Source organism: Gorilla gorilla, chromosome 1, assembly GCF_029281585.2.
Source record: "Gorilla gorilla gorilla isolate KB3781 chromosome 1, NHGRI_mGorGor1-v2.1_pri, whole genome shotgun sequence".
Taxonomy (NCBI): domain Eukaryota; kingdom Metazoa; phylum Chordata; class Mammalia; order Primates; family Hominidae; genus Gorilla; species Gorilla gorilla.
This window is the reverse complement of record NC_073224.2, coordinates 120,972,776-121,115,975: the sequence shown is the minus strand read 5'-3', so window position 1 is coordinate 121,115,975 and position 143,200 is coordinate 120,972,776. Positions and strand designations below refer to the sequence as shown.

The following is a 143,200-nucleotide window of genomic DNA, read 5'->3' as shown; positions in this document are numbered from 1 at the left end:
TCAACTACATGGTCTACATGTTCCAGTGTGATTTCACCCATGGCGAATTCCATGACATCATCAAAGCTGAGAACAGGAAGCTTGTCATCAATAGAAATCCCATCACCATCTTCCAGGAGCTAGATTCCACCAGAATCAAATGGGGTGATGCTGGCGCTGAGTATGTTGTGAAGTCCACTGACATCTTCACCATGGAGAAGGCTGGGGCTCATTTGCAGGGGGGAGCCAAAGGGGTCATCATCTCTGCCCCCTCTGCTGATGCCCCTATGTTCGTGATGGGCTTGAACCATGAGAAGTAGGACAACAGCCCCAAGATAGTCAGCAATGCTTCCTGTGCCATCAACTGCTTAGCACCCCAGGCCAAGATCATCCATGACAACTTTGGTACCGTGGAGGGACTCGTGACCACAGTCCACACCATCACTGCCACCCAGAAAACTGTGGATGGCCCCTCCAGGAAACTGTGTCGTAACAGCCGCAGGGCTCTCCAGAACATCATCCTTGCCTCTACTGGCACTGCCAAGCCTGTGGGCAAGGTCATCCCTGAGCTGAATGGGAAGCTCACTGGCATGACCTTCTGAGTCCCCACTGACAATGTGTTGGCCATGAACCTGACCTGCTGTCTGGAAAAACCTGCCACATATGATGACATCAAGAAGGCAGTGAAGCAGCATCAGAGGGCCCCCTCAAGGGCATCCTGGGCTATACTGAGCACCAGGCTCTCTCCTCCAACTTCAACAGTGACACCCACTCCTCCACCTTTGATACTGGGGCTGGCATTGCCCTCAATGACCACTTTGTCAAGCTTATTTCCTGTTATGACAATGAATTTGGCTCCAGCAACAGGGTGGTGGACCTCATGGCCCACATGGCCTCCAAGGAGCAAGACCCCCAGACCACCAGCCCCAGTGACAGCATAAGAGGAAGAGAGAGGCCCTCTGCTGGGGAGTTTCTGCCGTACTCAGTCCCCCATTGCACTGAGAATCTCCCCTCTTCACAATTTCCATGCAGATCCCCTGAAGAGGGAGGGGCCTAGGGAGCCCCATCTTGTCACGTACTATCAATAAAGTCCCCTGTGCTCAGGAAAAAAAAAAAAAATCCCATTTACAATAGCATTGAAAAAAAAAGTTCATTTCTGCTCATGTTGTCAGCAGCTGTGGCTCTGCTCTGCATGTCTTCTTGTTCCAGGATCCAGCTGTAAAGCAGACCCATCCTGGACACACTGTTTTGTGGCCGAGGGAGAAGACGGTCCGCAGACCCACGTGGTGCTTCTTCAAGCCACTGCTCACCAGGTGGCACAGATCACTTCTGCTTACACCCTATTAGCCAAAGCAAGCCCCCTGTCCAGGCCTGAGGGAGTGGGGAGAGGACCTACGCCTCTCCCATAGGCCACAAAGGGAGGGTAAGGGATAACTGGGGACAAGAATAGGATTTGCCACACTCCCTGTTTTTAAATGTTAGCAACTGAATTGAAAGTATCATAAATGCTGGGCAGAGCCAACTAAAACACAAGAAACCATGAGCCATGGATGTACAAGCTCTAATTTAAAAAGTCAGAAATGGAGTGAAAGCCTTGTTCTCTTCCTTGAAACACACACACTACCTCAGCCTCCTGAGTTTAACAGTCCTCTCAAAAAGGAAAAGTGGTTACTTTGCCTTTAACATTATGGGTGAATCTATACTAGTTCCTAGTGTAACCCAGCACCCCTGTTTTTCTAGAGGTGATTTAATTGTTTTTTTCCTTCTCTCTCTTCTTTTCTCATCTCCCTGGCCCCCTTAGCCCTTCAGAAATGCAAATATAACCATTCTCCTCCCCATCACCTGGCTTTCCCTACAGGGCAAGTTTTCCTAACTGTGTGCTCCAAGACAGATCTCTCCTTGAGAGCTGGCAGTCGATTTGCAGACCAAAGCACACCCACCAAGGAATTTTCACATCCAGAGGTTGCCTCGGAACTTCCATCTTCCCAGGGTTGCCTCAGGACTTTCATCCACCAGGAGGGGAAATCGAAAGCACACCCGCTTGGCCACTTTTTCAACTTACTTCTGCCCAGGAAGCGCCAACTCATCACCAAGCTAGGAGGGAGACCCCCTGCCCTTGCTCATTTCCTCCCTTACCTTATAAAAATCCCTGCTTTCTGCTCCCAAAGTGAAGCAGCACATTTTAAGGCAGGACCCTTTGTGCCCCTTCCCCAAGCTAACTTTGGAATCAATTTGCTTTTTTTTGTATCAGACCTTGCTCTTGTTAACTGGACTCCACATGCAGCGAGCAACTAACCTGCATTTTAGTTACACTGGTAATCACCACTTCCTTTTGTAGGTGCTCATAAATTCTCTTTAAACAATTTATTCATAAATATGACCAGAATCTAGGTCACTTGCCATTCTGTAATCTCCAGAACTCAACTTCTATTTCTTGCACTTAGGACATTTGCCTGGGTTCAGTGCTATGGCACCAGTTTTGCTCACTACAGTCCCACAAAGATTACTGATAGAACTGAGCAATGCATTTGCAAGATCTCTTAGCACCCAAGGGTAAAATGTTTTTGGGCCAAGAAACTTGACACCACTTCCAATTGCATGAAGCTCTTTTACACTCCCTTAACTACTTTTTTATCCTGGACCCTATCATTGTCTTTAAGAATCATATGGGTAGAATCTGGAAGAAACTGCCATTCAAACCAGCATTACTTTTTGTTCAGAAAGAAGATGGTGAATTACTCAGGTTGTCCAGAGGGACAGAACAAATAGGATACATATATATAAGATACATATACATATGTGTGTGTGTATATATATATATATACACATACATATACATGCATCGTATACATATATATAGGATACATATACATTTGTATATATACACATATATATACATGTATCCTATTTGTTCTGTCCCTCCGGAGAACCCTGAGTAATTTTATATGTGTGTGTATATATGTATGTGAGTTTATTAGGGAGAATTGGCTCACACAATTACAAAGGCAAAGTCCCACAATAGGGCTTGCAAGCTGGAGAATCAGAAAAACCAGTAGCTTGTCTCAGTCCAAGCCCTAAGCCTCAAAACCAGGAAAGCTGACAGTGCAGCTCCCAGTCTGAGACTGAAGGGCTGAGAGCACCCCAGAGGTCACTGGTACAAGTTCCAGAGTCCAAAAGCCGAAGAACCTGGAGTCAGATGCCCAAAGGCAGAAGGAGAAAAGGAGTCCTGCTCTAGAAGGCAGAGAGAAAGAGAAAGCCCCAGCAAGCTGCATATGCCCCTTCTGCCTGCTTTCTTCTGCCTGCTTTCTTCTGCCTGCTTTTTTCTGCCTGCTTTGTTCTGCCGTGTTGGCAGCCAACCATACAGTGCCCATCCACAGTGAGGGCGGGTCTTCCTCTCCCACTCCACTTACTCATATGTCAGTCTTCTCTAGAAACACCCTCACAGACACACCCAGAAAAAGTGCTTCACCAACTATCTAGGCATCCCTCAATCCCATCAAGTTGACACCTAATATTAACCATCACAGAATTCATCTGAACAGTCAGCCCTTGGGTCACACTTCATGGGTATTTTTGTTACACACACATGCCTGGAACAAGTGCCCAGTGTGCTCTTTGGAACAATTATAAAGTCATCATTATTCTGGATGATGATTTTAGGTTTGGATGATAAATGTTTTGTTTTGGTCGTGTATGTTTTTGGATATGGTCAAGCCTGAGCTAAGTCTCTATAATTTTCTTGCTTTCCAGGAAGGAGTGAAATATTTCTTAACTCAGTAGGAATGTAGTGAATTACAGTGTTTGCTTATCCTTGCAGAGTGGAGAGTGTTTTTTGCCAGAGCAATTGTTTGCAAGACCAGCCAGCCCAGAGGACTACAGAAGGACATTCAGGCAGAATATTCACCTCTCCCTAGAAGACAGCCTATAAAAGAGAACTAAGTGTGTTCAGTGGACAGTTTCTGCCCTTCAAGTGGCATTATTGAAGTATAATGACCCCAAAGCCCTTGAGACTATTGTGTTCTGATGGGGCTGTTGTACTGGGTGCCACAGGATGAGATCAGAGGCCTGGAGTGAGGGCTGGGTTTCCTGGGGGAATAGATGTCCCATCATTGGTCACCAGGGAGGAGTAGGTGTTGGGCAGAAATAAGTGCAGGGAGGCAGCTTGAGAATCCCTTCCCCTTTCTGGGTCTTGGGTGGGGTGGGGCTGGGATTCTAGGCAGAGCAGACCTGAATTGAGGGCACTTGCACTGTGTGCAGTTGTGCTGGCTCATGCCACATGACAGGATAGGAGCCCTGTAGGAAGACAGTGCAGCTTTGTCCAACAGAGTGCGGCCAAGCTGTGCACCCAAGGGCTGCCCTTGCTGGGAGAAAGGCATGCCTTTTTCTTGACACAAAGGTACCACCTACTAACCAAACCCTTACCTGACAAGGACCTGCCCACCAAGTGGGATCTCTGTCTTCTAATGTATCTGCCTGCCTTGCAGGTGGGGAGAGGCGCCACATTTTTCTATTTTTTTCAGCCTGGTGAAGCTTTTTCTGCCCACAAAGACATCTTCTGCATGACAAGCCATCAGCCTGCTTAAGGTGGGTACATTTTCATCACTGGGCATTTCTAAATCTGAGTCTGAGGATCCTGAAATTCACAACATCCTTTAATTGTTGTTAGTTATTATCTGCCTTGTTCTTTCTTTCTTTAGCTTTTTAAAAATTGAAATAGAGACAGCATCTCGCTATGTTGCCCAGGCTGGTCTCGAACTCCCAGGCTCGAGCAGTCCAGTCACCCTGGTCTCCCAAGTGTTGGGATTACAGGCATGAGCCACCTTGCCCAGCCCTTTCTTTCACTTTTGAATGTTTATTATACACTTGTTAAAGAGTCAGAGATTTACTGAGCTCCTACTGCCTACCAAAAACTGTTTTAGACCTTGGGGTTACATAAGTGGGGGTGTGGGTGGGGTGCAAAAATTCCTGCGCTTGTGCAGCTTGTGTATTAGAGAGAGGATTGTGCTCTGGGGACTCAGGGAATGCTGTGTCCTGTGCTTAGGATGGAAAGCAAAGGGAAGCCCGGCATCCCTCATCCCAGGTGCTGGCAGCAGCAGAGCTGGCTAGCTATGCCCTGCAAAGGGTCCGTATCCTGAGTGTCATTATCATCAGGGGATGATTTGGGGTAGTGAACAAGCATTTGCAGCTCCGCACCCAGAGAGAATCTCAGAAATATCTGAGGAACCCTTTGCGAGGGCTAAATTCTGGTGGGGTATTTAATGGGTGTGTGAAGTCTGCTCAGAGCAATTTTATGTGGCTTTGTTTCCCTCTAATCAGCACTAATTCTGCCCTTTCCAGTCTGAAGATGGGTCTTCTTGACTGAGAACCGGGATGTAAAGTACAATTTGAGGAGTTCTGCCTGTGTTGTTTTGGTTTGTTTTGAGACAGAGTCTCGCTCTGTTGCCCAGGCTGGAGTGCAGTGGTGCAATCTCGGCTCACTGCAACCTCCTCCTCCTGAGTTTAAGCGATTCTCCCGCCTCAGCCTCCTGAGTAGCTGGGACTACAGGCATGCATCAGCACGCCTGGCTAATTTTTTTTTATTTTTAGTAGAGACAGGATTTCTCTGTGTTGGCCAGGCTGGTCTCCAACTCCTGACCTCAGGTGATCCATCTGCCTCAGCCTCCCAACATTCTGGGATTACAGGTATGAGCCACCGCACACAGCCTGAATTCTGCCTTCTTGCTATCATCTGTTAACAAAATACAGTTAGCCCCAATTAGCCTCCCTTTTCTCTTGAGCTGTCTTCTCATTGAGAGTCTCTTTTCTGAACACTTCTGAACTCTGCTTTCCGAATGGGTTCTGCCTGAGCCTCGGATACCACCAACTTGGCAAAAGCTGGCTCCTCTTAGGGTCCCTATCACTTCCACTTCTGCAGAGCACTTAGGTACAGGGTAGCAGTCCCTCTCATTTCTTTCTTTAAACTATGAAAGATGAAATTGTCAGCATGAGGAGAATTTATCAGACACCCAGGGTCTAGAAGAAGGAGATTCCCAGCTATCCCCACTCGATCTTGCCTCCGTGCCAGCGTTGTCAAATGTGTTGTCAGAAGGCCTGCTCATGCCTTTGAGCCCCGAGGGCAGAGCCACCTGCTTGTGGACAAGCAGGAAGAAAAGCCACAGCTCAGCAGCAGACAGCCATCTGGTGAAATTCCATGCGCAACTTTGTGTCTGCTGGCTCCTGCCCCTCCGTCCATCCACCCCAGCAGACCCCTTCTGGTTTCTAGCCTCTGTTCCTAGGTCCTCCTCTACCTGTGTCTGCCCACTTTTACAACTCTCTTTCTAGATTTGACTCACCTGTGTCACCTGGTTTCTGCTCTTTGATTGACCTTGAACCCATATTTGTCTACTCTTGAGTCAATCCATTTTGCTTCCAGTCCCTGAGCCCAGACGTGCCCACTCCTGGAACTGCCTACCAGGGTCAGCCAGTTGCTGCTGCCTGGCTCTTGGCTTTCTATGCCTCCAGGCCCTGATTCTCCCTGCCAGTGAGCTGCATGTGGCTCTCTGCCCCAACCCAGCATGTGGACTGTGATTCTCAGGAGCGTGGCTTCCAGGCCTTAAATCTGGCTGCACAACCTCTTGTGCAGACCACAGTCCCCCTTCCCTCTCTCTCCTTACCTTCTCCATTACTCTCTCTACTAATGGTTTGTGGGTTTTCATGCAGGAGCTCTCATCATGGTCTCCTCCACTCCATTCCCTCCTAGCTCTGTCTTTTGAGAAAGGAATGCTGTTCCATTGCTGCCATCCCAGCTGCCTGGGCTCAGAGAACCAGCACAGGCACAAGGGCTTTCCTGAGCTATGATCTCAAGGTCACTTGTATCAGTACCTATACTCTGTTGCCTGTGGTGCAGACATCCAAGACTGTAAAGTTTTATTCTCCCTGGTTATTTTATTTCCTGTGAATTACTGGAGATTTCCTCCATTCTTCTTGTGGTTTCTATTTCTTTTCTTTTATCAGGCTCTATAATTTTGCTGCTGTAGCCAGTGCGTTGTTTTGTACATTCTTGGTTTTGAAAAAATGACGGAAATTCAATTCCAATAAGCGCCAATGGTAGAGAGGATTTGTGGGCTCCTGTAACCAAAACAAGAAGGGCAGAAACAGGGTTGGACATCACTGGCCACTAGAACCAGAAGCTGGAGGCTCTCGGGACACACTCTCCTCACCCTTTTTTCCTGCTTGCTGCAGGCAGCTCTATGCTCTCTGGCTGGCTTTCCTCTCAGGCTGGAGGCATGGATGCCAGCAGTTCCCATCTCACATGTTCCCAGTTTTGCATCCAACAGGGCAGGACTTGCTTCTTGGTTCAAAACACCTTTGAAAGCACCTGGTTAGGCCAAGTACGGTGGCTCATGCCTGCAATCCCAGCACTTTGGGAGAGCAAGGCGGGTGGATCACCTGAGGTGGGGAGTTCGAGACCAGCCTGACCAACATGGAGAAACCCCGTCTCTACTAAAAAGACAAAATTAGCCAGGCGTGATGGCACATGCGTGTAATCCCAGCTACTTGGGAGGCTAAGGCAGGAGAATCGCTTGAACCTAGGAGGCAGAGGTTGCAGTGAGCTGAGATTGCACCATTGCACTCCAGCCTGGGCAACAAGAGCAAAACTCCATTTCAAAGAAAAAAAAAGCACTTGGTTAATATTTTGGAATATTAGGTCATCTTACAGTCCAAGGGAAAATGAGAGAAGCCCTTACAGAGCCTCATCACTGGGGGGTTGTTCCTAAGTGAAAGGATGTCAGTGCCAGAAAGAAGGAGTCTTGGCAGATGATAAATGTCCACTGCAGACCAAGATTAAATACATCCTGGCTCTGACCATCTCTCATCTCTTTCCCTCTAAGTGCTCTTCCCCAAGTTAGGAGAAATCTTCTTTTCCAGAAGTCTTTCTGTTTGACAACTTGGTTATGGAGAATGTGACCCCAGTACACAAAGTTTTCAGTGGGTAAAATGTGGAAGGAATATATATTGACAACAATGGTGGTGAAAAGAGGGAGGGAGAGGAGGATCAGAGTACACTGTAGTTTTCACATGCCGCTCAGCAAGTCTAGACCAAGTCTCTAGCAACATTTTCATTGACATAAGCTAACTCAAGCACATCTTTGGGCTTTCATTATAACTGTGAGTGGATACCTGTTATAGAGACAGGCGGTTAGCGCTAGAGCAATGGTTTTCAGAGTTTCAGATGCAGCAGAACACTCTTTATTTATCACAAAGAAAATAGCATGAACTTTAATATGTAGAACAGATCAGACCAGTTATACTGTAATTGAAGTTTCCCTTCTGCTACCCTCCACAGGAACCTGAGCTCCACAGGACTCAATGAAAAAGCAACTGTAACAGAAGAGATAGGTAAGTTATGTTCTCTGTTTACTTTGTTTATGTCTGAATTTACTTTGAAACGCTTCAGCACTGGCAGTGTGATTTGCTTGTATATGTTATTTAGATGTAATCTGCACCCAAGGGATGATAACTTACTGTAATTGGGAATGCATACTCCAGGGATGGTTAGCTAATATTTACCAAAGCAGCAGACAACAGAGAAAATGAGAGCCAAGTGAAAGGAGAAATCCCTTATAAAATCATCAGATCTTGTCAGACTTATTTACCACCATGAGAACAGTATGGGGGAAATCACCCCCATGATTCAATTATCTCCCCCCAGGTCCCTCCTACAACATGTGGGAATTATGGGAGCTGCAATTCAAGATGAGATTTGGGTGGGGACACAGCCAAGACGTATCACCCGATAACAAGGTTAAGAAGGGGAAGAGGCAACATCCTCACCTGCTCAAGGTTGGATCCAACTTTTGTGGGGCCTGAGGCTTACATACCTTCAGGGTCTTCTTTGAAAAAGAAATATTAAAAATTATAAATACAAAATTATCTATGAAAATGAATGTTTATACAGAATGAGAAAAAATGACTTCAAATTTTTTTTTTTTTTTTTTTTGAGATGGAGTCTCTGTTGCCCAGGCTGGAGTGCAACAGTGCGATCTCAGCTCACTGCAACCTCCACCTCCAGGGTTCAAGATATTCTCCTGCCTCAGCCTCCCTAGTAGCTGTGATTACAGGCATGCACCACCATGCCTGGGTAATTTTTGTATTTTTAGTAGAGACGCGGTTTCACCATGTTGGCAGCTGGTCTTGAACTCCTGACCTCAGGTGATCCACCCGCCTCGCCCTCCCAAAGTGCTGGGATTACAGGCGTGAGCCACTGTGCCTGGCCGATGACTTCAAATTTTAAAAAGTTTGCAAATACCACAAAAATCCCCCAAATAACACAGTATTTCTATTAATTAATGGTTGATATGGCTGTGTAATATATTTTCTTATGTTTTTTGCTGCTTCCTCTTTGATGGCCTCTTCCTGTCACCAGCATGTTGTAATACTTTCTATAGAGAGAATAAAATAATTTGGTGCTTCCTCTAACTTGGTTGATCAAAATTTTTCCCATGTTAATTTTTAAGATTCATAAAACATGCAACTTCAATAGACAAGTTCACTCTTTGTAGTTCTTCCACAAGGTTGTGCACTATAAACAGAAAAATTCTGATGAATTTAGTTTTGCATAATATCTTCACAAAAGAAAACATCATGGAGTGTTTATAATTGTATACACTGCATATAGAGCACACTCCTGACAGAATGTCCTTTACTAGAAATGGATGAGAACAGACATAAACAAAACTTAGAATTGTTTATGTCTTAATGGAAAGACACTTCCAGAGATTAGTTTCTGGCTTTGCACAATTAAAACCTTGTTTCTTCCCCACTCCCTGTAAGGATCCAGTGCTGGGTGCCATAGCATAGGTTCATGTTCATAGGTACTCTGGTTCTGTATCTTCCTGTTATATCACTTGGTAAGTTTGCCCCGTGGGTGGTAAGAATATTCCTGCACAGGACAGCTAGGAATAAGTTAACTATACATGGAAATGTCTGCAAACCACATAAATACCTCCCACTAAATCTCAGCTAAATGTATCACCAACTCAACTTTCCTTGACTAGATCCCCAAAATGCTTACAGTCACTCCCCACCACCTGAAAGGGGAGACTGGCTGAAAGAAATTCATAATGGAAAGAGAGAGTGCCTTATTCCATTGTGGTTCAAATCCGTCCCTTGCAAAATTTATAAAAACCATCTACCATATAAACAGATGGCTGGGGACTCTCCCAGGGCCTTGGAAGTGGTCCATCACATGAGAGCTCTGATATTTAGCTTCATTTGTTTCATAATACAATGCCTCTCCACCAAACTATAGAGGGTCACCAATATTTACCTTGGAAACAGCCAGTTGAATTAGGTGGGTTTGCAACAAAGGGAATAAACGGAAGACAGGCTTTTTCTATTTATAAGCTTCTGCTTATAATCATCAGCAAAACAGTCACACGTAAAATAACTGCCAAAAACTTAACAAAACTACATGGCCAAAAGTGCAATTTAATGTAGTAGAAATGAAATACAAATTACAACAAAGGGCGGGTGAATAAAGAGGGTGGATGGATTAATCATAGGAGGTTTTCTGGAAAAGGTGAGTTTGAAATAGGTTTTGTAAGGAGTGAGGCATAGAAAGAAAGGAGAAAATGCATTTGAGGAAGGCCTGAAAGGTCTAAATACACTGAAGAACATCAAATTGTATAAAGGGATCAGCTGAAAATTGACTGGAAAGGCGTGTTCATGAAAAACAGCATAAAATTAAATTTTAATAAGACTGTTTATGGTCAGAACAAAGTAACTAGTGCACATCTAGTCCACCAAGTGTCAGCAACTAGAAAACTACACAACAATATTAATATCTGAAATAGTTATTTTCAGTTATTGAACAATAGGCATTTCAGGTGTGAGATCTCAGAGAGATGAGAAACAAGTGAGGTGAGCCCTGCCATAGCCCTAGCCTTTTATTTCAATGCATTTTCTGGACCAGTTGCAGGAAAGGGGAATTCAATCAGAGTATGGCAGTCTCATTGACTCAAAAAGTCAGAGACTGGAGTTCAGGAAGGCTGAGGCAGCTGGATGGAACTTGTGAGACAGAGTAGCAGAGTGAAAGAGCAACACAGAATAAGTTCCAGAAATCTGCAGAGGATCCTCTTGAAACTTTGGCTAAATAATAAGATGTATATGTTTAAAGTGAAACTCCATAAACCCTGGGAAATAATAAATGATTAAGGAAAGATAAATTATGGGGAACTATAAACTGAGCAACTACCAGAGCTTGCACAGGATTGGGAGATACTTGAGTTCAGGCCAGCCAGAAGGGAAAGACCTCACTGGGTACTTGATGCATTCAGGTGAAATCCCAGAAACAGTATGTCTTACTAGTAGGGCTAAACTAGTCCTAGAGCAAAGGATACTCTAGACTCTTTCTAAAAAAGCCTCAAAGGGATAAAGCTGATCTGAAATTAATTTATTGCAAGAACAAAAATCAATAAGTTTTAAAGAAACACAAGAAAATTTAGGCTAACAATGGAATATTCACAATTGCCAGTATCCAGTCAAAATTATTAGACATGCCATAAACAAGAAGTGTAACCCATAATGAAAGGGAAAATCAGACAATAGAAGCAGATCTAGAAATGACAAAGATGGAATTAGCAAACAAGGGCTTTAAAACAACGATTATAAATTTGTTCAAGCAATTAAGGGAAAACAGGAACATAATAAATAAGTAAATGGAAATCATTAAAAGAAACAGGCCAGGCACGGTGACTCACGCCTGTAATCCCAGAACTTTGGAAGGCCGAGGCAGGTGGATCACCTAAGATCAGGTGTTCAAGGCCAGCCTGGCCAACATGGTAAAACCTGTCTCTACTAAAAACAGAAAAAATTAGCTGGGTATGGTGGCAGGCCCCTGTAATCCCAGCTACTTGGGAGGCTGAGGCAGGAGAATCGCTGGAACCTGGGAGGCAGAGGTTGCAGTGAGCTGAGATCACACCATTGCACTCCAACCTGGGCAATAACAGTGAAACTCCATCTCAAAAAAAAAAAAAAAAAAAAAGAAAAAGAAAAAGAAAAAGAAACAAATCAGCCATCTAAAGCTAAAAAATACCCCAATATCTAAAACAAAAAGCCCACTAGGCAGATTTAAAAGCAGATTCTACATTATAGAAGAAAAAAATTAATAAAAGACACATTATATAAACCCTAGAGCAAACTATTAAAAAAGTTATAGCTAATAAGACAAAAGTGAAAATAAAATGAAAAAATAAATTTTTTAACTCAAAAGAAGGGAGAGAGAAAGGAAAACAAAACAAAGAAAAAAATGAAACCAATAAGTCAATAGTTAACTGATTTAACACAGCCATATCAAGAATTGTATTAGGTAAAAATGGACCAAAATCGTCTATTAAGAGGTATTATTATACTTGGTAGAAAAGTATAGTAGGACCAAAATCATCTATTAAGAGATACTATTATACTTGGTAGAAAAGCAACATCCAACTATACGTTTTCTACAAGGCTTAGTTTTTTAATACAAAGATACATACAGGTAAAAGTTAAAGAATGAAGATATACCTGGCAAATATTAATTATAAAGCTAGAGTGGCCACTTTGAAATCTGACAAAGTAGACTTCATAAGAAATATTTCCAGGCTGGGCGCGGTGGCTCACGCCTGTAATCCCAGCACTTTGGGAGGCCGACGTGGGCAGATCAGGAGGTCAGGAGATTGAGACCATCCTGGCTAACACGGTGAAACCCCGTCTCTACTAAAAATACAAAAAATTAGCTGGGCATGGTGGTGGGTGCCTGTAGTCCCAGCTACTCGGGAGGCTGAGGCAGGAGAATGGCGTGAACCCGGGAGGCAGAGCTTGCAGTGAGCTGAGATCGCACCACTGCACTCCAGCCTGGGCGACAAAGCAAGACTCCATCTCAAAAAAAAAAAAAAAAAAAAGAAATACTTCCAGATTAAAGGGAAATATTTCATCATGAAAAAAGGGTCAACTGATCAAGAATACTTACAATATTCAATGTATGACCACCTAACAACAAAGTTTGAACATACACAAAGAAAAAACTGACAGAACTGAAAGAAAAAGCGCACAAATACAAAAGTATAGTTTGAGATTTTTAATAACCCCCTCTCAGTAGTTGATAGAACAAAATTTAAAACAAGAAAGTAAAAACTATCTTCTGCTTTTTGTAGTCCCTTCCCAACCAAACTCCCAATGCTATGCCAGTCATCAATTCCAAGCTAATGTTTGATGAATGAAAAAAATCTTCAAAATAAGCTTTGTTTTCCATTAAAGAGAAAACAACCCCTAAAAATAAAAAATAAACTTCTACTAGCAAGACAGATAAAGAAAGAAAAAGCAAAAACACAAAAATAAATATTAATAATAAAAGAAGGGACATCATTATAAGTCTTATAGACATTAAAAAATAAAAAGGGGATATTATGAACCACTTATGCCAACAAATTAAAAAGTTTAGTTGAAATGGATAATTCCTTTGAAAACATGAATAACTCAAATTGACACTAGAAGAAATAGAAAATTTCAACAATTCTATGTTAAGCCTAAATAAATTGGATTTATAACTTAAAATCTTCTGACAAAGTGGACTCTGGGCCTAGATAGATTAAATAATGAATTCTAGCAAACATTTAAAAAGGAAATAATACCAATCTTAAGCAAAATCTTTCAGAAAATAGAGGGGGAAGAAATACTTCCCAACTCATTTTATGAAGTCACCATTATTCTAATAACAAAACCAGACAAAGACATTAAAAGAAAATTATAGTCTAATTCCTTATGAACATAGCATAGATAAAAAATTCTTAACAAACTATTAGCAATTAGAATCCAGAAATACAATTAAAATGATAATACATCATGACTGAATGGAGTTTATTCCAGGCATGCAAGGTTATTTAACATTTGAAAATCAATCATTGTCATTCATCACATTAATAGAATAAAAAAGAAAAATCCTACGATCATTTACAACAATGCAGAAAAATCATCTGATGAAATTCAGTGCCTTGTTATGATTTTTAAAACTCAGTAAACTAGGAATAAAAGACAACCATCTTAACCTAATAAAGGAATCAATGAGAAACCTGAGCAAATACTGTAAATTAATATTGGAAGGCTCAACATTTTCCCATTGATATTGAGATCCAGGCAAGAATGTTTGTTTTTTCTCTTCTATTCAACATTAATATTGGTGTCCCACCAGTAAAATAAGACCCAAAAAAAAAAAAAATCTTACAGATTAGAAAAACAGAAGTTAAACCTTTTTTTATTCACATAGTACACAATTTTCTTTTCTTTTTTCTTTTCTTCTTTTAGTTAGTAGAGATGAGCTCTTGCTGTGTTGCCCAGGTTGGTCTCAAACTCATGGCCTCAAGCAGTCCTCCCACCTCAGCTTCCCAAAGTGCTAAGATTACAAGCATGAGCCACCATGCCCAGCCATGTACATAATTTTCTATCTAGAAAATACTAACAAGTCTACCCTGAATGGCTACTACATTAATAAGTGAATTTAGTAAGGTTGTAGAATACAAAGTCAACATAAAAAATCAATTGTATTTCTGTATACAAGCAACAAATAAGTGAGACATTAAAATGTAAAACATCATTTACAATAGCATTGGAAATAGATAATATTTTGGAATTAATTTAACTAAGCATGTATAGGACCTATGCTAAAAACTACAAAAAAACTACTGAAAGAAATTAAAGACATTTAAAAAATGTAGACACATACCTGTTTGTGAATTGGAAAACTCAATATTGTTATGCTGTCCATTCTCATCACATTGATATATAGATTATATGCAACCCCAATCAAAATCCCAGCAGGCATTTTTTCTTTAAGCAATTGTTACACTGAACCTAAAATTTGTAAGAAATTAAAATAGCCTATGTCAGCCAAAACAAGTTTGAAAAAGAAGTTCAAAACTGAAGGACTTAATTTGATTTCAAGACTTACTTTAAAGCTACAGTAATCAAGAAGTATTGCCTCTGGCTGCTTCCTCATTATGATGGTAGAGTTGAGTAGTTGTAACAGGAACCATATGGCCCAGAAGGCCTAAAATCCTATCTGGCCTTTCACAGAAAGAGTTTGCTGACCTCTGTGATACATGATGCTCATGTGTAAGACACTCCTATCTATAATTCCTGGCCTACCTTGTATTATTCCACCACTTTCTCTGTTACTCATTATAGCATATTAAAGTGCAGATGAGGGAAAATAATTTTAGAAATAATATTTAATCCCTTCTAATTTATTTAAAATCAAAATTGTTCATAGATTTTGGCACTTTATGGTTAATAATATGTTATTTGGAATATCCCTTACAACTGTGTACAAAGCCATAGTGGAAAACCAGTCCTACCAGGATGAAGATAATTACACATTAAATTTGTATTGTATGTAAATATGTATATGAGGCATTATAAGCATTATTTGACCCATTTTTTAAATGAGGAGGCTGACTGGCAAATGCATCTATTAGAGCCTGCAGAAAGTGAGGAAGGCGTGGTTAGGAGAAACAGACCAATTGGACAGTGGAATTAATAGGTTCAAATTGGTGATAGATTGGACATAGGTAATGAAGACAAGAAAGTATTGGAAAAGTAATTTTGAGAGTTGTTGTGAATCTGGGTTTTTAGACAAGGTTGCCATTGACCTGGTAGGAAAATTGTGAAAAAACATTTATTTCGCCACTGAGAGCAGATTGATTATGAGTTCCATTTCTAATTGCTTAAAGTGGTGCTTTCCAAATTAATGGATTTACAAAGTACCCGGTCATCTTGTTAGAATGCAGATTCTGATTCAGTAGTTTTGCGACAAGGCCCAAGATTCTGCATTTCCAATAAGCTTCCAGGTGATTCTGATGTGACTGGTTCAGGAACCACACTTTTTAAGAAAGGCATTAAATGTGACTAAAGGAAATCTAAGTGTAGACTTCTTCTGGAAGGTAAGAGGAGGGTCCTGACAGGGAATACTGTTTATGCAGTTGGAAAGAACCTATTTGTATTCTCTAGAGGCAAGATACATAACTAAGGGCCTGTAATCTTGAGATTCTCAGTGGAGAGAAGAGAAGGATCCAGAACAATCAAGGAGACAGAATAAGAGCTATCAGAAAACTAGAAGAACCAGGAGCATTTAGCATCATTAAGGAATCCTATGGAATATTGAATTTCAAGGAGTCAACCAATGAATTCCAACATGCAACTCATTCATCACACCATCTTTCCTGGCCCCCTTTCTTTGCCTCCTTTGGTCTTTTTTCCAGCGCTCTCTAGAATGTAGTAGATGCTTACTGGACTGTCTGTCCAAAGCTTCCCCACTCCTTTTTTTTTTTAGGAAAGCCTCCCATCGTCAATACGACTACCATAAGAGCTGCCATGTTTTTATGTGACTCTCTGTCCTCTTCCTACAGTTGATTGGTCCAGGCATGGACACCTGATCCCAGCTCAACCAATCATAAATTTCTTCTCTGGGATTATTCAAACTAGGATTCTACAGAGACAAAAGTTGTCAGGTGCAAAACAGTCTTTATAATACGAAAAGTCGTTAGGCACAAAATCTACTAGTCCTAATATGCAGCCATGTTAGGAGCCAGTAGAGAGAAAAAGTAAAGACAGGTGATGGAAGACAGTCCTAGAAGTGTTCCAGTTTTTGTTCCAACTGTTCCCAAGCCCAATTACTTTCGTTCCTTTCCCATGATTTGGTTATTCAATGTTCCCTTCAGTGACCCTAGAAAATTCCCCCTGTTGCCTAAGTGAGTTTGAGTCACTTGCAACAGAATCCTGACTAATACATGGCAAACTTTATCCCCACTCATTTTGTCTTATACACCATCTTCCTTTGGGCCCCTGCACCCTGTTGACTGCAGCTTTCCCAGGTTTTTCCTCAGAATGACACCAGGCCAAACCCAGCTGCTGGGCAAGGACCATAAACCCCACTGTTGGTCTTGGTGGATGTTAATGTGTCACTGAACACCAATGTACCAAATCGATGTATTCATGGCAACAGCTGAAAAGAGCCCACAAAAGTCTAATCTTTGGCACACTGGGGGCTTCACTGGCAGATTGTTAAGACCCTGGGGGCAAAACTTAATTTGCATAAGTATTTGCAATGCACAATTTCCTTTTTATTCATTTACACTAAATTAAATTCATTTTGGAATCCCCAAAGTTATTGCTGTTGACTTCTCTCCCCTTACTTTATGTTCTAGGTATATTTCCCCAAAACTGAAAGCCATTTTCATCTCTTGTTTTCTGGATGCCTCAGATCCCAGGTGAGGTTTTATCCCTCCACAGTTCTTTAAGATTAGCAAATTAAATTAACTCCTTAACTGCTGGGAAATTTAAAAAAACAAAAAAATTGCTGTTTTGCAAAAATGCAAATATTATTAGAATGCCCTACTCTCTTCCCTACCCCCAACACACACACACACACACACACACACACACTGGCACGCACACAGGCCTGGCTGCGCTCGAGAAGCCCACTCCTACCACCCCTTCTGCAGACAGAAATGCTGGCATTCGTAAGCTGTCACACTGAGGAAGACAGCAGCTGTGTTATTCCATGATTTATAGAACAGATTTGCATTTCCTTGCCTTTGAAGCTTGCCTATAATCTGCCACATAAATATTTGAAAGACAGGATGGTGGAAACAGACCTAAGCAGCTTAATCGAACACTTGGCAGGTAGAGGACTTGGGCTGGTGTTCATTTCAAACACCCCCTTGCCCTGAGGCCTCTTGGTGTGTGTGTACAAAATTGAAATTCGGTGTTCAAACCCAAACCTACAGTCACAATTCCACTTGAAGGAAAAGTCAGAAGAATGCCCCTCTGAAAGCAGGTTTTGTTTCGTCTGGTCTCCTGAGGCAAAAGCCCAGTAGTTTTCCTTAAATTCTGCTCCAGGAAGCAGGAAGCAGGGAGCATAAGTGTCTCAACCACTCCAGAAGCCCCAAGTGTGCTCATGCTGGGACAGGAGCTCTGCCCTGCCTCACAGAGGCCCTGAGGCCACAGAGAGGCACTTTCACCAGTGAGGAGGCACATTCCTGTCCTGGAGACCAGTCATAGCTCTGGCTGCCCCAGAGAACCAGGATTCCCTGGAAGGGGATCAGGCAAGCCTTCGATTTTCCATGCATCCACCTTCATATAGATTTTCCCAAAATATCGTATGGAGAACACTTTTTGAAGTTCATGTTAAATGGCCACAGTCGCAGTGCTTTTTTTTTTTTTTTTTTTTGAGACAGAGTCTCGCTCTGTCACCCAGGCTGGAGTGCAGTGGCGCGATCTCAGCTCACTGCAAGCTCCGCCTCCCGGGTTCATGCCATTCTCCTGCCTCAGCCTCCTGAGTAGCTGGGACTACAGGCACCTGCTACCACGCCCAGCTAATTTTTTGTATTTTTTTTTTTAGTAGAGACAGGGTTTCACCGTGTTAGCAAGGATGGTTTTGATCTCCTGACTTCGTGATCCGCCTGCCTCAGCCTCCCAAAATGCTGGGATTACAGGTGTGAGCCACCACACCCGGCCAACAGTCACAGTGCTTTTTTAGCCCATTATAAGCTGTAAGTCCTGCAGGAAAAATAACAGTCTAAGTTGATTTAATCTCATTATTTAAATGAAAAATACACACTTTTATTTTCACAGTAGTTCTATTAATATACTATTGGAGAATTAAAAAAAAGAAAATTGGCCAGGCACGGTGGCTCATGCCTGTAATCCCAGCACTTTGGGAGGCCGAGGTGGGCAGATCACCTGAGGTTGGAAGTTCGAGACCAGCCTGACCAACATGGAGAAACCCATCTCTACTAAGAATACAAAATTAGCTGGGCGTGGTGGCAGGCACCTGTAATCCCAGCTACTCGGGAGGCTGAGGCAGTAGAATTGCTTGAACCCGGGAGGCAGAGGTTGTGGTGAGCCGAGATTGCGCCATCGCCCTCCAGCCTGGGCAAAAGGAGCAAAAGTCCATCTCACAAAAAAAAAGGGAAATTATCTCCTAGTCTGATTCAATAAATATGTGTTGATCCCACATATGTGCTCAAGGAGGCTAGCCACAAAGGTGTCTTCACACTCAAGACAGCCCAAGAATGCCACTCATGGCCTAGGTGTCTTATCAGAAGTTCTACAAGGTAGAGGGTGGGCAGGGGAACAGAAAGAAGAGGCTCTTGAATGTAAAGGACCTTTTATAAAATTCAAAAGGGACAAGGGCAGAAGGCACATTGAATGGAGACCCAGACTGAAAGTCAGGAAACAGGGTCAGTCTAGCTCTGCCATGAGGTCCATGTTCTTGGTCCAACCACTTCACCTCTCTGGGCCTCTGTTTTCTCATCTGCAAAATGAAGCAGTTGACCTAATAGCCTCCAAAGTTTCCTTCATGCTGATATTCTATAGCAGGCTGGGGCTAAATTTAGATTTAGATTTGTCCAAACGATGGAATGACCTCTTTTCCCATCACTTCCCAGATGTGTACCTGGATTCTGGAGCTCCAGGAAAGAACCCCCCTGTGTTCACAATGGCGGTCCCTGGTGCCTGCAGAACTTAGGACAGGGAGTTGGGGAGGTGGGGTGGTTAGGGACAAAACCCAAATATGGACTCCTTAAGAGAAATTTCAACCTTAGGAAGAAAGGAATCTGTCCCAGGCAGCAGCACAGTTGCAATTCAGAGGAAGCTGCGGTTCCAAGTGTAGGGTGGTGGACTCTACTGTAATCAGCCACCCTGAAGTCAAGCAGACATCTGGGGTGTCTCACCAATCTCCCAGCCCCTAGAATGCCAAACAACCCTGCTCTGAGGCCCTGTAATATTATCACATGGGGGTCAGGGAGCTACTCTCCTTCAATACTTCCAAGCAAACTGCCTAGAGCCAAAAGTCCAGGAAAACTAAGCACTTTGCAGATTTGAGTGAGAAATCCCCAGGGACTTCCATAGAAACTGGGAGTCTCAGAAATACCTACCAGGTTGGTTTCCTGAGGCAGTGAGCCAGGGAAGGAGGACTGATGGTGATGTTGCCTCATTTGGATGCTCCATGAGCCTACGCAAGTTTCACAAAATCTTCAAAGGAAAACAAAATATCAAATGAATCCAGTAACAACATTCTGGGGAAAAGGCTACCTGGAAGAGGGACAAAAAGGGACGAGTTTCCAGAGGAAGCCTAGGGAGGATGCCTGATGTCACTGCTGACAGAGGAAGCAGGAGGACTCAGCGCTCTCTGGAATGACCAGGCTGTGATGGGTGTGGCAGGCCAGAACTGGACAGGATCATTAAAACCCTCGGAGAGGTTTTCACTGCGAGAAAGAAGAGCTACCAGGCCTGGAGGGGAATAAGATTGAGGACCCAGGCTGCCAGTGAACTTATGCCCACCCAGAAACTCAGCTGCAGAAAAGTGGTAGGGATTATTACACCAAACTGAGAATTACAGTCTCTGCCTCCTCAGCCCCTGGCAGAGCTGCCACACATGGCAGCAGCACTGTCCTGCCTCCAGGTGAAATAGGAGCCACTGGGATCACCCACCACGCTGCAGGAGCTATGAGGCATACAGGAGCATGGGGAAGGGATATCAACACACATAAACAAAGTAGTTCCATCCTTGCCTTATGTCTGTCTTTTTTATACCTCCGTAGATGTGGCCAACAAAATTGCTCCATAAATTGGACACTGCCCAAAGAAGTCTTTAACGCCATTCCTGGGTTCTTTGTCAAAACCATGGTGGCTTTTCCTGTCTTCACAGAGCTAAGCCCATTGTTTTGTGGTCCCTGCAGCTGTACCTCTGACCTGGGTGGAGCTGCATGTCTAGGCAGGAGAGGCTTGGGAAGCTAGAGTTGTTGCTGGTGATCTGTTTTCATCTTGGGGCAGGAGCCAGGCTGGGTGCCAGAAGCAACTTTTGATTAGTCATTAGGCACAGACTTTGCTTCAGCCACATAGCCACCTCATTCCTGCCTCAGGGCCTTTGCACTTGCTGTTGGCTCTGCTTGGAGTCCTCTCTCTTGATCTGCACTGGACTTGTTCCTCCCTACTTCATCAAACGTTACCTTCTCAGAAGGACCTTCCATGTCCACCTCCAGTGCAGGCCCTGTTCACACTCTGTCCACTGCTCTGCTGATTTCCTTATGATAGTTACGGCACTCTACAAGGATCTTGTTTATTTGTTTACATGGCCACCGTCTTTTTCCCTACGGGAACGTCTGGAACCTTAGCTCCACCAGGGTCATCTGAAGGCTCCCAGGGTGACCCACACAGACCAGACCCCAGCCTGCACCCCAGGAGGCTCCTGCTCCCCACATACACAGAGCTCACCTCAGCCTTACCTCGCAGATGAGGAAGACTTTGGCGCCCACACAAATGCCCATGTGTGTCACGGCCCAGACAGCAGTGTTCATGCCTGCGAGAGGTCAGGGCAAGCCTATCAGTCCCATGCTGAGATGCGAGGCCCTGGACTCCTCCCCACCTCAGAGGGTGAAGGGGGGAGGCCTGGACACCCTCTCCATCTCAAACGGCAGGGGGTGAGGGGAAGGTCTGGCAGGGGAGGGATCTTGTCTCTCTTGTTCACTACTGTCCACAACCTCCAGCACAATGCTGGGTATATGATCGGTAATATCTGTTGAATGAATAAATGAATAAATGCACACAGCAGCAAGCTGTATGGCTGCTTATCCAGCATAACTGTATCCCTGCGCTTCTCCCTTCCTAACATAACTTCAATCTGCTTGGCAACATGTCCTATTCATGACCACGTGTTTGCCCTAAGCTGTTCATAGTATTCCCTCTTTCTCTGTGCTAATAACTGGTTTTTCAAAAGGACCCATGACTTAGTTCTGACCGAAACCATGAGCAGAAGTCTACTAGGTAGGGCCAGGGGTTCTAAAAGAGGTTTTCCCCTTTATAAAAAGAGAAGCAGGCACTGTCATATTATCTGGATTAGATCTGCTTAGTACAGCTGTGCCTCACTTCTCACTCTGAGGAGAGTTACCGTGAAGAAAAGTGCAACCCGATGAAGATAGCTAGGGTGCGAGCTGGAAGAAACTGGGTCTTCTATGACATTACTGAAGAACTAAATTAACCATCTCTGGAGCTTGCATACCTCTGGATTTCTTGTTATGGAGTATAATAAATTTTCTTATTATTAAGCCATTGTGAGTTGCATCTTTTGTTACTTATAGCCAAAGGCATTTGAACGATAGAGACTATGGCATACACTGTCCCTTAGTCCTGGTGGCTGCCACTGGCCTGTAGAATAGAGCCATGGCTTTTATCCACCAGATATACTGTAGGTAAACATGAATTAATGAATTAGTTTTTCTTTACTTCATTCATACACCCAACAAACTTCATTGAAAACTTATGTGTGCGGGCACTGCACTAGGAAGAGAGATCAGAAAGGCAAGCTGCCAACCCCGAAGAAGCTCAGAGTCCAGTGGGAGGAAGACTTATCAACAGAGAATGACAATCTAGCATGGACACATTACAACAGAGGCATGCAGAGGTGCCACAGAAGCGGCAAAGAGCAGCAGGGACATGGCTTGAAAGAGGACAGGCAGGAGGGTAGCTAAGTTGGTTTCACAAGAGGTTGTGTCTGAGCTGAGTCTTGAATGAAAAGCAGGAGACGCCCAGGAGGACCAGCTGGCCAAGAGTCTCTCAGGCAGCAGGAACGACAATATCCCACATCGCAGAGTAGGCAAGACCACTTTTTACAATGGGCCAGGCACTGTGCTAAGTGATTACACAGACACTGCGCCCTCAGATCCTTAACAATATGCACACAAGGTAAATATGGTTATCCCATTTTATAATATGGAAACGGAGGCTTCAAAGGGTCAAGGAACTTGTCCAAGGTCACATAGCCAGAAAGTGGCAGAGCCAGGCTTTGAACCTAGATCATTCAGAGCCCACATTCTGTTTACCACCCTAGCACTCCTCCTACACTAGTGGACCCTGTTAGGGAGGTGCAGTCTGTAGAGCAACCCAGTGTCCTGCCCATAAAAGAAAGCACACCTCCGTGGGCAGGCGAGAGAAGAGACTGAGCACACGCGTAGGAAAAGGTGTACTCTGAGACGGCTAGTGTTTAGGTGGGTGGGCAATGGAGAGAGCAGGCAGAAAAGAGAGAATGTGGGTGGTCTGAAGACACCCGTTTCTCTTCTATTCTGTTTATTTTAACTTGAATGGCTTTACTCAGTGTCACCATCTTCTAACCTTTCTCCTTCAAATCACTCTTACAGTTAAATTAGCCTGAAAATTTACCAGCCCACAAATTTTTGTTAACCAGCCTGCCACAAATATTATACAGATAGCAGAATAAATAAAATTCATTGGTAGTTGCTACTAGCCTCCCTGAAATGGTAACTGGCCCCGGGCCCACGAGGGACTCAGCTTTGAGAAGACTGCCTTAAATAATGAACACGCAGATGAAACAGTCAGTCAGTCTCTGGGCACTGCATGGCACTGCAAGTTGGCACCCCAGGTCCTGCAGACACCCTCGGTTTGCAGGCTGTCTTTTTCATGAAACAAAGGGGATATCACAGATACCCATCATCACCATAAAATAATGGCACCAGCTAATTTCCTGAGGCTTCAAGCTCAGCAGGGAAGGATATAATATTGCAAGCCAGCAGAAGCCAAGCAAGTGGTGATACAGTAGTTCTGTTTTACATTACATTAAATGTTACTATTTCTGAAGGGAATATCTGCGGAGCACTGGTGTAACCCATAGCAACCAGCTAATAAATTGTAACTTACACTGGCTCAGCTTATTGTAGGGGTGGAGAACAGCAAGAAAAAAACGACTAAAAAAAAGGCAAATGCTGGCAAAAATGCCACATTTTTTTCCCTCTTACTACCTCCTCTACACACACACACAAACAAACATGCATACACACACACACACATACACACACACACACACACACACCACAAATACAGGCTGCATCACCATTCTCTAGCAAAATTACTTAAGGTGAAGTGGGACAATTAGCAGTCAGGATTTTAGAATTCTTGACCTTCTTGTTGATCTATACATACAATGTCACTTTTAAAGCTCAGAAGTTGTACTTTAAGTGTTGCCAGCGCTGGGCCCTGCCCTCTACCAGCGTGACCCTTGGCATCATTTTGCAGCCTGTATTGAGGATGACAGTCCTCTGCATCCAGCCTGCACATGGAACTAAGCCTAAGCCATTTAGTTCACTGTTTTTCCTTCTGTCTACAAATAGCTCATGCCTAATTGCCCCCCTACTTCAAATTCACAGCAGGGTGGTGAGCCTGGCTCTCTGCTACATTGAGCCTACTCTTTGACCTCAACCATGATAGATTCCTTCCATCCGTTAATTCTTGTTCCCTGAGCCATTCAGTCTTTTACACATTCAATCAGTCTCTCTGAAGTGTGGGCATTGGATGCGTATTTACAGGGAATTATTCATGGGGCATTTTGTGGCCTTCAGACAGTATGTTCATCTATTTGGGTTGATTGAACATGCACACCCACTATCTGTCCATGTGAATAGTGCTAAACTTAATGAAAGTGCTCTGTATCCTGAAATGCACACCACTTAGCCACCAAGGGGGAAGTGACCAGCACTCAGAGCACCTGAGTAAGCGTTACTGGGCATCTTCCTTCTGTCTAGCCATCTCTGAACTGTGTACAGAAGAGGAGAGCCAGGGAGTCCATCAAGACTCAGACAACAGGGGCTCTTCCTGTCTCTTCCCCTAGGACACAAGTGAGGGACTTAGAATCAAGCACCCATGATCAAGAACCATCTCGGGCATTTGCTAGCTGAGTGTCATTTGGCAAAATCATTTTACTTCTGGGGACTTTGTTTCCTCATCTGCAATGTGAGAACATTGAGAGTATCAGTTAGGATGCACTTGGCTGCAGGAAACAGAAAACCCAACTCACAGTGCTTTAAAAAGGAGAGAAATAGAGTTTCTCATGTGACAGTGGATAGGGCAGGCTGGAGCCTCAGTTTCTACTTCTCTATGCTTCTCTTTTCAGCTGGTTCCTTTCATCCCCATGTTCTCTACCCCAGAGCTTGTCTTACCACTGCAGTGACACTGTTTGAGAAGAGATTGCCTGTTGGTCTCTCCACCTAGATCTGATCCCTTCATTCATTTATGAAAGCCCTGGCTTCTGGACCAGTGGCTGGCATGTGGTCTGGATGAAAGGATGGGTGAATGAACGAGTGAATGATTCTAAGCAGTCTTACTTCTTGGACAATGAAAAGGAAATTTGGGGAAAATCAAAAGCTGCAACATGTGCAAAAATGCTCTATAAACTGTAAAATGCTACTAGACATTAGGAAATGTTATCATTATTAATGATTACAATCATGAATCTTCATGCTATAAGAGCAGCCTCTTGGATGCTCCTGTCAGCCATAAGCACACCATACTGGCAGTGGGGTTTTTGATGAGACAATGGAAGAAAGATGGTTTTTCCAGGAAAAATAGATGACTTTTGCCCCTAAAAACAGTTTTAACATCCACAGTGTGAGTATTAATTACAAAGGTCAAAAGGTGTCTTTACAATGGAGAGATCTGATGGATATCTCCTTAACCAAATAACGGAGCATCATAAACATGAAGGGCCTCCTGATATGTGCAGCAGGAAGCACACAGTAATGCCTGCAGAGTGTTTTTGCCTCAAGCATTTAGCCTAAATATCATCACGAGGAAACCATCAGCAAAATCTAGATTGTGTGATGTTCAACAAGACAACCAGTGAGCTCTAATAATGCCAGTGTTGGTTGGGCGTGGTGGCTCATGCCTGTAATCCTAGCACTTTGGGAGGCTGAGGCAGGAGGATTGCTTGAGCTCAGGAGTTCAAGACCAGCCTGGGCAACATAATGAGACCCTGTCTCTAGAGAAAACAAAGAAATTAGCTGGGCATGGTTGTGTGGGCCTGCGGTCCCAGCTATTCGGGAAGCTGAGGAGAGAACTATTCGGGAGAACTGCTTGAGTCCAGGAGGTCAAGGCTGCAGCGCACTCCAGCCTGAGCAACAGGGTCTCAAAATAAAAAAAAATTTAAACTAAAGTACATGCCAGTATCCTTAACACAAAATAAATAGTAAATAGAGGCAGGAAGATTCTTTTAGGTTGAGGGAAACTAAGAAGATATAACAATCAATTTTCAATGAGTAAAGTTGAGTGGATCCTGGATTATTAAAATGCTATAAAACAGATATTTTTAGATAGCTGGACTATATATCAAAGAATGCTATTGCATTAATGCTAAATTATTTTAGCGTGATAATATTTTAGAAGTGTGTTATTTTTATTTATTTATTTATTTTGAGACAGAGTCTCAATCTGTCGCCCAGGCTGGAGTGCAGTGGCATGACCTCAGCTCACTTCAACCTACGCCTCCCAGGCTCAAGCAATTCTCCTGCCTTAGCCTCCTGAGTAGCTGGGATTACAGGCACGCGCCACCACGCCAGGCTAATTTTTGTATTTTTAGTAGAGATGGGGTTTCACTGTGTTGCCCAGGCTGGTCTCGAACTCTTGACTTCAAATGATCCACCCGCCACAGCCTCCCAAAGTGCTGGGATTACAGGCGCGAGCCACCGAGCCTGGCCTTGTTTTGCTTTTTGAGACAGAGTCTTGCTCTGTCTCCCAAGCTGGAGTGCAGTGGCGTGATCTTGGCTCACTGCAACCTCCACCTCCTGGGTTCAAGCGATTCTCCTGCCTCAGCCTCCTGAGTAGCTGGGATTACAGGCACCCATTACAACGACCAGCTAGTAATTTTTGTATTTTTAGTAGAGACAGGGTTCTACCGTGTTGGCCAGGCTGGTCTTGAACTCCTGATCTCAAGTGATCCATCTGCCTCAGCCTCCCAAAGTCCTGGGATTACAGGTATGAGCCACCGTGCCCAGCCTGCATTTGTTTTTCGACTTCTACCTAGGCCAAACTGGGGAGCCTAGGATAACATATCAGAGTACACATATTTGTCAGGATTGCATCATTCTTTCAAAAACATTTACTGGTCCCCTGCTGTGTGTTCCTACTGTGTCTCCTCCCTCTCCCCCTTTCCTTCTCCCTCCCAGTCTTCTTTTCTCTCTTCACTGTCTTCCCACCAGTGATCTCAAAGGCCCCTGCATTTAAATGACCGTTGTCCCTGCCCTCCAGCCCTGCATATCCTGGATAAGACATCCTTTGAGCAGAAAGAAGGAGAAGAAATGCCGGTTATTTCTTCCCTATCATGTGAACATCACACACACACACACACACACACACACACACACACACACACCTGAGGCTTGGACAAAAAAGGACAGATTAAAGTTAAGCCTTAGTGAATCAAGTCCACATTAGAGGCAGTATTTGGGACAGGGTCCCAAGGGGCTCTGAATTATGAAAGGCTGGTTCTGGCCCTGGCTGATAAAATGCAGAGCAGAACAAGCCTGGGATGCTAGGCCATCTGGCAGAGTTTCCAGACAGGGCAGGTCCTTGCTGCTTCCTGTCCCTGGGGCTGGATGTGGCCAGCAGGACCTGCCAGCCATTGGCAAGTGGCCCTTCACCCCCTGGAGTGTCCAGTCCGGACTGTGCTCATCTCCAGATGTGCACACCTCTGTGGTATTTGGCCATCTTGGGAATTTATTCCTCAAGTATTTATTCCTCTAATATGATCCTTGTTCCCCAAGCAGGGCCAGACTTCTCCACAGGCAGAATGGGGAGGGGATTATGGTGATAAGGAAGACTTTTGGGACCCCGCCCTACTGCACGCCGCCCAAAGTTTAGAACGGGCATGTCTTAGGCACACAACACTTTTAGGGGTCCAGAAAAAGGTTTTATTTGTTTTAATGTCAGAAGAAAAATAATAAACTTTTGGAGGTCAAAGATTATAGTCTTCCTTATACCAATGTAGTCACAAACTAGAATCTTTAGTATTTTTTTATGGTGAAAGTCCTGCTCACTCCTGGTACTCCCCAGGACACAGTGCCTAGGGCCGAGGAAGATCATGTGACCCTGGGGACAGGTTGTTGGCTCTGCTTCCCCAAACCCAGAGTGGCTAGAACCTCAGCCCCAGGGAAAAAATGAAGACCAGATGCCTAAGGACCTCTGCCCATGTCCCTTTACTCTGCTCGTGGCAACTTCTCCAGCTTCTCTCCCTGAAACAAGACAAATAAAGACAATGTAATGAGTTCTTCACAAAACTAAATGCATACCAATCGAAGGACACTTCATTTTTGCCTGATATTATGTCCATTTTATTATTTTTTATTTTTTTCTTTTTGGTTTGAAAATGTCCTTTCTTCTATAAAATTATAATGATGGTGGATGATATTCTCAATAAACATTATTTCACAAATGTAAAAGTTGATAACCTTCTCTTAGTCCTGGCAACCCCGACCGCCAATTCCACAGACAATTTGCTGCTCTACGAAACCCCACACTCTGAGAAGCACTGGCTTAGATACTTTGAGTCTATCTTCCAGGCTTACCGCTAACAGATGTGGAAACCTAGCATGTTGGGAGGCCAACCCAGGAGGATTGCTTGAGCCCAGGAGTTTTGAGGCTACAGTGAGCTATGATCGCACTACTGCACTCTAGCCTGAGTAACAGAGTGAGACACTGCCTCTCAGAAAAAAAACTTACCTCTTATGACATCCTCTCTGAAGCCCTCTCTAACCCCAGAGCTCTGGAGGGCCCTGCATCACTTCCACCTTAATACTCACTTTCTGTTTGCTCGTTAGCATTTCTTGGCTGTCTCCCCTCCTAGACATCTCTGCAAGACAGGACTGTACCTTACTTCTTCGTGTCGCCTCTCCTTAGCATGGTGCCTGCCACACAGTAGCTGCTCAATCAATCTTTGTTGAATGAATAAATATACTAATTCCCAGAAAAATTAAGTTAATGGATAGAGTATCTTCAGCTTTTAGTTTTCTCTCTCTAAATTTTTATTAAATCTTTGGCACCTGTTATTCCTTGTCCACTGGCCAGTGCAGTGCTAGCAGATGACAGAATTAGCAAGTAACAAATGAATATTAATGGACCCAGACATAGCCAACAGTGCTTAGTTTGACAGCCTTTTTCTATGGACAGGTGTTTGGGCTTACGGTTGTGGTTTTATATTATGTGTTAGCGTCTGTAAGTTTAATTAAATTTAACTTTTCTTTCCCCCCGAGACCGAGTCTTGCTCTGTTGCCCAGGCTGGAGTGCAGTGGCGCAGTCTCGGCTCACTGCAACCTCTGCCTCCTGGGTTCAAGCAATTCTCCTGCCTCAGCCTCCCAACTGGCTGGGATTATAGGCACGTGCCACCACGCCTGGCTAATTTTTGTATTCTTAGTAGTGGCAGGGTTTCACCATGTTGGCCAGGCCGGTCTCAAACTCTTGACCTCATGATCTGCCAGCCTTGGCCTCCCAGAGTGCTGGGATTACAGGCGTGAGCCACCATGCCTGGCCCAAATTTAACATTTTTAAGCAACTTAAGCACAAAGTAGCTAAATATGTAATTTTGTGCTAATTCATAGGCAGTATTCTGGATTTAAATACATCAGTATTTCACGATGTTCTGCAAAGGGTACCATCACTGATTGGAGGAGTCCCACTGTATGAAAATGTTGAAGGTCTGAGTGTGGTGGTTCAGGCCTGTAATCTCAGCACTTAGGGAGGCCCAGGTGGGAGGATTGCTGGAGCACAGGAGTTCGAGACCAGCCTGGGCAATATAGCAAGACCTTGTCTCAACCAAAAAAATAAATTAAAAGAAAATTAGCCAAGTATGGTGGAATGCATCTGTAATCCCAGATACTCCTGAGGCTGAGGTGGGAGGATCGCCTGAGCTGAGATTGAGGCTGCAGTGAGCTATGATTTGCACCACTGCACTCCAGCATGGGCAGCAGAGCAAGACCATGTCTCCAAAAAAAGAAAAAAAAAAAGTGTTGGAGACCAGAGAAGTAGAACTACTGTCCTCGTGCAAATTTGGACTCTGGGGGAAGATTTAAATTGGAATGAGGGCTCTCTGAAGTTCCAGGGAGCCTAAATGAAGTGGGTGGGACACAGAGAAAAGGGCTGAAGAGGCTTGCCTGAGGCCAAGGCAGATTCTCTGTCTTGATGCTGCCTCCCATTCCTTGGGTCTAAGAATGTAATTCTCTCTTGTTTATTCTTGCTGAGGCTTCAGATGTGTTCATATTAAACATCTGCATATACTGAGGGTGTGGTAAATGACTAAAACGATTAGTTATTGTTGGATAAAAAAGAAATGCCTTCAGTCCCCCTGCTAAAGATGACTTTTCCCAGACTCAGCTCTGACCATGTTACTTTCCTATTAAAAAAAATAAATAAATAAATCTCTAGGGGCTGCCATTTCCAACCTAAGCAAACCTACATTTCTTGGCCTACCATTTAAGGCCTCTCAAATCCTGACCCAATGTAACTTTCCAACATTATTTTCATTACCCCCCTCCACACTCTGTAAGTCAGCCAAACCAATCTTACCACGAAGTTTTCCAGACCAGTCCACTTTCTTGCCTGTATGTTTATTATTATTGTTCCTTATTTATTTATTTTCTTTCTTTTTTTTTTTTTTTTTCTGGAGACAGAGTCTCACTTTGTCACCTAGGCTGGAGTGCAGTGGCATGATCTCAGCTCACTGCAACCTCCACCTCCCGGATTCAAGTGATTCTCGTGCCTCAGCCTCCTTAGTAGCTGAGATTACAGGCGTGCACCACCACATCTGGCTAATTTTTGTATTTTTAGTAGAGACGGGGTTTCACCATGTTGTCCAGGCTGGTCTCGAACTCCAGGCCTCAAGTGATTCACCTGTCTCAGCCTCCCAAAATGCTGGGATTATAGGCATGAGCCACCTTGCCAGGCCTACTGTTCCCTATTTTCTAGTCCTTACTTCCTTGATCGACACTACCCCAGTTTCTCCAAATGGATGTTATCACTATCTTCTTTGACTTCCTATGTCTCTTTCAAGGCACTAAACATATTCTGCTTTCTAAAATAGTAATTTTGATATTTTTATTATCCCCAGTTTACAATGCACACACATATATATTTGTCATAAGATATTCATGGTGAGGAAGTTTTATTCTTCTGTGTCTAATACTGTGCCTGGTACATTGTTCTCATTGTGTCTATATTGCACTGAATTGAATTTGTGTTCTCAATGGTCCCAAGCTGAATTCTGCATCCATTTTGCTGATGATCTATGCATCACATTTATTCCCACTGTAAATCACAGATGAACCAACAAAAAAAGGCATAGTCAATAAGGAAAATATATAACAATATTTCTTTTTTTTTTTTTTTTTTTGAGGCAGAGTCTTGCTCTGTCGCCCAGGCCGGAGTGCAGTGGCGCGATCTCGGCTCACTGCAAGCTCCGCCTCCAGGGTTCACGCCATTCTCCTGCCTCAGCCTCTCCGAGTAGCTGGGACTACAGGCGTCCGCCACAACCCCTGGCTAATTTTTTGTATTTTTAGTAGAGACGGGGTTTCACCATGGTCTGGATCTCCTGACCTCGTGATCCGCCTGCCTCGGCCTTCCAAAGTGCTGGGATTACAACCGTGAGCCACCGCGACCTGCCTGCAATATTTCACGTATTAAGAAGTCTGCAGGCAGGCAGGCTCCAGGATTGAATTCAGTGGTTCAGGGACTCATTACAGAACTGCCTTCTTCAGCCTGTGGGCCACGCTTAGTCCTGGTAAAACATGGCTGCTGCAGATCCAGTTTCAACACATAGAGCAAAGAAAAGAAACAGAAGAAACATTCCTTCCATGATTCTGTTGTTATCAGAAAGGAAAATCTTTTCTAAGAGACTACCGGCAGATGTCCTGTCACATATTATTGGTCAGAATTTAACACATGTTTGTACCTAAAAGAATTGCTGGCCAAGAAAATAAAACTATCTTGATTGGCTCACACTAACCAAGATTAACAGCCTTGGTCAGGGAAAAGACTCAGATTCCCCTAAGCACATGACCACCACATGAACAAAAGAGAAAGTAAGAAATGGCTTTGTTTAGGCATAATAGTGCCAGCCAAGATCTCATGACATTACAGGCTATATCAAGCCTGGGCCCATCAGAACAGGAGTCTTGAGCTCTTGGATGTAATGAGTAAGTTGGGAGCCCTTGCCTCCTACAGGAAGATAATAACAATGGATACTGTTCATTTCTAGACGAGAATTTCTTATCTTCTTTCTCCTCAACGTTCCAACAACCCTCCCCCATCCTCAAGCTCAGCCAATGACCTTGCTGAGAAAACATAAGCAAAAAAATTTTATATTCTTCTACCTACATGTGCCCACCAACTTATGTCAGTGCCCACATATTCTGCCTTTCCTCTCACATTATATAAGATTCATCCTTGCTCCCAGCTAAAGCCAATGCCTTCAACGGGTCCCATTCCCACTCATCTATTCAAGGATATCATCCAGCAAATCTTTGTTCTGTATTCTTCATCACTTGATTTTCCTCTCTCTGCTAGATCTTTCATATCTATAAATAATATGCTCTCAATCTTAAAATCTGTCTCTTAACCACAGATCCTTTTACCACTATGGACCCATTTTCCCATTTTTCTTCATATGAGAATTCCTTAAAAGGGTTATCTATAGCCCTGGCTTTAATTCTTCTCCTCTCATTCTTTAACTCCTCCTAAGCAGGCTTCCACACTTCGGACTCTAGTAAAATTGTTTCTTTCAATGTAACCAAAGACATGCCTCGACTAAATCCAATGATTAATTCTCACTCTTCATCTTAGTTGATTAGGTAGCAGTATCCAACACAATTGCTTACTCGTTCCTCCCAGAAACACATTCTGTACTTGGTTTCCAGGACACCAAACATGCCTGGTTTTCCTTCTGTTGCACTGGCTCGTCCTTTTTCACTTTTAGGGATTCCTCTTCCTTTCCAAATGTTATGCTTCCCCAGGGCTCAATCCTTAAACTTCTCTACCTTTACTCACTTCCTTGCTGTTTTTATCAGTCTCATGACTTTATCATCTATATGCTCATAATTCCTGAACTGTGTTTTCAGCCTGGACATCTTCCCTAGATTCTAGATTCAGGCATCCAACAGCCTACTTGACATCCTAATCTGAATGTGCACAAGGCATCTCAAATTTAACATGATTGTACCAGTTACATATTGCTACATAATTAAACTCTGAAGTTTAGTGGCAATTTAGTCTGAGCTCAGCTAGGTGGCTCTTCTGTTCTTGCCTTGGGTCATTCACGTCACTGAAGTCTTTTGGAGCTTTACTGGATGGTTTAAGATGTCGTTGCTTATGTGTCTAGATATTAGTTGAGGCTATTGACCGGGGCATTTTGGCTGTCCTCCATATGGTTCTTCAGTAGGATTCCTTTTAAGGCCAAGGCAGCATTCTAAGAGGGCAAGCCCCAGTATATAAGGCCCAGTACATGACTCACTGGGGGCTCTTAAGGTAATAATCTCTCACAATGTCCAAAACATAATTCATAACATCTACCACCCACTCCATCTCATCCCCACCCCCAAATTTGCTCCACTTACAGTTTTCCTCATCTTAGCAAATAGCCACTCCATCCTTTCCATTGCTCAGGCCAAAAACCTCAGAGACATTTTTGAACTCCTCTCTAATTTTCACACTTCCTGTTAAATCCATCACCAAACTCTGACAGCTCTTCCTTAAAAATTATATCCTGAATCCAACCCCTTATCACTACCTCCTTCTCCACTACCTAGTCCAAGCCACCACCATCTTTCACCTGGCTTATTGCACTGACCTTTAACTGGTTTCCCTACTGACACTCTTGATCCCCATAGCCTATTTGCAGCACAGCAGCCAGAGCAATCCTCTGAAAACATGAATCAGATTCTATCATTCCTCTCCTTAAAACTCCCCAGCGTTTTCAATGGCTAACAAGTTCCTACATGATTGCACTCCGTGCTGCACTTCCCCTCCTGTGCACACGCACCATTGCCTTTCCTGCCCCACTTCCTACTGCTCTCCCTCCCTCACTGAGCTCCAGCCCACCAACCTCCTAGATATTTCTCAATCTCGCTGGGTGTACTCCTGGCTCAGGGCCTTGCAACTTGCAGTTCCCTCTGCCCAGAATGCTCTTCCCTTCAACATTTGCGTGCTTGGCTCCTTCACCTCCTTTAGGTCTTTAATCAAAAAATCACATTTGCAGGGAGTCTGTGCTGCTCTGTTTAAAACTGCAACCCCTCTTCTCCTAGCATTCCTTTATCCCCTTTCTGGCTTTATTTTTCTCCTTTCACTTTTCATCATCTGATGTGCTATATATTTATTTACTTGTTTATTGTCTGTCTCCCCCTACTAGAATGTTAACTCTATGAGGGCAAGATTTTCTTCTTGTCTCTTTTGTTCACTCAGCACCTGGAATACAGCCTGGCATGTAGTAGGTGTATAATTCACTGAGCATTTACTATGTGCTATATATTTCACCTAGTGTATTATTCTTGTATTCCTCACACTAACCCCAATATCTACAATATGGGGAAAAAGCACTACAATATCTCCTTATATAAAGCAGGTGCTATTATCTTCATTTTGCCAATGAGGAAACCAAGGCTGGCTATGTCACCCAGGCTGGAGTGCAGTGGCATGATCATAGCTCACTGAAGCCTTGACTTCCTGGGCTCAAGCCATCCGACTAGCTAGGATGATAGGCACATGCCACTAACTTTAAATTTTTGGGAGGGATGAGTTCTCACTATGTTGCTGAGACTGGTCTTGAACTCTTGAGTTCAAGGGATTCTCCTGCCTCGGCCTCCCAAAGTGCTAGAATTACAGTCATGAGGCACCACGTCCTGCCTGAGCTCTAAACTAGTAAGCTGAACTATCATTTGTCTTTTTTACGTTATCTTTTGCCCCAGAGGAAGGGCTGGCAGCTCTGTGGCCTTCTGATCAGCATCTTTGTGTGGTGTGACTTCTGACCGCCTTTCTGTGGTTCCATTGCTGACTTGAGTCAACAGTTATGAAAGAAAAGGAGGAGAAGGAGGAGGAAAAAGAAGGGGAAGAGATAGAGAAGAAAAAACTGGAAGAGAAAGATGGAAGAGGTGGTGGGGTGATGGGGTCAGGAACCATCAGCTGCTTCTCGTTCTATGGTACAGTACTGGACTGCACGGCCAGTACCCAGGGAAGGGGGACTCTGTGTGCCCCCCTCCTTGTCCCCAGCTCACAGTGCTCCTTTCAAATCCCACTATTATGTCTGTCCTTTTATTCTCTCATGCTAAAGACTGGATTCCCAGGCGGAAAACAAGCTTTTTAATAAGCAGCAGTTGCTGAACTTTTGGAAGAAATATAACTCCATCCCAGCTCCACTCCTAGGTGGCTTTGTTCCTTCCCTTCCCCCACAGCTGTCCTCAGGCAAGATTAGGCCCCACTCAGATCTGGGGTGGGGCTCAGAAAGGGCTGCAAACCCCCATCCCTACACAGGCTGAAATGGCTCTGCGGTGGGTGAGGATGAAAGGGAACCACTGACTGTCTGACATCTGGTGGCCAGAAGCAGGCTGGGGGAACCACTGCTGAATCTCACAAGTCGGCCATTGTTGCAATGGAGGCTACTTTGGTTCTGTGGCTGAAGCATACGCACACACATGTTTAAAGAAAAAAAAATGTTTTTAAACAGTCTAGGACCAAGACAGATGGCTGTGGCTGATAGTTTCTGGAGAAAAATAGCAACTCCTGTGTTTGGGTTATCATATGATAGGTCACAAAGAAAAGGGGCTTTGTTCTATGATTGGTTTCTCTAGTCAATTAAATGTTTAATATCGGCCATGAGGTTCCTGCTGTTTAAGTAGAGATACTTCAGATAAATTTCACAGACGTGTGTGGATGCTTAAAGTTCTCTCTTTGTTCTTTCTTTCTCTCTTTACTTCTGTTCCTTCCTTCTTTCTACTCCCTTTATTTTCCTCTCTCTTCCCCTTATTCTCCTTTATTTTTTCTTTCTTTTTTCTCTCTCTCCTTTGTTCTCTCTTCTCTCCTTTCTCTCTTCCTTCTTTCTTTTTTCCTTTCTTTCCCTTCTGGTCCTCCCTTTATTCCTTTCTTTCCCCAATTTTTCTTCTCTGGTTCATCCTCTCTCTTCCTAGCTGTCTCATTTTTATGTTCCTCTGTATTCCTTCTTCTATAAATAGCATATTATAAGTGAGGGGAAAAGGGGGAAGATGAAGATGTGGGGGTCATGGACTATAGTAGAAATTACACATGACTATGAAAGATAAGTGTTAACATTCACGTGTGATAATTTGTGCTGTGAACTTAAGTTACATCTGTGGGACCCTAAATACTGTCAGCATCACCCAAGCTAGGAGGAAATGCTGCTTCAGCATAAGTCCTAAGGGCTGGGCATGGGATTTGTGCATGGCACAAAAGAGGGTAATCAGTAACTAAGGCTCTTGGGTACAAGTAGCTACAAAAATTTTGAACTCTTACTTTTTGTGTGAACCATCCATCTAAAGCAGCTAGAGAGCGAGGCAGATGCCATGGCTAGAGTCACCCAAATGAAAGCTCATGAAATGTCCCCAACGCTGCTTGCTATAGCTTTCCTCTAGGGGCTGGAGATCTGCTCTGTGAGATTGAGTGTATAGTCTGGTGTATTTGTTCATTTAACGACTCCTTCATCCATTCCATAAAGCTTTAGTTGAGGCTAGGTGCAATGGCTCATGCTTATAATCCCAACTCTTTGGGAGGCCAAGGTGAGAGGATTGCTTGAGCCCAGGAGTTCAAGACCAGCCCTAGCAACATAGTGAGACACTATCTCTACAAAAAAATTTAAAAATTAACTGGGTTTTGTGGTGCATGCCTGTAGTTGCAGCTTCTTGGGAGTCTGAGGTAGGAGGATCACTTGAGCCCAGGAGGTTGAGGCTGCAGTGAGATCACACCCCACGTCCAATCCAATCCACTGCACTCCACTCCTGGGTAACAGAGCAAGACCCTGTCTCCAAAAAAAAAAAAAAAAAAATGCTTTAGTTGAGTGCCTGCTATGTGCCAGGCATAGTGTAGGGAGCAGAAGACATAGTCATATCAGGCAGCCTCTGACCTCAAGAAACTCAGTAGGTAAAACATACATTAAAAAAAAACCTAAGTAAAAAATAACCTAAGTGGAAAAGTGCTACCCTGGAGGGAGGTCTGTACTAAACACAGAGCTTTCATAGATGATTAACTCAATTCTGGAAGGACAGGAGGAGGGATACTTCTTAGAGAAACTTATGCTTCAGTTGTTCCTACAAGAAGGGTGGGAGTTTGCCAAGTTGATGGGCAGCAGAAGGAGGAAGGGCATACTGGCAAACTACCTAGCACATGCAAAGGCACGTCCAGGAAGCCATAGATAACTGTAAGAGCAGGATATAGTAGGATCAAAAGCATAGAGAAAATGGAGAAAGATCAAGAGGGGTTGGAAGGCCCTTGTAACCCATTTTAAGGAGTTTGAACCTTCTTTAAGCAATTGGCAGCCCCAGAAGTGTCACCTCTACACTTTAGTAAGATGCATACTTTAGACTAACAGATGGGCAGGGACTGAGATCATCACCTGGGAGACAGGTGGGAGACTATGACAATAGTCTAGAGAGAGGTGATGAAGGTTTGATCTAGTGCAGAAGCCATGAAAATAGAAAGAAACTGACAGCTTCCAAAGAAGTTAGGGAGGTAGAATTGCCAGTCTCTAGTTACCAATTGAATGTGGAAGTGAGAAGTCTAAAATTGATCCAAAGGCTTTGGCTTATATGATTGAGTGGAAAGTGGTATCATCAACTAAGATAGGAAATTGAGGAGGAAAAAAATAGTTTAGAAGGGAAAATAATAAGCTGAGTTTGGGGCATGTTCAGTATAAGGTCTGGTGACATTGAGGTGGAACATTTCAGAAGGCAGTTGGCTCTATAGATGTAAAACACAGAAAAAAGGCTTGGGCTGAAAATGCCAACTAAAGAGCTGTCTACTGATAGAAGGAAAAACCATGTGGGTTGGGGGAGAATGGGGTCATACAGAAAGTACATGGAGGTGAAAAGCTATGCCAAGCTTTTTCTCACACCCCATGTCTAGTTCAATTCACTCTATATTCTGAATTCATTTCCCACCACCTCCATCATGACCACCTTACTCTAAGCTTCCATCATCTCTCACTTGGACCATTCAATAACCTATTAATTGGTTTCCTTGCTTCTATTTTTGCTTCCTTACAGCCTATTTTCTATACAAAAGCCAAACTGACTTTTATAAAATTAAGTAAATTAAGTCATACCACTTCACTGCTCCAAGGCATCAAATGGCTTCCCTTGACACACAGACTACAACCTAAAATCCCTTGAGACCCACATGATCTGACCTTCACCTTCACCTTCCTCTCGGAACTCACCTCCCACCTCTAACTCTTGCTCCCTCTGCTCCTGCCAGAGAGTTTCTATCTTTTTAGCATGCCAAGCTTATTCCTGCCCCAGGGCCTTTGTACTTGCTCTCTTCTTGGCCTGGAATGTTCTTGCCCCCGATCTTAATATGATTTTGAGTTTCTGCACAAATTTTCAAGTCTGAATTTTATTTCTTTGAAGAGGCAGCCTCTGACCTCAAGAAACAAGCAAGCCTAGTTGTTTTATTGGCTGCGCTGGATAATGTCAATATCTCAGGGTTTTGTGGGCCTTCCTGGTTATACCTGGCTACATGCTAGAAATTCCATTTAGAAATAATTTGCAGCTCAGAGTGATAGGGTTTTCCTCTTGATTCTGCCAGGTACCTGGCACTGCTTCTTGTCTAGAACCACTTTAACCCAAGTTCTAGGCTCAAGGTCTCTTGTACTATCCAGGTGACTTGAATCAAGTTGCAAGTCTGAGTAAGAACTGGTTTATTTCTGCTTCACATTTACCCAGAAGATGCAGCTCCTAAGGGGCCCCACTTCAAGTACAGAGTTCCCATCTTCTTCCTGGGCTTTGAGGTTTGTTCCCCTTGACTTATGACGTCAAAAGACAGCTTGGTTTTGCAGATATTTATTCCAATCCATGGACGTCTGCATGGCAATGGTGGCTTTAAGTGATGGTCCTCCCCTTCTCCTAGTTTTTGCCTGGCAATTCCTCCCCACTTTAATAACTATTTTTTCATATTATTTAAATTTTTTCTAGGTATTTTAGTTGATCTCAGAGGGAACATCGGTACAAATGTCCTGGTCTGATATTAAAAGCAGGAGTTGGCCGGGCGCAGTGGCTCACGCCTGTAATCCCAGCACTTTGGGAGGTCGAGGTGGGTGGATCACAAGGTCAGGCATTTGAGAACAGCCTGGCCAACATAGTGAAACCCTGTCTCTACTAAAAATACAAAAAAATTAGCTGGGCATGGTGGCGGGCACCTGTAATCCCAGCTACTGGGGAGGCTGAGGCAGGAGAATCACTTGAACCTGGGAGGCAGAGGTTGCAGTGAGCCGAGATCACACCACTACACTCCAGCCTGGGTGACAGTGCGAGACTCTGTCTCAAAAAACAAAAAAGCAAGACTCCTTCTTCCCTCTTCTCTCAGATCTTCCATGATTCTTTCTTTCATTCAGATCTCTGTGCAAGTAGTATTTCTTCAGAGATGCCATTCTGACCACCCCATCAAAAACAGCCACCTCCAAAATTAGCCAGGTGTGGTGGTGTGAGCATAGCACAGTTACTTGGGAAGCTAAGGCAGGAGGATCACTTGAGTCCAGGAGTTCTAGGCTGCAGTGAACTACGATTGTACCACTGCAATCGTACCAATGCAATTGTACGATTGCATTCCAGCCTGGGCGGCAAAGCAAGACCCTAGCTTTAAAAAAACAAAAACAAAAAAAACCCCAGCCACCTCCATTCCTATGATCTCTGCTTCATTTTTCTTCATAGCATTTATCACATCTGCAAACGATTGCATATTTGTCTGCTTACTTGTTTATTGTCTTTCCAACTAGAACTTATTCATTCAACAAATATTTGTTGATCACATCCTATGTGCTAGGCATTATTCTAGGCATTGGACCAACACCAGAGAACAAGACAGACCAGATTCCAGCCCACAGACAGCTTACATACCCAGGGGAAGATGACCATAAACAGAGAAACTAATAAAGAATGTAAACTCATGAGGATAGGAAACTCGCCTGCTTTCTTTACCACCCCAGGGCATAGAACAGTGTTATATGTTAACTGAATTTATTAAGCTTTTGTCCTGACGTTATTTTTCAGTATTATTGAATCCCTGGTATTTTGACTGTATTGTTGGTATACTGCTTTTTCCCTCTGAAATATGTAGCATTTCAAGCATGTTAAGGGTTAAACACACTTGCATGTCAGCCTGGAAATATAATCACCATTTATTATATTACTGTTATGGGAAAATATGTTCTGAGTTCCAAATAATTAACTTCCAAGTGAACTTTTGGAAACTGACAGCCAAATTCATATATATTTGGGTGAGATTTGCCAATGTCTTTGCACTCTTTTACAGGGAGAGGCAACATGCCAGCCAGATCAGGCCAGACAGCCCTGGCGACTAGTGGGGTAACAGATGTCTCAGAAAAAACACCCCATCTACAAGGCTCCATTCTGCTGTAATCTCATGGTTGTTTGGATTCTTAGAATCTCAGATATATGGTGACACACTTTTCCCTGTGCAAGGACAGACGCTCTGTGATCAAACTAACATCTTTTCATTGGAGAGGCCAAGCCAAATTCTTAGAGTCCTCCACCTGGACCACAGCATGGTTGAAAGTGGCAGCCAGCCCAGGCAGACAGCCCAGCTGCCCTGGGACGTTGAGAGAGAGAGATTGGGGGTCAGCCAATCTAATTCAGAAAAGCTACTCCAACGTGACAAGTGTCATGGCTTTCAGCCTACCCACAGGTTTGGGTTCTTTAAATTCTTTAGCAAAGGGAGGGAGGCCATACAGGGAAGAGCATGGGCCAAGAGCCAGAGCTGGATGTAAGGAGATGCAGATCCAAGGCTATTGAGTTAAGAAAAAAATCAGGATTTGCTGAGATTTTGGAAAAGACGAATGGAGAGTCATTAAATGCTCAAGGTTTGGGGCTGGGAAAGATCGGGAGCCTGTTGACCGTGGTGAGAACTAAGTTCAGAATGGAATACTGGTAGAAGAGATGAGCTCCTCTGACTCTTTTGATCTGGGGTCAAGCTATGTAGTTGAGGGAATTCTCAATCCCAATCGAAAATGGACTTGGACAGAGGGGATGGGATCATGAATCTGTGAAAATCCATCATAAAATTTTGACCTGAAAGATCCCTTTTAAAAGTCTTCTTAGACTAGTCTCAGACATATGTTCAGAAATAGGATCTTCTAAATGGGGCCTGGGAATCTGCACTTTAAATGCTTTGTGAGTAACTCATGCACAGCCAGTTTGGGACTTTCTCACTAGTCTAATCAACCTCTTTCTTTTTCTTTTTTTTCGAGACAGAGTTTCGCTCTTGTCACCCAGGCTGGAGTACAATGGCGCAATCTCGGCTCACTGCAACCTCCGCCTCCTGGGTTCAAGCGATTTTCCTGCCTCAGCCTCCCAAGTAGCTGGGATTGCAGGTGCATGCCACCATGCTCAGCTAATTTTTTGTATTTTTAGTAGAGACAGGGTTTCACCATGTTGGCCAGGCTGGTCTCGAACTCCTGACCTCAGGTGATCCACCCGCCTCCGCCTCCCAAAGTGCTGGAATTACCGGCATGAGCCACTGTGCCTGGTCATCATCCTCATTTTACAGAAGAAACTTAGGTCCAGAGAGGTCAAAACACAGCATAAGCAGCAACTGGAAGCTAGAATTTCTGACTCCTGGTTTCCTCTCCTTAGACCATGTAAAGTACATGATTAGTGAAGAGAATAGCTAATGAACACTGAGAACTAAATACCAGGCATTTTGCTAAGTTCTTTCCATATGTCAACTCATTTAATCCTTCCAGCCGCCCTTCGAGGGCAGGTGGTATTTGTTATCCCCTTTTACAAATGAGGAACCCAGAGTAAGAGAGGTTAAGTAACTTGACTGCGGAGTTAGGTGTCAATAAGTGCAGATCTGGGACACAAGCCCAGGCATTCTTCTTCAGATTCGCTCTTCACCGTCAGCCAAGAAAATAAGCTAACACAGCACAGGAGTTTTGTGAGGAAAGAAGAACATTAGCTGAATACAATCTTATTTCCCCCTATGGGATAAAGTCATCTTCCAAGCTCCATCGGGGGCGGGGGCGCAAATCCAGACCCTTCTCTAACGCTAGATGGCGCATCTCAGGTTCTGAATACGCACCTGTGGATAAAGCCTTTGGGGAACCCACTGGCTACCCTGATCTCAAGATATCATAGTCAATTCTCTCTCTCTCTCTCTATCTTTTTTTTAAAGACAGATGGTGGGGGCTGGGCGCTGTGGCTCACACCTGTAATCCCAGCACTTTGGGAGGCCGAGGTGGGTGGATCACCTGAGGTCAGGAGTTCAAGACCAGCCTGACCAACACGGTGAAACCTCATCTCTACTAAAAATACAAAAAAAAAATTAGCCAGGCATGGTGGTGAGCGCCTGTAATCCCAGCTATTCAGGAGGCTGAGGCAGGAGAATCACTTGAACCCGGGAGGTGGAGATTGCAGTGAGCCGAGATTGCACCACTGGACTCCAGTCTGGGTGACAGAGTGAGACTCCATCTCAAAAAAAAAAAAAAAAAAAAAAAGACAGATGGTGTCCTGTGTAAATTATTCCTAGTCTTCGGCTCTGGGGATCCTTGCCTGTGTAGGAGGGTAATCACCCAGAAGAAAGCTGGCTCTCGGGAGAATTGTTGAGTGGGACACTTTTAGCTCCAACTTGGCTGTTTTGTGAGGTAGGGAGGTTTGCTCTTTTCATTTGGCATTTTGAAGTACATTAAGAACAATTAACATCAGTTGCTTGTGAGTACACAGTATCAGGCTATCCTTAGACAAAATGCCTTGGCTTCAATCTTCTTTCAAGTGATGAAGGATAACTTGGCTAACACCCTTCATTTTTTTCCCCTTAAAACATGTAACTCTATGCCATTTGTGGTTTTATATTAGCCTTTTGGTTATAGCTATTGGTAGGTCTAGAAACCTCAAACTGATATAACCACTTGCATATCTTATCCACGAAAAAATTTTGTCTTGGCCCCCCCACAGTGTTTAATTAGTTAATTAATTAGTTAATTTGTTTGCCCTCTCAACCCAGCTTTTCCTCACTCTAGGAAGAACTAGAAAGAGAGGGATTAATTTATTTTTGAAACACTAGTTTCCAATGAGCAAAATTAAGAATAATTTTTTTTAATGTGGATTTCCTGATTCTCTTAAAAAGTAGGAAAATCAGGCAACACCACACCTTTCTTCCCAGCAGCAACACTTTGCTGAAGCTGTGCGTGCTCTTTCAGGCTGTGCTCTGGGTGCACGGGCCCCAGTACTCCCTGGCACTGTGCTTCACCTCGGCTTCTGCAGGCTTCTGCATTTAACTCCCTGATGGACAAGATCAAGGAGTCTTCCAAAATGTCCAAAATAAACAACTGATTCCAGGCCGGTGCAGTAGAGGTTTCAAAATTCAAATGCAGAATGTTTTGAAGCAAGCTGGAATGTTTAGCCCGGACACCAGACATTGCTGACTGGGGACTTCGGTGCACTCCTCTCCTTTGACATCTCTCCTTCCCTTAGGACTCTTTCTTTCTTTCTTTTCTTTCTTTCTTTTTTCTTTCTTTCTTTTCTTTCTTTCTCCTTCCTTCCTTCCTTCCTTCCCTCCTTCTCTCCCTCGCTCCCTTCCTTCCTTCCTTTCTTTCTTTCTCTCTGTCTTTCTTTCTGACAGAGTTTCGCTCTTGTTGCCCAGGCTGGAGCTTGTTGCCCAGGCTGGAGTGCAATGGCACGATCTTGGCTCACTGCAACCTCTTCCTCCCGGGTTCAAGAGACTCTCCTGCCTCAGCCTCCTGAGTAGCTGGGATTACAGGCATGCACCACCATGGCCGGCTAATTTTTTGTATTTTTAGTACAGACAGGGTTTCTCTATGTTGGTCAGGCTGGTCTTGAACTCCCGATCTCAGGTGATCTGCCCACCTCAGCTACCCAAAGTGCTGGGATTATAGGGGTGAGCCACTGTACCCAGCCTCCAATTCACTTCTCTGCCTGCTGATGAACTCCTGAAGGGGCCACCATCACATCACTGTTCAGGACTCATTTAATCGTTTCTACGTCTGGAGGGCAGAGGCATTCTTTTAAATTATACTTTTGTCTCCCCATCCAACACTTTGCACAGTTCTTTGCATATCATAGATGTGGAAATTAGAAAGAATGCCATGCTGGGAATCAGCCATAACACATCTGGGTGGTGATGGAAGTCAAGGGTTGAAAGATCATCCGGAAGGATGCAAGGGGCCAAGTAGTATGAAGAGGGGCAGGTTGAGATTGAAAGAACGAGTAATAGAGAAGGGATAATTGAGTATATGGGTTCAAGGATGAAGGCCTAGGCAGAGGCCTCAGAAAGTACAGTCTTGCACCTTGATGGGGGTGCACCTTGGTGGGGGTCAGAGAGTTCCAAAGCAGGCTGAGATGCCCCTTCTGGAAGATTCCTTGACTCTTCTCTTTCTCTCCCCCTCCATATTCAGTTCTTCAGAGAATTTCATTGACTCTGCTTTCTAAATGCTTCCAGACTCCACCCATTTCCACAACCTGCATCAGCACCACCCTACTTTAAGCTGTGATCATCTCTCACCTGCGCAATGGAAAGAACCTCCCATCCAGTGTCCCTTGTCCACCCCTACCATCTGATGCTCTATTCTTACCCAGCAGCCAGAGTGAGCCAAGCTCCTCAGGTTAGAAGGTCCTACTAGATTTGGCCTCTTTGACCTCTCTGATCACATTCCTCCTTCTCCTTCTGTTTTATGCCATTTCAGACACACTAACACACCTTTAATTTTCTGAACATGTTATGAGGCTTTGCACTTGCTGTTCCCTGCACTTGGAATGTTCTTATTCCAGAAATCTCCAGCGCTCACACACTCCCTGTAATTAGGTCTCTGCTCAAATGTCACTTCCTCTGAGGGGTCTTTTCTGACCACCTCACCTAGCAAAGAGTCCTTCCTCCCACTGGAACCCCCAAACATACACACTATTTCTTTTCCTTTCTGTTTTTTATTTGTTTGTTTGTTTGTTTTGGAGATACTCTCGCTCTGTTGCCCAGGCTGGACTGCAGTGGTGTGATCTCAGCTCTTTGCAACCTCTGCCTCCCAGGTTCAAGCGACTCTCATGCCTCAGCCTCCCAAGTAGCTGGGACCACAAGTGTGCACCACCACGGCTGGCTAATTTTTGTATTTTTTGTAGAGACAGGGTTTCACCATGTTGGCCAGGCTGGTCTCGAACTCCTGACATCAAGTGATCCACCTGCCTTGGCCTCCCAAGGTGCTGGGATTACAGGCATGAGCCACTGTGCCCGCCCACACATTTCTATACTCCACTTTTCTTCAGAACACGTTACATTATATTATATACTTGTTTCATTGTCTGTGTTTCCCACCAGAATGTAAGCTTCATGAGAGCAGAGACTTTTCTTGACACATAGTAGGTGCTCAATAAATAAATGAAGGAGTCTAGCAGATGGGAACTGAGAGCTGCCAGAGTCACGGTGTCTCCGGGAAAGAGGTAATAATTAACACACAAGGAAAGATTCCTGGCTGGGCACAGTAGCTCATGCCTGTAATCTCTGCACTTTGGGAGGCTGAGGTGGGCAGATCACCAGGTCAGGAGTTCAACACCAGGCTGCCCAACATGGTGAAACACTGTCTCTACTAAAAGTACAAAAATTATCCGGGTGTAGTGGTGCACGCCTGTAGTCCCAGTGACTCAGGAGGCTGAGGCAGGAGAATCACTTGAACCCGGGAGGTGGAGGTTGCAGTGAGACAAGATTACACCACTGCATTCCAGCCTGGGTCACAGAGTGAGAACCTGTCTCTTAAAATAAAATGAAAAATAAAACGTATATCTGATAACCATAGTCCGTTACTCAACACCTTCAGTGGCTTCCCAATGGTCCCAACCCCTTAACACACCATACAATGCCCTCTAGGTTCTGGCACTCGATTTCTTCTCAGCTCATTTCTTGTCACTTCTCTCCTACAGTCAAGTTTGGGCCCAGCAGACTGTCCTGGTCCTCTAACTGGGCTCCTTTCTGGGCCTGCAGAGGTGCTGTTTCTTCAGTCTGCGATTCCTTACCTCCCCTCTGTCTCTTCCTCTGCTGCTGCCTTCTGCTCTTTGGCATTCAACCGAGTTTTCCTTTCCTCTGAGAAGCCTGGGACCTACCCCGACCAAAGCTCCCTCCTCCTTGCCCCTCCCCCAATAACACAGGGTTGGGGTCTCTGCATTTGCTTCCTCAACACTGTACTTTTCTTGTCATGTCTATTTTATGGTCTGTGTCCCCACTAGACTGCAAGTTGCATGAGGGCAGGGCGGTCTATTCTGCTTTGGTCGCCTCGTGACGGTGTCTACCCAGCAAGTTGTGTGTGTTGGGTAAGTAGTGAGAAAACGAAAAAGCACTTGCTTTACAGGGCGGTTGGTCATAAAATAATAATAGCTTATATTTACTGACCACTTATGATGTATCAGGCACCATTCTAAATGCTTTACAAGTACGTCACAGATTTCTCCCATAACCCTCTTAAGTAAGGGTTATTTCCTCCACATAGCTGATGGGGAAATTGAGGCACAGAGAGGTTAAGTAACTTGCCAAGGGCAACAGCGAGGAAGTGGAGGAACCGGCGTTAGAACCCAGGCTGTTTCCAGAGTCCAAATTCTATCCAAGAGTGAAGTGCAATATGGGGTTCCACTTCGTGAACAGATTCAAGTCTCCAAAGGGCTTTGTTTTTGTTTCCAGGAGGAAGGACGAGCTTCTGTGCCGCCGGCTTCCCAGGTTATAGGTCGCCGGCTGGGCTTTGGGAAGGGCCTGTACATCTCGCCGGCGACCCCGGAGTCTGGGTGTGAAGCCCTGATTAACTTTCCGGGATGCTCGGCCCACACGCCAGCCCTGCCCAGGTCCTCCGGTGCCCCGGGCCACCCGCATGCCCCCGCCAGGCCGGGGGCCGGGACTCGCGTCTCCAGGGGCGGGGCCGGGGGCGGGGCCGGGCCGCTCTTCGAGGCCGCCGCCCTGGCCCCGCGCTCGCCTCGCCGAGTGCGGCGGGCCGGGCTGGAGCTGGAGGGGCGGGGACTCGGGAGGGGCCGCAGCGCGGCTGCTGGTGCCGTTGCGGGAGAAGAGGAAGCGGCGCGTCCCCTGAGGCGTGCGCCTGGATGGACTGAAGGACGGACCGACGCGCGCGGAGGGAGAGGGCCAGGGGCGAGGTCAGGCTCGGCGGGGGCGCGGGCGGCGCCAGGAGGGGGCCCCGGGGAGGGAGGCGGGGAGGCGGGGAGCGGGGAGGGGGGAGCGGGCCTGCGCCGGCTGAGCTCCGGGTCGGGCCCGAGACCCCTCCCCTGGCTGGGCGGGCGCGCTGCGAGCGCGCTCCGGCAGCTGAAAGCGGAGCTCCGGACTCTCTTCTTCCCCGGTTTCTTTTCTTTCCAATCAGCGAGATATAAACACCCTGGAAGGTAAAACAATAGCGGGGCCACCTGGGACGCGTCGCGCGCAGAGCTCCCACGGTTGGGGCGGGGGCCGGGAGTCGCGGCCCCACCGCGGAGCCCCTTCCCGATTTGCCCTGGCGGAGGGTGGGGCTACCTGCGGCGCCCGGGCTCGGTAGGAGGTGACGGGAATTCCCAGGAGTGAAGCATTTGGTGGAAGTATTTCAGGAACAATCGGGCTTCCCACTGTTGCCCTGCTCTGGGCAGGGAAACTGAGGCGGAGGGAAAGACAGAGACTTGCCCAAGGTCAGAATGCAGAGGTTGACTGTCCTGGTCCAGGAACCGGACCCAGGTGTCCGGACCAGCTCAGCGCTCAACCCCAGTGGGTTTTGCAGCTTTGCCTTTGATAAAAATCTCTGTTGTGTTTGTTTTAGAAATCTGCTCGCGCTGGGGTACCGCTTCAGGGCTGCCGAACGCCAACTTGCTTCGTGTGCCCTCGGCAGGCGTGGGGCAGGTGGCGCCTCCGTGACCTACCACCATGGATGGAAACGGACTTTTTGGTGAAGAAACCCAAACGGTTGATGCCAGGCAGGGTGATTTGGCCGTCAAAGGTTTTGACGAAACCTGCCCTGTTCTCTCTGGGGAATCCGAATGAGGGAGATCACAGACACCTTCACTGGGAAGCCAAGGACATTTCTGTATAATCAGTGGATGAAAGGATTTTCTCAGACCCTTTTTTCCGTGCTTCTGGAGGATTAATCCACTACAGTCTGCAATTTCAGTGGAAACTGCAAGGCACACGATGTGGCAGGAGCCGGGAGCGACTTCCGAATTGTTGTGGACCCTTCCTGTAGCATAGGGGAGTTTTCACACTTGCCTCCACTCCTCCCCTTCCCCCCAACTCCCTCCTTCTGATCTCTTCTTTTTAATCTGTTCCCATTTTCCGAGTTAAGTTCTATTTCCAAAACTGTTCTCTGGAGCTATAAGTGGATTGCCAGAAATGAGAGATTAGGAGCTGGGAGAAGAGGAAGCGCCTTGTGTTGTGTCTCCTGGAGGCTGCCGACATGAAGTGCTTTTTCCCGGTGCTGAGCTGTCTGGCTGTGCTGGGTAAGTGGCTCTGCTTATCAGTGCAATCGATGTGAAAGTTTAACCTGCTCTTGGTTCCTGTAATTTCTTGTGGTTCTTTTTCATCAACACTAGGATTTGGGGGACACCAGGAGGCGGTCGGTGTGTGTCACAGGTTGGAGTAGAGTACGAAGAGGCCCGTTTCTAACCCAAGAGCAACGGTGGAATATCATTTGTTATCTATAAGAAGGAACATTTGCTGTTCTTAAAGTGTCTGTCTTGGGCCCTGGGGTGAGGTCCTGCATCTGCACATCTGTGGTTTAGGGACTTCACATGGCTGGTGGGCTGCTGTCTTGTAGCATGACAAACATGGATGCTCTGGTGTTTCCACTTCTTTGTTGGGCTGCATTGATTCCTGATTGGGAGTGGGAACATCATTCCCCTCTGTCTCGAAAGTTGGTTTGGGTGATAATGATGGTGCCTTTTTTGAGGTGGAAATGGGAGTAAGTGGGATGGGGGTTGAAGGGATGCTTTGCCTACCTGAGTGGTCTGAAGGCTAAAAATGTGAGGGCACTAGTCCTGTGTCTCCTCACCAAGGAAGCTTAGATCGTAGTTCTGGGAGAAAGAGAGCCTGAAGAAAAGGAAGCTGCCTGGTAGGGGAGATTTTAGGATTGGCTTTTGTGCTCCCACAAATCAGAATGCCTAGAGTGGGAAGAAGAAACTATGGCCCTGAGAGGTGAACCTTTGACACCCCTCTTAAGGTGCAGATGCAGGACCTTCACCCCAGTGAAGAGGCCCCTCTGCTCAACAATTGCCTATTCTTTTTATGCCATTGAGCACTGTCTTCAGCGTGCTATCTTAGAACACATCTCAGGTCTAGGATAAACTTCATCGCCAGGATTTGGTGCCATTCTCTTTCCCCATCTCAGACCTCATACATGAGCACACCCCCTGCCCTCTCTGTAAGGCTCGGTCCTCTGCATTCAGAAGGGATTATGATTGTTGCCTACAGGGTTCACGTCTCCAAATCTAGGTGTCTTGCACGTAGGGAACTTAGGGTGATCTGCTGGCAGTGGAGATTGCTTCCATGCATTGTCTACACCCTTGCAGTAGGTAACAGGTGTGTGGGAAGAGAATGGACTTTAGAATTAGAGGACCTGAGTTCCTATCCCAGCTTCACCATGATTGACATCTGAATGTCAATAAAACAAACAATAAAACAAGGGAAGGTGTGACAACTAAAGGATATAAGGTGTCCTAAATGCCTTGACTGCCTTAAATAATGTCTGAAACTCATAATAGATTTGTGCAATCAGTGGTTCTCAAACTCTCGTGTGCATGTTGGAATCACTGGGGAAGCTTTTAAAAATTCTGATTTCAGGCAACAACCCCAGATCAGTGAAACCAAACTCGATTGGGGGGTGGGACCCAGGTCTCAGCCTTTGAGCTATCTCAGGTAATTCCATGCATGGTTCAGTAGAGAACCAGTGGGTGAGTTCACTAGCGCCAGTGCCCTACCACCCAACGCATGCAGACACCCTGCTGGTAGTGAGTTTAGTTAGTCTTCTGTTCAGCTGTGGGCTGGGATACAGGCAGTGTCTCCATGTCACCTGTATGCTCAGGCAGAGTCAAGAAGGCAGGGAGCCCTTCATTTGCCAGTCTCTTCATATTGGATCTGTATTTGTTGTACTGTATGTGTCATTCGCTTAGTGTCTGGGTTTAAATCAGCAATTAGTGATTCATGTGGATTCAACAGGACACAAACAAGGAAAGCCCTTGGGGAGGTTTGGATGTGGGGTGGGGTGTGTGGCTAAGGCGGGAAAGAGGGCTGAGTGGCAGGGTGGGGCCCAGGGCAGGAGAAGTAACCATCAATGGGAAAACAAGGCAATGTGACATTTGTGCCTTTTGTTTCTTCTGGCTGCTCAAGTAATGTAAGGCTGCATGCTGGTCCCCCTGCTGTTCGCTCTCTGTGCCACTCTGTGGAGTGGAGCTCGGGCCCTGGCACCTGGCAGGTGCTGTCATTTTCCCTCCACCCTCATCTTCATGTGTAAACAGGTGCCATGGAGGAAAATGAGCATCAAGGTGGCTTTAAAGGGGCACAGTGGCAGACATCCAGATGCAGGCTGAAGTGGGAAGGTTTGGAACTGTAGGCATGCATGTGGATCTCTGCCTGATTTGGAGCCCCACTGGTGGAACCTCATCTTTCTCTTCACCTGATGGCTCTCGGTATGGCAGGAAGGAGGCCTGGCTACTACTTTACTAATCTGGGAGAGGTAGAAGGCGTTTGGGGAGGGAGCAAAACCCATGTTGGGGTCTTATTTCCTGCTTGTCTTCTGATGTGGTCTGGTTCATGTGTCAGCATTCTTGCTGCATAATGTGAATTAATGTGTAGTATGAATTTAAAACAGCGAAGAATCCCAAGGTTTTAAGCCCATATAGGTCACATGCCTGGAATAAAATTTTGTTTATAAAAGTTGGATAAGGCTAAGTGCTCTGAAAGTGAGACCGATGCAGGTACCAGCCTCTAGAAATGGCAATTTTAGTTAGAAAACCCTGGACAGTATGTGAGGGGTACACAGGGTAAATCTCGGAGATGCTTTCATCTCCCTCAACATGACAGACCTGTGCTTTTCTGCACCTGTCCTTTGCCAGTGTCTGGGATTGGAATCAGATTCCTCTTTTTCTGTCTGTTGGGATACTGATTCCTGCTTATGTCTTTGTCCTACCCTTTGTCTTTGTACCTACCCCTTGACCTCTGTGTGTTGTTTCCTTCTGTCCTAACCCTAGGTGCCTCACCCAATAAGGGTTGTGGTGGCAGTGCATGGCTCTGTCACCACAACCCTTGGTTCCAATTACAAAGCTATTTAAGCCTGGCCCTGGTTGAGCCATGAGGGTAGTAAAGTCTCTACTTGAGGATAGATGTGGCCAGAGGGGCAGAAGATTAGAGAGAGAATAGAGGCTGGTACAGTGGTAGGAAGGGAAGGGTGACTGGAAAAGTGCCTCTGTCTGGGAGCAGCCTGCATGAGTGACAGTGACATGGGAAGATGACAGCAATGTGGGAAAGAGAGCATAGGATTTGTGTCTGTAAGAACAGGAAGGAAATTCTCAGGGAAGATGAATATAAGCTTTAGACACATACAGCACATTTTGATTTTGTGTAGCCAGGAAGAGTTATATACCTCCCAGACCAGTGCTGATGTTGCAAACAAGATTAAATAGCTTTAAAAGTGTTAGCAATGAAAAATGTAGGAGACTGGGACATCTGAGAACCTGTAGATGGCAAATGATCATTTGTGTTCTGCTCCAGAGGGAGAGAAGTTCATTTGTAGAGTTTGGGAAGTCTCTTCTTTGAATACGGTAAGGCTGAGGAAGCCATCTCTTACTTCCCAGTTAGTTAGAAAAGGCTTCTGAAAGGGATTGAAAGAAACTTTGAAGTACTATGGGTGTGACCTCAGAGGCAGGGCTGGAGTGATCAAAGGCAGAGGAGAAAGAGGAGGCGGAGAAAAGTGAGATGGTTTGGAGCAATCAGGAGAAGGGTTCTGAAAGAAGGGGATGAGGATTGTGATTTATGGATGAACAAACACCACTGTCCTAATAGTTGTCCCAGAGGTAGTGCACTTCCCTTTCCTGGGGACCATTTGACAAGAGTGCAGGAGAAGGAAATTCTTGTCAGGAGGACTTGGCCTACTAGGATGCCTTTCAACTGTGAGAATCATTGAGCTACCTCCAGGTACCCAGGGCTGTGTTAAGATGTTGCCATCTTCTACGGTTTTCATGGCAGCAAGACTGCTGGTACTTCCATAATGGCAGTAATACCAGCTCCCCTAACTCTAGCCCTTACTGTGACCCAACTATATCAATCTGTCTTCAAAACAACCCTGTAAGATAGATACCTTGCATTATCACATTTTTATAGATGGGGAGATTGAAGCTTAGGGAGGTTAAGTAACTTGCCTAAGCTGGGCATGGTGGCTCATGCTTGTAACCGCAGCACTTTGGGAGGCTGAGGCGGGTGGATCACTTGAGGTCAGGAATTTGAGACCAGCCTGGCCAACATGGTGAAACACCATCTCTACTAAAAATACAAAAATTAGCCGAGCATGGTGGCACATTCCTGTAATCCCAGCTACTCGGGAGGCTGAGGTGGGAGAATCGCTTGAACCCAGGAGGCAGAGGTTGCAGTGAGCCGAGATCGCGCCGTTGCACTCCAGCCTGGGCAACGAGCAAAACTCTGTCTCAAAAAAAAAAAAAAAAAGAGTCACTTGCCTAAGATAGATTGCTGACAGTGTTAGGGCTCCAAGCTCCTGTTGTCTTGCTCCATATGCATGCTCTCTATTCCCAAGATGATTTCATGGTCCAAGATGACTCTTCTAGCCCCAGCCATCAGGAAGGAAGAAAAGGCTAGTGAAGGGTAGGACCTCTTAATGTAAGGATACTTCCTGGAAGTTATATACATCACTTCCGCTAACATTCTCATTGGCTAGAACCTAGTCATGTGACCATATTTAGCTGCAAAGAAGGCTGGAAAATATGCTTATCCTGAGGGTCCATGTGTCCTGAGAAAAACTTGGGATTCTATGACTGTAGGGGAAGGAGAGAACAGATTTTGGGGGACAGCTGCCCATCTCTGCCATAGTCACAAAGCTAAAAAGTGGCAGAGTAGGGTTTTGAAGCCAGGACCATTTGGTTCCAAATCCTGTGTTCTTACATCTAATAAGCTATTCCCTTTGACTCTGAAGCCAAGCCTCTGGCTTCTAAGAAGGCTTGTTAGGAAGGCATGAGTTAGATGAACCAACGTTTGTTTCATAGGAAGCAACCTAAATCAGCATATAATTAAACACTACATGTTGTGGTTTTATCAGTGAGTATTAAAGTGTTTATAGAGTGCTTATGTGCCAGTCACTGTGCTAAACACTTTACATAGCATGACCTTCTGTATAAAATTCTTAAAGACCATCTCTGTCATGTTCATTACTGTAGTCCCGGAACTCAGCCTTGTGCCGTGCAAAGTAAGCAGGTGTTCAGTTATTTTATTTTTTATTTTTTTGAGATGGAGTCTCACACTGTTGCTCAGGCTGGAGTGCAGTGGCACGATCTTGGCTCACTGTAACCTCCGCCTCCTGGGTTCACGCGATTCTCCTGCCTCCACGCGATTCTCCAGCCTCAGCCTCCCGAGTAGCTGGGATTACAGGCACACACTACCACACCCGGCTAATTTTTTGTATTTTTAGTAGAGATGGGCCTTCACTGTGTTGGCCAGACTGGTCTCAAACTCCTGACCTCGTGATCCGCCTGCCTTGGCCTCCCAAAATGCTGAAATTACAGGCGTGAGCTACCACACCTGGCCCAGTTAATTTTTTGATGAGTGAATGGTTTCACAAGGTAGGTGTTGTTTCTGTGTTGGCTTCCTTGATCAAGATAAGGAAATTCATGACACTTTTCCCTTGAACACAATTATGTTCAAAGGAAAAGAGCTGGAATTTGGCAGAATCTGAATTTGAATTCACATTTGTCTGATTATAGAGCTTCTTAACCTTTTTTGTGTCATGGATCCTTTTGGCAGTCTGGTGAAGCCTATAGACCCCGTCTGAGCATAACATTTTAAAATGCATACGTGGCCGGGTATGGTGGCTTACGCCTGTAATCCCAGCACTTTGGGAGGCCAAGGTGGGTGGATCACCTGAGGTCAGGAGTTTGAGACCAGCCTGGCCAATTAGCTGGGCGTGATGGTGTGTGCCTGTAATCCCAGCTCCTCGGAAGGCTGAGGCAGGAAAATCCCTTGAACCTGGAGGTTGCCATGAGCTGAGATTGCGCCACTGCACTGCAGACTGGGCCACAGAGCAAGACTCTGTCTCAAAAAAAAAAAAAGCATACATAGGCCAGGTGTGGTGGCTCACTCCTGTAATCCTAGCACTTTGGGAGGCAGAAGCAAGGAGATCACTTGAGCTCAGCAGTTCAAGACTAGCTAGGCAACATAGTGAGACCGCATCTCTATCTACAGTTTCCTGCAGAGATCAAAGTAAAGTTCAGTGTAGGTGGTGGTTGTTGGGGAAGACACTCAGGAAGAGGACATGGGCTGAGTGTTCAGAAATGGTCAGGATTTGATGGGGAGGGCATTCTACTCCCAATTAAGTCCTGATAATGCAAAGGCCTCAGCAGGCCTTTTACAGATTGGAGAAATGACTGTCAGTGGTTTTAAGGACCAGTTTAGGTGGGATGATGCTGGACACAGAAAATTGGTTTGAATTATAATGAGTTTGGGATTTAGGCTTAAAGTAAGTCCCCAGAGCCCAGGCCACTACTGCTGAGCCCCAGCCTGGGAACTGGAGGAAGCAGTCCCAGTTGCTGACCTCTCGTGGTCCCTGGCTTCGGGTGTGCAGTGCATCCTTAGTTATGACTCCTTGATTAATATTTTTAGCTTCTGGCCGGGCATGGTGGCTCATGCCGATAATCCTAGCACTTTGGGAGGCTGAGGCAGGAGGATCACTTGAGCTCAGGAGTTTGAGACCAGCCTGGGCAATATAACAAGACCTCATCTTACTAAAAATCAAAAACATTAGCTGGGCATGGTGGTACACACCTGTAGTCTCAGCTGCTTCAGAAGTTGAGGTGGGAAGAATTGGTTGAGCCCAGAAGGTTGAGGCTACAGTGAGCTGTAATTGCACTACTGCACTCTAGCCTGGGTGGCCCCCATCTCACACACACAAAAAAAGAGCGAGACTCCGTCTCAAAAAAAAAAAGGGAGTTCCTCATTTGCCATGAGTGGACACCTGCTTCTTTACTGCTTCAAAGTGAACACAGCTATTCCTTGTAAAGGGTTGGTTTTTACTTTAAGGAAATCTAGAACACCTGTGTGTGAATGCCCCCTGATTTTTCAAAGAAATGAGTGGTTGCATCAAAATCAAGCTTATATTTGTGGAAAATCACATGTTGCCAAATTCTCTCATCAAGAACCCTTTATTAACTGACTAATTGTGGGCCATGGTGGCAGGCACTTAACAAAGACCATGGCAGCAGACCTCCCTCAACTGGAACCCTCAGTTAAGTGGGATTTTGTTTTTATTTTTGAACTCCACCTTCAGAAGGGCAAAAATCACAAGATGTGGTAGCAAGGGTTTATTCTAGAAATTAGCTTCCAAGCAGTCGTCAGCCCAGTCTGTATGTCTTCCGCATCTATAATTATAGTAGCAGAAGAGAATGGTGAGCCTGGGGCACTGCAAGATCCTAAATCAAAGATTAAGGCATATTAACTCTACCCTGCCTGGAAAGTGGTCAGTTGTATTTTAAAAAGCTTTACAATAGGCTTTCTAATAAGGAGAGTTGAAGCAAAGTTTCCACCTAACCCTGTAATTAAATTCACCAGAAGACCCCATTTCCCATTATCCAGACGACCGAGGCTTTGCCGAACACCACCGGTCCCTGCCCTCTAGGAGAGGGCATCCAAGGCCAGCAATGAAACAATCAATTTGCAAATGGACAGGAGGACACTGACAGGATGTGTTCACTGAGGGTAGGTGTCTACTGGGGGAGAGAGGCCAGGCAAGTCTGTCCTTGTTTTCAGTTTAGCAGGAGGAGTGAAGGGGAGGCCAGAGTAACTCCTGAGTGGTCAATCTGGAAAGGCCTTTTGGAAGGGCTGGAATTTTAGGCATTTTTCTTAAGTAAGAGGAGAGTGACGTCCTGTTGGAATTGTGGGGTAGAGGATATTCTGGGCACTTCTAAAGAGGTGGAAAAACCTGAATGTCCTGGGATGGGAACCCTAAGGGTGTAGATTTGTAAAAATTGGTGCAGTCAGTTGCCATGAGGACTGGGTATTTGGGCTAGAGACAGGTGGGCGACATCAGAAAGCTGTGAGTGGATATCCTGGAAGACCACTGAGAGGAGGAGCCAGGAATGGCACCAGACATTTCTGAAGGTGGGGGGCCCAGAGGTTGAAGCAAAGGGGGGCCTGTTTCTGTACCAAAGCAAGAGCTTCTGTATATCCATCAAAACATAATCAGGCCAGGCGTGGTGGCTCATGCCTGTAATTCCAGCACTTTGGGAGGCCGAGGCGGGTGGATCGCTTGAGGTCAAGAGTTCAAGACCAGCCTGACCAACATGGTGAAACCCCATCTCTACTAAAAACACAAAAAAGCCAGATGTGGTAGTGGGTGCCTGTAATCCTGGCTACTTGGGAGGCTGAGGCAGGAGAATCTCTTGAACCTGGGAGGCGGAGTTTGCGGTGAGCCGAGATTGCACCATTGCACTCCAGCCAGGGCAACAAAAGCAAACAAAACAAAACAAAAAACCCCATCTCAAAAAAAAAAAAAAAACCATAATCAGAGCAAAGACATTCTAACAAAACTGTGAACTCGGAGAAATTAGTGATGCCTGCTTCCCGTCAACTTTCAGGTGTCCAGGCCTTCTCTTTATTAAAACAGAAAAAAAATCTGATACCAGTTGTGTGTTCTTTCTTTGATGTAGTGCAGTTTGCCCAGGCTTGCCTTAAGTTGGTGCTATTTTTGTGTATTTAATTCTGTTTTTGCATGTGACCCATTGTCTGATGCTTCAGAATGCAGTCTGCTGCCTCCTTTTTGATAGCAACTCTAAGAACACTGTCTCTGCTCTCGGCAGGGCACTGGGTACACCTGTGGCATCACTGGTGCCATGGCATGAGGCAGGCTTCCCACTTCACTTCTCAAGGACCTATTTTATTAACTCTCCTTCCCCCAGGAGCTCCGTATTTTGAAATCTTTGGTTTCCCAGACAATTAGGGAGTAATTAAAACTTTTTTCCCACATGATAACCAGTATGATCGTTCACACTTGATATAGTCCAGTTCTAAAGCAAAATTAGTCTAGTGGTCTGGGTTGCGGATGACCAAAGCACACATATGTTTGATCCATTAGGTCGCTTAGCCCTGTGGTTAGGAAAAGTGGGGTTATTGTTAGGTGATTTTGAAATCTCTAAGGTCGTCAGCTTCCCAACCCCATGTGCTGCTTTGGGCCTTAGGAACCTTGGATAACCTGGGTGGTGTTTGCCCACTACTTCTTTGCATTGGTGACCTTGATTGACCTTGCTAGGTGGCACTTTTCAGCAGGGAGAGGAAAGGAGATGCAGAGTTGAGCAGCCATCATTTGCTGCGGGTCAGATCACACCTACCCTATCCCAGCCAGATACAATCTATTCCTTTTTAAAAAGACTTTCAGAGAATGAAATTTTACAGTCTTTTTTGTATAATGCCCCCAAAAGGAAATCTTGATTTTCACTTAAGATTTGATTTGAAGTAAGTCATGATTTAGAACAGCAGATAAAATGCATTAGGGTAAAGTATTATGTAAACTTAAGGTGAAGAGATACTGGTTTCTACTTCAGGAGGTAGCTTATATTTGTTTGCTTTAATTCATTCATTCATTCATTCATTTTTGAGATGGAGTCTCGCTCTGTTACCCAGGCTGGAGTGCAGTGGCACAATCTTGGCTCACTGCAACCTCCGCCTCCCGGGTTTAAGTGATTCTCCTGCCTTAGCCTCCCGAGTAGCTGGGATTACAGGTGCCCTCCACCACGCCCAGCTAATTTTTGTATTTTTAGTAGAGATGGGGTTTCACCATGTTGGCCAGTCAGGCTGCTCTCCAACTCCTGACCTCAGGTGATCTGCTGCTCCAGACTCCCAAAGTGCTGGGATTACAGGCGTGAGCCACCGTGCCTGGCCTAATTTTTGAATTTTAATTTTTTGATGGAGGTAACAGTGACTATAATTCTGTTACAAGAATGTAGAAAGTCACGCCTGTAATCCCAGCACTTTGGGAGGCTGAGGTGGGCAGATCACAAGGTCAGCAGATTGAGACCATCCTGGCTAACACAGTGAAACCCCAAATACAAAAAAATTAGCTGGGTGTGGTGGCAGGCGCCTGTAGTCCCAGCTACTCGGGAGGCGGAGGCAGGAGAATGGTGTGAACCTGGGAGGCGGAGCTTGCAGTGAGCCGAGATTGCGCCACTGCACTCCAGCCTGGGCAACAGAGTGAGACTCCGTCAAAAAAAAAAAAAAAAAAAGAATGTAGAAAGTAAAATGTGAAAGTTCCCCTCCTTGTCTATGCCCCTTATTGACTTTGATATAGATTCTTTATAGTTTGGTATATATTCTTCCAGACCCTTTTCTATGTATATACTTACACAAATATATTTTTTCTGACATAAATGGAATCATGCAGAACATATTGTTCAACAACTTGATTTTAAAGGGATGATTTACTTCACTATTTTTTCAGGCTTAATTTTATGGCTATATCAGAGCTGATTTGGTTATTTTATAGCTGGTTGAAGCTGTAATTTGTGAAATCATTGGGGAGTAGTGAGCCTCCTTCAATAACTATATAACAATAAATTTTGCTATATCAGGAGAGCAAGTCATAATAAAAATATTACCCTTAAATTTTAATGTATTTAGTGAGAGTAATTGACTTGTTTATTCTGCATATTTTCTTCAAAAAACACATAAGTTCATCAAATTAAGCACGTTCGTATTTTATTGACTATTTTGCTATAATTTTGAAATTATGTTAAATTAGAATGAAGCCTATTTGAAACCTGTTAAGATGACAACCATAAATACTTAGTTTTGTGTCTAATTCAGTTAAGTGTTCTTGTTTGTTCATGGACCAGAAAAAAAGTTTTCGTGTGTTTTCAATTCCCAAGTGACTCCTCCAGATAGAATGAACTGGACCCGAGTAGCCTTTAAGGTTGCTGGCTACGGGCTCAGCATTTAAGACTTTAACCCAAAGGAAGAGAACTTTTTTTTCTCAAGCCCTGCAGCAACAGTTATTGCTGTAAAAAGATTATCATTTCAAAGTGTTGGGTTACTTCTCAACGTTCACGGGAATGACTTTCTTTAAAACTTCTGGGAGCAAGAGCAGTTTCTTGGATGGCTCACCTTTAGACCTGATTTTTAAAATAGTTACTCTTTTGGAGAGATGGCTGTGGGATTCATGTGTCATAGTCATCCCTTCTTAAACATCAGTGTTTGACTTTCTATCCCTTGTCCTGAGACCTCTGGGGGTAGCCCCTGTTCTAGTACAATCTACTTCTAATACTTTTCCTAAGAAGGCTTTCCCAAGAAGTTCATTCAACAAATAACCGAGTGCCTGCTACAAGCATTCATTGTTCTGTTATCTCCGGTGCCACAGAATTCACAGTTAAAATCATGACTAACATTTTAAGTCGTCACCTGATATGTATTTTTAATCTTTAATAAATAGAAGGATTAATTAAATACACTGTGACATTGGGGAACTCTTTTTTATTCCTAAGGTACATCTTTTTTCTTGCCATTACTTAACCTCTTTTCTTCCTGTTTTGTTCTCAGCTCTCCTTTACAGCCATGAGTTACCAATGCCCGGTGCCACCACGAAGAGGGGGTATCTGTAGGAGTAAGATGATGAATAGCAGTGATAAGGGGAGAGCGAGGAGAAGGGAGGGGGCTCTGAGGAGGCTAAAGGGCAAACTTTTATTCTTGAAAATACACAAATATCCCAAGTCCTGGGTGTGTGGAACGTCCTGATTACTGCTGGGGATGTTGCTTGTCTGTGGGAATTGGGAATTTCACACCTAGCTCTGAATTTCTAGGAAGCCCGAACAAAAGAGAAATAGAAATAGAGAAATCACATACTTCCCACCAGAGAGGAGACACCGTCCATACCAGAGGAGCCTTGTATGGGGGGTGGTGAGTATAAGGCCGATCCATCTTCCCCACCTCATACTTTGCCTCCTGCAGTGTGGCCTCCCTGAGGGCGCCCTGGCAAGGGAGGGTGTGGGACCCTCATCAGTATGGCTCTTACAAATTCCCAGAAGCTGCTGTAGCAGCTCGATGAAGGGCAGGCTTTTCCAGGTCTGTTCCTTGCCAGATGCCCTCTCCCAACCTGGGGTTAACCCTAAGCAGGCATTGATCTGCACTTTTCTCAGAGTCACTGGTGACCTCCCGGGTAGCCAAGAGCTTCGCCCTTCTCCGTGAGCCCTCTGAGACTGCAGGTCCCAGACGGTTGTAAATTCTGCCTGGTGGAAATTGCCAAGGTGCCAAAGCAGGTGCCTGCTGCCCTCAGGAGCCTCTGTGCAGGGCCATTCTTCTCCCTACAAGCAGCACTTCTCAGAGACCTTTCTGGTTTTCCTCTTCAGCTTTGTTTGGCAGTGGTTTGGTGTTGGTTTGGAGATGGTGGTGTGTTGGGAATTCTGCTTCACATAGATGGACATGTTTGTTAGTGTGAGGAATGATGGTGCAGATATTCATTCTGGGCTTACCCCAAACTAGGTAACCCTTTATGACATTGTTTAGAGATGATTTGCTGAACAGTTTCATAATGCCTTCTGATGTTTCAGTACAAAAAATAGCTTGCTGAACAATGTTACAATCTGTCTTCTGATATTTCGTTACAAAGAAGCAAGAGCACATTCTGAGCACGCTGCCCAGTGCTTTCGCCTTCTCTCTGTTGGAGCAGGTGATTGGTTCCAGTTCTGCGTTTCGGCACCTCTGTGGCTGGGCATCCCTCTGAACTGTGCACTTCTAGAAGGGAGCAACAAGATAGAGAACTAATATGCCTCTAGGCCTGAGTTCATTTTGGAAAAATCTTTGTAGATTTCTTGCCCAATCCTCTTATTTTAAAGGTGAATTGTCCTAGAGGGAAGAAAAAGACCATGGTGACCTGGGTGGGTAGAGGGTGGAAGGAGTACTGGAAAATGCCCCTAACAGGAGATGAGAAAGAGACTCTGATGCACGTCATCTTTGTTTTAATTAAAACATTATGCAATACAAACATTCGCCTTCCCACTCTTCCCCCTACCACAGAGGAGCTGTAATTTCCCATATTTGGAATTTGGGGAGAGCTGGGCCTCATTTGAAGATAAGGCTAGATTCAGTCTCTGATTTGGGGGGAAGTAAGTAACTGAGAGAGCCTTGAGGACTGTGGTATTTATGGTGAATATATCAGAACTATATGTGCCTCCTTGTCATCATTTATTCAACACCTCTGATGTCCTAGAGCTGGTGCTATGCCCGTCAGTAATCTGACTCTTGTTTTCTTCTGCATATTTTCCCTTTTGCAAATGTATAGGCATTCAGCTTTAATCAAGTAGGCTTTTTACTCTGTGATCTGTAACGGGGATGACTGAAGTCATGTGGAGGATTTTAAGTAACTAATCTCTTAAGACATTCAGAGCATAATCTTCCCTAGCCCGTGATCATCCTGCCTGCATCCGAGAGATTTGTGAGGCTCTGCAAAGGAGGCTGGATGGGGACTTTGGCATCCTTTGGAGAGACCGGGTGTCTTCCTTGCTGGTGACAGGTTTTTGTTTGCTTTTGGCATGGGGACAGGGCCTGCTGTTCATTTACCATGTCAAGAGAGTTCAAGATGCCTCATGAATGTGACCAGTGTATTACTAAATCTCCGTACTGGTACAGAAAACAATGGCAGGCCAAACACACATGAAGACACTGTCTAGGCTCATTGATGTTTATGCAATTTGTGTCCAGGGCTGGTTCTCAGGGAGAAAAATAGATAAGATCTGCAAAATAGATAAGAGAGGACTGCTGGTCAGTGGTGTTCCCTGACATTTTTCCTTGAATGATACCAGGTTAATCAAAAGATAAGGATCTAAAATTTTTTTGTGCTCTGCTTATAATTTGAATGTGACTTCATATGTGTGTCATCTGTTGGACTAAATTGGATTGCAGTTGCTCTTCAAATTGTCATTCCTTTGTTTTCTATTTCTACCTACCTCCTGATGTTAGCTCAGGTTCCTGCTACCAAGGTGTCTTGCAAAAGAATTTGGTGACTGTTACTCTAAGTGAAGCTTTTGATACTTCCTCTTAATATAATGGTTAAACCTCTAACAATGTAGACTAATGAGGAAGATTAGTTTGAATTAGTAAAATGTCTGAATTACCAAATATTTTTCAAGAACTTCACTGTTATTACTTTTAAGTAAATACTGTAACTCAAACTAGGCTAATAGAATGCCTAATAAAGATCCTTAGGGGATACTGCTTTAGGAGAGAAATAAGAATGATTTGCAATTAGTGCACCAATTGTTTATGTAAATGGAATTTCTGAAATACTAGACTGAGCTTGAAAACCATTTGTTCTCTTAAGTATTTTAAATAGTCCCTGTGAAACCCCTGTGCATGCTGGTAGTTGTTTATATGCTGTGTAGAGACCTGTTTCATGAAGACCTAACTCAACCTTATATCATCAGTATCAGAAATTCCAAGTTAGTGACGTCCAGGATCCTCACCTTCCAAGACTAGATTAGATCTCTCTGCCAAATGCTTCCATAGCACATGCAATTGTCTGTTGTAACACTAATCAATACATTTAACAAATATATGATGTATTCTGCTATATGCTTGGCCAGTGTGTGAAATGGAGGAGACATAATCCTCATCTTTGTGTAGTTTATAGGCTAGCAAGGAAGTCAGGCAGTAAACAAATAAATGCATTTATAATTAATTACAATCCTGAAGTTGGATTGTACTTTTGTGAGTAATGGTTTAATAAACTAGATTTTAAGTTCCATTAAGATAGGGGTTACTTCTGTGTTGTTTGTGATGGTGTCCCAAATCCTTCTTTAGCCTACTGCCTGGAATAGAGTAAATAATAAGTTGAGCTTTATTGCCATTTTGATAGGTCAGAAGCGGTCGAATGTCAATAATGTCACATAGTTCAACCTAATAGTTGCTCAGTCAATATGTATTGAATGTTGAATGCATGTTGTAATCAACATGCCTATGGTAGGCTGCATTTAACACAGTTTTCTCTAGCCAAAGAAATGCTAGCTATGGTATTTGAAAAGGAATTCTAAAACTTCAAACAGCTAAAACTGGTGATCTGTGATACAGACTGTGGGACTGGATATCTGTGAGACTGGAGTGCCTTTTGTCCAGTATATTTTCTATGCAGTTCTTGGTACATTTCCCAGCCTCAGGTGGGAGCATGTGTATTTGGGTCTGGAGTGCTTGTCAGTAGCCCAAAGAACCTGGGAAGAGTATGCTGGAAAGCTAAGATGGAAGGCAGGGATAGGAGCCATTTGGCCTGAAGAAGAAAGAGGCAGGAAAGAGATACTGGCATAGCCAAAGAAGCCTTCCCTTTAAGTCCTAGTGTAGGGAGACTTACTTTTCCAGACCAGAGCTCATGAGATCATGCACTCATTCCACAGATTTGTGTGAGTCTGTGATGTGCTCAGTTATGGCTAGGCATGGGCGTTCCTTATTGTGAGCTTCCTTTTTGTGCCTGGAACTTCTGTCTGAAGGGTTGTGGGCTGGACTGTAGACCACTGGTCCTCAGAGGCAAGGGTTGAACTGAGGAGAAGGCCCCAGCTGGATCCCACTGGGAGAAGCCCAGCACTCTGGCCTGGGGCCTGCTCCCTATCTGTGGAACTGGGAGTAGGGCCCAGGCTAGGGCTTAGATCAGAGCTTCCCAAACCTTCTGTGTTAAGAACGTTTTTGCATCTGTTTGGATTTCATGGCTCTTTTTCCATTTTCTGTGCACACATGTCCAATTGTACCACCCTATTATAATGCACACTCTTTTCTCACACCCACAGGATAATTTGTAGTTCCACAGCTATTTGTTGAGCATCCTTATCTGCCAGCACAGGATGGGGGTGGTAAGTGAGGGGAAACACAGATATGTGGTATTGGTCCCTGCCTGTGGTAGACGTGATTGGTTACCTACAGTGGCTCTTCTTTTCTCTGCCTGCTGGCAGGACCCAGTTGGGTTGGATGCCACACCTCTCCCACATGCCACTCAAGGAAAGGTGACCCTGCCTCCAGCTCTAGGGCACGTGCTGATTGAGCTGAGCCCATCCTGGAGGCCCGTAGTTTAGACATGGGCGTGTGACATGGTTTTGGCCACTGAGGTATGAGAAGTCTGCTGGGAGATTCTGGGAAAGATGTTTTTCATTGTAAAAGAAAATGCAGAAGGGACAGCTTCTTTCACTAGATTCTCGGACATGAAGCAGCCATCTTGTTGCAATGAGGAAAGCAGGTTTGTTGAGGCCAGCAGACGGGAAGAGATGGGAAAAACCCTGAGGGCCAAGCCCCTGAAGACTGAACGGTCCAATCTCCATACCTTTTGTCCTCACTGTTGAAGCCAGTTGAGTTGGAATTTTCTACTACTTATAGTTGAAGGCAACCTATGTTAGACACTCCCTCAAAGGAGCATGAAATAGGATTTCTTCTTGTACCATTCAGATTATCATCAAAAAGCACATTATTCAGAGACAGAGCTTAGCTTTGTGGTAAGGCAGAAAGGAGAGGGGAAAGCAAGTTGGTAGGAAAGAGTTGAGTGAGGAGATTGTATTTGAAATGGATCCTGAGGTAGGATTAGGATTTGTGTGGGAGGAGCAGAAGGGCGTTCTGGGAAAAGGAATGGTGGCATGAGCAAACCTGTGAAGACAGGTGTGGATGTGGCACTGCCAAAAAACAGGGAGATTATGTCCTGACTAATTCCACGGACAGATTCTAGAGCACCTCAAATTGTGAGTTTATATGGTGACACGTGACTTGTGCAGCGGGAAAAGTATTGCAGGCTCATGAACAGGGGAGAAAGGAATGAAAGTGGGCCTTGGGAAGAAGGATAAGGATTAAGTAGCTAGGTACCAGGTTCTTTGGAAGGGGAAGAAAGTAAAAGGCCAGTGACAAGTTCAAGCTACTGGAATAACTCACATTTGAGTTGATAGCAGTGCGGGGAGGGAGTGAAGCTGTCAAAGGAAGATTGTAATAAATTAACTGGCGAAGAAGGGTAAGATGGATATCTAGGAGAGGAAGATGGAAGAGGAAGATTTTAGGAAGATGCTGTTTGCCTTTTGCCACTATGGCTTTGAGGTAATGAGGAAAGATCTAAGTAATGAGGCGTTGAATTCATTTGAAAATAGGGCTAGACTTTGGGAATGAGAGGCCAAGGGTTAAGAGGATGTGGTAGAGGCAACTCACTAGACATGCACATACTCCAGATTTTCCAGCCTCCCTCACAGTTCAGTTGGGGCCATGTGACTAGTGTTAGTCAGTGAAGTGGGAGAGGAAGGAACCAGGGGAGAGCCATGTATTCCTCCATTAATTCCTTCCATGCCACAGCAGCCTTGGGCTAGGGCCAGAAAGTGTGGCTGCCAAGACGGGGAGGGCTGTCCTTCCAGGACCAGACTTTGACGGTTCTTGCTCAGCTGGGAAATCCTGGTAGAAGCGAGATCTGAAGCTGTAATGGGTGGCAGTGCTGACAGCTATTTGTGTTGGGTCTGGGTGGTATGTGGTCTTCATGGTACAGTTGTCCACCTTCTCCTGACTTGATTTGCTCAGGGGTCTGCTGTCAATGGGCTGGAGCTTGCTGGCTGACTCATTCTACCTCTAGGACTCTCAGTATTTCTGGGGGCAGGTTTACATCTTGGCTGTCCAGGGAAGGGGATCCTTGTTCATGAGCTGTGCTGGTGAGAAGGCTGCTCTCTCCACAGGCACCAGAATGCCAAGTGCCTTGCAGAGGAGAATGTTTGGATGGCTGGGGTCCAGTGGTGACCAGGTGGAGTGTCTCAATTATCTGGCTAAACATGGAGCTTCAGGAAGAAGTTCCAGATCTCCAGACCTGAATAGGAATAAGGTGCAAATCCCATCTTTCAAATCTTTCCCACTCTCAGAAGAGTCAAAATGTGCCTTTTCTGCAAGCAGTCCGGAGCTAGGCACTTTGCACACGCTTTGTTACAGTGTTGCATCAATCTTGCCTGGCTGAATCATGGTGTTTTCCTAAGGGCAAAGGGCCTTGTGAGTGCTGGGAGGCCTTTGGCATCTGGTTTTCGTCAGGCAGCAGGTAAAAGTGCAGATGGCGGGTCTGATCGTGCTTTAAACAAAGCAGAGTTAGACACTTGGGAAAGGCATTTGAGAGGAACCTCTTACTCTGTGTGTGATCTCCCGTGCATCCTGTTTCTTCTCTAACCGAACACCTCAACTCCTAATACCCAGAGGAAAACCCTTCAGACTTGGGAGACAGCAGGCATTGCTGGCATTGTCCTCTCTGGAGCTTTTCTTGATAAGTTTGAAAATTTAAAGACAGTGGTGGCACTGTTTCTCTGTTGAATGGAGAGTTGACATTCTTATTTTTCCTTCCTCTTCTGCAAAACTGGGGTGTCATCAGATCAGTGTTTGCTGCTGCTGTTGCGTTCTTGGGTAGCCACTCTTTTTTTTCTTTTTTTGAGAGGGAGTCTTGCTCTGTCGCCCAGGCTGGAGTGCAGTGGCCCAATCTCAGCTTATTGCAACCTCTGCCTCCCAGGTTCAAGCGATTCTCCTGCCTCAGCCTCCCAAGTAACTAGGATTACAGGCGTGTGCCATCACAGCCGGCTAATTTTTGTATTTGTAGTAGAGACGGGGTTTCTTCATGTTGGCCAGGCTGGTCTTGAACTCCTGACCTCAGGTGATCCGCCCGCCTTGGCCTCCCAAAGTGCTTGGATTACAGGCGTGAGCCACCGTGCCCAGTCAGCTGCTCTTATTTTACACACTGCTTCTGGCTGATAGGCCTAAAAGGTCTAAGCTTAATCCCAGAAAAAGTGCTACCCGTGTGGTCTGTCAGTCGGCCTTTCGTTTGTTTGTCTTGTTCCGGTCATCCTTGCCTCTGTCCACCCAGACAACATTCAATCAACATTTGTTATGGAGCCAGCAGTATGATTTTGCAAGTTACTTTTCTAAACTCTCATTTCCTCATCTGTAAAATAATAGGAAATACTCATTAGGGTGATTTTAAGAGTTAAATGGAAACATCTGAGGAAAGCACTTAGCATCGGTCTGGCACATAGTAAGGGCTCAATAAATGGTGGTTGTCATTATTGTTGAGCAGAGCCAGGGGTTGCCACCCCGGTCAGCTGATTGGCTGTAGACATGGTGTGACCATTTGGAGCTGGAATTTGGGCCACACTCAGCACATAGTTGCGAGCCATAAAGGCACGACCTTTGGACCCCATTGTCACCTTCCTTGGAATATCTTGGTGTTCTTGTTTCAGTCTGATAAGGCCATTGTAGCTGGGTTCTAGGTATCTCTGAGCATGGAGCACTCATGCCAGCCTCAGACATCGCTGTCAAGGGCATCAGCAGCAGTGAGGTGATTCCTCAGCCGGTCATTTGGGCATCGCTGCCTGGGTCTCTCCTGACCTTCAGCCTCATCTTTTTTGTCACCTGCCATACCTTTGCCTCTAAGTGTCCCCCAATTTTTATTGCTGCTCTCTCCATCCGCACCAGTGCCTCTCTCTGCCAGTTCCACTGTTCTCTCGCCTGCTCTTTAGGATTTCCTTTGTTTTGCCTCCTTGCCTGGTGCTTTCAGCGAGCAGCGCTGACGTCATCTCAGGAACCGTGCTGCGTCTGAGAGAAGAACCTGCATTAGCCATTTAAGTGTGAGGTGCTGGGAGAGTACCTCCCTGAAGGTGTCCTGGGGAAAGTGAGTGATTGCTCACTGGGTGGTGAGCCAGGGGCAGGGTTTGGGGAGACATCTGCATTAGCAAGTTAGCATCACTTGACACACAGGCATGTAACAGGCAAGGACGTGCTCTTCAGCTACCAGGCTGTCCTGGCTGGAGCCGGTGGCCACAGACCTGAGGGACCCCGGCTTTGTTCCCTTAGCTGGCTTTGTTCCCTTAAGCTGCCTTTGTTGTCTCAGTGTAGCTCTCTCTACCTCCTCTGTATTTCACCGCTGACAACTCACTCAATTCTCCCTCTGGCAATCTTAGTTACCTATGAATACTCTTTAACGCCATCTTCTGCCTTCTCAATGAATTAAGGAGATTCTCTCCTTGACTATTTGTGAGCCAAAACCTAACCTTCTCTTGGCTGATAAGTATTAATATATTGTGCTGAGAGGAACTTTTGGAGTAAAATTAGACATCAAAAAGAACTGGCACAATTAGTTTCCAAGGCTTTTAAGGTTCCTGGAAGTCTTCTGAATCCATCCTTTTTTTGCTGGGCCCACCCCAATTCTCCATCTTCCTCCTAAAAATAACGATAATGGCATTTCACCAGAAGCTGGACAAAAGAATGCTCTGTCTGTTTCGCCTGTGGGAAGTGACAGGAACTGCTGAAACTTGTGTTCCGTGTCACAGAGCCAAGGGTTCACACAGTGCAGAAACAAATCACAGTGTGTCACGGAGACTTTTTCTGTCTCCGGCCCCACTCTGTATTTGAGCCCAAATGTGGAGGGAGATGCTGCAGTTGTGGGAAGGCACTTCTATGACCCCTCATTAGGGTAGAGGAAGTGAGAGGCCTGAGGCCACAGCCAGGCTGGCCTTTTGCAAAATGGTCAAATCAGCAGCAATTCGGCCCTGGCTCCCACTTTGTGCCCCACCCACCAACTCCTGCTACCTCCCATCCCCACTCCCAGCGCAGTCGCGTCCATGGCTTCCAGGGCCCCACCAGGCTGCCCTCCCTGTCTGGCTGTGCTCAGCCGCTGTCCTGGTTCTCCCCAGCATTTCAGTACTTTCCTGAGTCCTCCTCCTGGTCCTTGACTTGGCTGGTTGGAAGGTTTGTGGATCATTAGAGCCACTTACTCACACTGAGGAAAGAAAACAGAAGTGGATATTTGGGGAAGGCCTATGTGTTGCTTGCTCTGTGTGTTCACTCACATTTTCTGACTTCATCCCTACAGTTCCCCTGCCAGGGGAGTGTTATGCAGCCACCTGTACAAATGAAGCAGTTGAGACCCAGTAAGCTTATGTGATTTCTCCAAGTCATAGCCAGCATGGGCCACTACTTTGAGCTCTAGATAAGGAAAAGGAACCTAGTGTTCTAAAGATTTGCTTCATTGTGGTATAATTTGCTTACATACAACGGAACTCACCAGTTTAAAATATGTAATTCTTTGTTGACAAACACGAGCAGCCACATAACCACCACCTATCAAATATGGACCATTCCTCTGTCTCCAAAAAGTTCCCTTGTGCCTTCTTGCTACCAGCCCCTCTCCTGCCTCCAGGACCCCAGCCTCAGGGGACCTGAATCCTGCCACTACAGTTTTGCACTGTACAGAATGTGATGCACATGGCATCCTACAGTGTGTAGCCCTTTGAATCTGGCTTCTCTCGCTCAGCACAGTGCTTTTGAGATCCCTCCATGTTCTTGTGTGTATCTAGTTCACGCCTTTTTATTGCTGAGTAGTGTTCCGTTTTATGGATATACCACATTTTGTCCATCTCTTCACAAACTGATGGGCATTTGGGTTGTTTCCAGTTTGGGGCTACTATGAATACAGCTATTAGGATGTGTACAAGTCTTTGTGTGGACACAGGTTTTATTTCTCTTGGGTAAATACTTAGGAGTGGGATTGCTGGGTCATTTGGTAACTTTGAAAGAAACCACCAGACTGTTTTCCAAAGTGGCTGCACCATCCTACCTCCCCACCAGCCATGTATGAAGGGGACCGGGTACTTTTGATGCCTAATATAGGTTCTTTTCCCTATACCGTAGTGTCACTGGCTGCTGAGGTGCGAATTGCTGACTATCACATTCACATGCCCTGAGCCTGTCCGTTTCACAGGAATTTCTTGGAAAGTCTGACCATTTGGAGCCAGTTGCTGGTGGGGAGGTTTCCTGAGGAGGTCCTTTCATCACACAGGGCCGCCTTCTCTGATGGCTGATCGCCACACACACCCTCCTTTGCTGCCCATCCTCTCTGCCGTCACCTTGGTTCATAATTAAGATTCACCTGTGGGTGACGTGGGACCCACTTGCAGCCCATGGACACTGGAACAGTCCATTCTGTGCAGTTCACTTCCTGGCTTTCACGGCACCTACTATGCTGGCTCCTGGCCAGAGATGGAGTTAGAGGTGTCCTGTCCCAAATGAACCTGCAAGCAGAAGCCACTGGGGCAGTGGGGACACTGCCTCAGCATCATCACGGCTGCCAGAGGCTGAATTGCTGCTGTGCAGGGCTGTGTGGAACTGCTGCTGTTATATGGCGCATCTCCCGTCTGGAGCTTGCTGCTCAGGGCTCTCCTTAACAAGCGGCCAAATGACTGCAGTTTTCTGCATTGCTTTCCTGTGAGGTCCCTGATGTTTTGAAAGAGCCAAAACCAGACAGGGATGCTATCAGGTTGCAGTTCTGCTCTGCTGTGGTGTTTCTGTGAAATGGAGAGGAGGATTTTGAGGAATGTGTAGTTGGGTTTACTTTTGTCTTTATTTGTGGGCACGTTTCCTGAGTGGGGACCACTGATAATTAGGTGTTCTTTGGTGTAGGGGCCCAGATGGACAGCGTGGGACCCCTTTCTAAGGGATTGTTGTCACAGTGAGAGGGCTGAGCACTGAAGTTTATCTTGCAGCATGCTTGCTGGGAGCAGCCCCTCCAAATTGGTGCACGTGTTTGGGGAGGGCAGAGACCAGGGTACAGACTGGCTGGCAAACTCGCCTGCTGGGCTGAAGAGTCCTGACCTTGCAACTGGAAGCTCTGCTTTCCTGCCCTTTCCCTGATTCCTGCTAATTTTATGACCTTTCATCAGTCACCTGACCTTTCTGGACTTCAGCGTCCTCACTGTAGAATAGAAACAATGATCCCTGTTTCACAGGCATTGGAGGATCTGTCGCATGTCAAAGCCCTTTCTACACCTGTGACAACACAAGACGTGCCCGTAGACACCTGAGCATGGGTGTGGCAGAAGGCCAAGCTCACACCCAGGAAGCCACCTGCCCTTCTGCTCCTCATTCTTGTCAGTCGCTGTGCTTGCATCCCCAGGAGGACCTCATGGGACTGGGAGGGCCTGGGACAGGCTGGCCACAGGCTGGCCTCAGATCACCAGGCATTGAGACCTCCTGCTAGCCTCAGGCTGACAGTAATAAATGTACAAAGGAGGACAGAGCTGCTGAGGAGCAGCTGGGAGTCCAGACACAAAGGATTGTCGGAGGAGTGAGTCAGGGCCTCTGAAGGTCACTTGAGGAGTGTCCGCCCTGAATCATTCACCTGCGGCATGAATGGAGAAGTAGCTGGGATACCAGCCCTGGGGCAGTTCCGTTGGGTGGATCTTTAGAAGAGAGAGGTGGCATGGGAGGGGTAAGAGCACTGATTTGGGAATCAGAGACCTGGGTTCTTTAAGTCACTTTATCCAGGACTAGCTGTGTGGCCTCGGACAGGTTGACAGCAGTTTCCTTTCTGTGAAATGATCAACTCCAGAACTATTGATACCTGTCACATTGTGTTTGGGGAATGAGGCTCAACAGCTGAGCCTGCACCATGACCCTGGTGCCTCTCCCCCATCCCCCTGCGCCTTTTGGACCAAGAAGTGCAGGCACAGATAGAGCTTTGCAGCCTCTTTTGTTCCTGGATGGTGGATCCCTGTGGTTAATGAATAATTGCTTTAGGGGCAGAGGTGAGGGGAGTGAGTATTGCAAGTGAAGATGGGTGGGACAGGGAGGTTCCAGGTGGTGAAATATTTTCAGGCAACAATCTACAGAGAAACCTGACCATGACTCAGCTAAGCAGTGGGCTCACTGGCAGGTGGCCCTGGTGGCCCCCTGCTGACATCTGCTACTACTGTGTGCTTCCAAGGCCCAGCGAGCAGCAGTGGTGATTGATTATACTACAGCGCATCCCAGGAGCTGGTATCCCAGGGCAGCGCTGCACCTGCTGGCAGCCAAGCTCTTCCGGGCAGGACACCGGCCCACAGCCTCGGAGCACCCAGTTCCAACCATCAATTTTAATTCTTGTGAGGCTTTTCTTTTTCACATTTGGTTACCCTGTTGAACCAATCTGCTTCTTCCCACCAGTATGACAGTTTTTAGCTCCATTCCAGGCCAAATTTTGCTCTGGCCCGAGTCCCACTGTTTGTTTCTTTCATGTGTATCTTTTACATTCTGGGAGCCCTGACCGACTCCCAGTGCCTGAGCCCCTTCCCCTAAGCATGGGGACTCCCGCCTCAGGTCTGCCCTGTTCCAGCTGCTGGAAGGCATCCAGAATTCTAGTGTTATTCATCATAGTTCCAGTTTCACTACAAAGCATATGGTTTGACTTCTTATCCTTACTAAGTCATTTCAGACTTAGGGAAAAAATACCCACTTAAGGATAATTCTTTTACCAAAAAGTTTTGTGTTTTTTTTTCTAATAAGAGGTAATTCATACACATGTTAAAAATCAAAAATCAGATGTGAGGTGTGTGGGAAAAAAATGAGATGTTCTATATTTCAAAGTAAAACTTTGGGTGACAAAAACTTCAGTGATTTTTAATGGTGATAATAATATCAGTAGTACATTTGAAATCTGATGTTGGGCTGGGGCACAGTGGCTCATGCTTGTAATCCTAGCACTTTGAGAGGCTGAGGTGGGAGGATCACTGGAGCCCAGGAGTTCGAGACACTGTCTCTCCAAACAAACAAACAAACAAACAAACAAAAAAACTCAGGAGTTTGAAGCTTCAGTGAGCTATTATTATACTCCTGCACTCCAGCCTGGGCTACAGAATCAGATCCAGTCTCAAAAAAAAAAAAAAGAAATCTGATAACACTTTATTAGGTGCTGCAGTGTTGTAAAGGATCATCAGACACACGAATTTGATAATTAAATAATGTTCCTAAGTCTTCTGATTGAAATAATAACACAGTGCAAAATCTCTTTTCCTGGCTTCCCTTCCTGGTCTTCCTTTTGTCCTCTCTTCCTGCCAGCTCTACTCTCTGCCTGTTCTGAACGGCTGTCTGCTGCAGTGATCAGTGCTCTTCTTTGGATGTTCTTTGCTCCAGATGCTTTATGGCATTTCCTTCTTTTAATTTTCTTTCTTTCTTTCTTTTTCTTTCTTTCTTTCTTTCTTCTTTCTTTTCTTTCTTCTTCTTCTTTTTTTTTTTTTTTTTGAGACAGAGTCTTGCCCTGTTGCCCAGGCTAGAGTGCAATGGCACGATCTTGGCTCACTGCAACCTCTGCCTCCTGGGTCCAAGCGGTTCTCGTGCCTCAGCCTCCTCAGTAGCTGGGATTACAGGTACACACCACCATACCCGGCTAATTTTTGTATTTTTAGTAGAGGTGGGGTTTCCCCATGTTGACCAGCTGGTCGGTCTTTAATTCCTGACCTCAAGTGATCCGCTGCCGTGGCCTTCCAAAGTGCTGGAATTACAGGCGTGAGCCACCATACCCCATTCTTCTTTTAATTTTCTATTGTGAAAAGTTTCAAATATGTACCAAAGTGGAGAGAGCAGGATAATTAACCCCCATACACTCACCACCTAGTTCCAACAATTACCAGCTCATGTCCAATCTTATCTGTACCATCACTCCCCTACCCTCCCTGTAGAATTTTCAAGAAAATCCAAGGAACACCTGGTGTATTCCCACGTGTTAATGAAAACTCCTGTTGATTAAGCTGCACTTATTAGTAATTTATTTTCCCATTTAAAATTAATTTTCAGAATACCAAGAAGGCACCATTTCATCCTTATATCTGATTGGTGAAAAGTGTAATAATCAAATAGTACCAAGGTTGACAAAGACATCAAAGAATAGAAACACTTAAACACTGATCTTGGCAATGTAAATTGGTGCACTGATGTTGCAGGGCAATTTGGGCAATGCCTAGTGTGGTTGAAGATACCCTTGGATGAAGATTTACAAGAATATTTATTGGCCGGGCGCGGTGGCTCACGCCTGTAATCCCAGCACTTTGGGAGGCCGAGGCGGGCGGATCACGAGGTCAGGAGATCGAGACCATCCTGGCTAACACGTTGAAACCCCGTCTCTACTAAAAATACAAAAAATTAGCCGGGCGTGGTAGTGGGCGCCTGTAGTCCCAGCTACTCGGGAGGCTGAGGCAGGAGAATGGCATGAACCCGGGAGGTGGAGCTTGCAGTGAGCCGAGATCGCGCCACTGCACTCCAGCCTGGGTGACAAAGCAAGACTCCGTCTCAAAAAAAAAAAAGAATATTTATTGCAATGAAAAGTTGGAAACCACTTAAAAATTTATCAGTAGGAAAATGAATACATTGTACTATAGATAATGATTATTCAGACAGTGGACCATGGTATAAAGCAGTTGAAATGAATGCCCTGGAGTGACATATGTCAACAAGGATTACCCTCAAAAATGTTTTGTCAATAAAAAAAGATGCAAAAGGGTGCATACAATGTGATGCCATTTAAACAGTTTTAAAGCTTCCAGAAACTCTGTATATTGTTTATGGCTACATACATAGGTAGTAAAAGCATAAAAATGTGCAAGAGTGATAAATACCAAATTTGGGATGTTGTCATTTCTGGGATGGGTGGAATAGTGGGGCTTGAAAGGGAGTGAAATAGGGATTGAAGCACAGCCTGTAATGCTTTCTTTCTTGAAAGGAAAATAAAAAAACTAAACCAGGTGAGGCAAAATGTTAAGATTTGACAAGTCCTGGATGTGCACAGGCATTTGTTATACATGTGTCTGTGTAAATGGTTCCTTATTCAGAAATGAAAAATCTGTAATTGTCCATCTTCTGATAAACTTGCAATGGCTGCTGTTGTCACGTGATGTCATTTTCTTGACTGGAGCTAAGAAACTTGGCATTTTTTGTTATTTAATCCTGAGAAAATGCATATTTTCTTCTTTCTTCCTTCCTTTCTTTCTTTTTTTTTTTTTTTTTTTTTTTTTTTTTGAGATAGAGTCACGCTGTTGCTCAGGCTGGAGTGCCGTGGTGCCATCTTGGCTCATTGCAACCTCTGTCTCCTGCGTAAGGGTTCAAGTGATTCTCCTGCCTCAGCCTCCTGAGTAGCTGGGATTACAGGTGCCTGCCATCAAGCCCAGCTAATTTTTGTGTTTTCAGTAGAGACGGGGTTTCACCATGTTGGCCAGATTGGTCTTGAACTCCTGACCTCAAGTGATTCACCCAACTTGGCCTCCCAAAGAAAGTGCATATTTTCTTTGTCATCTTATGATAGTAGATCATGGAGCTCCTTTAACTTAATGGATTCCTAGAAGCCAGTGACTCCTGATATTTTCCAGACACTTATAGCTAGAAAAAGCCAAGTAATGAAGCTCTAATGCTTTGACTTGCTTTGACTTAACAAGCTTAGGGAAGAAGCAATGACACTGTATTTTCTTTCTTTTTGAGAGAAGGTAAGAACAGCATGAAACGAGAAGGCAGAGGAGGAGGATCCCTTCTTGCCTCTGTCCCAGATGCAGCTTCCTTCTGTCATCTGCAGGTGGTTGGGACCTGTCTCCACACCTGTGGTTTGCTCAGGAGTAGGGAGGACAGGCCTGAGAGGAAAAAGGACTTGAGCTGGGCTTTGCAAAGGCACAGTAGAATTTAGGTAGAAAATGAGGAGTGGTTGAATAGATGTGTCACGGAATTAAGGGTCCATCTTTAGCAAGACACAAACCCTTTAAGACCTGGTCCTGCCTGTCCATCTTCACTTCTTAGTACCCATCTCTGTCCACCCTCCCCTTCCAGCCAGACCCAGTATTGGCCCTATTGGTGAGCTCACCTTTGTCCTCTGGCCTTGGCTTTGCACGTACCCTGACTTCTCACATGGAAGGGAATGAGTGCCTGTGCCTCAACTGTCCCTGGGCTGCCTGCCAGGCTCCTGCATACTCCCAGACTCTGATTGCGGCAGTCTCCCAAGGAATGCCCTCCTGATTTTCCAGGCTGACCACCCTTCCGTAGCACCTGGTACAGTTAGTTGCTTTGTTCTTAATTCTATGCTTGTCTTCCTACCTGTGACTTTTTTCCTGGGCAGTGGCGCAGCTGGAATGGTTCAGCATGCATGCAGACTTTGCACGTGACCCTGGGCAGATACTTAACCTTGGGGTGCCACACTCATCTGCAGGTGGGGATGGAATGGTACCCACCTCCTGTTGTAGTTGTGAGGGTTAAACATTGTAACACATATAGAACAATTAGGGGAGGGCCTGGCAAGACTCTGCTGTAGGAGTTAGCTGGTCCTATTGCTGTTTTCCCCATTTCTTCCCTTTCTCTTTTTCTCTCTTCTTCTTCTTTTTTCTTTTCCGTCTTGTTTTTAGCTCACCAACACAAGAGATGGAAAACGATGTAAGCATAGCCTTTAGGTGTGAATGACTCCTGGTCGACTTGGGGGAAATGGCAAAATCCAGTAAGACGTACTGGGGATGTTTGGAGGGAGTGGTGGGTGTCAGACTGAGTAGGTGGAGTGGGGCCAGACTTTAGAAGCCTTGGATACCAAGACACGGAGTTTGGACTTGATGTGACTGGCAAAGTGGAATCTCTGCCCATTGTTTATCTGGTGAGAAACTGCTGTGGGAGACCTGTATGGCAGTAGTTTACTGAGTGGACTGGCAAGAGTAGGGAAAAGAGTGGCAGTAGGAGACTAACTTTAAAATATGCTGAAGACCTTTAATATTGAAGAGCAGCATGGCTGGATTAGGCAGTTGACAAGTGGCAGTGACACAGGAGAGACTAGAGAGAGAGGAGCAGGACTCCCTGGCTTGATGAAAGAACAAAAGAGAGGGAGCTACAATCTTTGGCTTTGAGATTTGTAGCTAGTTAGACTGCAGGAAACCACAAAAAGAGTGAGGGTAGCTGGAATAACACATTTTTGGTTTATTTTTAAGATGTGTGGGATGGCATAGGATTTGGCATCAAAGTTGGTGTGTTTATTGAGTATAGTTACTGTGGATGCCAGCAAGAAGGAGAGCGATCCGATATACTCATAGGCAGGACAAGAGCAGTCCACGTCCGTAAGCAGGAAAACTGTGGCCAAGTATTGTTTTCAGACTTCTTTGGCTTCATTAGCATGCTGGAGGGTTCTGTCCTTGACCTTTCTGAATTGACTATTGTGTTTGGTGAAAGTAGAGGTCACACTCATCTGAATCATCTAAAGTCATCTGTATGACTTTAAGGCAAGAAGGAATAGCAAGTGTGTAGGTTGGCAAGTAAGATAAAAAACAGTCTGGATGAGATAGACTGATGGTCTGGCCCTGTTGATGGAACAAGGGTTAATGCAAGGTTTTGAATCCAGCTGCAAAGTGTAGGAGGGGGAGGCCGTGGGAAGGATGGAGGGTTTTAGTTGGCAGGTGTCTGCCATGTGATGTGACCTCTAAACAGCCATCTTGTCTGCACTGAAAGAAGGTGGTCTGCTTGCTTCATCCTTGTCCACAGGCTGGTCAGGCCACTTGTGGAGAATAGCATGCAGTTCTAGGCAGTACACTCTGAAGGACAGAAACAAACTGGAACCTGTTTGTAAGACACAGGGAAAGGAAATGAACCCATAGAACATGAGCTCCTTCAGGGTAAAGATTGTTCATCTGCATCTCTCTCAAGCTTTAGTGCCTACCTACATCAGTGTCCAGGCCTAGTATGTGCTCACCTGTTGTCCATTGAATAAATAAGAGATTGGGGTTGTCCTGTATCCAGGACCCCTGAGCCCAATTTCAGTTCAAAGTAAAGAAGAACTTTCGAATAGTGCTTTCCCCTGGCTGCCATTAGTGGGAATGTGCATCTATCTGCACGCGGGATGTCCACAGGCACAGGGGAGTCAAGCTTAGGTGGGTGGTTAGATCAGTGGGCCTCAAGATTCCATCACTCTCTGCATGCGCTGGACTCTTTGATGGGAGAGAGTAAGGGAGCATGAGTAAAAGTCTGTGATCAGTGAGGGTGGCCAGGAGCAAGTCGATTTGTAAATGAATCTGCTGGCAAACTTCCTTACAAATGTACTCCCCCAACAATTTTTTATAATTTCTAGATAAAATGCCCTGATTTGAAAGAGCGTCAAGTAGAATTTGAGTTAATAGTGAGAATTGCAGTCCCATCTGCTCAGCTCCATGGCCCGGTAGATCTGTGGAGCCATTTGTCACAATTTGTTTTAAAGCCAGGAAGAAAAACACTCCTGGACACTGCCCAACACTTCTCGCGGAGATGCTGTCTTTGGAGTGTGGAAGGGGTGGGGTGGGTGGTGAGAAAGCTGGGTGGGACAGAAGGAGGGCCCTGTGCTTCGAGGCAAAAGACAGGGTTCCAGCCCCTCTTCACTGGCTTGCTCGTGACCTTGGGTGAGTCATGCAGCTTTTCAGGCCTCGCTCCTGGTGTAGAAGGGCTAGACAGATCACAGCTTCTCCAAGTCTGGGCCAGATGACTGTTCGTTCTTTCCTCCACTCAACTAATATTTTTGAGCTCTGTTTAGGTGCCACACACCATTCTAGGAGCTGGGGATCCAGCAGTGCCAATACTTTTTCTAGTTTTAAGACTGGATGCTAAGAACATCATTGTCTACTTCATGCTATTGGAGAGCAGCAGTTCTTCCAGGCATAAGAACCTGGAAGAACCAGTTTGCATGAAAACTGTCCTGAGCTCAGGACAGTTTAACAAATTGATTAATTTGAGGCCAAATTGCTTGATGTGCTTGAGGCCAAAAAGGGGAGATAGGGCCAACTCAGAGTGCATGAAAACCAAGCCGTGAAGAGTGGATAGCTGAACAGATGCCTGTGAAAGCAACTTTGATCAGGGAAGGAATGGTAGACTCGGTATGGGGAATTCTTCTTGGGAAGGTGATTGTGGAGCGGCTCTCAGGAGACAAGAGGCTTTGTTTGATGACTGGCAAAGGCCTTTTGAGAGGGTGTGGTCGGGGTGATGGCTGGCACCTGTGAGGAAGACAGTTGTTCTGGTGAGTGGAGGTGTACTGGGAAAGGGTGTTCAGGAGAATAACCAGTTGATTCATCCCACAAACATTTATTGGGCACCTACTGTCTGAAATGCAAGGGGACACACAAAGATGAGTTAAGGATTTGACTTAAGGCACCCACACAACACAAGGCAGGAATGGTTGCCTGCATAAGGCACTGAGGAAGGTTCCCTAGCAGAGATGAGGGATGAGCTGGGCCTTAAAGTATGAGTGGGCATTGGCTGGGTGTGGGGTGGAGAAAAGGCCTTTCCAGATGAAGGGCTTTGAAATGCTTTATGAGTTTGCCTTGGCAGAGACCAGAGAACCCATAACCAGATGTTGTTCATTTGATTCTTGGAATCATGGGAATACTTCAGTGTCCCAAAAAGAAGATGCCATTACAATGTTTGAAGATGACATTCTTTGTGCTTAAGCTGCCTTAAGCGTTTTCTTAAACAGCCTGGATGTGCAGCAAAAAAGAGTCCTTTCTGCCCCATATTGTAGGGCATTGGAAAGGATGATGTACTGGGAGGTGGCTGATGCAGCCTCCAGTGCAGAGGCCTGGAAAAGTGGACAATCTGTGGCTACAGGAGGGAGACGTTAGGGTGGGTGAAGAAGTATTATGAATGAGCAGAATCTAGGGACACTCCATGGGTGAGGGTCATATTAAGAAATGAGAGAAGGGCACGGACTACTCTATGCCAGGAAGAGAACTGGGGAAGGCCAACTATAACAGGGATTGTTTTGGAGGAATAGACAGTGTGGACAGTCACAGTGAATTTGTTTAAACAGATATCTGGAATTGGTGACTCAAGGGCTTGGTCAAGCTCAGTGGCAAAAAATCAGTGAGAATAGGAACATGAAGTAAGTTACAGATGGGGCCTAGACATTTGGGATTCTACTGTTTAGAAGCAGGTGTTGCAGTTATCCAGTGCTGCATAACAAATCATCCCAAATCATAGTGGCTTAAAGCAAAAATTAGTTTATTCTCTTTCATGAAGTCTGTATGTCAACATCAGGAAGGGCTGGGCTCGTGGTTCTGGCTCAGTCTTTCATGGGGTTACAGTCAGATGGTGGTTGGGGCTGGGACACTAGACAGCTGGAGCAGTGGAGACTGGCATCTCATTCTCTTCACCTTGTCTTTCCTGTGGGCTAGCTTGGGCTTCCTTATAGTGTGGCGGGCTCAGAGCAGGCAGATGGCTTACACCGCAGCTCAGGTTCCAAATGTGTGTCCCAGGAGAGCTGGCAGAAGCTACGTTCCCTGTTTGTGACCTAGCCTTAAGGTCACAGAGTGTCACTTCTACCAGAGCTGTAGCCCACCTAGATTCAGGGAGAGGAAACACAGGTTCTGCCCTCTCGATGGAAGGAGTGTCAAAGCCACGGGTAAGCAGAGCAGGTACGGGAGATGTCATTGCAAGCCAACTTTGGGAAATACATTTTGTCTCAGGTGGGGAAATTGCATGAACAAATGAACTCCCTCATAGCAGGGAATGGAGAGTGCCACCTGAGATTTGATCGGCAAACTGAGAACTGGGAGAGAAGCAAGAGAGGAGGCAGCGAGTGACTGAGGAGATGTGGGCAGGGAGAGAGGAGGAAAGCCAGGTGATGTTCTGGGCATGAAGCCGGGCTTGCTGTGGATGCTCCAAGGCAGATGTGAACAAGTGAGGATGGGAAAGAAGTGGGGTTGGCCAGGACCATGGGAACATGTGGCTCTTGTTTTTTAGTTGTTCTCTCCGCTAGCTGCTAGCTGGAGCCTACCCTTTTCTCCTCTTAGATTTTTAAACAGCGTTTTATTAGGAGAAATTTAAAATTATCCTTGTCTTTTTTATACTGTCTCCTCATTTTGCTTTGTCGTGGCATGTGTTTTTACTCATTTATTTTTGAATAGGTAATGCATTCACATGTGTTCAATTAAAAAGGATACCGAAGGATGTACACAGTGCAAATTAAGTCTGCTTCTGACCTAATTCTTCCAGAGACCATCGCCGTTACTGGTTTCATATGTGTCTTTCAGAAAATATTCTCTACCATTGTTACCTCTTTGATGCTGACTGTACACATTAGCAGGGCTGATTTGCTCCTGCTTTGGTTTTAGCCTCGATGGCATAGAGGCCCTTCCATAGCATGAACAGCCCTCTCCAGACCCATCTACTCACCTTTGTGAGAGGGCAGAGCCTGCAGACTCAGGGCTGACCTCAGCCCTGGATTCTGTTCAAGCTTTTTCTGAACCTGTAATTTTAAGTGCTGCTTCTAATTCAAGTCAGACTTTTTCTATGTTGGCTTTTCATTTTTGCTTTCTATGGTTTCTCAGTGTTCTTTCACCCCTAAGATCATGATTTTGAATTTTTATTTTTTATTTTTGGTTCTAAGGTGCAGAGAGTTTAGTAGACAAGAAGGAAGGGAGAAGACAGAAGGAAAAAGCTGCTCCGTACAGAGACAGAGGGAAGGGGGCTCCAAAGCCGAAAGAAGAGGTCCCCATGATTGTGAAACTTTTTGTTCTCTCACTTACATGCACCTTTCCCTGGCATAGGGGAATATATAGTTAGGGAAATGCAGGGGCTTTCAATACTGGTATCACAGAATTACACGGTCTTGGAGCTGAAAGGGGATTTTAAGGATTGTCTAGGTGTTTTTCTTCTTTAAAAAAAATTTTAAAATTTTGTTTATAGGGAATCAGCCTTAGAGAAAAAGTTAAAAGATTATGTAAGGTCTCTTCTTCCACCCAACTCAAAAAACACCCCCAAACCAAAACCAACTCTGCTGGACTTTCTGGGATGGTTGATGACCTACTGAGATCGGATTTCCCAGAGCAGGAGGTGGGAAGTGCTTGATCCGGCAGTGGGTGGGAATGCTTGAACCCAGGATATCCCAAATGGCTGGAATGTAGGACAGTGGTACCATGCCCAGGCTGGGACCAACTTCTTAGCTGGCCTTCAAAGGGACAGATGGCAGCTGAACTCTGCGTAATGCCCAAGTACAGCTCACAGAACCCAAAGACTGTGTCTCTGCAGCGTGCAGCATTGGTCTATAGCATTTGAAGCTATTTTTTTCTCTGTAAGTGTCCACAAAATTCGTCACTTTACAATGAGCCTGGCAGGATAGCTGCAGTGAAGAAACTCTCCACACAGGTCCCAGTGTCTCCTCTGGAATTTTGCCTGAGCAAGTAAATCAAATGCTTGGTAAACACACTGATGTCACTGTCCCTAGCCATGGGGATTTAGAACTTTTTCAAAACCCTTTTCTCTCTGTGGCCCCACTTGTTTCTCGCTGCAGCCTTTTATTTTTCTGGAGTTGGCTGTGGTTCTCCCTCATGCTCCAGGCCAGGCTCTGTGGGCTGGACAGGTATGGCGAGTTAATCCTGCCAGACGAGGTCAGCTCTGAGTTAATGAGTACAGCCTCTCTTTCTCCCCTCCAGAGCATGGATTTCCTTTAATGCTTTTCTTAAGTTTGAGGAGACAAAAATATATGCCTGAAAAAGGATTACTGGGAAGAATTAAACATGAGTCCTTCAGCATGCACGTGTCCATTTGTTGCCTTCCAGGTTTGCTTTCTTCTCGGCCTGCGAGGCTCCTCATTCAGTATGCTGTGTTGTGTGGTTAGCTGTTCCATAGTTATGTGGAAAGTGGCTTCTCACATGCTGCTTGAGTCCTGGGGAATGTCACCATCCGATGACAGTCTAGCTGAGAGATGCTAGCACGCCCACCCCTTCTTCCCCCCACAGATCCATATCTCATCTAGCTGTGCACAAAAAGCAACTGATAACTCCTGTTATCAGCACTAGGTGGGGTGGGAGGTTTTGGGGGATGGTCAGCATTTTCTGGTTTCGATTACCATGTAAGTATTTTAAATCTGCAGCTCTGGCAAACTGATAACCTCCACAACTATATCATCAGAGCCCTCATTAATGGAATCATTTTCTAATTTGAACATCTTGTTTGTCCTTCCTCTCATTTCTTAGTGAACTTGTCAGTCTTCCCCAGCCCTTCACTGGTTGAGTTGTGGAAGTTTGGAGTCTTTTGCTTTTCAGGAATAGGCTGTGCTCTCAGTGACCGTTTCTGTGTCTTGAACTTTGTGGCGAGTGGAGCTTATTTGGGAGTTATAGGGTCTGCAGTTGATGGAGACATTGAGGAGGATTGAATGCCAGGTATTTTAAAGTGGCCTTGAATTAACTGTTTTCTGGCATCTTTCTCAAATCGATCCATGGGTTATCATGGCCTTTGGAGGCACCTCCCATCTGAATGCTTGCCATCCATCAGCTGAGTGACTGTTGACCTTTGCTCCCTATGTCCTCCTGTGGGCTGGCTGGGGAAGATCACTTCTCAGAGGCACATGGCAGGATGGTCTAGAGAGTTGGTTGGGCCCAGGGAATAGATTCTCTGTCCAGTGATGACCTCATCAACTTCTCCCCAGTAGTTGCCTAAGACCTGGGAATTGTGGACAGCTACCTGGATATCCCCACATTCTCTTGCCTGTTAACTACATCTCTTTACTATCTCTCTGGCCAGACCACCCCCTTTCACTCCCAGTGGAGGTCCAGTGATCTGATTTGGTTGGGGTCCTCAGCAGCTCTCACCTGGATCACCGCAGGATCATGAAGGAATCTTCTGCCAGGGCCCCTTTCCCATCACTTCTGCCAGAACAGTCTTCCCAAGGCAGGATTTGGAATATCTGTTTCCTTATTTACACCCCCAGTGGCTCTCCACTGCTCATAGTTCAAAGCCCACGCTCTTTAGTAGAGCACCCTATCCCTGCCCTGGCCTGGCCCCTGTCTGCTGCTTCCTCTTGGTCTTCCTGTACTTTCATGGACCCTACCACCCATCAATGTCAAACTGCTGCAGTACTCTGGACCTCCAGCTCCTCATGCAGCTCTGCGTAGATTCGAGCTGCTCTCTGCTGAGGTCCTATGTCATGTCCTCCCCACCCCACCACGATCTAGCAGAAATACCTACTCATCCTAATTAAAACTGGGCACAAGCCACCTCTCTTGTGTGAAGGCTTTCCTGACGCCCGTGGAACACCTAGCTATGTGTCCTCAGTGCATCTTTCACAGTGCCACGCTTTGCCGCCTCTGTTTACTTATCTATCTCTGCCTCCTAGACTGTAAAGATTGGGTCTTGTAGCTCATCAGCCCAGTACAGTGTCCAGCAAAGAGGAGACACCATATATATTTTTTGAATGAATGAAACAGAAGCTTAGAGTCAGAGATTGTGGGTTTGGATGCCAACTCTGTATCCCACTGACAATTTTTCCGAGCCTCAGTTTGCTCATCTCATCAGTGAAATGGGGAATGTACACTTCCCTCACAGGGTGGCTGTGAGATTAAAGTAAGAAGACACTTTTGGAAATGCTAGTTTGCGGCAGATTTGGCTAGTGCCTGGAATTGAGCAGGTACTCAGTCCTTATTTCCTGTTTCAGGTGATAACCAGAGAGAAAGCCTCTACTTCAGGAGACTACATCTCATTGTGCCTTTTGTCTTCTTCCAAAGAGGCTTCTCTGATCTTGCCCCTAATTAGGAGGGCGTGCCTGGAGAGCCCCTTAACAGCATCTGGGCAGGGCTTGCCACCAGGGGGCAGAGGCTTTTGAACCATCACTGCTTTGTCAGAGCCTGTAGCGAATGTTCAAAGCCCAAATCTTGTTCCAAATCCCATTCCCTCCAGGACCCTTGCCCTCAGTGGGGATTTAGAAATGGCCCCATGCTGTATGTCACGTCCTTGGCTCTGTGTAAGTCAGCGACAGCCTGCATGTTAATGCCTAAACTTCTGCTTTCTCAAGATTCCTCAAACCATCTGTCATTCAGGTGCCTTCCTTGTACCCTGAAAGGATGATTTTCATCAGGGCTCACAGTATCTGTTAATGCCTCATGAAGGCATCCAATTGGAAGAAGCAAGAGAAGAGATGCGTTAGAGGGCTTGGAAGGGATCAACATGGAATGGAAAGTTTAATAACTCAGAAAATAGGAGTTTTTAGGAAAGCGGCTAAACAGCTTTAAGAAAAAGTAAATGAGGTCAAACCTGTTCAACCAGGCCCTTGTGCATTAAGTAGCTCAAATAGAGGGCAACTGATTAACCATTTGACACTTCACACACCTGCAAAGTTGACCTGACCAGGCTGGCTCCAGCCAATTTTGCAATCATTTTCTCTCTCCACCCATTCCCTATTTCACATCAGCCCCCCTCCCCCACTTCAGGCTCCTTGGCCACCTCCCTCCTCTCCACTTACACAACCTGAATTCATCTGTACCAAAATATTCACCCCTCTCTGACTTCTTTTTTTGGGTTTTATGAGGCAGGTGGTCTGAGAAATTGCTTATGACTGTTGGTCCTAATTATGAAGCTAATTCATTCAGACTATGGAATACCTAGAAAACACAAAGTGCAAAGAAAAAACAATCCCTTATTACCCGACCTCCCTTTAGCGTTTTTTAAATATACTAGCCCAGTCCTTTTTCCACACATATATAGAGGTGTGTGGGTGTGTGTGGGTGTTTATCTTTACGAAAATACTTTCAAATCCTTTTATAGCCTTTCTCCCCTTTTACTTAGTAGTGTGCTTTCAGCATTTTTAGGTGTTCATAAATATTGTTCTCTGCAGTTTTTAAATGGTTGCATACTATTTCACCACATGGGGAGAGTGCTGTAACTGACTGATGGATTCTTTGTTTGGGGACCTTTTCCTGCTTTTGTGACCCACCCCCCTATGGTATAGTGCTCATTCTTGTACCTTCTTTTGGAAGTCCCTGAACTCTCCAGCTTGGTCTTGTGTATCTGCGAGGGCCCTGTTTCCCAGTTCTCTTCTCTGGGCTGCTGAAGAATTAGTCTCTACTTCCACAGTTCTGTTTTTTTGCATCTGTGATGCTGGCTTATCTGTGCCTCCCTAGAAAGAATGAGCAGGGCCCACTGCCTACTGCCTGGTCATAGTTATGCTCAAGAACATGGTCCTTGAATTGAATAGGGAAAATGTCCAATCCAGGGCTACCCACCGATGAGAGCCAAGCACAGGAGCCTGAGCCACCAGCAATGAAAGTCAAAGCTGAGGGGGAAGGAGCGGCCATCCGTTGTTATCATACGTGACAGGTGCTTGGGAAAACCCCCAGAAGCAGTGTCAGTGCTCTCACTATTTATTTTTAGTTATGTGTAGATGTTCATGCTTTATGAGTATGCTAGACATATTTCAGGGTGCCTGCCACCCACACTCTTGGTGGGGAACGGTTTGGGGGCCCTTCACAGTCCCTGTTGCCCAAAGTGGTTATATGCTGGGTAATGGAATACAGATGCCCATCTGGTCAAGTCCACCTAGATCTGAGTGTGTTGGGGAAATGCATATTGTAAATGACCCCAAAATCTACAACTTTGGGGGCCTGGTTAAAAAAAAAAAAGTCTCCCAGCCAGTCAGACTGCTTTCTGGGGAATTTGCACTGAGAACCACAGTGGTGAGTGCAGCAGCAACAGGCATGTGTAAGCTGAGTATTTGGAGCACAGAAACTATGGCCGACTAAAGGAACTTTGTCCCTGAAGAGTGGCGGGAGCTGTCCTGAGGAGGGTGGTCTAAGTCACAAAGGTTTTCCAGTTCTGGTCCTTGCAAGGCACAGCTCTGCTGTGATCCTCACTCATGGGTTGCCCTGAAATCCCACAGTGTCTTTTTGTATCCTTTCTGCATCCTCTCCACTTCTCCCCACACACTGGAGCTAGTTGTTGGGGCTCTGCTTATTGCGATTATCCAGCTATCACCCAAGAGGATGGCACATTGGCTAGTGCTTCCACTGCTGAGAGGGTCACAGCAGTGCCTTGGGCAGAGTCAGGAGAAGAGGAATATTCTTGTTTTGTACCGGAGTGCTTTCCAGGGTGAAGAGCTGAAGGAGCTGCTCTGAGTAGGACACGGCTCTGAGGTTCCTTTGGAGACCCCAATTCACAGCCTGGGCATTCCTAGCTAGGCAGCCCCATTTTCTAGTTTTGTGTCTCCATGGCCTAGTGTTGGGAGACAGAAGGTGGGGACACTGTGTTGAAGGACACAGCAGACTGACTTATCATGGGCTTCCTGAAGCCAGGGCCACCCCTTTGTATCCAGGTCTAGTTCTGATGCCACTTGAAAAAGCCCCCCAAGTGCTTTTGCTGTTGGCGCCCCGCATCCCTCTGCTGCCTGGTAGCTGACATCTTGATGCTGCCTGCAGATGCGCTCCCGGCCTGTTGTCAGCAGGGCCCTGGGCTTAGCAGTCCTCTTCCTGAAGCTGTGAGAGCATTGAGGGGCGCACTGCTGGGGCCCTGCCAGCTCCAGGAGGAGGTGCAGGCAGTGCTGAGTGTGGCAGGAGCTGTGGAAGAGTTACTCCAGTCCTCTTTAGGAGAGGGTGGTGGTGGCGGCCAGTAGAGGGACTGTTTGAAATCCAGCAGACACCTTTCTCCCAGACTGAAAATCTGGGGACCAGACTGAGAGTCTGGAGAAACTGGGGTATCCTAGGTCCAGAAATGAAGCGTAAAATAATAGCAACAGTAATTGCTGTGAAATGTATGCTGTGAGAAGGAATGAGGCACTTACTGGTTCGAGTGATGGTCCTTTTACTGGAACTCACTCTAAGCTGCGGTTCACTGAGCCTCTGGACTTCTCAGAGGGAGTGTTGCCACGAAGCTGCCCTCTTTAAAAAAAAAATGCCCAGCACTCAGCCTATTTCCGTTATCTCCAAAACCGGATGGAAAGAAAGAGCGGTCAGAGTAATTACAGGGAGAACATTTACAGGCAAGTAATCTGATCTTGCCTTTTAATTTTTTTCCCCTCTAGAACATAGAAGGCAAATACTAGCACTTATATTTACTTATAAGCATTTCTATTAGATGCTGCCTTGAATCTAGGTGGGGCTGAAAAAAGTGTCTATTCCTGTGGCTGTGGGCATGGCTGGCCTAGGGCAGGCTGCAGGGCTCCCTCGCTGCCTTTCTTTTTGGATGCTGCTTCTGTGCTGTCTTTCGCATGAGAGTGAGGGGGAATGCCGGTGAGAGGGTGGCAGGACTCAGGTGCTATCTGTATCTTTTCTGAGAGGAGTGGAGGATGGAGGCAAAGAAATGAGCGATAGGAGAGGAGGAGCAGAATAGAAGGGCGGGAAGTGGGGTCTTTTGGGCTTTCCTGGTTCCAAGCATGGCATAGGGTGAAACAGCCATGGACATCCTGAAAGTGATAAGGTCTTCCCTGGGGTTTCAATGGTCATGGATAAGAGAAGCTGGGGATTGTACAAATTCAGTTGGGGAAAGGATAAGCAGTAGAAGGCATGGGCTTGTTGGTTATAGAAAAAAAAAAGTATAAATAACCTAAATATTCATTAATATTGGAATAAATAAAATGTGGTGTAATCCTATGATGGAATACTGTGAAGCTATATAAAGAGGAAAAATGGGAACTATATTTGATCTCAAAAACTTTGAGGAGGAAAACTGAGGAACATAACTCAATGAAAGGGATGATAATGTTTATGTAAAAAATGCTGAAAAATAATGTATATTTTTCAGTGGTTACATATATCTGGATATAAAAGCATTTTTTTTTTTTAAGTCTGGAGAGCTCTATCCTTAAATCACAGTAGTGCTAATCTCTGGAAAAATGAGGGGAAGCAGCGTTAGTGGTAGTAGTCAGAAGAGATAAAAGACTTAAAATACTGTAATTTTTAAAACATTTAAGTAAATATTCTAATCTAAGTAAATAGTAGCATGTTTAAAATATTTTTGAGTTATGGTTTAGCAGTCCTCTAAGGAAGCAGCTTCAACATTTAGTAATGAGGGAATTAGGCAGCAGCTTAGAAGCAGCCACCCATCCCCGGGGCTCAGTAGCTAAATGTCTCAACCTAGGACAATCAGGCAGTCTAGTGACACAGCAGTGCAGAGATCAGTCAGGTTGGGATGAAATGAAGTAACTGGGTTTGCAGTCCTTTTGGATGGTTCTGTAGCTGGCAGTTACATCTTCTTAGAAGTAGTATCAATAATTTAACATTCATTAATCATCATCTTTAGACCAGCTCTATTTTAGGTACCACTGGGGATTCAGATAAGAGAAAGAATGAAAGAGTGAATGAATGATATTTTTGTCCTTGGATTTAAAACCAGGCCAGGCCCTCATCTTGTCGCATTTGACTGTGAATTTGGTCTGTCTGCTTCCAGTCCTGCCCTCTGCTCTGTCCTCCACCTGCCACCAGAGTGATAATTCGAAAGCGTAAATCTGATCCGTCTTCTTCCTTACCTCTGTTAGGCTCTTTCTCAACTTCCCCTGTCCCAGAGGAGGTGTTTGACTTTATTAATGTGCCTTTCGGTGCCCTTTTCTGCCTGGCACTGATGTGCCCTCCAGTCATGTGACAAAACGACCTCCGCAAACTTCTTGCTAATCCTGGAATGCACTGCAGTGTTTTCATGTGGTATATATTTCCCTTGCGCTTTGGGACCCAATTCAGATGTCATTGCTTTTTTGAAGGCTTTTTGAATGCTTTCACTTTCTGAAAGGGCTTAACCTTGCACTTTGCACCTCACTGCTATTGTATACCATTAAAATGATTAGTTATGTGTATTTATTTTAGGATTGTCAGCTTAGGACAACTTGTCAACTATGTCTTATCAATCTCTCCCTCACAGTTTCTGTCCTAGTATCCATCATAATAGGTACTGAAAAAAATGTTGATTGAAGCCATAGCATATGTTCTTGTTACCTTTCTATGTAACAAATGTTTCCAAACCTCAGTGGCTTAAAACAACAATTTTGTTATGCTCACAGAATCTGTGGGTCGAAAATTCAGAGGCACAGCAGGCATGGCTGGAAGTTCCAAGGCTGGGGGCAGCTCACAGTGGAGGCTTGTTCACTCACATGGTGGCAGGTGGAGCTGGGTGCTGATTGGCTCATTCACTCCCATCGTGGCAGGTGCACCTGGCTGGAGCCCGCTCTGGACTGGAGCACCTGCCCAGGGCCTCTCCATGTGCCTTGGGCCCCCTCACAGCATGGCCTCAGGACTGTTGGCTTTCTTATGTGGTGGTTCAGGGCACCCTGAGTGAAATGGAAGCTACATCACTTTTCACGACCTAGGACTGGAAGTCACACAGTGACTTCCTGCCCAGATCCACAGAGAAGGGAATTATTCTAAACTCCACCTCTTGATGGGAGTGTGTGGCATGGTCACATTGCAAAAGAGCACGTGGGAAGGAGATATTGTTACTGCTGTGTCTGGAGAATACAACCTGCCACGGTGTGTGGGAGAAATTAGTTCCACAGCTAGAGTTAATATCACTACTATTGCTACTACTGCAACTAGTGGCTAAACATTTATTGAGCACTTATTGTGTGCCAGGAATTAAGTTTTAAATGTAGCAACTCATTTAATCCTTCCATAACGCTGTGACGATTATACCACTTTACAGATGAGGAAACTGAGGTGCAGAGAGGTTAAGTAACCAGCCCAAGATCTCACAGCTACTGCCCATGCTGTGGGAAGTCAGTGAAGGCGAAGACTTAGGAATTCACTCCAAACTTTAGGTTTGCTGCTGGATTGTGACAGTGCATTTATCACATGGGAATTGATGGCTGTTTCAAGAGCCATTTTTTTTTTTTTTTTTTTTTTTGAGACAAGATCTCGCTCTGTCACCCAGGCTGGAGTGCAGTGGCACAATCATTGTTCACGGCAGCCTCGGCCTCCCAGGCTCAAGGGATCCTCAAGGGACCTTTTTTTTTTTTTTTTTTTTTTTTTAGATAGAGTCTTGCTCTGTTGCCCAGCCCACAGTGCAATGACATGATCTTGGCTCACTGCAACCTCCACCTGCTGGGTTCAAGCGATTCTCCTGCCTAAGCCTCTGGAGTAGCTGGGATTACAGGCGCACATCACCATGCTGGGCTAAATTTTTGTATTTTCAGTAGGGACAGGGTTTCACCATATTGGCCAGGCTGGTCTCGAACTCCTGACCTCAGGTGATCCACCTGCCTCGCCCTCCCAAAGTGCTGGGATTATAGGCATGAGCCACTGTGCCTGGCCTCAAGGGACATTTTTGATGAAAGTATGGATCCAGATAAGGTCCTTGCACCTGTGGGCTTGGGAAGCTGAACCTTGAGCTGTCCTGGTTTTATGGTTCCACTTGTGCCATCCGGACCTTGGTTAGACTGTCCCTTGATGGCAGTGACATTGACCGAGTGGGCTGGAGTGCAGTGGTGCGATCTCGGCTTGCTGCAACCTCCATCTCCCAGGTTCAAGCAGTTCTCCTGCCTCAGCCTCCTGAGTAGCTGGGATTACAGGCGTGTGCCATCACACCCAGCTAATTTTTGTATTTTTAGTAGAGCTGGGGATTTACCATGTTGGCCAGGCTGGTCTCGAACCCCTAACCTCAAGTGATCCATCTGCCTTGGCCTCCCAAAGTGCTGGGATTACAGGCATGAGCCACCGTGCCTGGCCAGTGCAAGTGTCTTTAGCCAGCTTCATTTACTCCCTAACTCCTTGCCTCAGATTCTGCATCTGTAAAGTGAGGTCACTAGGAGTATTTACCTCAGAGGGCTGTTGCAAGGTTAAAGCTGGTTATACAAGCAGAGTACTTGGAACAGTGTCAGTTACCTGGCTGGGGCTCAGTAAGTGCTGGCTGTCCTTATTGGAAAGGTTCAAGTGTTGTGTTTTCCTGTCACCTGATCTGGAAAGAGGTCAAACAAAGGATCTTTTAGCCCATGCCACTTCCTGTCCTTCCTTGGCTGAAGGCTGACAGGTAAGAATCCCCAGAAGTTGTCACTGATGTGCCTGTGGAAGTGGCCTTCCCGATTGCTTTCTCTCTGGAGCCTTTAAGTTCCATGAAGCACTTAGTTGGCCTGGACTCCACCTATTCAGCATGCTGTGGCATCTCAGTTCAGTTCCCATTTTTAACTTGGGACTGCATAGATTCCCCATCATTTCTTTTAGGACCAGGTGGGCAAGAAGATCCAGTCAGTGCTTTATTACTTCTCGCTGATATTCACAGAGCACATTTAGTGTGAGCCATGGAATAAGAAAACTCTTAGTCACATTCTGTGTCATGAGAAGGTTACTTAACCTTGAAAACCATTTCCTTGTCTGGTAAATGTGGCTGTAATGAAATCGACCCCATTCACTGTTGTGAGGATTAAATGAGATGATGTATGCAGAGCAACTAGGACAGTGCCTGGGAAAGTGCTACTCATTATGATCATTTATCTTCAGTTTAGAACAATATATACTTGCTTATTTAAAAAAAGATAATAGAGAAAAGGTATTGAGAAAAATAGGAGAGGAGAAAATCACTCAAATTCTCACCATTCAGCGATTCAGCCCAGTATCATCAATGTTTTGTTTGGTTGTTTTTGTAGGTGTAGGATTTTTTTTTTAAACGTAATTTTACGGCATATGCAGTTTTGCATTTTTAACCCAAACTTAATGTTCTTTTTAATGTTCTTGTACTTACAAAGATTTATCCTGTTTTTAGATTGATATCTCACCTTGGCAGAATGAGATAAAATTTTAAAATATTCATTTGGTGGCTTTCACAGTATTATTTGATCTCTAGGGTCTCCTGTGAGTTTGCTACATGGTACGTTGTATTACTTTCATCTTATAGATGAAGAAAGATACTAGTGTGGCTAAGTCACATGCAGAATTTGGAGGAGCATGGTGCTGAATGAGCTTTGATGATTGTAGAGGCCATAACTGGAAAAGTAGATGTAAAATGGTGAGGTCGATCCCTCTGACACTTTCACATGCTCAGTCACGCATCTTGAACATATCCTGTGCCTAGAGAGGTAGGTTTCTGAGCCAAGGCATATTCCAAAAATTGCATGAGAAGCTGGCTTTCCCAGGCACAGTGACCCCTCCCTGCTCACTAACTCCTGAATCATACCTCCTGCCCCTAGCCAGGTTTATCTAGGACTTGAGCACAAAGAAAAAGTGGGAGCATCTTTGAACAAGAAATATCTTGAAAAACTAGTTAAGTGGTATCATGTATTTGTGGGATGGGTGATTTCAAAACCCGATCTAAAAGGACAGGACCTTGCTCATTGACAATTTATTGTCTGATGCAATGTTTCTTAATCTTTTTGGGTCTTGAATTCCTTTGAGAATCTTTTGAAGTTTATGGACTCTTTTCCCAGAAGAACACACTCATGTGTATGTAACACAATTTTGCATTCAATCTTAGGGACTGCAGGTGTCTACATTAGTTATATATTGATGTAAAAAAAAAAAGCCCCAAACTTAAGGCTTAAAGGAACAATAGATGTTTATTATCTCACAGTTTCTGTGGTTCAGAAAGTCAGTAACATCTTAACTGGATACTTCTGACTCGGAGTCTCCCAGGAGGTTGCAGTCAAGATGTTGTTGGGGGGAAAGGGGCAGGTTCAGTGGCTCATGCCTGTAATCCCTACACTCTGGGAAGCAAAGCCAGGAGGATTACTTGAGCCCAGGAGTTTGAGACCAGCGTGGGCAACACAGTGAGACCCTATGTATTAGTCAGTTCTCACATTGCTATAAATACATGAGACTGGAGAATTTATAAAGAAAAGAGGTTTAATTGTCTCACAGTTCCACAGGCTGTTCAGGGAGCATAATGCTGGCATCTGCTCGGCTTCTGGGGCAACCACAGGAAACTTTCAATCATGGTGGAAGGTGAAGAGGAAGCAGGCACGCCTTACATGGCCAAAGCAGGAGCAAGAGAGAGAGGGGGGAGGTGCCACACACTTTTAAACAATTAGATACTGTGAGAACTTTAACGAGCACAGCACCAAAAGGGTGATGCTAAATCATTCATGAAAGATCCATTCCCGTGATCCAGTCACCTCCCACCAGGTCCCACCTCTAACATTGGGGATTATAATTGAACGTGAGATTTAGGTGGGTACAGAGACCCCAACCATATCATCCCATCTCTATAAGAAATAAAAAAGTTAGCCAGGCATGGTGGTGTGTGCTGGTGGTCCCAGATACTCAGGAGGCTGATGTGGGAGGATCACTTGAGCCTCGGAGGTCAAGGCTGCAGTGAGCTATGATTGCACCACTGCACTCCAGCCTGGGTGACAGAGTGAGACCCTGTCTCAACAACAACAAAAAGATATCTGGGGTTGACATTATCTGAAGGCTTGACTGAGTTGACTGTGGCTGGAGAATCTACTTCCAGTCACATGCTAGCAAGTTAGTGCTAGCTGTTGGCAGGAGGCCTCATGTGGTCCTCCCCATATGGCTGCTTTGATGTCCTCATAACATCGTGCTTGTCTTTTTATGACCTAGCCCTGGAAGTCACATTCCACCATTTGTGCATTTCCTATTGGTCACGTAGGTCAGTCGTATTTAGTGCATAGGGCAAGGTCTGAGAGGGGAGTAGTGCTGACTGCCCACGCCCTCTCCTGGTGCACGCCGCTTCCAGCACCCGGAAGCTCTCCTAACTCCGTTATTTAGGGTTTTCATATGGGATTTCATTACATGGGTATGACTGATCAAATCACTGACCAATGCTGATTGGATCAATCTGCAGTCCCCTTCTTGTCCTTGGAGGTCTAAGGGTGGGGCTGAAAACTCCACAACTCTAAGCGTGGCCAGCTCCTTCCTTGAAACTGCCTCTGTGCTCACCTTCAGTCACCTCATTAGCATAAACTCTGGGATGGCCAAAAGGGGCTTCTTATAAATAACAAAAGGTACTCCCATTGCTTAGGAAGTTCCAAGGGGTTTAGGAGCTCAGTGCCAAGAACTGGGGATAAAGACCAAATATGTATATATATATATATAAATACTACAGTAGTGAATTTTATATAGCAAACATGCATTATTTTTATTTTTGGCTAAAATTTTTTTCTAGTTATAAAACTGGTACATACTCATTGCAGAGGACTGGGGGAAGGAGTAAAATATTAAGAAAAAAATAAAAATCACTCGCCATCCTGTCACCTAGTATTTTCTTTCTAGTTCTTGCAGTTATATATAACATTTTGATCTTTCTTTTTATGTTACAGAAGTCATATTTGCTTATTGCAGAGTAATCCAAAGAGTACAGAATGTCTAAAGTTAAAAAAGTTATTTAAAAAAAAAAGATCCTTGCCTGGGAGGAACTTTCTATTGTAGGTTGGGAGGGGAGATAGAGGGGCTGTGGGTCAGAGGATGCCCTGGTCAGGGTTGGGAGCCTGTGTCTCTTTGGAGGCAGCAGAGGTCTGCACAGCAGGGTATTACTATTATAGGGGAATGGGGGGTGGGGGGGTGGGATGTGTGGAAGGGGAATTAAACTGCCAAGAAGAAAACAATTATTTTTATGTTGAGAAGCATTATTTTCAGGGGTCAGAAGCCCTTTGTGGGTCAGAGGGAAATTAAGGAGTTATTTAATAAACAGGTGCAGCTAAATGTGTGTGGTTAAAGTGCAATCCAGTAGTTATTTGTCCGGATTGTTTATAACCTGCTTCCAGCCTAGACAAGTTGATTTGACCCTGCTGTCCTGGCTCATTCAGGCCACTTAACACTGTTTACCATTGGGAGGGGAGGACGTGCATGATCCGCTGGCCGAGTGCCTTTGTAAGGTCTGTAAATAGGATGCATTCTGGTTAAACTCATTATTGCATCACAGAAGCTAGTATCTGATGGGTCTCAGCTGTTTTCTTTTTCACTGGGGAAGACTGGAGGAGAATGAAACTTTCTTGAACCAGTGATTGGGTCTCTACCAAAGAGAGAAACTTAAAGCTAGTGAGAGCCTTAAGATATTTCATTTGAGCACTTGGCTGGCACCATGTAGGTAGAGACACTTTAAAGTAACAGTGCTTTGCTACACCTGATTTGAATCATCTGTGGAGCTTCAAAAAAAAAATCCTAATTAATCCTAAGACCAGTTATGTCAGGTGGGGTCCAGGCACTGTTATTTTTTTAAAGCTCCCCAGGTGATTCCAGTGTAGGTCCAGGATTGAGAAGCAGTCCTTAAAGATGCTGGTATACCCTGACCTGCCTCCAGCCTTCTTTGCAGGAGAGGTATGGGGGTTGGTTGTAGTTGCTCTGTCATAGAACACTGCAATTCAAAGGATACCTAATGTTATGAATGTAGTTAAATTGTTTGCAAAATGTTCTGTGTTTCAGAAATACTGCAATCATTTGATTCAAATGTCACCATATTTGTGTGTGTATACAGTCATGGGTCACTTAATGATGGGGACATGTTTTAAGAAATGCATCATTAGGCAATTTCATTCTTGTGTGGACATCATAGGGTGTACTTCAACAAACCTAGATGGGATATATATTTTCATTTATATATTTTATTATGGAAAATCAAATGTCCCAGCACTGTTACTGAATATCAGTCATTTCCCCTACTTGATCTGCCATGCCAACATTAAGTGCCATATATTAGATCTCTATATATGCTCCATTATAATCTTACAGGATCACTGTTGCACATGTGTTTCCTCATTGACTGAAATGTTATTCAGTGCTTGACTGTACATATAGTAAAAATGTTATGCACCATATTTTAACATACTGATATTACTAATGAGTTGTCCTCATGGTGACTTTAAATATCATAATTAATGCCATCAACCAGAATATATCAAATAAATTCAGATACCACTTGTTCTGTTTATTTCCTTCCCCTGCCAATTTTGTATTTTTTCTGATTCTGCTGAAGCCAAGATGGGGTTCTGTGTAGGATTTTGTTTGTGAGGAAAGGTTCTGCATGAATTAAAGTTTTGCAAGCCATGGGCATTTCATTTTATGGGCTGTTTTTGAGGTCTGTCATCTTGCAGATTAGATTAGCTTACACTGAGGCACAGTCCCCCGCTGGGCTGGGCAGAGAGCTGCACTCCACTAGTATTTGAGCTGTCCCGGCTGTTCACCAGCTGGATCCACTTCAGATAGGCATAGCCGGGGCAGCCGCCGTTCCCATTTGTGGGGGAAAAGGGAAGCTATCACAAGAATGGACTGCAGCTGTGGGAGGAGGTGGGCAGCCCAGTGATGGTGTCATTGTCAAGGGGCCATTGAAATGTCCTTAAGCAGTCATTGGCCAAATCCTGTCCTCTATGGATCCAGAGCCACAGAATGTTCCAGCAGAAATATGTCTTAGCCAGCAGCTCTTTATTGAGGACTGATTGTGGGCTAGGCTCTGTGGTAGGGTCTTTACAGATGTTATTAAATCTTCTCAATAACCCTATGAGACAGGCATTATTATCCCCATCTTACCGATGAGAAAACCGAGGCTTAGAGAGGTTAAGCAGCTTATCCAAGATCACAGTTAATAAGTGACAAAGCCAGCATCGGAACCCACGCTAGTCCTCTTCAAAGCCTTCTTAGAAATCATGTGATAGATGAGAAGATCAAGGTCTGGAGAAGAAAAGCAAGTTGTCTGAGATGACACAACCAGCTCTAACTGGTGGCAAAGCTGCGCCTGTAACTCACCTGCGCTTTTCACAACCTGCAGTACATGACCACTGCCGAAATGAAGAGGCAGGGGTGTGCCCCCTCCCGCCTTCTGAGTGGCTCAGGCACAATCAGTGTTGAGTTGGCATGAAATGAGAAATTAAACTCACCATGCCACTTTAAGAAGAACATGGAGAAGGCAGGCAGAAGTGACCTTGGAGAACAGTATCTGAGCCAGAAGGCAGGAGGTCAGCGGGGGAGTCTTGAGTGGGAAACTCAAGGGTAGCCTGACTGTCCTTGTCACAGGTTTAGCTGGGCACTGTTAGTTCCCCCCTTTGTCAGTTTGTGGGAATCTGGGCATCAGGGATCTGTTTCAGCCCTTCACATTTGTGTTTGGGTGTGCTCAGCTTAAAACGATAGCAGCCTGCAGGAGCTCAGCTCTGCCTCTATTTATGGAGGGAAGAGAAACTAAGGAATGCTCCTTGGGGTGGTGTTGGGGAGCAGCTACATGGGAAATTGAAGGGTGCAGCACCAGTAAAAAGGTGCTCCCAGGACTCCGTTCCACCAGCGCTCGGACCAAGGAAGAAGCATTTAATTTCAGCCAGATTTCTAGATGGTTGCTTTTATTTGTTTTCATCTGAATTTGTGCCAAGGATTCAACTTTTCCTGCTCATTTTATTAAAAACTTTATACACAGCATTAATAAATAGATATAAAACTGCCATATAAATGACAAACAGAGGGGCTAAATGAAATTCCCAAGGGTCAGCTGTTGAATAAGTAACAAAAGCACATCTTGGCATGATCAAATTCCCATATATGCAAATTAGGGACAGTGCTTTACCACAGAGTGTTTTAATTAATATTTATAAGTCACAAAGCGCCTTTGAAAGGGCCAGTAAGCTGTTTATATTATTATCATGTCACACAAATAACAAACCCTTTGGAGATTGCTGCCTACTTTGCATTTTGGTCTGAGAAGTAAATGAGCATGTTGCGTGTGTTTCTCTCCCTCGTAGGTGTGGTGTCAGCACAGCGGCAGGTCACCGTTCAGGAAGGACCCTTGTACCGCACGGAGGGCTCCCACATCACTATCTGGTGCAATGTGAGTGGCTACCAGGGACCGTCTGAGCAGAATTTCCAGTGGTCCATTTACCTGCCTTCGTCGCCAGAGCGAGAGGTGCAGATCATCAGCACCATGGACTCTTCCTTCCCCTATGCCATCTACACCCAGCGCGTCCGCGGAGGGAAGATCTTCATAGAAAGAGTCCAGGGGAACTCAACCCTATTGCACATCACAGATCTTCAGGCCCGGGATGCCGGGGAGTATGAATGCCACACACCCAGCACCGATAAGCAATACTTTGGGAGTTACAGTGCAAAGATGAACCTAGTGGGTAAGGAGAAGCTGTCTTCATGTTGCCAGCGTCTGGCCTGACTCAGTTCTTTAGTAGCGTAATTTTGCTTTATGCCATGCATTTGACTTTTAAAAAAATCCCAAAACTCCCAACATATTTTAGGGGTCAACAGATAGCACAAGGAAACTAAATTTCTGTGTTCACTTCTAAATAATAGGTGGTTGAGGGTGAAACTTTAAAAAGGTCTAATGCAGATGTTAAGAATTTCATAAGTTAACTAACCCTGTAACTGGTGAAAAGGGGTATGAAAATATAAGGCAAGGACGTTTGTGGTTGATGATCTGAATGACAAGGAAGATGAGACGTATGACATCAGTTGGAAGAGAGGAGAAACCTCTCAGAAGGATAGGCCTTTGGGCAGCTCTGAGACCCACAGGGCACTGCTGAAGCAGGAAGCACATGTGGCTGTGGGTCCTTGCTCAGACCTTGTACATTGAAGGTCCTTTGGCTCCATGCGTAAGGAACTATGAACTGGCTGTCTCCCTTGTTGCTCCTTAATGCTGAAGGAAACATGAGGAAGAGGGATGCAGGAGCTTCCAGTGTGGGCAGCACTGGTCATAGTGTTTGCCAGTGTCAAAGGGTTAACCGTATCAAGGCTGTTCTGTTTTTCTGCCTATCTTAATGTCCAGTTTTTATTATCACAACTAAGCAGTGGGTGTTGCTAGTTCTTTTATTAATACACATACTATCATTTGTTTATTTTTACTTTCTCTAACTAGTCTGTGTCCCAGCAGGAGACCTTTTTTTTTCGTGTGTGTGTGTGTGTGTGTGTGTATGTGTGACGGAGCTTTGCTCTTGTTGCCCAGGCTGGAGTGCAATGGTGCGATCTTGGCTCACTGCAACCTCCACCTCCCGAGTTCAAGCAATTCTTCTGCCTCAGCGTCCTGAGTAGCTGGGATTACAGGCATGCACTACCATGCCTGGCTAATTTTGTATTTTTAGTAGAGACGGGGTTTCTCCATGTTGGTCAGGCTGGTCTCAAACTCCCGACCTCAGGTGATCCACCTCCCTCAGCCTCCCAAAGTGTTGGGATTATAGGTGTGAGCCACCGCACTTGGCCGTTCCCAGCAGGAGACCCGTAAGACCCAATCCTTGGGTGAGAACAGGGAGAAAACACATACTAGTTGTGACTAGGGTACTCTCATCAGACAGAAAGGTGGTGCTATTTAATCTCCAGAAAGGTGCAAGCAAGGATCAGGGTATGATTCTGACCAAGGGATCATGGAGAAAATCTCTTCTCTTGCCTGAATCTCTCCAGACTGTGGCTTCCTTCCAGTGAGGACCCCTTTGATCGATGAATTACGTGAAAATTAAACCCACTAAAAATAGGGTATGATGATTATTTTTTCTACCAAAAATGGTTTTTTAAAAAAAATCATCTTCCTAGGGCTGCACTGCTGAAGTAAGTTACAGGATGGGGATGTGGGAAGGAAAGAAAGAATATTGTATAGAAATGTAAAACTAAAAGTTCCAGGAGGCATTTCCATTAGAGGATCAGTCAGAAGTGAAGTTAAAGTATCTCAGAGCAGTGCCAGAATCAACAACAAATGTTATTTGACCTATAAGACAATTGTTTAAAGACAGTATTTTCAGGGAGTTTATTTATTATGTAATATGAAATACACCCCATGTTTTATCCAAGTGTTACTAAAATACCAGACAGGTAAGTGTAAGCACCAAAATAATGCATTTCCAAATCCAAACAGAAAACTTTCTGTTTATGTGCATTTGGGGCTGTCTGTGGCCTTGAATCGATGGTTCAAGGATGACTGTTAGGGACGCAGTGCAGTGACGCCTGCGTGGAATGGGAGCTTAGCCCTGGAAGTCTCAGATTCTGTGGCTTTGTGACTGCACTCTCAGGACATTTCTGTGTTGCAGTGATCCCAGACTCCCTGCAGACCACTGCCATGCCCCAGACTCTGCACAGAGTGGAGCAGGACCCGCTGGAGCTCACTTGTGAGGTGGCCTCGGAGACCGTTCAGCACAGCCACCTGTCTGTGGCCTGGCTCCGGCAGAAAGTTGGCGAGAAGCCCGTGGAGGTCATCTCCCTGAGCCGAGATTTCATGCTTCACTCCAGCAGCGAATATGCCCAGAGGCAGAGCCTGGGGGAGGTGCGGCTGGATAAGCTGGGGAGGACCACCTTCCGCCTCACCATCTTCCACCTGCAGCCTTCTGACCAGGGCGAGTTCTACTGCGAGGCTGCCGAGTGGATCCAGGATCCGGATGGGTCATGGTATGCTATGACCCGAAAGCGTTCCGAGGGAGCCGTGGTCAACGTCCAGCCAACTGGTCAGTCCCTCTGAGCCTCTTGTCCTGTCCTTTACTTGGTGGTGAAGACTGTCAGATACTGGGAGAATGTGGAGACTCCTTCTTTGGGCACCTCTACCAGGACAGCAGGTTTTCATGTGAAGTTAAAGCCGGTCTTGTGTGTGGCCGGAGGGAGCTGAGGGATGTGCGGGACATAGGTATCCTAAGACCTGAGTCACAGGCAGGTGCCACACAGACTGAATCCTGCTTAGAGACATGCTTTCTTTGACCTACGTGGTGTTTATACTTTTTTGAATTAGAAACTCATTTTAAAAATTGGGAGATTTCTGAGAAACCATTTGTATCTTAAAACTCTGGGCTTTCATTCCCATTAGGCACAGTTGCTGCCCCGTTTAATGATGTTGCCTTCCTCAGGTACCCATCTGGTTTCATTTGCAGAAGCCATTTGAGATAATGAGACTTCCATCCAAGGTCTAACATTATGAACTAGAGAAATTTTGGCTTAAATTATTATTTTTTATCTAATAATAGTCTTTGGTGATATTTTGTAATTTCCAAAATGCTTTATCACATATTACTTCACCATCCCCCAGACGTTCTATGAGGTGAGTAGGTGGTAGTACTCCTATTTTGCAGGTGAAGATGCTGAATGCAGATTACTTTATGTTGGGGCTCAAGAGGAGTCTTAGGGCATGTTGATGAGGCCAGTCTGAGAGTACCAAGTTCCACTATAGATGTTTTCTTAAGTGAAGGCCTGGAAGGGGTCCTGAGGAGGTTGCATGATGTCTTTAGAGCTGAGGCAAAATGATGGTGGCACAGCCAGCTGAAACCCTCCCTGGCTTCTCTTGGTATCTCCTGTGGCCCCAGACTCTACTCCCCAGTCTCCTGAGCCCACCAGGCTCCAGGCCAGAGCTGACAGCTGTTGCTGGCTGCCTCTGCTGGGCTGAGGGCAGGTTCTCACATGGGCCTTCAGATCCCCCAACTTTGGTTGGAGCATGGTTGTTGTGCCATCACTAAGTTGGCGATGAGTGGCCTGAAAGCCTTTCCTTGTGCGGAAGCTCACTTCCGGTGAGGACTGTGGTGGTTCTGGTGAGTGAGTGTGGCTTGTGGGAAATGAGCTGGTGAGCAGTACAGGTGGGATCCTTCATCAGGACCTGTCTCTTGGGCTCCCTGTCCTATTTGCTGCAGTCAGTTGTCTGGGTCTTTGCATACTTTCTCTGCCATTCTAGAGTAATGCTTCAGACTCAGCTAACAGTATACATTTTGGGGCTTCGTCCCAGAAGTCTTCAATTGGAGGCTCCTGGGATGGGACCTGGGAAGCTGGATTTCCGGCACGCTTCCCAGGTGATTCTTCTGCTATCTACATTTTTTTCAAGCAAAGCTTCTAGGGCAGAAGCAATTCTCTGGACATCACTTTAATAAGTCATCTAATGGATGTGAAATCTTTTACCATAGGGGTTGGTAGGGATAGGGAGCACTTTATCTGCTCTGTAGGACATTTAGCAGCTTCTGGATCTTTCAATATTAAAAAATCTATCCAAGGGGCTTTATTTTATATTTATCCTTTCCCTTCCTGGATAGTTTTAAGATCAACTTCAAAAATTTGGGCCAAATTTTGAGTCTTAGTGCTTTTAAATTAGGTTGCATCAGTTAATCTTCTTTATTTTAATCTTACCAATTTGGAATTAGAACTTTCTGAATTTACCCTGAAAATGTATCTAGACTAAGCCAGCAAAAGGAAAACTAAGTGAAAAAAAAGTTGATGACTTCACCCTGCATTCCTGTGCTGTTTAGGTTCAGCAGTTGCATCTCCAACTCTACCCTTCTTAGTTTATTTCAGTAAACATGTAGCCAGTCTCCACAGCATTGAAGGTGTGATGGTGATAGGCATTAAGGGCTTCAAAGATGACTAGCACTGGTCCCTGCACTTAGGCAGACCTGAGAACCAATGGACAAGTAAAATGTGCTAAGTGCATTGATAGCATTTGTATAGAGTGCTCTGGGAATACCGGAAATAGGAAGTGTTCTTGCAACCACAGTTATCTCTGAATGGGATGGTTGATAAGACAAATCCAGGAACACCAATAAGTTTCTTGACTTGAACTGAGTCTGGAAGCTTGAGGAGTCAGCAGGAGGAGAAGCATAAAAGTGCAAAAGTGTTTGATATGTTTGGCAAGCAGAAAGGAGTCAAGTATGACTAGTTCCGGATGTTGAATTCCAGATGTGTGTGATGAGAGAGGAAAGGGACCCCGAAGCCCCAAATGCAGTGATATAGAGCCGGGGCTTGACTCTGTGGGCCAAGAGTTTTCAAGCTGTTCTTGGAACCCTGGAAGCCCCTCAAAGGTGCCTAGGAGGTTAGACATGGGTGTGTGTTGGTGTTCATGTGCACGTATGCGCACCCAGGAGTGCAGGGAGAAGGCATGCGAGGGCCTGGGTGGTCCCCCCTTGCTTCAACTATGTTGGGCAGCAGAAGATTTTATATGAATAAAAAGTCCCCTTCCTTTGTCCTCTTCTTAATAAAGTTTGAAAACCTCTGCTGCAGACAGTTGGAGAGGAGGTAGAGATTTTTAAGCAGGGAGTAACACAATCAGATCAGGGTTTCAGAAAGAAAAACCCATGGAGGCCACCTGGAGGTTGATTAAATCTGTTGAGTCTGAAGCCAAGAGACCAGGTAGAAAAGAGCTAATAAGAGCTAAGGCTACGTCAGTGGGTGCCCGAGGCGAAAGAATAAAGAGCACAGTGGAAGGAGGGGTCCAACTGTCTAGAAGTCCAGGGGCTGGGACTGGGGCTTTGGGGGTTCCTTCAACTGTGGGAGGGAAGGAACAATAATGAGGACATGCGGGACCTTTGCATTTGCGGCAGCATTGGCTGCCTTTTGTTTTTGTAAATTCTAATGAAAGAGCCCATCCATCAGGTAGACTCTGATAGAGATGCTCAGTATGTGAAACATCCAGTGGGTCCTCAGACACAGGGGTCTGGGGCTCAGAGACCGAGCCTGAGAGTGATCAGGGCCCTGGAAGAGCCCATGGTGTAAAAATGGGAAAGGGCCTGGGAGAACAGCAGCAGTAAGAGGTGACCAGAGAAGCAGGTGAGAGAGTGGAACAGAGTGGGCAGGCCAGCAAGAAGAAGAGCAGGAGAGAAGGGATCATGGAGCAGGCTCAGAGCCTCAACCTGCTTGAGGAAAGCCTTTGGTTAGGATGGGGGTAGGGGTAGGGTGGATCATTCGTGACATTTGCTAAGTCAGTGAAGCCTAATTTCAGTGAGATGAAGTGGAAGGGTTATTGGAAAAAGCACAGGTCAGTTTCTAGAGATGTAATTGACTGGGCATAACCAAGGGCAGAAACGGGGGTGATGTGGGTAAATCTTGTGTCTTCAACCTGGGAACATGAAGGTGTCACCAAGGCATGGGGGGATTCCCCTGAGATGAGAAGAGTCTTTGGCCGCCGAAAGAAGAAAGCCAGAGTTACAGCCAGGCTAACCTGGAGCAACGGAAAGGTCTGAGGTCTAGGGTACCCCTTGCACAGCTCCAGTGGTGTTTATGTGGAAGGAGTGCTTTTCTGTCATTGATGTTGGGTTATAAATGACTAATTGGGTTGACCTGAGAGATAATATCCAGCAGATAACACGGGGACTGTCCCATATGGGTGTGTTCATCCAGGCAGATGGTGGCAGAGTGAAATGTGCTTCCTTCAATCCATGCCTCTTAAGACTGGTCTCTTGGGAGCTGGAAGCTGTGACAGCAGCTACTTCATTGGAGGGGAGGCCCTGGAGTTGATGACGTGGTTTTCCCTGTCAGGAAGTTTGGCTGCTAGAGGAAGTAGTTAGGTCACTGGAAAGAAGGGGTGTTTGCAGCAGGACACTGGCCTATATTGGGGGGAGGGGCTGGAGAGCCTGAGGAGCGGGAGGGGTAAAGCTGCGCTGGGGCTGGAAAAGAAGAATGTGGATGCTGCTTATGCGTGATTCTTATGTTTTCTCGGGGAAACAGAAACCTCGTCTGCTTGAAGAGTGCCTAGGACGGGATTAATGGGCAAGATCTTGAAGATAGTGGGAAAAGCTAGACATGCCAGTCTAGGGAAGGCAGGCAAGGTCGGAGCTAATGAATCTACATGGAATTCAAACGTCTCTGCCATGGGATTTTTTCCACCTCAGTGTTCTTTTTAGAGGAACAGAGCTAGAACTGGGCAGTGGTCACAGCTCCAGTCTCTAGCCCTTAACTCCATTTTCTTCCCCCTGACTTCTGCCGTGGGTGCCTATGAGATACGATAGCTGTCTAATGAGATTAATAGCCACTGTACACTGGTACACAGGTTGTGATGATGCTGTTAGTGGTGATGAGCCCCTCTTTGGTCACCCCCTCATGCCTGGTTAAACACCCAACTCAACAAAAATTAGCCGGATATGGTGGCTACTCCGGAGGCTGAGGTGGGAGGATGGCTGGAGCCTGGGAAGTCGAGGCTGCAGTGAGCCATGATCATGCCACTGCACTCCAGCCTGGGCAACAGAGCGAGACCCTGTCACAATAAATAAGTAAATAAATAAAAATTAAAAAAACACCTAGCTTTTGGAGGCTGCTTGGGTTTAGTAATCATTTCAGAGGCTGTCTGGCTTTCAGCAGAAGTAGGTACTTTTCCTACTAAAGTACCTACTAAGTACTTACTCAGTGGGAAAGTACCTACTAAGGTTTAACCAGGCATGAGTACTTAGTAGGTACTTTCCCACTAAAGTAGGTACTTTCCTACTAAAGTAAGTACTTAGTAGGTACTTCAGTGGGAAAGTACCTACTTCCATTGAAATCTGACTAAAGATTTGATCTGACAGGTGGTAAACTAGTGAACAGACATTAGTTTTTATTTTTTCTATGTAATTCTGTTAGGGTTTGCCATACCTACATCTTATTTCTAGTATTCACATGGCGGGGGGTAGAGAGGGAATTTTAATATAGTCATCTTTGAGCATTTGTTAGGATTGGGCCAGCACCTAGGCAACTCTGTAATTTTTTCCCACAGACCTCAGTGGGGTAAGTCTTACAATATCTGCTGAAAATGTTTATAATGCTGTTGCTTAAATAGAGTTCTGGGTGCATATATCAAGGCTAGATATTTGTAATCTACCATTTGAGTGATATTAGTAGCTTCTCACTGACCTGGGGGTCTCATCTAAGACATCTAAAGCTTCAGACTGAGCCCCATTGGTCTTAACTGGGGTAACAGTTTGCTTAGACCGTCTGGGCTGAAGTAGTTTTGAATTCTCTCTGTGATATTCAGGCGTTTCTCTGGACCTCAGACAACCTGGGTCTGAGTTGGATTTTACTCTCAAGCTAAGTGCTGTGGTCCTCCCCGCAGTTAGTATTGTAAAGAAGAGGAAGGATAGTGGGAATGTGCTAATGTGGTTTAGTTGGCTGGGGACCTCATTCACCCAGGATGTGTCTCTTTTCTTACTTGTTCTCTCAGACAAAGAATTCACTGTTCGGCTGGAAACAGAGAAGCGGCTGCACACGGTGGGCGAGCCGGTGGAGTTCAGATGCATCCTGGAGGCTCAGAATGTTCCCGACCGTTACTTTGCTGTCTCCTGGGCCTTCAACAGCTCGCTCATCGCCACCATGGGCCCTAACGCTGTGCCTGTCCTCAACAGCGAATTTGCTCACCGGGAAGCCAGGGGACAGCTTAAGGTGGCCAAAGAGAGCGACAGTGTCTTTGTGCTGAAGATCTACCACCTCCGCCAGGAAGATAGCGGGAAATACAACTGCCGGGTGACTGAGCGAGAGAAAACTGTGACCGGGGAATTCATTGATAAGGAGAGCAAGCGTCCCAAGAACATCCCCATCATAGTCCTCCCCCTCAGTAAGTAGAGAGATTTGCTGCTTTCTTCTCCTTTGGCTCAGCATCATTTAGGAGAGGTAGAGGGAGAGAGAATAGCGTGGTGAAGGTGAGGGGAGGCAGATGGAACCCTCGAGGTTAATGCAGAGCTGGGGGAAAAACCATTGAGCCTCTCTTCCCTGTTGTAGCCCACCTGCGTACATTTAGCAGGCTCCCCATAGCAGAGGATCAGGATCAGGGGTGTCCAGAATCAGGGCAGTCTAGGGCTGGGCATAGGCCTATCTGATTGCTAGCAGCCCTGTACATACACAAGCAGTGCCAGCTCAGCTTGGAGGGAAACCAGGAATCCCAGAAAGCTGTTTGCTCTTGTGTGGGAATCAAGTCCCAGAAGAAGTGGGTAGATGCCTGCCTTGAAATCTCACTTAAGGAGAGTTGGTCTTTTATGGGAGGATTTTAAATCATAAAGTGCATTATTAAGGATTTGCCATCTGGGTTTTTCAGGTATAAAGGCTGGCATTTCCCTAAATGGCTTTTCCCTGTTGAAATTGTGTTTCTAAAAGTCGGTGGATGGGACCTCTCACATCTTCCTGGAGCATAGCCTTTTAAGCTTAGCTGATTTCTGAGGCTGCCTCAGTGGGCTCGCAGCCTTCATGTAGGCTGGCCTTGTGTGGGTGGGTAGTGGCCATTGCTAGGGATTACAGAAACTACCGGTGTTTGCTTGTGTTGTGTTTAAACATTCATAGTATCAAGATATTCTTATTAATCTCATTCTCCCATAGTTCTGTTTTTAGTAAAGAGAATAAAAACCTATAATGCTCTGATTTTAAACAAGTGGTAAAGTTTTAAGACTAACCTTTAACCTTGTCTCAGCTGCTCAAACTATTCTTTCTCTGAGCCTTGTAATAATTTCCTTTACTTTTTATTTATATGTTTTAATATTTAAAATATTTCTCTTCAAGTGTGAAGTAAAAAGTAGCCACAGCAGTCCTCTTGTCAGTCTTTTCTTCTTTTCTCATCAACTGGATTATTTTATTTTATGCTTATTATTATTTTGTTAAAAACCATGCACACACATACCTAATTATCTTGAAATTCTTTTGTTTCTTAGCGTTTTCCGCCCTGCAATGCCTAGCATGGTGCTTTGCATAGAGTAGGTGCTCGCTGAATACTGTACAACTGAAATTATTGAATTGAATGCCCACTGTCTTTACTATTTTCCTGTCAGTCTGTGCTTGCCTTAACCACGGACTCTCTACTTTTAAATCTGCAACTAATTCCTCATTGTTTTCTAAGGATCAAGTGAAGGGCAGCCACGCTGTTTACTTCCTATATTTTTTGTACTAAGATTTCCCCCAACCCCTTCTGAGAACTTGTTTGATGATCTGTGGCCTGCTATATTGCTTTTCCAGCAGATAACTGGGTAGTTAAAGTCCCTCAGCACCACCAGATCCTGTCCCAAGGCCACTTGGGTAAGTCTGCCGAAGAACAACAACAATCACATCGGTAATGGTGATAATGCCTTGGATTTTAATGGCGCTTTTCCTCCTAAGAGACCAAAGTGCTTCTGCGTATATCATCTCCTTCTCCGCTCCCACCTCTCAAATCCTCGTAGAGGCCAATATGATATCCATCTAATGAATGAAGAAATCAGAGCACCACACAGGAAGTGACAGAGCTGATTGTTCAGTTAGTGGTTGAGCTTGCATTGCATTAGGAAATATTTGCTTCTAACTTCACACCCACCGCCCTGCGCTTAGCCTATGCTACACCATCAACTTCCTGATTTGAAATTTCATTTGTGAATGTGTACTCAGATTTTTATTAGTTCTGTCCTAGTTTTCACTTAATCCAGAGAGTTTAAAATTGTCGGCTGCCTTTTCTCAGGCCTGGAAATTCTTGTAAATAGTGTTAGTGGGCAGTGAGGCACCAGGTCTGTAGTTGCCTTTGCCTCAGCTGCTATAATAAAATAGCATTTCTTCTTGTAGCCCCACATTCTAACTATGTGGGTTTCCAGGCTTGCTCAAGCAACAGACACCACCAAACAGCCCTTTCAGTAAATGAGCCAGGACTTGCATAAGGGTCCACTGGGATGACAGTAGGGGATGAGAGTGAGGTCCTGCAAGTCATTCTCCTGCTTAAGACAAGTGAAAGGATTTTCTTCCTTGATGCTGCAGTTACCCTTTTAATCCCTTATTTTGAATTGATAACAGTGGGGATGAGTCTTTAATCTAAAGAGGAATATTGTTGTTATTAATGATGATGAAAAATAATTACCTCATCTAATCCTCTCAATGTCATGCCCTAAGAAGTAGGCACTATTAGTATCTCCATTTTGCACATGAGAAATTGGAGCTTTGGTAGGTTAAGGAAGAACCACAGGATTACAGAGTTAGGAAGTCTCCAAATCCATCCCCTTAACCATTAGTGCTATAGATGGTGACTGTTCAGGAGCCTGATCATCTCTATGAATCATCCTGGTATGACTCCTGGGGGAGGTTGCCCTCCTGGGAAAATTGCTATTCCCTGCCCCATCCAGACCTTTTATTTTTCACATAAAACAAGCAAATCCAGAATGGATAGCAGGCATCCTCACTATAATAAGAGCTACATGTTGAGGCTCAGTGCTCGTCTTTGTTTCTGCTTGTTGGGGGAAATAAAGGAGAGAAAAGATTTGATTCAAATGCATTGTTATGTGTATGTGTGTGTTTTCTCTTGGTAATTGGGTGTGCCTCTTAAAATCTGGGATTTGATTTAATTAATTGGTTTAAAATTATTGCATGTATTTAATGTGGGCGGTACCCAAAAATTGGAGCCAAATTAGTTACTTTGTGTTCTTTAATACTTACAGACCTTCTGAACTCAATATAGATAATTATACAAAATACTACATGCATAATTAAAACATATTAGCCTATCTGTGATGTTTATAAAAACAAAGAGTTATGTGGAATAGTAAAATTAATCATGATCGTGATGACCAGTTTTTGAAAACCTACTATGTGTTAGATGAATCTATATGCATCATCTCATTTACTTTTTAATATTTAAAGAATTCTACAATTAAAGGTGGCTCTCTACCTGTCTTACAGAAGAGGCTGAGGCATGTCGAGTTTAAATAATTTGATTGAGTGAATTCAGATAGTTAAGTGAGCAGCAGAGGCTAGATGAGACAGGGAAGGGAGTGGAATCCTTATCCCAAACTTTTGATTGGCCAAATGTTTCTAGAAAGAGAGCAAAGGAGCCCCAGGGCTGACTGGACAGGCGGGAGAGTGGTGGATGACGAGCTGCTGGCTTTGTTTTGTTCCTGTGTGTTAATGAAAGAATGAAAGCCCGCTCCTCATGCACTCTGCAAAACTAGACCATCTGTGCTCCCTTATTACCCACACTTAAGCACACGTTATCGTCCCAATACTTACTGCTGGTTTTTTTTCCCCATATTTCCTAAATTGTCCTGAAGGACTCAAATGGCACATTATGGATATTCAGCTTTTATTTGACTGCTGTAGTACCGAATGGTAGCAAGAGTGAAGTGAAGTAGGATTTTGGAGTTACTCTTCTTGCTGAAAATTCAACTTGAAAAACCCTGAACTCCAGCTGAATAGATTACCCAATAAATTGTTTTATGCCCTAAACATCATGCCACTATGTTGTATTTCTTAGGTTCTTATTCAGGCTCAGGTCTTAGAACCTCGTTATCACAGTTCTCTGCACACGGCAAAGAACATCCTAGATTATCAGATCTAAAACCACAGGGAGCAAAGCCCAGAACCAGCCAGGGCTTGCAGCAACTAGGGTCAGAGTGTTTTTGACCCTCTGAGGCTCACCGTACCTGAATATGATTCCATTTGCACCCCTCCTCCTGTTTCCTCTGTGGGGAGGGCGCTGTGGAGACCATAAAGCCTCCAGGGTGTTTCTCTCTCCCTCTTCCTAGAGAGCAGCATCTCCGTGGAGGTGGCCAGCAATGCCAGCGTCATCCTTGAGGGCGAGGACCTGCGCTTCTCCTGCAGTGTCCGCACGGCAGGCAGGCCGCAGGGTCGCTTCTCTGTCATCTGGCAGCTTGTGGACAGGCAGAACCGCCGCAGCAATATCATGTGGCTAGACCGGGATGGCACCGTGCAGCCAGGCTCGTCCTACTGGGAGCGCAGCAGCTTTGGGGGCGTCCAGATGGAGCAGGTGCAGCCCAACTCGTTCAGCCTGGGCATCTTCAACAGCAGGAAGGAGGACGAGGGCCAGTATGAATGCCATGTGACTGAATGGGTGCGGGCAGTGGATGGCGAGTGGCAGATTGTTGGGGAGCGCCGGGCCAGCACTCCCATCTCCATCACAGCTCTTGGTGAGTGAGCGGTGGGACTGGCAGTGGGTCTGGCATGGAGACAGCTTCAGTGTCAAACACCTTATCCTGACTTTTGTCGGTCAGAGTTTTAGCAGGAAACTATGGCCAGTCTTTTACCTATAGAGTTTGAAGTACTTTCCTTTATGTCTATTTTGTTTCTTATGAGGGTTGAATTAATTAAGATAGTGCTAGCAGGGACTAAGGGACCCACAGTGGATGATGGGGCTCCTGAGGGATAGCAATAGCTGGGAGCTGTGACTACTCCTAGTCTGGCTGGGAGAGAGTGATGTTATCAGAACTCTATCCAGGTTAGTGAAGCCACCAGCCATAGTGGTGGCCCCAGGTGGAGGAGCATGGCCACTGCCAGCCTGGCCTTAAAGAGAGCAGAGTGGCTGAGCACTGTGTGGCATGTCTTTCCTGCCCTGCTGCCCAGGGGCCAGCCTTCCTGAAAGAGAGCAGAGAAGGGTATAAAATCATCTGTTGTCATTTATTTAGCATTTACTATGTTCCTGCCTGATCCTTAACACTTAAGCTTAGTTGTCCCATTGAATCCCCACCTAGCCAAGTGACAGACACTTTCATTTTATGGAGGAAACTGAGACTGAGACACATTAAATACTTTGCCTAAGGCTAGAAGTTTCTACTACCTGATGGGGCCCATACCTAACAAAGCTATTCCCTCATTAGCGTGGAATGAAAAGATACCTTGAGATTTGCTAAAACCAAGGAAGATTAGATTTGCTTCTCATGGGGTAAAGAGGCCTCTATCAACATTTATCTGCCTGGATATAATCAGTATATTAGATTTTAAACGACCAGTCTGTGACTTTGCTGGGAAAGAAACTTGTTATGTCAGGTCTTCCTGTTTATCAGGAGACATCGGTTGTCCTCAGCAACTTTATGTCCCACTCCCTGGGACTGTGTCACCACCTTCCTTGCAGGTTGGGATGGTGGTGCTTTTGGATACTTCCAGTAAAGATGGCAGCCCCAAGTGGTTTTTGTCCTTAACAGAGTCCTCTGAGATTAGAATTACATTTATTTTCTAAAGCTTAATCCTAAAGATTGACCTGCTTTTTGCAGTAATTATACAGCTCAGATTTCTGTCTTAGAAACTTCCTCCAGTGATTGCGTTTCCTGATCAGCTCAGTTCCTGTATCCATACTCAGCACCTGTGTGAACCCAGTGAGATGGAACTTGGGGGACAACTTTTGGATGTCCAGTACTGGGGTTTTTTTTTTTTTTTTAACCATCCTGGAAGGTTAGGAATGTCCAATGAGTGATTAGAGTTAGTGAGGATTGTTTCTCTAGAAGTAATTTATGTTATCAGGTTATCCCCTGAGTTTTTTCTTACTCACCATATGTCTGGTGGTTCTCACAGCCAGGGGCACTGAGGGGCTCTGCCCTGGGATCTGGAGGCCAGCACTGTTCACCTGATCTCCACCACTGAGATACCTCTGGCTAGAGCCATAATCAGGTGGCCCAAAGGACTGAACAAGGAAGAATGGGAGGGCACTCTAGACTAATTAAGGTTGTCTTTTCAGTCTAAAGTTAACAATGACACACATGAATTTTCATATCAGTATAATTAGATGCGGGTCCCATCTAATTACAGTGGGCCATTATGGCTGTTCGGTTAGAGCAGCTTGGGTGCTCTGTGACCATGGCATGTGCCCGTGTCAGGACTAGACAAAGTCATTTGCTTGGGGAAGCTCTCTCCCCTTCAGGTGTGAGGCCAGGAGCACCTGGCGTGGGTCCTGTCCCTGAGGTTCTGTCCTACACCACCCTCATGCAACACCTACTACACACAGGTGCACAGCGACTGTCACAGGCGCTTCATGTTTAAGGATGGGCCTCCGTGTCATAAACTTTTTTAAAGGGTATATAGAGATAGCTTATGAAATCCAAATCAAAGGTCCAGAGTTTTCAGCAAATTGTGTGCCTACCTATTTGCCAACTTAACCTCACCATAGAAAGCCAAAAGATTCATTCTGTGGCCAGTCTTTCACATTACAGAGTTTAAAGTACTTTTTTTAAATTTCTATTTTATTTTTAACAAAATATTTAACAAAATATAGTATATCTCATGTGCCAGGTACTATTTGTAATATTTATAAACACTGATTTATTTAATCTTCACAGAGACTCATTTTACAGATTGGAAAACAGAGGCAGAGAGAAGTTAAGTAACTTTAATGTCACTCAGCTGGGAAGTATCAAAGTCTTGGCTGCTGGCTCCAGAGTCTAGACCTTTAACCACTGTGTTATGCTTTCCATGGGTAAAGCAACCTAAAAAGGCCCCTGGAATCAGTTACATGTGGTTGGAGACTAACTCTGTCATTGACTTACTAAATGCTTGATATTGGGCAATTTATCTAACCTCTCTCTGCATCAGTTTCTACATCTGCAGGAAGAGATGACAAGCCTGCCTGTTCTGCAAGGTTGTTTTGGGGATTCAGTGGAGCATGATGAGAGCAAAGCAGTTGGCACCATGCTTGCACCTAGATAGTGCTCAATAAATACTGGCTACTGTTAGCTTTATGATTGTGATCAATGTATGAATATTAAACAGTATTTCTAGGCTGAAGGAGCTCTGAGGTACTCATATTGAGGAGTCAGTATTAGGGCTTAGCAGTGCTGCCCATTCAATAAGGAATATTGAGAGACCCACAGCCGCTGAGCCTGCAGAACCCTGCATTTAGGATAATTGTCCCACCCCACTGGAGGTCCCCACCTGCTCTGTTTTTGGATTTCATGAGGGACGTGAGAAAGGGACTGGAGGCCGACTCCATCTGCTTCTCTTCTCGGCACCAGTGCGCTAAGGGACCAGGAAAAGTGGTGTTGGGGCTGTGTGGTTGTGTTTTCCTCCTGTGCAATGGAGGAAATTGGCCTTGGGGTTTTCTTTTCCTGTTTTCTCATGGAATCTCAAGATTTCTAGGAGCAACCCTGCCTACATGCAATCAGTCCCTGAGGATTGTGATGTCTAATTCCAGGGGAGGAGCAAATGCACGAGGATCTCATTGGGAAGGGTTAGGCTAGTGCCGCTCAGGGGGAATTGTGGTGGGCCTTTCTTTGGAGTCTTGGAAACTCTTGGGCTGGGCCTCAGCAGGATACTAAAAGCAACACTAGCCTGAGAGCTCAAAAGGGGCTCCGAGAGCCTCTGTCCCACACTGCTTGCTTTGCCAGCTGCCCCATTGCTGATGTCATACTGCCCTGAGAAAGCCACATGCCTCCTCTGGTTGAATCTCTCTGCTTTCTCTCCAGAAATGGGCTTCGCAGTCACAGCCATCTCCCGGACACCGGGGGTGACCTACAGCGACTCCTTTGACTTGCAGTGTATCATCAAACCCCACTACCCTGCCTGGGTCCCCGTGTCGGTGACATGGCGGTTCCAGCCGGTGGGCACGGTGGAGTTCCATGACTTGGTGACCTTCACCCGGGACGGAGGGGTCCAGTGGGGGGACAGGTCCTCCAGCTTCCGAACCCGAACTGCCATCGAGAAGGCTGAGTCCAGCAACAACGTCCGCCTAAGCATCAGCCGAGCCAGTGACACGGAGGCAGGCAAGTACCAGTGTGTGGCAGAGCTGTGGCGGAAGAACTACAACAACACCTGGACGCGACTGGCGGAGAGGACCTCCAACCTGCTGGAGATCAGGGTGCTGCAGCCAGGTGAGTGCTGCGGACCTGTGGGCTATGTGCCTATGCTGCCTGAGCAGATGTGAGGGAAAAAGAAAGGTGTGCATGGAGCCCTTAGCATCACTTCCCCCTTTCCCAGCTCTTCATTTAGACACATTGCAAATCAATAGGAAGTTTTAAGAATCATGCAGTGGACACTTGTATTTCCTTTCCTTGATAGCCAGTTGTTGTCTGACGGCATTTGTTTTCTTCCTCTGTGTGTATGTTTGTTGTTGTTTTTGAGCCATTGGAGGGAAAGCTGTGGACATTGGGACACTTCCCCCTAAGTACTTCAGCATGTAACTCCTAAGAACCTACCCACCCACTGCACCATTATCACACCCTTGGGGTTTTACGTTAGTGTAGTCCCACCACCTACATTTCCCCAGTTGTCCCAATCATGCCCTTTATTTTTCCCTTTCAGATTAGGATCCAACCAGGGATCACACATCACATTTGTTATCCTGTCTCTTTAGACTCCTTTAATCTAGAACAATTCCCTAACCTGTGTGTTTGTGTGTGTGTGTGTGTATATGTATGTGTCTGTAGACATGGACATTTGTGAAATGCACAGGCCAATTGTTTTAAAGAAAGCCCTTTTCTTTACTTAACCTCATCTCCTATAATCCTCATACAATTATGTGGAAGTGATATCATTGTCTCCTGTTCATAGACAAGGAAATTCTGAGTAAAGAGGGAGGGTAATAGGCACCTATTGAGCATCTTCTTTGCATGAGGCGCTGAAGGTCAGTTACTTTATTAGAATTGCACAACAACCCCAGGAAAGATTTAAGTGACTAGCTTAAGGTCATGTACCTAGTAAATGGTGGAGCCAGGATTTGAACCCCGGTTGTCTTTCTCCCACAGTGTTGCCTGCACCCAGGCCCTGTCCAGCTGTATGGGCCCTGAATTTGAGCTCCTTTCTCTATGGAGGCTGAGTCTGTCTCAAAGCGGATCATAAGGATGCATTAATTTGGGGAGCATTAGTCAGTGGGGCTTTCTGCAAACACTCTCGCCTTCATCAGGCTCTTCAGCTGACACGTGGGAGGAGTTAAGTACATGCAGCTCTTATGGTTTTCCTCCATCTGTCCTTGTCTCCTGCCAGGTTAGAAGCTGGTGGAGGGTGGAGCCCAGGCAGTAGGCTCCCGTGTTCCTTCCCTCGCCTAGCCCATGCCTCGGCTAGAACAGACACCTGTGCAGGCAAGGGCAAGGGTTTGACTTTGCAAAGATGGCTGGGACGCCTTGCCAAAAGGATTTTTCTGCCCACTAACAGCCATGGTTAGTGCCTGACCTAGTCTGCGTGACTACTTTAGGTGGCCACAGTATCGTTTTCAGCAACGTGAGGTTAAATAATGGTAACCTTTGGGTTTCTCCTTCACCTCTTCTAACCCCATAACAGAGTTCTGTTCTGTACCAGATTTGGAACACGTGAGTTGTTTAAATGACGAGACTGTTCCCTTGGCCAATGACAGCCTAAACTTCGACTGACAAGAGGCTCAGGGAAGAGGCTGTTTTGCTTAAGTGGATTTTCAGGTTAATGGAAGGTTAAGCAGAGACCCCATTTTATGTGAACCCTTGTTGTGGAAAATGTCGAGGTACCCACTTGCCTGCATTATTGAGTGGGACATTAGGATTGTAATTGCACCTTTTTTTTTGTCCCCTCTGGCTCTCAAGGTCAGTTTTCTGAGCAGCATTGCCCATCACATGGTTCTGCAGCTGTAGAAGGTAGAGGAGTTGCTGACCTCAAGACCTTGTCTGACATTGCCTTTTTGAATACATCCCTAGTATTTGCCTGTTTCTGGTACTACTTGGAATCTAAGACTGGAGTGCCTAAGGGAAGAATACAGAATTAGTTCATTGAAGGTTCTAATTATTTGGATTAATTTATGGTGTTACTAAAGGCAGACAGGGAAAAATGTGTATGAAGTACCTCTTGGATGCCAGGTTTCTGCTTAGTGCTTTACTCATGTTTTCTTTTTAAATTTATCCAACAACCTAATAATGTAGGTGTTTTTATCCCTATTTTGCTAATGAGGAAACCAAGGCTCAAAGTGGTCGGGAATCTTGATGGAGGCAAGCCAGCTGGTTAAGTGGCAAAACTGAGATTTGAACTGAGATTGGAGCCCAGGTATCTCTGACTTCCATAGAGCAAATGTTTTCCTTTATACCATAATTGCCTCCTGGGTAAAGTAGCTGGAGGGTTGGGAGACCCCAGATCTGCTCTGAGGTCGTCTTTGTGTCTTGGGTGTCTTGAGTTGGTTTCTGTTGTGTTTTCACTGTAAAGTGAGAATGAACAGTGGTTGGCAGAGGAGACTTATGAGTATCACTGTACTTGGGCTGTTAAGAGGCCTCTACTTAAAGGTGCACAGTAATATACTTTTATGGCCCTTTGGAGGCTAGGAAGAGCAAAGGTGGGTGCTTGAGGCCGTGCAGGACTCCCAGAGGGCGGCCGAGGCACCAGGAGTGTGCATCCCCTTAAGTGTTACTGTCTCTCCTCTATTCAATATTTATGCATTTAGCACTTAATATTTTCCAGAGAGCTTCATATGAGTTTTTACTCTTTCCTATATACTTTGGTGCTGGTGCATTCATTTTGGGGAAATAGAAGTGGAAAAACACATGAGAGCTGACTGTGCGCTGGAGACTGTTGGACACTTGGTGTATATTACCTCACTTAATCTTCACTGCAACCCTGGGAGGAACATATTGCTTTCCCATTTTATAAATGAAGTAACAGAGGCTCTGAGAGGTTCTCACTTCCTCAAATTAAACACCTAGTGAGTGGGGGAAGTTGGGATTTGAATCCAGGTGTGCCTTGTTAAAAAGTAATTGTGGTAGGGAGACTTTGACCTTTTTAAAGGCTATGTAATCAGAGATTATTCTTTCTGCATTCAGTTAATCGTGTCCTTTACAGAAGAATTTTCTCCTTGTAGATTGATGATGTGGAGGAGTTATAGCACTAGTGTTACTGGTAGTAACAACAGTAGCAGCTAATATTCACTGAGCATTTCTTGTAAACCACTGGGAATGCTTTACACATAATAACTTAGTTCCTCGTTTCTTAATCCATGCAGTGCTGTGAGGGGGACCGTTTTACCCAACTTCACAGATGAGGACACTGACACAGAAGTTACATAAATTGCCCAGTGTGCCACAGTAAGTGGCAGAGCCAGGATTCAAGTCCAGACAGGCAGTTTGGCTCCAGAGTCCAAGTTCCTAATTTTATTATTATATGTTCTAGACAAGTGTTTTTCTTCTCAGGAGTCCTCTTTGGTACCGTATACTTGTATTTAATGTTTCCTCTCTCTGGTTAACCACCCCTGATTTCCTAATCCCCTTTAGCAAATCCTTAAATTTGTTTTTTGGAAGTTGGGGTCATAAGACATTGGTAGAGGTTCCTCAAGACACAGTTTGCTGACGGTGTAGAAGTTTTATCTTGTGCCTCTTTTAACTCCTGATTCTTCCAGCTTCTGCCACAAGGTGGCTCTAAGACTTGGGGATACCAGAGCTCCGAACCAGCGCTGTCCTCTCTTCTTTTGCTCTCCCTGCGTACCTTGCCCCTCAAAACATAGATTCTTAGCCCTGCTCTGGTGTCTTCCATAGAAATGTCCCCTGCTACCCCCGTTTTAAAGAATATTGTGTTAAATATTCTTATTCCATCAGAATCAAATAGGAACCCAGGGACTGTTGACTCACTCATGCTGGTCCGTTTACCATCAGCCTTCCACTGCTGTGATATCATTTATCGCAGCAAGCTTCTTTGTGGTCTGTGCCCCAGACTCGTCCCTGCTGGAGCCACCTGCTGATCCTGCCCCCATATCAATATTCATCAGAATCTCTGGTTGGATGGCACAGTTGACTTGTGGATCTGTTATTTGACCATTCCCTGTGTGTGCTTCCTGTTGCATATGCATATCCCCAACAGAATCTTCAAGGAATGCCATCACTGTCAACGTTGCCATTGATCTAGCTTAGTCTGATCCCCATTGATCACATAGTGTGACCCCTCAAGGGGTGCTTAGGCAAGACTTTCAGCCAGTTCACATATTTGATTGTTAGCTCTTAATCAGTTCTTTTCTCTTTTAATTGTGAAGCATAATTGCCTTGCTTCCTTCTGATTTTCTTTAGCTCAAAACACCCTCCAATTACATATCCCTAAATACAGAAGCAGTAAGGGAAATGTTAGCACTCATTTTCCAAATGTTTACGACAATATCTTGGTTTGGCTATTAAATATTGTACATTAAAATTGACAAAGCCATAAACAAGCTTCCATGAGGACAGCCTCTGGTGGTGGAAAGCCGACTTGTCAGAGGGTGTATTCTGCTGGGATTTTACTGATGGGCAGTCAGGATGAATATTTAATATCCTCTGGATGTTGCCAAATCGGTTTTCTTCTATTTCTTATTGCTGACCCAGCAGATTGGGATAGCAGAGGGCTTTTCTTTGACTTCCATGAGTCCAGAGCATGTGAACACTGGCTGTCCTTTCACATTCTGAGGGATGGCTGCCCCATCCCTCAGAGGACTGGCCTCTGCCTTCTTTCAGGGGAGTCGGGTTCTCCTTCTTCCATCCCAGGTGGCTTCTGCCTGTTGTCTATGCCAAGATAGAATGGGTGTCAGTGCAAGAGCCCTAAGAGGAGAGCTCAGCCCCTCCCAGATGCCTCAGGCCTGTTGTCATGGTAACACCGGGGCACTTGTTATTGGCATCAAGGAGCCAGGGTCACTGCCCTACCTGCAGACAGGTAAGGCAGGGTAGGGCACATCTGGGTAACCTTCATTAGCTATTTCCACCTGCAGACTCTTGCTGCTTTCCCCTTGCCCCTCCCTCCCTGTCTCTCTGCATGCATTGAGCACCTACTAAGTGCCAGGTTGCCATGCTGGTGAGGCTGCTGAGATGGATGTGTCACGTTCCTGCCTTGCGGGCTCTGTGGGAGGCAGCAGGCCTAGGGACAGAGGAGAGCAGAAAAGCGTTACAGGTGTGGAGGCAGAGCCAGCACAGGGCATGAACAGGGGGCAGGGGGCGTGAGGAGGGAATGGGGTAGGGGTGAGGGTGGGAGGTTGGGAAGGAGGAGTGGAGCATTTCAGGCTCAGAGAAGAGTGTGAATAAAGATAGTCACGGAGGGTGGGAGCAGCATGCTTATCTTGAGATGACTAAAGCATGGGGTCTGGGGAGGGGTTCACCCCCAGGCAAGCTGGCAGGGATCAAGAAGTCCCTTTTGTACATGGGAGCATGGGGTGAGGGTGGGCATATGTAATAGCTAAAAGCAAGGACAGACCAGACGGCCTGGGTTTGAATTCCAGCTCTACCACTAAGCCAGCTGTGTGACCTTGGGCAAGTGTCTTTATAAAATTGGGAATAATATTTATTTCATAGGATTGGTGAGGACCAAATAGTTAATATTTATAAAGTGCTTAGAATAGTGCTGAGCACATAGGACCAGATGAAAGTTTGCTAAATAAATAAGAATATCCTAAACTCAGAAATTAGGACTTTAGCTCATACCCAGATCATATACTCCATTTTTGTAATAATTTATAATATTCCCTTTACCCAGAAATGAAATTCATATACAATATAACATTCCTAATCATATCTGTAAAATTTGCTATACTGTCCTAGTTGTGGGATAAAGAAAGTTTTTTTTTTAAAAAAGTAGTTCATAGTAAAATAATGCGTTTCAATGCGTAAATGCTCAGGACAGCTATGCTAGGAGGCACAGTCACAGTCAACGCTGTCTCTAAATGCACACTGACAGTCACTGTATCAGACTTGGCACCATGAGCAGGACTGCCATCCTGACAGGGTTTCTGAAGTCCTGAGTAACTCTTGCTACAATTCTGAACAAAACAAAGGAAAATCCTCTCTTGACTGACCTAGCATATATTAAAACCATGCAAAATAAAAGTATTGTGATTATAGTAAAACGAAAGTAGGTTCTAGGCTCAGAGGCATAATTTTTGCCCATATGAATGTCATTCGAAAGTCACACAGGACACGAGGCAGAGTTTTGTTGCATGGAGTTGTCCCAGATACAATTTTACATCTTTAATGGCTTTATTCCATTGAATATATACCCCTCCCCAAATCAATATGGCAACCAGAGACCTGCTTGCAATTAGCTGCCTTATTGAGAACTGCTGTCACGGGCTGTGGGGTGGGCAGCCGTGGGCAGTAGCATGCCCCATTTGCCATTTAGGGAAATCCCCTGGCTGTGGCTAGGCCGAGAGGGAGGGAGTGTCATATGCAGGCCAATTATAAGAGCCTGAGAAAGAGATCATTGAGGGCCCAAATAGGGAATGGTCATGTGGAGAGAGCAGGGAGCCAAGGGGTGTTAAGGACAGAGGGACTCAGGGGTAGTAACAGTTTGACTGGCAGGCGCCTGTGCCACTGGCTTCCCATGCAGCTCACCCTGCATTCTTTCCTTGTCTCTCATCTGACTTGCTTCTCTCCACTTGAAACATCTCCTGCCGCAGCCACTGGCCGCCTCTATCTCTAGCATTACTGTCTGTTGTCTTTAATAAAGAGCAGTGGCTTCCTCCCTCAGTGCCCATCTCTTTGCACGTGCCACTCTGGCTGCTGCTCACAGCACTGCACAGAAACCACTTTCTCCAGACTTACCGGCAACCACCTCAGCAGCACGGCTGTTGCTTCTCAAACTTGAATGTGCATCAGAATCAATTGGAGGGCTCATGAGACTGCAGGTTGCTGAGCCTTACTCGCAGTTTTTCTGACTTAGCAGGGGCTGGCAGATTCCCAGGTGATGCTGATCTGCAGATCCATGGCGTGCACCCTGAGGGCCACAGGTGGTCAGGATCAAGTACAAGCTGCAGGCCCCTTGCAGTGTGGCCGAAGCTTACCTTTCTAACCTCATCCACTACACCTGAGCACTTGCTCCTCCTCGAATAGAGTGCACAGGGTAGTTGTCATCTTTTTCCTCTTGTCCCCTCTCTCTGGCGTGCCCTTTGATTCTCCTTCTCTGCTTGTTTCTCAGGGCCTAGCTCAGGGGCCATATACCTTTTGAAATGTTCTCTTTTCTATCAAAATCAGAATTGCCCCTCCTTTTAAAAAGTAACCACATTTATTCAACCATTCATTGATTAGTTTAACAATGATTGGGTCAGAGTCCCTGCCCTGCATATGCTTAGAATTTTGTAAGAAAGAGAAGACTTTAAGAATTACCTTCGTTGTAAGGCAGCAGTAACACAGCTATAGTAGAGTGTAAGGGAATCCTTTATTGAAGAAATAAATGAGTTTTGAGTGAGAAGAGCACGCACAGAGTGGAATCCGAAGGGAGGGTAGGCTGGCTGAGAAAGCTGCTGCTGGTCTCCGCTGCGAAGTTCTTCCCTCTTCCTGATGTCTCACCTTGAAACCACCCTATCCTGGCCTGTAACAAACACAACAGCCTCTCCTACCATACAAAACACAGATCTTCCAAGTTTTAGTCACAAGCCTGGGAAGGAAACTCTCCAGTTGCAGAAAGAAAGGGCCACTCCCTCAAAGCAGGGCCTGGCCCCTGGGGGCTGCTGTGAAGGCAGCTGCTGGCGTGAGCTGGAGCAACTCTCGGACCCTCTTCCTGTCTCTTGCTGGATTCTTTCTTCCTCCTGCCAATTCACTGTTGGGGGTTAACCAAACCTCACTCTTTTCTTTCACGTCTGCATTTATGGCCTCTCAAAGCCCATTCACTCACACGGCCAAGTCCAGGGTTTCTCAGGCTTGAAGCTACTTGTGAATCACCTGGGGATCTTGTTAAAGTGCAGATTCTGACTTACTGGGTCTGGGGTGGGGCCTGAGAGTCTGCATTTCTAACAAGCTCCCAGTGCTGCTGGTCCGAGAACAGCACTTTGAGCAGGAAGATTGCCACTTATGCTTGACAACTCCCAATCTAAGTGTTGAACTTTGAACTTGGGACAAGGCACAGAAACCAAAAAGGAATGAGAATAGCTAAAATTCACTGGGTGTTTGTTATATCCCAGGTTCTGTGCTAAACTCTTTTTATAGACAATTGCTTTTAGTCTGCACAAAACTCCTAATGGAGATAGAGACATTGTTCTTATTTTGCAGATGAAAACACCTGTGGTCTCTAAGTGGGCAGGGCTCTCCTAGCTCTGTGGAGGAAGGTGGTGCACGCAAGCTGTACACTGCCCAGGGCAGGGCTCTGGCAGGACATGGGAGGGCTCCCTAATTATATGTGGAGATTCCAGTCTCCCCTGTGCCTCAGGAAAGGTCCTACCTGCCCTGGAGATGTGGGAGGAAATCCAGAGCATAGAATAGGAGCTGACCCCTTGCCCACCTGTCAGACATGCACCAAATTTAAAAAATGCCTCTCTTTCAAGCTTCTCAACACTTCACAATATTTTGACATGGGAAGGAAAAAAAATGGAAATGCTTTGAAACATTTCTCTTCCTTGAATTCTTGTTCTCAGACCATGTGACTGAATAGAAGTTTAGTCATAGGATTCCAGTTTAACATATGCAGTTACTATAGCAATTGAGGTTTCCTTAGTAACAGTTGCAAAAATAATCCGGCCCCAATTAATAATACATTTTAAAGCTCTTTCTACTCCATGCTGAACAACCCAGTTTTTTTGGCCAAGAACCAGATAATTCAGGTGGTGTCATTTGCACTGATATAGATATCATTTGCATGCGGTGAATTGGGTTGGAAAGGAATGAAAAGGGAGCCGGTTGTTTCAAGTATTATAGGAATCCAATCTGAAAAGTCGACTGGCAAGCGAATGCAAATCTAGTTTCCAGAGCTTGGGAGCTTAATGGTAAACCCTGTCCTGGATTCCTAGTGTGCCCTAGAGGACTTTCTGCATTTGAAGAAGGGAGAAGGCAGAAGATTGGACTTGCTAACAAAAAAGATGAACCCGGGAGGGTGGGGCCGTGGCACACAGGATTTCTCTCTAAGTGGTGCCTGGTGTGTTCTTGATGGCGTGAGAAGGTCTGTGGGTTTGTGAATTCAACAAGTCTTCCTAGAGAGAATGTCCGATTCACTGCCGGGAGATGCTCCGCAGTGTTGCTCAGTCATGGCATTGGGAATTGGACTTTGCCACACCTTGGCTTGCTAAATCCTTCCATCCATTCAGAACATTTGTCTGTGTGTTACAGGGAGACCAAGTGGCAGTCTGTGGCTTTCATAAGTTTTGGTTCTGTGATGCATGGGACTCAATCAACCCTTGATGCTGCCAAACCAAGCTTAAGCCAACTGGCAGGCCAGGGTCATGACCAGTGGGCTGGGTCCTGGGTCTGGATGCAGTTCCTGGGGTTGAGCTGGACTAAAGAGACAAGAGTCTGACCAGCAGAGTGCTGGAGCCTGGCCAGGCATCCCTACCCTGCCCCTGCCCCTGCCCTCCACACAAGCTCGGTTGGAGGAGGCCTAGGTTGCTGTCCCTGGGTGGAATCTGCACCTTGCCCCTGCTTTCTTTCTCAGCTGGGAAGTGGTTTGGTCCCTGTGGCGGAAAAACTAAGTGTGAAGAGAGTGGTGGAGGTGGAACAATTCTTGTACTATTAGTTCCCTAAGAGGAACTTAGAATTGTTTTTTTTTGTTTTTTTTTTTTTTCATTTTTAGTAGCGGGAAAGGCTTGGGTAGGGGAACGCAGAGCCGAGGTTAATGATGATGGGGTGGGTGAGATCTCAAATCACCTTCCTAAGATGGATTTCATTAGACCTTGGCTTCTTGCCACTGGCAAGGTGAACATCGTCATTAATTAGCTGCTGGGGAGGCGCTCCACAAGCTGCCCTCTTGTCTGTTTTTGGAGCAGGACAGTGAGGAGAAGGGAGGATTGTAGTTGGCTTTGCCTTGTCCCGTGGTTTACTGTCTTCTCAGCCTTCTCTCTCACTCCCCCAGAGGAAGCCCCCTCTCCCCCGGCCCGCAGCATCCTCTAATTACCTGTTGCCGTGTTTCTCCAACGTGCTCTCGTTCGCTCACCCACTCATTCACCTATTTCAGCAAACACTGATCAAATGCTTTCCTGGCCCAGGTGCTGTGCTAGGCTCTGGGGGTGCAGCGATAAGAATGTCCGCTAGGCAGTCCACCCCATGAGGGCTGGGACTCCGGCTTACTCTTCAGGGCATCCCCAGCACTTAGCATCCTGTGGGAAACCGAGTGGGCACTCCGTAAATACTGGCTGATTGAGTGGAAGGAGTTTGATCCCTGCCCTGGGGGAGCTCACCATCTAGGATATGGGAGAGAGATGTGAGGACACACAGCCCAGAGATATATAGAGGGTGCTGAGGAAGGGTATGGAGCCCAGGGGGACGGGAATGAGGGATAAGTGGAGAGAAGGGTCAGGGTGGGAGGTGGCAGAAGGAGACAGGCAGAGAGGACAGCAAGGGCAAAGGCCAGGGCTCGGGGAAACTGCACCAGGGGCGTGCGCCTGTGGAGGGTGCCTGAGGGTGAGTCGTGAGAGATGAGTCAGGACACTTGGGTGAAGGCCAGATCCTGAAGGGACTTTGTGCTGTGAAAAGGAATTGTTTCTCTCTAGCCCGTAGGTAGTTCAGAGCCATTAAACTTTTCAAGCAGAGACCTGATATAGCTAGATTTGTATTTCAGCAGGCTCACCCTTGGAGGCCCTGTGATGGTGGGCTGTGCAGGCAGTGGATAGGGGAGAGATGGTGAAGGCCTAAGCCAGGCGCATGGCAAGGAGGATACAGGGAAGGATGTTTAGCGGTGGCCTGGGCTCCGTGCTGCCTTCCTCACACTGAAGCCAGTCGGTGTTAAATCCCCCAGGAACTGTGCTGGAGGAAACCTGGCTCAGAGCCTGGAGGTGGATGGGCCACGTTTGTGGGAGTCTGTGGTGATTCCTGTGTTCCCCTTTCCTTTGCAGTGACAAAGCTGCAGGTGAGCAAATCGAAGAGGACCCTCACCCTGGTGGAAAACAAGCCCATTCAGTTGAACTGTTCAGTCAAGTCTCAGACCAGCCAGAACTCCCACTTTGCGGTGCTCTGGTACGTCCACAAGCCCTCGGATGCCGACGGCAAGCTTATCCTGAAGACCACCCACAACTCCGCCTTCGAATACGGTACTTACGCGGAGGAGGAGGGCCTGAGAGCCAGGCTCCAGTTTGAGAGGCATGTGTCGGGGGGCCTGTTCAGCCTCACCGTCCAGAGAGCCGAGGTCAGCGACAGCGGCAGCTACTACTGCCACGTGGAGGAGTGGCTGCTGAGCCCCAACTACGCCTGGTACAAGCTGGCAGAGGAGGTTTCTGGGCGCACAGAAGTCACTGTGAAACAGCCAGGTAAGGCCGCAGGGCACGGCTGTCCCGGGCCAGTGGGTTTAGTGCAGAGACTGCCTGGGGGTGGGTGGGGATCTGTGGGGCTGGTGTGGAGAGACTGTCTGCAAGGTGCATGCTGAGTATGGGTGCAGGTACACAGACCATCACCCTAGCACACTGCAATCCCATCCATTTTACCTGCAGTGGGTCCTGATGCTGACGGCAGACTCATGGAAGCATCCTTGACTCTGCTTCTGTGGATACCATCTTCACCAAGGAGCAGGACAGCTGTGGTTAGCAAAATGTGGCAAGGCAGGGTTCATGGCAGCTCCTGAATCTTCTTCTGGGTTTGCAGTTTGCACCCTGAATCTTGGGCTGACACCAGCTCCACACCCAGAGTTCCTACCTAGAAGGCATTTTCTGGTTTTATGCATCTGCATCCCCCTTCTTCCTTAGCTCCCAGCCCAGCCCAGACAAGCCTTTCCTATCTCCAAACTGAATCATTCCTTCTCTGGCCCTTCCTTGATCCCATGGTGTAGCTCTTATTCCTCTCCCTCACAGGTGGCACTCAGCCTCTGCCAGAATGCTTCCAGGGAGGGAGAGCTATTCAGTCCGCAAGCCTCAGTTCCACTTTTGGGCAGCTCTGATTGTTAAAAAGTTCACTTTCCTGTAATTTCCCTTTTTAGATCTGCCCCTGGAACAACCAAAGAGAAGTCTGCGTCATTTCCTTTCAAATACATGAAATGTATGCCCCTTCTCTGTTAAAGATCTCTAGTTCTTTCAGCTTCTCACATAGTGTGTAGCCTTAAGGGCCTCTCCACCCCTCATTCTCACATCCCTGCAATTCGTTGTTGTCACTGCCTGTCCTTCTTGATGGGCCATGGGGGGTGCTGTGTTGCCACCCAGAGCCTCATCTCCATGCCTTCGCTTGTGCTGCCCTCATTGTCTGGAATGTGTTTTTCCTGCTGCTTCTCCCTTGTCTTCACCCCATCCCTAAGACTTCATTCAGCACCACCTCCAAGAAGCCTACCCTGATTTCTCCCATACTAGTAGGGGTCCCTTCTAAAACACATAGCCTAATAATGGTTTGCATTTCTTCTGTACTACACTGTAAGCATGTTGAGGACAGGGCTGTGTCTTGTATCTTCAGCCACTGGCATGGTACTTTTAGTAAATATTGGTTGAATAAGGAATAAATGGTTGCTTTCCTTGATCACCCTAAGGCCTTTGTACTTATTGTTCTCTCAGCCTGGAACATGTTGGCCATAGATATTCATTTGTCTTGCTCTTCCGTGAAGGGGGATTCCTAGCTCATTTTAACTTAAATGTAGCCCCCTCATCACTCTAGATTTCCTTTCCCCGGCCCTTTCACAACACATATCACCACCTGACATTCTGTTAATTTACTTATTCATATATAAGTAATTATGAAGTATTTACTTATAATTGACTTATCAGTTACTATGTCTTATTATTTTTATACTAGAATATATATATATATACACACACACACATTTGTTTTCTATCTCTTCTACTGGAATTGAAGCCTCCTGAGTAAGCATAGGGACTTGGTTTTCTTCACTATTGCTTGTCTCCTAAGGAGGCCTATTCAGTAAGCCAGTGGAACCCAATACCAAACTCCAGATGTGGCCTGTCCCCTGCTGAATGCAGTCAGTCTGTTCCCCTCTTTTGCCTGAGGATATTATATTTCCAGAGGTTCTCACTGGCCTCTCGGTGGCATTTTCTGCTAACCTCTGCTGGTGCATTAAACAGGAAGCTCTGGTCTGAAGTGATTCCCGTTGGCATTTTCGGTGACCTATGTCCTGACTTCAGGCCAGTCCCTGGGGCTTTTGAAAAACTGAAGGTTGTCATTAGGCCCACCAGTGTTCTTTTGGTTCCTATTTTTCATCTGTTTTCAGTTCTGATTATTTTCTCTACTGAAAGAACATGATCACCCCCACCACTCTGCATTTCCGCTCTAGTCATCACCATTTTTTCCTTTCCTCATTTGTACTGAAACCAAGAGATTCTTGGAGGATCCTAAATTTATTGAGGGGATTTCCCTCTCTGAGACTACAATCAAGCTAAGTGGGACAGTGCGGAAGGACTAGAAGGACCCCCCTCAACACATTTAGTGAAGTCTCTGTTACAGTGAACTTTAACACCGTAAACATGGAACTCAGAGGACACCGAGTAAAACAGCTTTCCTCGTTTCTTTCTTTGTGTTGTTTTATTTCTTCTTTTTTCTCTGCTTCTAGTTCTTTTCTTTTCCCTGCTGAGAAAGCCTACACTTACAGAGCTTTTGGAAAATACATACACACACACACACACAAAAATCCCCCCCAAAAAAACAAAACTCAACAAAGAAAATAACCTTTTAACCCTGAGACAACCAGAGTCAGTATCTTCTTTTACATATGTATTTTTTGGATGGGGAGGGAGAAAGGGAGAATGGTTATTTAAAATATATTTTGTTATTTTATATTTTCTGACTTTTTAATTACAAAAGTAATCATAAATGTTGTAAAACATTCAGGCAGTATTGAAGTGTGTAGAAAGTAATGAGTGAAAGTGCCCAACCTCCCCTCCTCTGATGTCACTCAGAAGTCTCATTCCTGAGGTGCTATTGTGCATTCATAGTGTCACAGCTTCTAGATACCTCTGGTCCTGATAGACTCATTTGGGCCCTTGTGAAATTACAAGCATGCCATCGGGGCATGCTGTCATTAAAGACATTTTTCTACTGGAGGAAACTCTGCTTGGCTGAGTTTTCAAAGCACCCAGTTCCATCAGTAGCAATCTTTTCTTTTTCTTTTTTTTGAGACAGTCTCACTCTGTTGCGCAGGCTGGAGTGTGCAGTGGCACGATCTTAACTCACTGCAACCTTCACCTCCCGAGTAGCTGGGATTACAGGCGCACACCACCACACCTGGCTAATTTTTGTATTTTTAGTAGAGATGGGGTTTCACTGTGTTGGCCAGGCTGGTCTCAAACTCCTGGCCTCAAGTGATCCACCCACCTCGGCATCCCAAAGTGCTGGGATTACAGGCGTGAGCCACCTTGTCTGGCAGTCTTTTCTTTACTGATGTCGTATCAGTTCCATTCCCAACCTGAGAAGGAACCTGTGTGGGTTTTTGTAAGGATGTTGGACTACAATTCTTAGGGCTAACACATTAAACTGGGTTTCCCCTGCAGTTCTTTTGTAGTTGGTGGCCCAGCATTTTCTAGCCACCATATGATCAGTTTTAAAAGTTTACTCTTGCTTTTCAGAGGTTTCTCACCATCCCCTTCCCCGGCCCTTCCCAGCCACCTGCCCCGGCCAGCCACATGTTTTGTGGTCTGTTGTCATTTGGATGTGCAGTCTCTACAGCTTGTGCTTGTCCTCCTGTGAGCATCAGAATTGATGAGGGCTACGACTTTGGGACAGCTGTTATTGTAACATTGAGCTCCTTGAAACCCAGGCATTCCGACACACGATCAAGGAACTCAGAATGTTTAGGGAGCCACATCTGAGAAACGTTTCTCCTAATGGAGTGTGTGCTGCCGTCCTTCTGTATTTGGAAGGCATCCATTCACCTACCCTGGGAAAGGGTGCGTACGAATTGCTTGTTGTCCTTTTGTCGCTGACGTCTCTTCCTTACTGTTCCAGACAGCCGCCTGAGGCTCAGCCAAGCCCAGGGGAACCTGTCGGTTCTGGAGACCCGGCAGGTACAGCTGGAGTGTGTGGTTCTCAACCGCACCAGCATAACCTCCCAGCTCATGGTGGAATGGTTTGTATGGAAGCCCAACCACCCTGAGCGGGAGACTGTGGCCCGCTTGAGCCGCGACGCCACCTTCCACTATGGAGAGCAGGCAGCCAAGAACAATCTGAAGGGGCGGCTGCATTTGGAGAGTCCTTCCCCCGGCGTGTACCGTCTCTTCATCCAGAACGTGGCTGTGCAGGACAGCGGGACCTACAGCTGCCATGTGGAGGAGTGGCTGCCCAGCCCCAGTGGCATGTGGTATAAGCGGGCAGAGGACACCGCTGGGCAGACAGCTCTGACAGTCATGCGACCAGGTGAGGGTCCACGTCCCCAAGCTTCCACTCCCTCTGGTGTTTCCCATTTAAGTATACTGTTTTATGCACTGGATAAAATTAGTTTATTAATAAATTATTTGCAGTTAAATATATGAGTGTCTACATGTATATGCATTTATATTCAAAATTGCCTGAATTTTTTTTCTTGTGAATGGAAAATTGCACGTCTGGCTTTGGCCTAAGGTGATTTGATTTCTTAAATAGAATAAAATCTGGCCATTGATTATTCCAGGTCATAGAATATTTCCTTTTTCCAGATTTGGAACAAAGGGCAGATATGACAAAAATCTTGAAACAATAACCATGTTGTTGAGAAAATTCAGCTTGTGGATTTTCAGTGGAAAGTAATCGATTTACATGCTTTAAATAGAAAACAATGAATTGTGTGCAGCCTTCACTCTGTCACTTCCCAATACTTTTTTTTTTTGAAACGAAGTCTCACTCTGTCACCCAGGCTGGAGTGCAGAGTGCAGTGGTGCGATCTCGGCTCACTGCAACCTCCGCCTCCCAGATTCAAGCGATTCTCCTGCCTCAGTCTCCCAAGTAGCTGGGACTAGAGGCTCATGCCACCACACCTGGCTAATTTGTGTATTTTTAGTAGAGACGGGGTTTCATCATGTTGGCCAAGCTGGTCTCGATCTCCTGACCTCGTGACCCCCACCACCGCCTCGGCTTTTCAAAGTGGTGGGATTACAGGTGTGAGCTACTGTGCCTGGTCCCAATAATTTTATTAGTACTAATAACTATTCTGTGTGGCCTTTTGTTTTTCTTGTCTTTATTGCTGTTTCTAAATATCTAAATGCATGTAATTACTAGGTATAATTGTTGTTGCACATTTAAACACATAATCAAAGCTACGATGTGCAGGATTCCCATGTCCTTTGCAACATCACAGCATCATCCATTCATATTAGAATGAAAAGTCAATGGTTCCTGTAAGGACCTGGAGGAGAAGTGAATTCGTGACCCCATCAGTATCTTGTTTGTTTTCTGAGCATCCTGACATTCACATTTGTGGCCTTGGGCACTACTGGAAGTTTTCACCACGTCTTCATGTCTGAGTAGAGCAGCTCATTTCGTTGGTGGAATGTTGCATCTCCAGGGTGGTGCCAGGTCTCTTATGTCATGGAACATGCTTCAGGGAGGCACTGCAGCCTTGGTTATAGGAAATGGGCAGTATCTCACTTGCCTGTGTCTTGCCTAAACTGCAGGGAAAATTGCCTCCACTTTGAGTTAACTCCTATTTTTCCATGAGCTTTTACTTATTTATATTTTTTGCTTTTTACCTTGCCTAGAAATGGCTGCATGTCTTTTCCCGAAGGTGAAATTGTAGAGAATGGCAGCTGAGTGCCCCCACTCCCTCAACTCCCTCCCATTCTGCAGGTCAGCACACTGAGGCTCCCAGATGGAGTGGGAGGAGACAGATGTTTATTGAGTACAGCTACATCCCAGCCACAGTTAGGAGACTTATGTTCAGTCTTCACAATAACTCTGAGTGGTAGGTTTTACTCATGAGGGACCAAAGCATGGAGCGAATCACCACCCAGCTAGCAGGTGCAGGCAGAGTGACCACCCAGGCTTCCCTCCTGTCACACTGTGTGCTTCCAACATGGACCTGAACCGTTAGCCTTGTGTCTGCCTCCTGTTCAACCCTGTGAGCAAGCCTGGATCAACCTGCCTTCCCGTCCCTTTGTCCATCTGTCCCTGATTGCATAAGTTGATTGTACTAATTACAAAACACTGGAAAACAGAAAAGTATAATTTTGAAAAGAAAGGTTAGCCATAATCTCACGGCCTACAAATATCTACTATTAATAATTTGGTGTATATTTTTTGGTCTTTGCCTCATGTCTTCATATTTCCTCTGTCTGTAAACAAACTCAGGATCTTACTGTTTTATGTGATCTTTTTTCCCACTCAACTTTCTTTTATGAGCGTTTTCCCATGTCTGTGAAAGCATTTCATAGCCACCATTTTTACTGGTTTCATAACATTCATTGTGCAGATGTACTTCAAAGATTTTTTTCGGAGGGATACGTTAAACACATGGAAGACTTGAAATAATATAGCTCTAAAAGTATTGTTAGGAAAATAATCACCTTCCACTGCTGAGGGTTGACATTCACAATAATCTGAAATACATGGAATGAAGGGCTCCCATCCTCACTAAGATTGCAGATGAGTCGATTAGTAGTTGTGTTTGGCTCACACAACTGGGGAAGGGAGAAAACCACAATCATCACACACAGGCCAGGAATCGGCGGTCACAGTGAGAGCCAGGGGAGCTGTTAGTGTCGCGCAGACAGCAGGGGCAGAGGTCGGCATCTTTCCATGGCTTATACTTGGAAAAGAAGAGAGTATTTAAGTCCAGACAGGGAAGAGGGTTGACATATTCTAGAAGGGGGCAGATGCAGGGAACTAAATTGGTAGAGAAACATGTTAAGGGGAGAGAGATTGTGGGAAGGTGGAAATTAATTTCTGTCAAAAAACTTGTATTGAGTCATTTATGCAGACAAGGCATTTGAAGGGGCCAAGAAAAATGTTAAGCGGTTAGAAGACAAGAAAGCAAAGGGAGAGTGAAGAGGGAGGAGGTGTTTCTGAGGAGCTCCATGACTGATGGTCTCTGGCCATCTTGCCCCTGGCCATGATAAGTTCCACTGCACATCGCCCAGGGCCACCTCCCTTGACACCTTAGCCAGTCACCAGGAGCGTGGGGATACTATGTTAGACTCTGGAGGAGAAAAGCATGGGGTGGGGGGCTCCCCTTGGTCTCTAGTAGGGCTCTCTAATGGCCTTGGAGTTACAACTGAGGAGTTGAGTGAGTTTGAGTTACCTGTGAACTGATTGAATAGTCCCCACCCGGCCATATTCTGTTCTCAAGCATGTTCTTGTCCCTGAGAGAGCTGGGCCTGCCACCTGTAGCTGGTTACTGAGCCCTCCTGTGCCAGCAGTGCACACTGAGATTCCAGATGGGTGCAGGAGGTGGGTGCAGAGGGGCTTGGCAGAGCCCCCACAAGAGCAATGGGAAGCCCAGCCTTGTGTTCACCTGTGAGCGACACTAAGCCAATTCATTGAAAGCCCAGGACAATACTTGGAAAGTGCTCCTATTTGGTCTTCATCCAAGTAGGATCTGATTTGGTATCTCTACTTCAGTTTACATTACATTGGCACCTTTCATGAACATTTCATAAGCAGAGCCAAAGGGAGGCCTTTTAGGAGTTAGGGAGTGAATTATTTGTTTAGAACATATTACAGTGAGCCAAAAAAAAAAAAAAAAAGACAGCAAAACAGATTCAAGTCTGTTGGCATCTGTGAGATGTGACTCACCTGCTTGGGGTCCCTCTCTGTGGTTACTCTGTGTCTCCCGCCTAAGCAGGGAGGACACTTTGCGTACATCCTCCTGAGACATCTGTGCTCACAGGGAAGGGCCCTTTCAGCCTTGTCGTCTGTTATCTGGCTTTAATCCTTGGAGAGATACTGATCTCCTTGGGTTCTCTGTGTTTTAGGCAATAAGCTACATGCACACAGTTTAAATTTAAGTTACTGCATGGGTGTTTTAAATTCCCAGGGCTACCATAACAAATTAGTATAAACTTGATTGTTTAAAACAAAAGAAATTTATTCTCTTACAGTTCTGCAGGCCAGAAGTCCAAAATCAGGATGTCATCATAGCCATGCTCCCTGTGAAGGCTCTAGGGAAGAATGCTTCCTAGCCTTGGCCAGTTCCTTGTGGCCACAGACATTCCCTGGTTGTGGCTGCTTCACTCCTGTTTGGGCCTCCATCATCATATGGCCACTTTCTCTCTGTCTTCTCTCCTGTGCTCATAAGGACACTAGTTATCTTAGTCTGCTCAGTTGCCATAACAAAATACTATAGACTGGGTGGCTTAAACAACAGAAATGTATTTTCCCGCAGTCCTAGAGGCTGGAAGTCTGAGGTCAGGGCACCAGCATGGCTAAGTTCTGGTAAGAGCTCTTCTGGCCCGCAGACGGCGCCTTCTTGCTGTGTCCTTGAATAGTCTTTCCTCGGTGCATGCACCTGGAGAGAGATCTTCTCTCTTCTTCTTCTTATAAGACACCAATCTTACTGGATTAGGGTCTCACTCAGCCTTATGACCTCATTTAACTTTAATTACCTCCTAAAAGTCCTGCCTCCAAATGTAGTCACATCGTGGGTTACGAATTCAGCATATTAATTTGGAGGGGGACCAATTCAGTTCATAGCACCAGCCACTGGATTTAGGGCCCCACCCCAATGCAGCAAGACCTCCTCTTTGCTAATTATGTCTGCAAAGTTGCTATTTCCAAATAATCACATTCTGAGGTTCCAGGTGGACATGCATTTTGGAGGGACACTATTCAGCCACTACAAGGGGTTACAGTGAAAATAAACACCTCTTCTCCCCGGGATTCCCATAAGGAACCACACTACCAGCTTCTTATGAATTCTTCCACAGATATTTTATGCAGATATAAACAGATATGTATGTCAAAATAAAATATGTTTTCTGCATACAATGACAGGGACAGTAACATTGTTCTGTACTCTTAACAATTTTTCTTGGATCAACTTCCACCTGTAGCACTGCCTATGCCTTTTCAATAGGTGCATAATATCTTATAGTATGGATGTTACTATCATGTGTTTAATGATGGACATTTAGTTTATTTTGAGCAAATAAATTTAAACAACCCCTTCTCTCTTTGTCCCTTGTCATTCCCCAGATGCTTCCCTGCAGGTGGACACAGTGGTCCCCAATGCCACGGTCTCTGAGAAGGCAGCTTTCCAGCTGGACTGTAGCATCGTGTCCCGCTCCAGCCAGGACTCCCGCTTCGCTGTGGCCTGGTATTCCCTGAGGACTAAAGCTGGGGGGAAAAGGAGCAGCCCTGGCCTGGAAGAACAGGAAGAGGAAAGGGAGGAGGAGGAGGAGGAGGACGACGACGACGACGACCCAACAGAGCGGACGGCCCTGCTGAGCGTGGGCCCAGATGCTGTCTTTGGCCCAGAGGGCAGTCCTTGGGAGGGCAGGCTTCGCTTCCAGAGGCTCTCCCCGGTGCTCTACCGGCTCACAGTGCTGCAGGCAAGCCCCCGAGATACAGGCAATTACTCCTGCCATGTGGAGGAGTGGCTGCCCAGCCCTCAGAAGGAATGGTACCGGCTGACGGAGGAGGAGTCAGCCCCCATCGGCATCCGTGTTCTAGATACAAGTGAGTTTCCCAAGTACAGAGGGAGGATGTCACTGTTGGTTCCAACTGTGTCTGGAAGATAAATTTGAGCTTGATTATGGGTTAATAAACAGTTTTCTTAACTGTCATGGGCATTTATTAGTAGGATTTGAGATATGGTGGGATTGGATATATTAGTTCATATAATTGACCCTTGATTACCCATGCAAAAATAGGGATAGAAATTAAAGTGATAACATACCATATAATCTTTATAATAAACTCGATGTTCTACCAGATTCAATTTTAGTAATATTTCATTATACTAGTATATTGTTAGATGTTACTTTGTTATTTTTTAGAATATTGGAACTAGTCTTTAGCGAATTAGCAAGCGTTTCAGACTCACAAGGGAAAGGGAAAAAAATGAGGGCTGACTACCTCACTGTCATTATTTCTTTTTGTCCAGTTTCTGCGTCATTGTTATTTTGGAGGGTGCCTTGGAGGTTGAGGTGGATCTTGTATGGTTGGGAGGACCAGCCTAGAAGGGCTGTGATATTAGAGGAGAGCTGAGAGGGGATTTGCAGCTGCCCAGAATGCAGTTTCCATGATCCTGAGGGACTTCCACTATGAACAGAGACTGGGGGAAGTATTGCTGGCCTGAATTATTTGTTGTAACAATGCACTCTTGGTTGGCTTGCCATCAAAATGTGGACTACATTAGACTAAAAATGGTGTTATAGTAGAATTAGCCTAGAATACAGAAAGAAAAAAAAGATTGCTGGAATTTGTAACTTCTTTTTAGTCAAAACATTTTTCAACATCATCTTGATTTGAGTTTTTAAAGTTTGGGCCACTATTTTTTGCCTTGATCACTCCGTGTTCACATTGTGTTAGAACCATATGAAATTGGAGTTTTGCAGGTCAACAATGGTGGACTATCAGCAGTTTCATACACTTTGGAAATTGAATAAGAGGCAGATTAAATGTTCTTAATAATACTGATGAGCAACAGCTATTCAGTAAAAGGGAAAGCAGGCTGCATCATACATAGACCACTCTGTGATCCACTGAATAACCCACTGCCTCAAAGCGAAAACAAAGCAGTCTAGGCAACATCTTACCTGTCCATTGTGGATGTCCCTAATTACTAAGCTTCATCGAGCACAGAGGTCACCCAGCAGCCTTATTTTACAGAGAAAACAGGGGCTCCCAGAGGCTAGGCTCCTGCCAAGGTCTAATGACTTATAGAGCAGCCCTCAACCTGTCTTGGGGCGCCTGGTTTATTCTCTTCCATATCCAGCTATAACTAATACTGTGTTCTTTGTGGCCATGGACACACTGTGGATGTTTGTAAGTGGTCCATAATGACATTTAATTGATAACATTAATCAGGTAAGTGTCATTTCTGGTAAAACTGCTCTCAGAAGCTGGCAGGAAGGGATTGTGTCATAATCCCAGAGAAGGAAGTCTGTAGCAGAACTAAGTGCAAAGGGGCATGTAAAATCCAACCATGCAGGAGGCTCCGACTGAACCTGAGCAGCTTCTTCACCATTCTAGATGCAGTTGAGTTCACAATCAATAAATTATGTTTCATTATGTGGCTTTCCAAGCAGCAATAATGGCTCTCAATGGAAAACAGAGGCATTGCTTTGTTGGAACATACAGCCGTAAATTAGGAGAGGTGTTGTGAGAAAAAGAATATAAGGGTCATCTTCCACCATTAATGGTAGCAGGGGAAAGACAAAGTGGTGTGGGAGTGTCACTGAGGAGCTTCCATTGGGTCAGGTGAGGTCTTCAAAAGGAAATGTGAGCAGTCCAGGTTCTCAGCCCTCATTGTCTTGTCTCTCTCATGATTCTTTTCAGGTCCCACCCTCCAGTCCATCATCTGCTCCAACGACGCACTCTTCTACTTCGTCTTCTTCTACCCTTTCCCCATCTTTGGCATTCTTATCATCACCATCCTTCTGGTGCGTTTCAAGAGCCGGAACTCCAGCAAGAACTCCGATGGGAAGAACGGGGTGCCTCTGCTGTGGATCAAAGAGCCACACCTCAACTACTCCCCTACTTGCCTGGAGCCCCCTGTTCTCAGTATCCATCCAGGGGCCATAGACTAAGCGGGTGATGCCCCAGCGGATGTTGGCCACGGAGGAGCTGAGGCTCTCCCTTTCTCTGTGATTGGACAGTTGACAGCACCCAAACTCTGGGGTGCATGTGTGGAAAGTTGTCAGACTTGAAAAGTGTTCCAAGTTCCCAGTCAGTCACAGAGACAGACTGCCTCTCGGTGGCAGTCTTGGTTGGTTAGCTATTTGCGCGCAAATGTTGTGATCCTGCCATTATAGATTTCTTGTTTCTGTTTTTAGTAATGTAGTGAGTAGCTCCAGGTGCCACATCTACTCACGGATTTATCTAGTATTCTCAGATAGATGTTACAGGGCTTCTTATTCTTTGTAATGTACTCTTTTTAAATCCCTTTAGTTTACCCTTTTTGGATTCCTTAATGTGGACGAATTTCTCTTATGTACAATTGACAGCAAAAGGAAGGACGAACTTTCTAGTGACAAGGAATCTCTTCCAAGACTTTTTGTTTTTGCACATTTGAAAATGCCACCCATGGATCAAAATACACCCAAACATTTTTTACTTTCTTAACAAGACTTAAGAATTGTGTGTAGTGTGGGCAAAATTTGTATGTTGTCTTTTCCCTCAGCTGGAGTTATTGGAACCACTTTGTAGTCAAGACAAAAGCACTGAATTTTGCTTCAAAGAACTGTGTATGTACAAGAGAAATCCTGCATAACCCCATTAGGAGTAGATGGTGCCCGGCCTATCTGTCAGGGAGGCAAAAAAGGCTTCATCCCATCCTTGCCAAAAAATAAGAAAACTGTCTTGGAGAATGGGTCAGAAGCCCCAAACGGCACACACTTTCCAAATTAAAGTGGGCAGGGGCTGCTTTTAGCAGCTGCTGACCTGCAGATTTGTCAAAGCCAGTGACTAGAGAAGGAAGGGAGAAAGGCTGGCTGTTGGCTTGCTCTGAGCTGCAAGGATGGTTTCTAACTGATTAACTGTGAGCAGGTGGGCCTGTGTCTTCAGGTGCTTTGCCAAACTCTTAAAGGAAAGTGTCCAGTGAACTTGGAAGTGGGCCCCTGAGCTGAGCACAGGGCCAAAGCAGCCATGGCAGACACCTGACGGAGGGCACGGGGCTGGCTGACACTAAGTTTGGTGGAACAGTGAGGGGTGGGAGGGGGGCTTCCAGGGCCTGGTGTTGGAGAGTGCAGAGAAATATCTACCTCCCTGGAGGTGTGAAGACTAGGTTTTTCTTCTTCCTTCCAATTAGATTTTCCTTAATTATAGTGATGTCTTCCTTATTCATTTTTCTCTCCCTGCCTCTCACTGCCATAAGAATATCAGCCTGGGGGCAGTCCAGACGCAGCCCTTTGTCATCCTTTCTGTTTGCCTAGTCTCAGCAGACTGTGATCACAAGGCATTGTCTGTGGGATTTTTCCTTTCCCTTTCTTGATCTCTCTTGTGGTTCTAGGTTGTTTGGTTGTTCATTGTTATGGTGGCTTTTTATTTTAATGCCCCTTGAGCCCCATGATGGCTGGTGTCACCCTGTTCTTTTACACTGTTGGGCCAGATGCTTGTCCTTCTTAGGGCATCATCAGTTGCAAATATTTCCTTTTGCTCCCTTTATGAAGATGTTCTTATACCCTTGCTTTCCCATATTTTTCTGGCCAAGCATGCCATCTCCTTTACTCTGGGAACTTACATCCTGAATCCCAAGAGGGGGTCACAATTTGGAAAAAGTCATCAGGGATTCTGGAACTAAGTCTGATAAGAGATACCAGTGAAGCCCTGTTCTGAGAACGAGCAGACTGCAGGGGAGGCCATGGGATTCCCCAGGCCAATGTCTGTGCTGATCCTTCAAGGGTCTGCAGGTGTGCAGGTGGCCTGGGCTGCTCGGCAGATACTTTGCTGATTCCCAGCTGAGGGGAGCACGGCGGCGATTGCTCAGCCATTTTCTGACAGACACACAGACCTGCCTTTTCTCTCCCAAGTATACCGTACCCTCCTGTGAGACAGTGTGCAGGCACCACCACCTTAATCCTGCTGTTGCCTGACATGCTGATTCTCATTTATTATGCTGCATCAACACATTAGAGGTACAGGAATGGCTCAGTCATGAAGAAAGAACGTCTTTTGCCCCATTTCTTTATTTCAGGGATGTGGGCTTTCAGTGGGAATTTGCTGACTCCTACTTTATAGGCTGAGTCAATGAGGGAAGATGACTGGCATTTCCTCTGTCTAAATGGGAGGTTGCCAGAGGGCTGGCTGGGACTAGGATGTGTAACTAAGATTTCAGTTTGAAATCTTAGATTTCAGTTCACGGCGATAAAGAAGTAGGTGCTGCACACAATTAAATATGTAAAGCAATTGTAGGAAATTTGAAAGGAAAAAAAGAAACCGAAGCCAGTATTTTAATAATTGCTTTTTCTGTGTATTTTGTATTGGGCTGGGGGATAGCATCAAAGGTTGAACTTTTTGAGCTTTCTATGAAAAACCCCAGGACCTTCTTTCTTTGGCCATTTCTATGGAAATGCGATGTCAGATGGATGGTAATGGTGCCCTCCAGTGGCTGTGAGACCTCATTGCGCATTGTCTACTGGAGCTTTAGTCTTCTGAGACGGAGGAAAACTGCTGAATACTCTGGATTCATCTATGTCTACAATGTTGCATTTATGAAAAACTACACTGTGCTAGGCGCATTCTAGGACATGAATATGACCACACCCTCTTTCACCGGGTGTTTCTGTAGCAAGTTTTCATATTCTTTTCAAACAATGGTTTCTCTGCGTTAATTATTGAGGAAAAAAAAAAGATGGGGTAAGAAAACTACCCATGCATGATGTAGAGAGCTGTTGATTTGTTTCTGTTTTTTTAAAGGAAAACTATTTGTAAGATGTTGCACTAAAACATTTTATATACACTTCAGAGACCTGTAGTAAATTATGTTGAAAATACGGCTGTTTACATTTACTGCAGTCTTCTATCCTTCTTTCCCCTTACTAACCAGCCCCCTTTGTCTGTGGAACTGTGCTGTGGGAGCCTACAGTTCTGCCCTTGGCATTGGCCTGCTAGGCTCAAGGTCTGTGAATTGCAGTCTTTATTATTACACCCCATAACCTTCAAATGATAAAAACACCTCTTCCTCAAGACACTTCACTGCCATCTGCTGCAACATATCACAGAAAATAGACACCTCCACCCCGATGATCAAGGCTATGCTACCTCTAGAGCTGGGGAACACACAACACACCTAGCCCCTGAAAGGCAGGTTCAGAATGTAGATCTTTTAACCTGTAGCGTTTTTGTTGGGGGGTGGGGTGGGGGTAGAAGCCGGATGAGAAGGAGAGCAAGAACACAGGATGGCCTTCTCTAGGGCCTCTGCGGCAAGTCCACACCATCCTTTTCCAACTATGAAGTGCTGCCCTGGCCATGAAATGCAGCGGGGATTTCCCAGAATGGTGATAAAAGCAGGAGTTGTGCATTCTAGTTAAGTGAGACTGCACAGCGCACTGGTCTCTGTTTCCTCTTCCAGTGTTGGGAGGGGTTTACATCTGCAAATTGAGAAGAATGTTAGAATGATTAAAACCATAGCAGTGATACGTGATGAGTCAGAACCCATGTATAATTCTTTAAAATTCATAGAATATGCAAAAAGGAACTAGATAGTAAGAAGCAGAGGGAGACACTTCTTTTTTTCTTCTTTTTCTAAGTCCAAGACTTTCAAAAGCTTTCGTGTGTGCTTTCCTCTGCTCCCAGAACCATCGGCTGCATCCTTATCAACTCCTTGCAGCTGCTGGCTTGGCCAGGAGTTGAAAATGTGACAGCCTCTCCCTTGGGTACCCATAATGGTTCCATGTTAAGTCTTATGTATAATTTTTCCTAATTTTTTTCAAATGTTCTTTTTCTGCCAGGGAATGTTTTAAAAAGGGAAATAGAGTATTATGGAATAAGATTACCCTTCTATGTCCTTCGTGCAAATCCAACCAGTATTTATATAAATGAAGTGAATGTATGTTCCCTCATGAGGCATGCAATGAAAATGACAATTTGCATTTATGCAGGATTGGGCAGTGTTTTGCTCACTACATTCTGGGATTCCTAAGCTTTGTGGGAGTAGTTCCAAGGGTTTGGCAGAAACGAGAGTCAAGACACCAGAGAGTGGCATGCTAGGAAGAACAGCCCCGGCCTCTTCAGCAGCCCTCTTTTCTTACTTTCTCATCCATGATTATCTACAGTGACAAGAAGATAAAACTGGACCTTGCAATACTAGTCACAGCATGAAAAATACATCCACCCCTCCTTTTGATAGCAGGTTCTCAGTATGTAAAGGGAACCTTTTTGGCTGCCTGCCTAACGCATTGCAGGTCCAGCATTCCTGAGCTGCTTTTGATTCATAAAATTAACCAGGCATTTGAGGGCTTCTAAAAGTGCTTGATGGACAGCATTTCTCTCAATGAAAGTGCAGGCACTGCTCCTTGGTCAAAGGAGAGTCCAACCAAGGAAGCCTAATGAGTTATTCCTCACCCAATACCTGGAGACCATGACCTGGGGGTGAGGGGCTTCCCCAGCCCCATGTGACTGGGCTGTTCTTTCCTCAGCCCTGCTCTTAAGGGGGTTAACAGCTCTTGCTGGCAGTCCAAATGGCTGCATAGCTGTCAGTCCAAAAGTCCCATTATCATATCCCGCTCCTGTATGAAGGGATAAGAGTAGAGGCATTGGACATGGCCTCAGCTGGACTCCAAGTTCTGCCCTTTACTGTGTGCCCTGAGTAATTTACCTTCTCCAGGCATCAGTTTCCTCATTTGCAAAAACAACAGCAGCAGTAAGATTAAGTTAATCCAAGCAATGCACTTCACACAGGGCCTGCTCAATAGATGTTTGCTGTCATATCACTTCCCAGCTCAAAAACTTTCTGTGGCTCCCCAGTGTCTGAAGGTCTAACCCCATCCTGCCTTTCTAAGTTGGCCTGAGTTCCTACCAGCCCAGGGCAGAGAACACTTGATTTCCTCACATTTTATGTTACACACTGCCCCTGCCTTGTGTTCCCAGTATCTACAGATGGTAGGGAATATCTCGAGATAGCAGGTTTGTGGTAGAGGGCATTGGTCCCAGAAGTTTCACTGATAGAGATACCTTTTAAGATTTTATGGCTAACTTAAGAAATAATTCATGTCTCTTTGCAATATGGTTCAAGTGTCTTGAGTGACTTTGAGTCCCCACCTGGGGATAATGGAGGTGAAGCAGCAAGAAAGCACATTCCCACTCAGTTTCACAACCTGCACCATGTGTTGGTGGTTATTTGGGCAGCAGGGAGTCCTGTTCATGGAAATGGATTCCTGCTCACATAATAACTAAGAGTTCTGTAAACTCCCTCAGCTGGGCAGGGGCAACTCTGGTGCTTCTGTCTGCAAGAAAGGGGACAGACAGGGAGGCTGATGTGAGGAGCTGCTTCTGGGAATAGAGTCATTTGTTCTGGGATATAGGGATGTGAGGGGAGGGCCAGCTCAATCCAGACTGATGAAGAGCGGGGAGAGTGATGAGTGCCTGCCGCAGCTTGGGCTGGATGGATGTGGGGAGGCTGGGCAGTGAGGGAGATGTGGATCTGACAGCTCAGCCTGAGGGAAAGTCCCGGTTGAGATGGGGGAAGAGAGAAAAAGAGGAATCTGAGAAGGGAGAAACCAAAGGCTGGAAATCCCAGCTCCGGGGATAAGGGAGTGTGGGGACGGGGGAGGCCTGCCTCAGGTAACCCTACGCCTAACAGTTGTCTAAAATGCTCCCTTTCCTTGTCACGTTTGATGAAAGTGGTTCAGAGGCCGTCTGATGCGG

General features: G+C 45.5%; 1 protein-coding gene, 2 long non-coding RNA genes, 1 other non-coding gene and 1 pseudogene across 10 annotated transcripts; 3 read left to right on the top strand and 2 right to left on the bottom strand.

Annotated features, from left to right (window-relative positions):
- LOC101128524 (glyceraldehyde-3-phosphate dehydrogenase-like) overlaps positions 1–1,036 on the top strand; it is a 1,154-nt pseudogene extending 118 nt beyond the window's left edge.
- A 3,158-nt stretch (positions 1,037–4,194) lies between these two features.
- Positions 4,195–22,095, top strand: LOC129525462 (uncharacterized). Of its 2 annotated transcripts, XR_008669773.2 has the most exons (5): positions 4,195–4,375; positions 4,500–4,563; positions 8,306–8,358; positions 17,196–17,258; positions 19,440–22,095. It is a non-coding gene; the product is annotated as an uncharacterized lncRNA (long non-coding RNA). The 2 variants fall into 2 exon arrangements; XR_008669772.2 differs by having other exon boundaries at positions 4,201–4,563.
- LINC02868 (long intergenic non-protein coding RNA 2868) lies at positions 8,194–20,672 on the bottom strand. Its single transcript, XR_004069641.1, has 4 exons — positions 20,587–20,672; positions 19,929–20,025; positions 8,794–8,849; positions 8,194–8,340 (listed from the first exon to the last, which is right to left on the bottom strand). It is a non-coding gene; the product is annotated as a long intergenic non-protein coding RNA 2868 (long non-coding RNA).
- Positions 22,096–43,038: 20,943 nt separating the features above from the next.
- On the bottom strand, positions 43,039–43,088 carry MIR320A-2 (microRNA mir-320a-2). Its single transcript, NR_162085.1, has one exon. It is a non-coding gene; the product is annotated as a microRNA mir-320a-2 (primary transcript).
- A 3,888-nt stretch (positions 43,089–46,976) lies between these two features.
- IGSF3 (immunoglobulin superfamily member 3) lies at positions 46,977–140,328 on the top strand. Of its 6 annotated transcripts, none has more exons than XM_063695860.1 (12): positions 47,003–47,186; positions 47,834–48,506; positions 98,357–98,734; positions 100,634–101,044; positions 106,474–106,863; positions 108,252–108,308; positions 110,771–111,172; positions 114,434–114,838; positions 125,677–126,087; positions 129,713–130,120; positions 134,867–135,349; positions 137,174–140,328. In XM_063695860.1, exons 2-12 carry the CDS (start codon positions 48,464–48,466, stop codon positions 137,422–137,424), a joined length of 3,639 nt encoding a protein of 1,212 aa, XP_063551930.1. In that variant the 5' UTR covers positions 47,003–47,186; positions 47,834–48,463; the 3' UTR covers positions 137,425–140,328. The 6 variants fall into 6 exon arrangements, with proteins under 6 accessions (XP_055211903.2, XP_063551930.1, XP_055211886.2 ...); XM_055355911.2 differs by having other exon boundaries at positions 108,249–108,308; XM_063695863.1 differs by lacking the exon at positions 47,003–47,186 and adding an exon at positions 47,271–47,429.
- Positions 140,329–143,200: the final 2,872 nt, after the last annotated feature.

What these genes read in the sequence shown, in the direction of transcription:
- IGSF3 (XM_055355911.2), top strand. Translation starts at nt 48,464, where the DNA reads ATGAAGTGCTTTTTCCCGGTGCTGAGCTGTCTGGCTGTGCTGG. An exon ending in TGCAAAGATGAACCTAGTGG is followed by an intron (nt 98,735 to 100,633) that starts GTAAGGAGAAGC and finishes TCTGTGTTGCAG; the next exon opens with TGATCCCAGACTCCCTGCAG. An exon ending in TCTGACAGTCATGCGACCAG is followed by an intron (nt 130,121 to 134,866) that starts GTGAGGGTCCAC and finishes GTCATTCCCCAG; the next exon opens with ATGCTTCCCTGCAGGTGGAC.